The sequence below is a fragment of the Silurus meridionalis genome, chromosome 9 (genome assembly GCF_014805685.1).
Source record: "Silurus meridionalis isolate SWU-2019-XX chromosome 9, ASM1480568v1, whole genome shotgun sequence".
Lineage (NCBI taxonomy): Eukaryota > Metazoa > Chordata > Actinopteri > Siluriformes > Siluridae > Silurus > Silurus meridionalis.
In genome coordinates this window covers 24,096,024-24,240,202 of record NC_060892.1, presented here as the reverse complement: position 1 = coordinate 24,240,202, position 144,179 = coordinate 24,096,024, and the positions used below count along the sequence as shown (strand labels likewise).

The 144,179-nt window shown below is 39.1% G+C and overlaps 6 protein-coding genes and 2 long non-coding RNA genes across 13 annotated transcripts in view; 2 read left to right on the top strand and 6 right to left on the bottom strand.

Annotated features, from left to right (window-relative positions):
* The window catches only part of tmem44 (transmembrane protein 44), a 9,668-nt gene extending 8,727 nt beyond the window's left edge, over positions 1-941 (bottom strand). Inside the window, exon 1 of the mRNA XM_046858123.1 lies at positions 821-941. The gene's annotated coding sequence lies outside the window, so the exon portion shown is untranslated. The remainder of the gene's footprint in view (positions 1-820) is intronic.
* Positions 1-1,072, top strand: part of LOC124391512 — a 2,000-nt gene extending 928 nt beyond the window's left edge. The window contains exon 2 of the long non-coding RNA XR_006926994.1: positions 821-1,072. This is a non-coding gene — a long non-coding RNA (uncharacterized LOC124391512). The remainder of the gene's footprint in view (positions 1-820) is intronic.
* Positions 1,073-1,662: 590 nt separating this feature from the next.
* On the bottom strand, positions 1,663-8,066 carry lsg1 (large 60S subunit nuclear export GTPase 1). Its single transcript, XM_046858121.1, has 14 exons — positions 7,888-8,066; positions 6,989-7,115; positions 6,782-6,902; positions 4,991-5,077; positions 4,818-4,904; positions 4,241-4,301; positions 3,955-4,131; positions 3,297-3,638; positions 3,083-3,184; positions 2,660-2,803; positions 2,417-2,540; positions 2,254-2,333; positions 2,008-2,178; positions 1,663-1,937 (listed from the first exon to the last, which is right to left on the bottom strand). Exons 1-14 carry the CDS (start codon positions 7,987-7,989, stop codon positions 1,758-1,760), a joined length of 1,905 nt encoding a protein of 634 aa, XP_046714077.1. The 5' UTR covers positions 7,990-8,066; the 3' UTR covers positions 1,663-1,757.
* Positions 8,067-9,539: 1,473 nt separating this feature from the next.
* fam43a (family with sequence similarity 43 member A) lies at positions 9,540-11,709 on the top strand. Its single transcript, XM_046856795.1, has one exon. It carries the CDS (start codon positions 9,761-9,763, stop codon positions 10,796-10,798), a length of 1,038 nt encoding a protein of 345 aa, XP_046712751.1. The 5' UTR covers positions 9,540-9,760; the 3' UTR covers positions 10,799-11,709.
* A 43,988-nt stretch (positions 11,710-55,697) lies between these two features.
* Positions 55,698-59,226, bottom strand: LOC124391668. Its single transcript, XR_006927022.1, has 3 exons — positions 59,122-59,226; positions 57,253-57,382; positions 55,698-55,810 (listed from the first exon to the last, which is right to left on the bottom strand). It is a non-coding gene; the product is annotated as an uncharacterized LOC124391668 (long non-coding RNA).
* Positions 59,227-73,854: 14,628 nt separating this feature from the next.
* On the bottom strand, positions 73,855-106,341 carry xxylt1 (xyloside xylosyltransferase 1). The gene is made up of 5 exons (XM_046858071.1): positions 106,222-106,341; positions 105,238-105,730; positions 98,282-98,429; positions 90,325-90,457; positions 73,855-76,336 (listed from the first exon to the last, which is right to left on the bottom strand). Exons 2-5 carry the CDS (start codon positions 105,703-105,705, stop codon positions 75,940-75,942), a joined length of 1,146 nt encoding a protein of 381 aa, XP_046714027.1. The 5' UTR covers positions 105,706-105,730; positions 106,222-106,341; the 3' UTR covers positions 73,855-75,939.
* A 1,175-nt stretch (positions 106,342-107,516) lies between these two features.
* LOC124390757 (afadin- and alpha-actinin-binding protein-like) lies at positions 107,517-123,418 on the bottom strand. Of its 5 annotated transcripts, none has more exons than XM_046856749.1 (13): positions 123,083-123,418; positions 122,635-122,741; positions 118,523-118,661; positions 118,077-118,232; positions 117,801-117,911; positions 115,294-115,429; positions 114,317-114,395; positions 113,539-113,719; positions 113,269-113,407; positions 110,244-110,380; positions 109,993-110,163; positions 108,908-109,007; positions 107,517-108,831 (listed from the first exon to the last, which is right to left on the bottom strand). In XM_046856749.1, the coding sequence occupies exons 3-13, from the start codon at positions 118,538-118,540 to the stop codon at positions 108,782-108,784; spliced, it is 1,278 nt and encodes a 425-aa protein (XP_046712705.1). In that variant the 5' UTR covers positions 118,541-118,661; positions 122,635-122,741; positions 123,083-123,418; the 3' UTR covers positions 107,517-108,781. The 5 variants fall into 5 exon arrangements, with proteins under 5 accessions (XP_046712705.1, XP_046712702.1, XP_046712703.1 ...); XM_046856746.1 differs by having other exon boundaries at positions 109,993-110,166; positions 123,083-123,417; XM_046856747.1 differs by having other exon boundaries at positions 109,993-110,166; positions 122,647-122,741; positions 123,083-123,417.
* Positions 123,419-124,519: 1,101 nt separating this feature from the next.
* On the bottom strand, positions 124,520-138,457 carry LOC124391330 (atrial natriuretic peptide receptor 2-like). 2 transcript variants are annotated; one of them, XM_046857835.1, is made up of 23 exons: positions 138,300-138,457; positions 137,768-137,864; positions 136,846-136,978; positions 136,276-136,399; positions 135,836-135,940; positions 134,947-135,049; positions 134,681-134,826; positions 134,517-134,589; positions 134,226-134,370; positions 134,062-134,148; positions 133,184-133,327; positions 132,947-133,068; positions 132,686-132,830; positions 131,461-131,509; positions 131,228-131,341; positions 130,298-130,417; positions 130,093-130,186; positions 129,728-129,815; positions 129,500-129,639; positions 129,131-129,283; positions 127,676-127,774; positions 126,928-127,019; positions 124,520-125,980 (listed from the first exon to the last, which is right to left on the bottom strand). In XM_046857835.1, exons 1-23 carry the CDS (start codon positions 138,351-138,353, stop codon positions 125,876-125,878), a joined length of 2,532 nt encoding a protein of 843 aa, XP_046713791.1. In that variant the 5' UTR covers positions 138,354-138,457; the 3' UTR covers positions 124,520-125,875. The 2 variants fall into 2 exon arrangements, with proteins under 2 accessions (XP_046713791.1, XP_046713793.1); XM_046857837.1 differs by having other exon boundaries at positions 131,228-131,338.
* Positions 138,458-144,179: the final 5,722 nt, after the last annotated feature.

The following is a 144,179-nucleotide window of genomic DNA, read 5'->3' as shown; positions in this document are numbered from 1 at the left end:
CATTTTGTTGCCAAAGACCAATAGAACACCTTTGGTCACTTGAAGATTATCTATATGCTAAAAACAATTCTAATGGTTTTAATGGGAGTTGTACTGGTTATGGGTGTATTGGATGAAGTAGATAAAAAAAATCATTGTTTTATTGGGAATTGTTTTGGTTTTCAAAGGTAATGGTGTAATTTTGTGGGCCTTTACTGCATATTTATTGGTAGCATGTTATGTCTTATACCATTAAGAACCAGTAGAACACAATTGGTCACTTGTAGGTCACATTTAGATTAAAAATAATACTGGTTTTAATAGGAAGTTAATTTTTTTTAAAATTGTACTGGGTAATCCTGTGGGTTTCTACTGCTAATTTGTTGGTTGCATTGGTGGTATGTTACAGCTGATACCATTAAGGACCAATAGATCACATTTTTGAATGGTTGTAATGGAAATTGTATTGGTTTTCCAATAGAAACTGTAATGGTGAAACTGTGTGAGCTTGATCACCTGTAGATCACATTTAGATAATAATAACAAAATAGTTTTAATGGGAATTTCTATTAGTTTTCAAATTAAATTCTTTATTGCCTTCAGTTGTTGGTGTGTGTTATACCACTGAAAACCAATAACCTTTAGCAACTTATAGAGCAGAGGTTTTTGAATACATTTCTAAAATGTTTTCTTTGGTATAATAATTTAAGGAATGTAAACAAACAATGCATACTGGAAAACATTTACTAATGGGTCTAACGGGTAACAAGTGATGGTTTCTAATGGTTTTTGCAGTGGAAATTATTCAAATTGTGATGGATTCTTTATTTTTTATTTACAGGAAAGTTGTATGAACTTCACACCTCCTTACCATCAGCACAGCCAAAAGAATTCCCACAACCAAACCACAAACTCTTGTGGAGACCAACTCCGTGTTGACGCCCATGGGTGTTCAATTATTTACCTCACAGAGGCACAACATTGAAGCTGAAGGTGTTCAACTGACCAAAAAAAGAAATGTTGGAAACCACTAGATAATGAATCAGGTGTAGCTGAAGCAAAAAAGTAAATAAAAATAATAACCTGGTCCTAACCTGGACTATCCATGTCCTTTTTATCATATGCATTCAAGAGACACTAAATTGACCAAAAAAATTATTGGGAACAATTAATTTTATTTCATATGTAGTGAGAAAAAAACCCTTAATATCTACACAAAAAAAAAGAAAATGCTCTGGGCACGTTAGCGAGGTCAGGGTTGCCATGAATCTTGTGTGTGAGGCAGAAAAATGAGGGGCACCATGCCAGCATATATCCACCATGTTTTTGGGAGGTGTAAAAAAAAACAAAACCCCATAGTAGTGATGCTTTGTTCATGAACGATTCGCTGCTTTTGAACGACTCTTTAATGTGACTCAGAAAAACGAGTCGTCTCAAAAAGTGATTCGTTCACTTCGTTCTTCTGGATGCGAATGTAGACGTATTGAGGGGTTTGCTTATTAAAATTGTAACATTTTATTATTTCTGTTTAAAGGAACGAAAAAAAAAAGAGCCGTTCATTTTGATGAACGTGATTCAAAGAACCGAGTCACTAAAACGAGCCGATCTTCTCCAAGTGACCCACATGACCTCGCATCTGTGACTGCACTTCTTAAACAACATATATTTAGGATTTACAGTGCATAAATATATGAATAGATTTATTATTAAATGTGGCATGAACACAAAATCATCTTGGATGAGGCGCAAAGATGAAGGTCATGTCAGAACTACGAACTTCAAGCGTCCAGGTGCTTGTTGAGCCTCCTCACTTTCTCCTTCTTGTTCCTGTTGCCGTGTTTTTTCCACGGCTTCCCGGTTTGCTGTTCTGCGGCCGCTTTGGCCTGCGATTGCGGTCCGCTCCCGGGTTTGTATCCCATCACCGTCTGCACGCCTTTCGTCAGGGCCCGGACGTTTTCCTATCGAACGAGAAGCTGAAGTATTTCTCCAAGAAGAAAAAGGTTCACGGATGTAAGGATGATTCCTTACCTGGTGAAAGAAGGTTTTATCGACGGTGTTTTCGATCTGTTTGACCTTGGGAGGTTTATTGGTGCGCGTAGACGGACCGCTCGCGACGGTTTTCTCTACAAACTTCAAATGCTGGGGCTGGAAATCTTTAGCGCTGATGCAGGGAGGAGGATGGCAATAGAGCAGCTTCCCCTGCAAACAAATGTGCGAAGCCGTTAACTTTGTGAACAAGACAAACCCGCTCTGAGGGGGAGATCAAATACTTACGCTAACGTAGTCTTTCAGGACGTAGCGCGCGGATCGGGATTGGTCCGGCTGACCGTGTGCCGTCATGAAGCCCCTCATATCTGTGAAGACACGTTTATAAGTTGACACTGAGCCATAATTCTGTACATAATGCTCTTGTATTGTCTGGTAGTTATTAACCTACATCCATAAGCAGAGAGCAGCTCTTCATAGGTAGGAGGTCGATCTGGTTCTTCGTCCTCTCTGGGTCGGACAATGTTGATGCCGTAGGTTCCCTCCAGCACTGCGCGTGGAATTGTCTGACAAACGTGCTTATGTTAAGGGGTTTCGATCAGAGTAAAACAAATAATATGTATGCAAATCATTTTGAATCGATCAGAAATCCCTGTGAAAGGGGAACGATGCCTCCTTGTCGGAGAGAGGATATGAGAGAGGTGGCCGGGACGTGGTCTCGCATCTGGTCAATGGGGAGAATCCCGCTACAGATCATCTCAGCTTTGGTGGACACGAAGGAAGGCATGACTAAGCCAGGACAGTCACACAGGCAAAGGCCTGGCTCGACAAACAACGTCTACAAGCACACAAGACACAAAGACATGGCATAGTGATCAGTAGACATCAAAGGTTTTTTTAAGACGTATGAAATAAAATCCTGGCAGCATCCGCGACGTACCGCATCGAGTAAGAACTAATAAAATTTTCCTATTGACATTGAACTAGGAGACCCAAACTTGTTCCATATTGTGATATTCCATATCTCCCCATTAGAGGAGTTTAGTGCCTGGATTTGGCAACACGTCTTTCCTGAGCGCGTTTATATATAATAAAAAAATAATTAAAAAAAACGTACCTGAAAGTGCTTGGTGTGTCCAGGTGTAGCCGACACAGAGACCTTCTTATTCCTAAAGATGGTGTTGATGGTGGAGCTTTTGCCCACGTTAGGATAGCCCACCTTAAACCGAGAAAAGATGGCGTCAAGCTGATGAAATCATTAAAGCCTGTGTGTGTGTGTGTGTGTGTGTGTGTGTGTGTGTGTGTGGGTGTGTGTGTAAATTCAAGCTCACCAGCCCGACCGTGAGTTGACCCGTCTTACACCTGGGGCCGGAATGCGCAGCTTTAAATATTTCTAGCAGTTCGTCTTTGCGCAGCAGATGGCTCGAGTTACGGAAAGGCGCGCGATCCGAAGACGGCTCACTCCCGTTCTCGTTCTCCTCTTCGTCTCCTGATGGCTCCGAGCAGGTTTGCCAGTCTACCTCGGAAGTGCAGTCCTCGAAACTCGCCGTTGATTCGTCATCGTCGTCATCCTCTTGACTCGTTTCCTGCGAGGGCTCGGGTGCGCCGTGGGGAACTGACGCCGTCTCTGCGTCTCTGCTTTCTGTATCGCTCGGCTCCTCGAGATCTTCTCCCTTAAACACCAAATGGGAGATCCAAAACCTGGTTCCAGCATGCTAATGTGAACATAGTCAATTCAATGAAGATATTGTTCACATGGGTTGGAGGGTCATGAAAGACCTGCTGCAAAAAGCTTTGACCTCAACCCTATTAATCCCTATTTTGTGATGAGCTCGAGGATGTTCATCCCAGGCCTCCTCTCCATTACAACCCCCTTGTGGCTGGATGAGCACGAATCTCTACATGCACACTCAAAAATCTAACCGTCTGTATTATGGTCCATATTATGCATATTAAATAACAAGAACAAAAATACTTGAACTTTCTCACCTTTTCTTCAGCATCCAGTCGGAGTGCCTCGGCCAACGCGGACCAGAACACTGCCCTGATGCCTTCTTTTTGGAAATACTCGGCCCAGGCACGACGCTGCTCTCGGGTCAGCAGATCCGCTTTGTTTAACAGCAGCATGTTCACCTTGTGACCGGAGACCTCGGTGACGTATTTCTCCTGAAGGGCGATTAAAGCAATAGCGTGTTGCATTCAAACAATCGATAGAAAATTCTATTAAATGGAATTGAAATGAAATGTGAAACAATAAGATGAGCGGTTTACGCACTAGATCCGGACATCGGAACAGCAAAGGGTTTCTGGCGTCGACTATTTGAACCACGACGTCACTAGAGAGAAAACAAAAATCGCTGAATAATTACAAAAGTTGATTCAAAGCTTTGCTGGGATGAGCGAGAGGACCTTTATATAAAATATATGGCCAAACGTTTTTGTGTGGTGTATCTGTAGAGATTTGCACTCGTTCAGACACAAGGGTGTTAATAAAAAAATACAAATAAAAATCAGGTAATGATGTGAGTACTTTAAGGGTTACGGCTGTAGTTCCAAGTGTTCGACAATAGGGGGCAGTATGTGACAGTTTTCTTTTTTTTCTTTTAGATGCACTTTGACGTTCATGGGAGGAAACTAAAGGCATGAAACTTTGTAAATAATAAATAAAAAATTTAATGTATTTTATGAAAGCAAACATTGGGTGGTAATTAAAGAATAAAAACAGTTTCATTATTCAACTACTTTTCCTGTTTGTTTGTTTCTTCCACCGAATGGCTGGAAAAATCAGGTGTCCCAATACTTCTGTCTATACAACATTTCCAAAATGGCTGAAATCATATTATCTGAAGTACCTCCTCTCGATTACTCTCCAAAGCTGTCGCCAAAAATCAAGGTTCCTCTCAAAAGGGGTAAGAATCAGCTTCTGTTCCTCCTCCAGCCTACAGCAAAAACATGCAAAAAATTTAATAAATCGTTGCAAAATATTTGGAAATTCACCAAAAGCCACAGCGATGAGCTCCCTCGCCTTGCCAGCTCTCGTCTCCATGTCAGGAAGTCGTCTCTTTCGGCTCGCTGGAGGACCTCGGGGCTCGTGTTCTCGTCCCATGGAGGTCTGGAAAGGAAGAAACCGTGTTGGTACGGAGGAGTGTGGAAAAAATAAACGAGAATAATACATAGCTTAGCATAACCTTCTATACACACCTCCTCTATTTTGTTACCGGTTTTGATTTTATATACAAGCTTTATATTTAAGATCAACTCCAAGCACTAATGAGTCCAATCCTTTGTTTTATTTAAAATTACGTCTAAATCAAACCCATGTTCTTCAGATTTCACTCCATCAACTAGAATTCATGGTGCCTCGGCTATGAAACTACGGAAAATACTTTAAGAAGAACCATGGAACTGGTCCACGTAAGAACTAAGAAAATATAGAAGAACAATTGAGTAAGAAAAGAAAGAGACTCGTTCCCCACATAGACGAGGTAAGAACTATAGAATTATCTACGGAAGGAGATTGAACTCCAGAAGTGGTCTGTGGAGGAGGTCTATTGAAGAGTAGGGAAGTCTATGTATAAAAAAGAAAAAAAAAAAAAAAGCTATGAAATAGTTTATGGAAAGAACCATCAAAGCAGTCGATGTAAGAAGAACTACGAAAGGAGATCTACAGAATCTATGAAAAAAATCCATGGGAGAAGAAATTGATTTGATTTGAAGAACTATGGGGTGAAAACTATAGAAGAACAACAGAAGTCGTTTATGGAAGAACGGCTATGAGAGTAGTCTACAAAAGAACGACAACAGAAGGAGAACTATAGAAGAACAACGAAAGAAAGAAAGAACACAGTGACAGAAGAAAGAAAGAAAGAGAGAGAAAAACAATAAGAAAGAAAGAAAGAAGAAAGAAAGAAAGAAAGAAAGAAAAGGAAAGAAAGAGAAAAGGAAAGAAAGAAAGAGAGAAAAGAAAGAAAGAAAGAAAGAAAGAAAAGGAAAGAAAGGGAAAAGGAAAGAAAGAGAGAAAAGTAAAGAAAAGAAAGAAAAACCCCGAAAGAATAAAAGAAAGAGAAAAGGAAAGAAAGAAAGAGAGAAAAGAAAGAAAGAAAAGGAAAGAAAAGAAAGAGAGAAAAGAAAGAAAGACAGAAAGAAAGAAAATAAAGGAAAGAAATATAGAAAGAAAGAGAAAAGGAAAAAATAAAGAAAGTAAGAAAGAAAGAAAGAAGAGAAAACAAAAGAAAGAAAGAAAGAAAGAAAGAAAGAAAGAAAGAGAAAAGGAAAGAAAGAAAGAAAGAAAAGGAAAGAAATATAGAAAGAAAGAGAAAAGGAAAAAGAAAGAAAGAAAGAAAGAAAGAAGAGAAAATGAAAGAAAGAAAAGGAAAAGGAAAGAAAGAGAAAAGGAAAGAAGAAAAAACTAAAGAATAAAAGAAAGAGAAAAGGAAAGAAAGAAAGAAAGAAAGACAGTCTCTAAAGTGATGTTATGAAGTCATGCACTGATGATGAAGATGATGATGATGATGTTATGAAGTCATGCACTGATGAAGATGATGAAGATGATGTAATGAAGTCATGCACTGATGAAGATGATGAAGATGTTATGAAACCGACACTGCTGAAGTGATGGCGTCTATAAAAGATCTTTCTTGGTAAAAGCATGTGATTGAATGGAGAAGTTGCTGAAAAATACCAGGATGTTCCTTATGACCAGAATAACCAGAACATAACACAGTCCAAATCCTGCCTGAACTTTGAGACTCAGTCAAACAGGGTTACATCAACTCCAACACTTCTCCATACGCAGGGCGTGCAGACATCTAATCACCTCCGTGGGATGCGCAGGAACTGCCGGTTGTCCTCATGGAGTTTCTTCAGTCTCCTGGACTCCTCAGGGGTCAGTACTTCACTCCTGGCTTCGGCTGGGATGAATCTGATGTTCAACTTCTCTGAAATGTGAGAGCAAAAAACCTGTGAGACGCCAGACTTCACCCAGACGTCCTGGAGGGCGAAAGGAACCTACCGAAGAACCTACCTGCTGTAAATTCAGTGCCTGCGAGTTCGGCTGTGGCCAAGAAATCGTCCAAAGAGCTCTGCTCCGTTACGGACTGCAGGTTCAGGCGGCCCCAGTCGTAGCCGTCGTTCAGTTCGCTCGTGTGGAGCTGGTGGAGGAACATGAGATCACAGAGAGACACAGAGCTTCAGAGATCAAATACGAACGACATTCTGTGCTTATAAGTTTATTCCCACTGAGCGAGCGAGCCAGTGGAGAACCTCCCTGAGAACTTACAGAAGTGTGGAATTAGAACTAGACTATGTAGGAGGAACAACAGGAGAAATTGATGGAGGAAGAACGATGAGTTTTCTGGCAGCAGTAAAAAGTGATTACAGATTAGACGAGAAATACAACCACAGAAGGAATCTGTGAAATAACAACAGCAGTCGTCTATGGAAGGAGAACTATGGAATGAGATCTACTGAAGGAGATCTATTGGAGGAGAACTACTGAGGAGAACTACTGGAGGAGAACTACTGGAGGAGAACTTTGGAATGAGTCTATGGAAGGAGATCTATGGAAGGAGATCTATGGAAGGAGATCTATGGAAGGAGATCTATGGAATTAGTCTATGGAATTAGTCTATGGAATTAGTCTATGGAAGGAAAATGGACGGAGAACCCTGGACGGAGAACCCTGGACAGAGAACCCTGGACAGAGAACCCTGGACAGAGAACCCTGGACAGAGAACCCTGGACAGAGAACCCTGGACAGAGAACCCTGGACAGATTTGGAAGTGTTTGAGTATCGCAGCACTCTGTCCTGAGCCCCGGCACGTGTTATTACTCCGCTCCCCGGTAGTGTCCCCCCCCCGCGGTCCCGCTCCTAACCAGGCTAAACCGCTGAGGCTGATGAAAAAGATGCGCTAATCTTCGTACCCACGTGTCGGTTCCTCGGTGTCCCCGCGTTGCGTTCAGCCTCTCCCTCATTAACGCTCTCCCGAGTCCGCTCCCTTCACCGCGGCCCTTCTTCTTCCCCATACTTCTTCTCCTACTTCCTCAACATCCGGTACTCATCCGCCTCATGCGCGTAACCGAGTCCCAAATACCTCCGTGTTCTAAATCAAATCCCCTACAAAGGCAACAAAGTCTGTTCTTCAGTCCTCAGTGTAGGCCGCCTTTGTAGGCAACGACAAGTCATTTGTGACTTAAAGGAAGTTACGTGGAATGTTCCATGTTGACACGGTGAAGAGGGTAAAATCATCGCAAATGAAGAAAACACAAGACTGAGACTCGTTTGAGGCCTGTTTCCTTTTTTGTTTTCAATTTAAAAATGGCGAAATAAACAAAAGTGTTATTGAAATAGGGAAATAACGTTTAAAGATAATTTTGGTTGAGTCGAGTGTGTTCGTTTTAAAAGTGTCGTATCGAAACGTACTCCATGAACTTGGTTCCGGATAAAAAAAAGTATAATAAAAAATAATAATAAAACCAGAAAAAAATTAAATACAAAAATAATATATCAGTCAAACTCTTTCCATTTTAATTGTTTTCCCCTGTCGCCTATTATCGATTATTTACTTTCCACTGGCGTTGAGTGAAGAACATTTTGTTAATTAAGAATATTCCTTACTAAATATTCCAAATTATGTTCAATTTGTATTCAGATTTAACAACCACCACACAGACACATTCACACCAGGGGGGAAATATAAAATAGCTAATACACCTACTTATTAGGAGGAAAGAAACCAACATAAGGTGAAATCTGAATAGAAAAATAATGATAATGTGTATTTAGAGTTTTAAGGAAAAGCTGTAGATGATTCGGTCTGAAGGAAGACAGAAAAAATATACACAGACAAAAATAAAAATAAAAAAGACTCCCCGTGTAAATGTAATCCTGTTTGAATAGAGCTCTCTAAACTACACAGAACGACGCACACGTGAGCTATTGTACTACCTTATATCACCAGCAGATGGCAGCATTATCTACTTATTCCCACTATTGTAAAATAAATAAATAAATAAATAAATAAATAAATAAATAAATAAATAAATAAATTAATTAATTAATTAATTAATTAATTGAAATGGCCCACATAAAGATTATTTTTCTCGTGATCACATTTTAGCTTTAAATGTATATAAATTAAGCAGTACTAAATAAACACAAAAAGCTTAAAATTAAACAAATCAATAAATAAACAAAAAAAAGAAAGAAAAAAAAGATTTGTTGAAGCTTGTTTTCAAAAGCAGAATAATAATAATAATAATAATAATAATAATAACATCATATAATGTAATTGTCATTTTGTTAAATAAATAAATAAATAAATAAACTCGGTTTCCATCTTAAATTAAAGATAAATCACTGCAGCACGGGGGGTATTTTATTTGTTATTGATAAAGGAATTAATAACATTATAACTATAGAAAAATTCAGGAGCAGGTGCTCCTGGATGTCCACACACACACACACACACACACACACACACACACACACACACACACGCGCGCGCGCTCCCCCTCCCCCTCGTGAAGCTCTGAGTTGGTTCAGTCCGGTGTATAAGTACAGGCGCTGTTCGCGTTCTGCTGTTAGTTTCTTAACAGTTCCTGCACAATGTTCCAGACAGCAGCGCGTCCCCATGTGTGTCCCCTGATAAGTGAGGACATGTGAGACATGCACCACTTCATTAAGCAGTCCGTGTGTGTGTTTTGGTGGAGGTAGTGGTGCTGCTGCTGCTGCTGGTGTAGATGTTGATCTTGCTGTTGCTTTGAGCGCTCCTGGTCACACACCACGTCCGCCTTTATGATGTTGCCTTGGAAGAAGAACAAGTTCGAGCTGATCGAGGAAGACAAGCAGTCGAAGCCCAAAGGCTACACGGTGAGTCTGAACTACTCAGCGCTCACCACGCTGGCCAAGGCGTGTCCGGAGAGCGCGCTGAACCGGGTCGGAAGCATGTTCAAGTCGAAGCGGAGAAAGTTGAAAATCACGAGCGAGGACCCCACGTACACGGTGCTGTACCTCGGTAACGCCACGACCATCCAGTCGAAGGGCGAAGGCTGCACGGACGTGGCCGTGAGTAAGATCTGGAACAAGAGCGACATGGGGAAGAGCGGCACGAAGATGCGGCTGACGATGAGCTCGCACGGGGTGCGCATGGTGCACACGGACGAACAAGCGCGCAGACCCGGACACCTGTACCTCCTTCACCGGATCACATACTGCGTCGCGGATCCGCGCCTTCCCCGGGTCTTCGCCTGGATCTACCGGCACGAGATGAAGCACAAAGCGGTGATGCTGCGCTGCCACGCCGTGCTCGTGTCGCGGCCTGAGAAGGCGAAAGCCATGGCGCTGCTCCTCTACCAGACTTCGGCTACGGCGCTGGCCGAGTTCAAGCGCCTCAAGCGCCGCGACGACGCGCGCCACCAGCAGCAGCAGCTCATCGGCGACCAGACCATCCCTCTCGTGCCGCTGCGCAAGCTCCTGAACGCCCAGTGCTGCTACAAGCCCCCCGTCGAGCGCAGCAGGAGCGCACCCAAACTCGGCTCCATCACCGAGGACCTGCTCGGCGAGGAAGCCGAAGAGAAAGCCACTCAGTTCGAGTGCGAGGACGTGCTGGACACGGATGACGAGCGCGCAGAGAAACCCCTACTGTGCCAGCTCATCAATGATCTGGGTGAGATGGGCATCGGGAACGACGTGCGGACTCTAAAAGCCGACCTCAGGGTGACCAGACTTCTTTCTGGGGAGAGCACAAGCAGCGAGTCGTCCCTGGAGAGCAGCCACGATCCCGGGGTCGTGCCCGGCGATGCCGACGCGCGCAAAACGCCTGAGGTCGGCTGATGGTTCTTGTGCGTTTCACTTGTCGGCAGAATCTTTTGACTTTTTTTTTTTTTCTGCATGAAGAAGCCATGTTTCTAAAAGTCATCCTTTCTTACTTTGCATCCAAGGAGTGTGAACAAAATCAATCAGAACGATGCCATAAAATCACAGAAATGAACAAAAAATGCTGTAAGAAAACGAGTAAAGCGCCTTAATCTTTACTTTAGAAATAATGCACAGAAATTAAAAAAGAAGAAAAAAAAAAAAGGAAATACTCTGAATTTTTTCAGATTTTTTGAAACCTTGGAAAGTGCAAAACAAAGGACTTCAGTCTGATTTTTTTTTTTTTCTGCCTGATTTCAAGCATTCTGGATGAAATCCAGGTCGTGATGCGTTCCAGAATGATCTGGGTGTTTGTGCCGGGTTTATTTGGTGGCTTTGTGTTTTATCTGGACATTCCGATGGAACCCTGGTTGTAGGGAGAAGAACCAGAGGTGCCACTCAACCTCAGGCCGAGCTGGGACGAGGAGAACCGATTTTTCGGTCTCGATCAAAAAAAGTTACGTTCAAGATTGTAAAAGAAATCTCGAAATCTTTAAAGAACTCCTAATCGTCCCCAGGTATCACTATACCTTCAGGACCCTCTGTTTCCTGTTCCACACTTGTGTGTTGTGTATCGACTTCGTTATGTTAATGATCCTGTATACAACATGTTTCCATTGTTTTTTTTTTTGTTTTTTTGAATGTTCTTACACACAAAACAAAAAAATTCTATGTTCTTATCTTTGCTGTGCAAAAGAGAAAAGAAAATAACGTATTGAGATGTAAATAGCCGAAATGTGTACTATTTTTAAAAAGAAAAAAAAAGGTTCACGTGAATTGTTTTTGTGTATCATGGAAAATGAGCGAAAATAAAAAAGAAAACAATTCCAGACCCTTCTTTTGTCTGTTCATCCGAATCTACTAACCAATGAGCATTAGGGAATTTGTTTGAAGGATGATCCATGATTTTTCCGATGAATACGGAATTCTGATTCTTTTTTCGTTAATTTGAACTGTTCATGAAAAATGTAATGACTCCACGTTTCTTCAGTCGGGTCTCCAAATTGTAAGCAAATTGAGATATAAATGACCAGCTGGACCATGACTGTGTTGAGGGAAAAACTCCGATATAAACCCTGAGAGGAACCAGACTAATCTAGGTGACCCCCAGATGTTCATTCATTATAGTTCCATCACTGTGTCCATATGGAGCCATCATCATAAGCAGTGAGTGATCAAGTGATCTATCAGAAGCTTAAATCTCACGACTGATCATTAGAAGAGGCCCACAAAAGTTTGAGGACACCTGAGCATTAGGTTTGCTTGTCCAATTCCACATTCAGCCCCCATTTGCTCTTCTAGTGATCTTCTGAGAAGGTGTTTGTGGAGATTTGTGCTCCTTAAAGTCAGGTACTGATCTAAATTGAGGAGAGTCCCATACCATCATGTGTACAATCTCAAAAATCTTAGTTGTCTGCTGTTTAATCCTCCAGGATCACATCTCATGGAGATATCAACAGGTATCTCCAGTTATGGTAAGCTATCCAATGGTGCACCTCAATCAGCACGTCTAAGGGCATCGGAACACTTGGAATTATGCGACGAGAATTTATTAACAAGGAGCGGAAAGGAACGTTTCGATTTCAGTCTTGTAATTGTAACATTTAAATATGCACGTTTTATGCTAATTTGTTCGCTTAATTATTAATGAGGTTGTAGGGATCGTCGGCTAGTGAACGGACTTGTATATAAAAAAAAAATAGGCTTTTAAAAGTCAAGATGCAAACAAAACGTGTAGAGAACGTTAACGTAAGTAATAATTTGAGAAATATGGCTGTTTTTTTAAAGACGTTTCAGTATGGATGAGCAATGGATTAGTCTAGACGTCACCAATCTATCCAAGTTTTTGTGGTTGAGAAGAATAAGAAGCCTGTCTTTCATTTTCGCTTGCGGTGACTCCTAAATTGAGTACACAACCTGCTTTATAAGAAACGACGACTTGATTCCAGGCACCGATCGAACATGACCGAAAACCAGATAATCATGGAAGGAAAAAAAAAAAAAGAAGAAAAGAATGTCTCATAGTACATAATGATCTCAGAAACCGACCTTGAATGTAACCTATTTTAGTTTTTGATGCCTCTACAGGGAACAGTTGAAGAGGCGCAGTCATTTCACGAGCGAGCGCAGGAATAAGACTGAAAACATCTGCCTGTGGGTGTGATCCTCAAGTACAGAACAACACTCGCCCGGAGATCATCACTCTCTGAACATCTTGTCCTACGCTCGCCGTGCCCGCTTCGAAACAAATCGCGGTCGGAAACATCGTCCTTAATTATCGAACGCCGCCGACATCTCAGTGGAGAGAAAAGGGGGGATCAGGGGACCCTGCTGGGCCCGCGTCTCATTTCTCAATGTTTTTTTGACACAAAAGCATCACCACCCCCCTTGGAGAGTAATAGATTTCAGCATAGTTATTTCAGTCTTTCCGTTTGCACGGATAATAATAGCAAGAGAGCAGGAAGAGTCAGCAGACAGACTCCAGTCTGCAAACTCAGATTGGGAGATTTCATGGAACACTTGTCTCTGATGGCTTTTTTTTTTTTTTGCCACACTTCCTGTGATGTGCTCCATGCAACAAGTTAATACACTAAGTGTAGAATCCAGGGTTGTGATGTCAAACATTCCTTTACCTCATCCAACAGCGTTATCTTCAAATAACTAGATACTTTTAATGACCTAATAGTGGGAACACAAAAACTATATTACTAAGAGTTTGCAGACACCTGGTTTGCATTTTTGAGCAAAGCATTTCACATTTAGTCTTAATTTCCTTACATAATTCGCTCCACTCCTCTGGGAAGATGAAGATGTTTTGGAGTGTGCTTATGGACATTTTATATATCAGCCACAACGGTGTTAGAAAAGTCATGTACTGATGTAGGTGATGTGAGGAGGCCTGGGGTGCAATAAGTGTTTCAGTTAATCATGAAAGTGTTCAGGAGGGTTAAGATTAGAGCTCTATAGCAGGATACTCAAGATCTTCCTCTCCAAAAGCATGTAAAGCAGATCTTCATTGAGCTTTGTGGTAACAGTTTGGAGAAGAACCACATACGGCAGGAAAAGGTCAGGTGTCCTAGTACTTTTGTCCATATAGTGCAATGGTGGTGGTTCCCATCCATCTCAAATCTTTAAAAAGTAACAAAAACAGTCATGGTTTAGGCCTTGGCCCGTTCATGTTCTTCTAACATGGTCAACATACTGCTTTAAAATAAACTGATGCTTCCATGAATCACTTTCTTTGGATTTCTGTCTAATTACAAAAAAAAAAAAGGTTGAAAAGTTAAACAAACAATACAAAAAGTACCATCCTGCTCAAGAGGATGGGGTTTGATGAAAAAAAACGCTCGGCAAAAGGTGGAACGTCTTATTAACGGAACATCTGAATGCGATGGAACAAGTTCGTAGACGTTTCACTTTCTTACCTCAAAGGTAATAATGAAACCAGATGTACTAGGCGTGTGTTCTGAAGAAACTGAAGCGAGATTGGTGTGAAGTCATAAATAAACTGACACACAATGAGAAAGTCAGTGGCAACACCCCCGGTACTGAATTCTCTGCCATGCTATTCTTTGGTACAGTCGATGTAAATTATATAATAATGAACCCTGCAATTAATAAACCAGACAGAAAAGTTCATCATTGATCCTCATAGATAAAAAGGTGCCAAAACACTATATTGTCAAAAATATTGGGACACTTGACTTTTCCAGCCGTATGTGGTTCTCCCTCAAACCGCCACCACAAAGGAACACGATTGTATAGGACGTCTTTGAAAATGACATTGAATTTTCCCTTCTCTTCAACTAGGAGACCCAATCCTATTCCATGAAGATATGCGTGAGTTGGAAATGATGGAAAATCTCAAAATCTTGAAATGGAATGTTCAAAATGCACATCTTATGGTCAGGTGTCCACAAACTTTTGGCCGCACCGTGTATTTTAGATAAAGATGAACTAAACTTAATCCAATTCTGTTCGGTTTTATACAAACAAAGTCTCAAAAAGTCGTATGCAACCTGCAAGAACCTTTAGTTTCATACTAGCAATTGTTTACAAAAAACGACTCCCGAGTGATTTCTCTTCCTCCCTGTTATTAGTAACTCGATTGTTTCTTTGTTTAGAGAGAATGGATGTAGAGAAGAGATTCTCTCGTGCACACAGCCGGGATGAGTGCAAGTGCAGGGCAGAACCACACAGGAAGTTCTCGAGCTTCTATTTAAATGCTGTATGGGACAAAACCTTTTTTTTTTTGCAGATGTTTTTAATAATTACAGAAAACCCAAATGTTCCGTCTCACAATAAACCAAAAACGATGTGCATCTCAGTAGTGAAAATGACAACTGCATACTATATGGACAAAAGTTTGTGGACACTTAACTGTCAGACTGTATAGAATGTCTCTGGATGTGGTAATAAAACTGTGCGCTCACTAGAACTTGGTAACCCAAACCTGTTCCAGCATGACAATGCCCCTGTGCACAAAGCAAGCTCCATGAAAATACTGTTTCCCTTTCCTCACTTAGTCTCCATTTGCTGTTATTCTAACTTCCACTCTTCTGGGAAGATCCACTAGATATTTTTTGCTGAGATTTTAAGCTCATGTACTGAAGTCAGCGTTCCAGTTCATCTCAAAGATGTTCAATAGGGTTGAGGTCAGATGTCCCAATACTTTGTATCCCATGTCCCCTACTAAAACAACTCCTAATTCCAGGGGTAAAACATTAAAAGGAAATAATACCTTTGAGCTAAAAATGTCCCTTAAGCAAACAACAGCGTCCTTTCAAACCATCAAACCATGCAAATTCTCCTTGACTGCTTGTTATACATAATACACAACAACACGATTGTGTGCTTCACTTAGGTGTAATGGCGGCATTAGGTAACCTGGTTCACGTGCAAGTAATTACATTCCTCCACAGTGAACATCCCAGGGATAAGCTGGCACGTGTTGGAAATCTTCAGGTAATTGTAAGCCGCCGGCTCATCATGCTAACAGATGGTCCACTTTGCAGCCTCATGTAGCTGAGTAAACAGATTAGAGAGAATTTAGGAGGAGGGAAAGAAGAGAGCGAGAGAGAGAGGAAAAGATCTATCTATCTATCTATCTATCTATCTATCTATCTATCTATCTATCTATCTATCTATCTATCTGTCTGTCTGTCTGTCTGTCTGTCTGTCTGTCTGTCTGTCTGTCTGTCTGTCTGTCTGTCTGCCCGTCTATCCGTCCATATGTCAAACTGTCTGTCTGTCTGTCTGTCTGTTAAATCATCTATCTATCTATCTATCTATCTATCTATCTATCTATCTATCTATCTATCTATCTATCTATCTATCTATCTATCTATCTATCTATCTATCTATCTATCTATCTATCTATCTATCATCTATCTATCTATCTATCTATCATCTATCTATCTATCTGCCTGCCTGCCTGCCTGCCTGCCTGCCTGCCTGCCTGCCTGCCTGCCTGCCTGCCTGCCTGCCTGCCTGCCTGCCCGTCTATCCGTCCATATGTCAAACTGTCTGTCTGTCTGTTTGTCTGTCTGTCTGTTAAATCATCTATCTATCTATCTATCTATCTATCTATCTATCTATCTATCTATCTATCTATCTATCTATCTATCTATCTATCTGTCTGTCTGTCTGTCTGTCTGTCTGTCTGTCTGTCTGTCTGTTAAATCATCTATCTATCTATCTATCTGTCTGTCTGTCTGTCTGTCTGTCTGTCTGTCTGTCTGTCTGTATATATATATATATATATATATATATATATATATATATATATATATATATATATATATATATATGTATATATCGTTATAATTCTAACTGCCTCTGGGTAAAGAAGGCAGACATTTGAGGCCTCACTTTTTACCAGACCCAGCTGCAAAAAGTTCTCCGGTATGTTTTGTTTTGCATTCACGCTGCTAAAAAGCCAAAGCCGTCCGGCCGCCGACGTGTGGAGAAAAAGTTTCCGTGTGCGATGACAAAGAAAGAGAATGGCAGTTTTAAAGTCACTTCCTGTTGCTTTTGTTTTAGATCTCCGGCAAACCTGAAGCCGCCAGTCGACCACAAAACCTCTTTAAAAACCTCAGGAAAAAAAAAAAAAAGAGAAGAAGACAGGCAACGCATTGTTTGCGCAAATACAAAAACAAATACAAGGCACAAGACAGGAACGGAGAAAGTGTCTTTTTTCTTCAAATGTGGTTTCTTAAACGGTGCTTCAGGGGGAACAAGCCGGTTTCCAGCAACAAAAACAACAAAACATGACAAAGAGAAAAAGATTGAAAATTGAAGCGGTTCCTTTTGTATGACAGCAGCCCTGAGCTTATAACTAGTTTGTGTTTTTGTCTTTCAGGCGTCTACTGAATTTTTCTCAACTTCAGATCAGATATGTAATGATCACCTGAATGTCAAAATACTTGCATAAGAGTCATATAATTGTACAGTCACTAACCACTAATGTGGTCTCCACATGGTCTTAAAAAATAAAATAAAAAGTCTAAATTTGATGTACCGATGTCCATGTAATGGGTTTTTGATGTTGTGATATAGGTCTTAAATTTCACCCTTTATGGTATTAAAAAAGTTTTAAAAACACTTAAATCTGACTTTGTAAAATCTGCTGAAACCCTGAATATATTGATTTAATGTATTGGAATCTTATCATATTTGTCTTTTTGCTCCTCCCATTAGGGGTCACCACAGTGGATCATCACTCTGTCCACCTTAATGTCTTTCCTTTACCACATCCATAAACCTCCTCCTTGGCCTTCCTCGTTGACTCCTGCCTGGCGGCTCAATCCTCAGCATTCTTCTACTGATGTACCCCATGTTTCTCCTCTGCACATGATCACAATCACACTTCCTGTTACCTTGTCTGCAAAACATCCTCCTGTCCATCCTGGTCACTCCCAATAAAAATTGCAAGATATTTAATCTATCTATAGGAATCTATTGTTATCTTCTGTGAATCATTGTGTATTAAGTGTATGTTTAGCATTTGTAGTTCAAAGATGTTCTTTAAAGGCTTCTTATCTTTCTGAATAAAACATTATTTATTCATTATCAGCTACACTTTTCATAGTATAATGAACAACTAGGATAGTTGGGGCTGAGGAGTATCAGTCCAAGTCTAAACTCCACCTCAACCATACTATCACAACCTTCATGTAGAAAGAATTCCTAGTTCTCATCAGGGTGGAATCGGGAATGCAGTTGTCAACGTAAAAAAGACATTTCTTGCCATCATTATTCTAGAGTGACTATAATCAGAAGGCATTTTGATCCTTAAATAATCTTTGAAATGACAATTGCTTGAACCTTACAAGTGACAGTGCACACGGCGAACAATCTACCAGTCATGCAGGTGTGGGGAGATGAGCAATCGAATTCCAAGGTAAAAAAAAAAAATGGAGGCAATGGTTCAAGACCAGCTAAACATCATTCTTGAGATTCGATCAGGTAAGCCTTTTCAGAACGTGAGCTACAAGGCATATGTTATTAAAACACACCCTGATAAGCTTACGTTTTAAACATAACACAATTGAAATCAGTAGACAAAAAAATGTCCGACGAATAAACGTCAAATTTTCGTCACGAGAACTGCCCCAGTGCATTGGTGGTTAAATATAGCAAAGACCTGAAATTCTTTTGAAAAATATTAGTCATGTGTATGTCAAAAGCAATATGGGAATGATTTCATAAGTCATAAAGTGGAGATTCACTAGAAAACTGAAGTACACGTACATCTAAGTTTGAGATCACGTTTTAAAAAAAAATGTTCTTCAATTCCACTCAGCACAAATGACACGACTCGGCATCTTTTCGTTTTCTTTTTCAAAAATGCTTCGAATGTACGGCATGTCCCAGGTTTTTGTGTACCCTAGGTTATCACTGTTTATTTTTGTGGGTGAACTATAATGGCAAAGGCAAGCTTGTGAAAGCTAACCAAGCTAGCATTTTAAAAGCAATAAGAATAGGCTGGAACTGTCATCTTCATGTGGTGGGAACACTGTGTGGCTCGTTTGACAAAAAGCAATAGAGTTTCTGTGTAAAAAAAAAAAGGTCCTTCAGGATAAATAACCTTCATTTTTTTCATTTATCTGTAGTTGCTAGTGTTAGTAAACTGCTAAATGGCTCAAATGGCTACAAACATGCTAGTTTTAGTTTTCGTGTGGTACATATGTGGGACACCATATTAAAACAGGAAAACAGAGTTAGAATCCCAGGACAGAAGGCCATGCCATACAAATATTTCAGTGCAGGCAGTGAATGAGTGAAGAAATGGAAAGCAATCTGGTCTTTCAAATACCAAGAGTGAATTTTTTACCTCAGGTAAAAAACCGAAAGGAATGAAGAAAGACGATGGCATATTTTATTGCATTCGCTAATGAGTCGTAAGACATTTTGGGTTTTTTTACCACATCGTTTGCTAAACCAGCTCCTTACCATGCAGAAAAGTGAAAAAGTCAATAAAAAAATTGGTTAAATACACTAGGTTTGTGGACCAATACGATTCTTATGAAGACCCGGCTCAAAGGTCGGTGTTTTGACACCATTGCAGAGATCGTGCTTCGATAAGAAGTCAAGTCAAGTCGAGCTAAGAAGCTTTTATTTTCATTTCAACCATATAAAGCTGACACAGTACTCAGTGAAATGAGACAACCTTTCTCCAGAACCCAGGTGCTACATAAAACAACATAGAGCAACATCACACAACAATTCTGTGTGTTGAGGAACCTGATGGCTTGAGAAGAGTTCCAGGATACATTCCAGAAGTGTCAGGAATGCTGGGAGCACTGTATTGCTGTGCAAGGGGACTATTTTGAAGGTGATCGTGTGTAAACGTAGATAAATCAAGTACTTTCTTGTAACCAGAGCTAGTCTCGAAACTTTTTGATACCACCTCGTATGGCTGGAAAAGTCATGAGTCCCAGTACTTGTTCATATAGTGTATATTTGTGTTCGCAATAGATTTAAAGTGTACCAGACTTACTTTACTGCTTTGGAGATAATGTATGCATGAAGCTATGCATGAACACAAAGACAGGGCACAAATTCGGTCCAAATCTCAGCATCCCCCCTGCAAATCACTTGTCCATTCTCAACTCTTCAGGCAAAAGCAAAGGCTGATGTTTTGTTCTGTTTTTTTTTTGTTTGTTTTTTTTTTTGCAAAAGAATCAGAGTGAAGGCAGCCAAATACAGGGAGGAGGTGCAGAGTATGAGTGAGATTTCTGGCTAAAGCAGTGAACAGCAAGTGAGGGGCAGAAAGAGCACAGGAAGTGAGGAAGATAAACAAGCGTGAGAGCCTGAATAACAGCCCAGGAGTTTTCGTCTCCTCTGACACATTCCGACATTCTGCATTTGGAATTTCAGGAATATATTTCAAACCCTCTCATCCACCTTCTATCAAGCATAATTTAATGTAGAACTAAAAAGACTTGAATGCAATTTTCTGTTTGGGCGCCTCGAGTGCTGCATTTTCTAATACTCTATAAGCAAGTACGCACCTTATTTAAGTTTGTCTAAAGTTCTCCTTTTTGTCCGCCTTCGACTCGCCACTTAACTACCTCAGACAGCCCAAAATAACCCAGGCCACAGTGCAGTGTGTAAACAGGAAGCTGAGCAGGAGATCAGGGGCTCCAAAAAGGACCTGAAGGAAAGTGGGCCTATGACCGACACAAGCGGTAGCACTGTATACAGGAAACTGATGCTCTGCTAATCAGAATGCAAAAAAAAAAAAAACGTTAGTATTGCTCAGCCAGGCAAGAATGTCTGTAAAACAATGGGTCTGAAGAATGAGAGTCACAGCTTTTTCCTTTTTTCTTCTTCTTTTCACAGATATGTGAGGCATGGAACAAGATTAAAGGAAAGCCAAAGGGGGGAACTGAAAAATGTATTCTGGTGAATAACAATTCCGGATAAACAGCTTGGATGTTGAAGACAAGAAAACGAATACGTGCTGTTACGAGTGACACAGACACACACAATGCTCGGTCATTTACTATGGAAGCCAATGTGTAAAAGATCCCAGAGATCCTACACAAGTGCATTCATTACCATCAGAAATGGATTTTTGAAAGCAGGATCTATGAATGGGTCGTAGCCCGTGGAAATGTATTCCCGGGGCACCAGTGCATCCCGACACCCTACCTGTGGATGAAGTTATTTTTTTATCTCAGCTTTGGATGGTTCCACCTCAACACCCTAAAGATCCACAAAGTTCCTGAGAAACACAAGAATTCTGAGGATAGATTTGGACTGTAATTAATATCAACAATGGCTCAATACCTCATATTGCATTTAAACACTGCACACCTCAACAATGATGGAACTGTAATGAACGGCTAACGGTGCTAAGGATAAGGGTGGGTTTCTCTTTTGAGTCTGGTTCCTCTCAAGGTTTCTTCCTCATGCCAATAGAGTTTTTTCCTTCCCACAGTCTCCACTGGCTTGATCATTGGGATCAGACTTACTGTACAATTATAAGGAACAAATATATATATTTTTTTATAACTGCATTATCTCGGTAGTGTTGCTTTGAGACATTGTCCATTGTTGAAATCATGCTAGACATAAAAATTAATTGAATTTGCAGGGCAAAGGGTTAATTTACTGGCTTTTGAAAGAACTTGTATCAGTGATAAATGGTTAAAGACAAGTCACACTGCTGTATGGATCAGTGTATTGCAATCCAAGTGACCAAGTACACATATACAAGGTGGTATCCTCCCTCAGACGCTTTAAAAACGTGGCAGTAGAACTCTCTATTGATGATCTGGCTCCTGATGACGAATTCCTAATGCACAATGCTGCGAATTTCAAAACTGACGATGTGCATGCGCTTGGTCGAGCTGCGGACTTGCTGCGCCTTTCTCCACTGTGAAGACTGTTGATTCGTCTCAGGGCCGTACCCTTACTCCCAAATTCCGTCACCGGCAGCAATACGACGCACGTTCTCCTTCGATCATTGTGCACAAGTTGTTTCAACATTTCCGGGAATTGAGCTCGTTAAAGGTCTTGATCTCTCGTCGTCTTCCAGTGATGTTCTTCCGCTCTTAAGGCGTGTGCCTCTCAAAACACCTCGAACGACTCGTCGCAGCATCTCCGTAAACTCGCCGAATCATGTCAAATGTCTCTGTGACAGATTTGCCCAGATTCAAGCAGAATTTCACATTTGCTCTTTGTTCTAACTTGATATTCTAACAGAATATTTATGAAGGTCGGTGGTCCTTCTGACTGTGCGTGTAGCCTTGTGCTGCCATCTATTGGCATGTTACAAAATTCGTCTTGAAACTTTTTGATACCACCTCGTATATGGTTCTTCCCCAAACTGCTCCGCCACTATCTTTTTGATACCAGCTCGACAGTATGACTGACTTGGACAAGCAAGCTTTGTTTATGTTCATATTATGCTTTTGAAGGTGAACTTGAACCATAAATAATACAAAATTTGATACGTGGAATCGGTTGTAGGTTTTAAATAAAGGATTTAGTATTTTATTGTATAGTGTTCTTCTTTCGAGACATACCAAAAGGTTCATATATAGCAAGGATACAATATATTTCAGCTTTAATGCACTATATCACTCTGGAAGGTTCCAGGAATTCATGTAATAACTTTTGAAGCTTCTGATTGGCCAATACTGGCCGATTTACTTTACACTGTTCTTAAACTGTACTAAAAAAAGAAATTTTGTTTCTATTTACATTTTGGATAGTTGGAATTTGCATTTCACTACCTGTTGTACTGTATATGCGACAAATAAAATTTGATTTGTGGCTGTAAAAGTTATTCCATCCATTTTTTGTGTATTATGAGGAGCAGTAACTGTCTTTAAACCCCGTGTATATAAACCTCCTGGTCTCACCTGCACAATATATGGTCCAAATGTTTGTGGATACCACTAGATTTTTGAGTGAGCTTGTGGAGATTCATTCAGCCAAAAGGGTGTTTATAAAAGTCAGGTACTGATGTAGGTAAGGAGGTTCAATTAGGATTCCAATTCATCCTCAATAGGTATCCCCATAGGGTTGAGATCAGAGCTCTATATCAGGCCACTCAAGATCTTCTATACCTTCCAACCCATGAACACTATCTTCATAAAGCTGACTTTGTGTATTATCATGCTGGAAAGGGTTTGAGTGTCGTAATTCACTTAAAGGAAAAATGTCATGCTACCACATCAATCCTAAAGAATTTTGTGCCTTTAACTTTGTGATAACAGTTTGGAAAAGAAGCAGACATGCCTGGAAAATTCAGGCGCTCAATACTTTTGCCCATAATATGTATATAAGCGTAAGTATTGTAGTATTGTGTTTGATAAGTGATACGCGATAAGGACACATGGCCACTTCAGAGTGACGGATGTCAAAACGTAGTACAATATGTAACAGGTTCCCACGCCCTTTCACACAACCTGCAGATTAGTCATCACCACGTGACTGCACACTCCCTGCGATTGGAGTGTTTTTAAGATTCTTCTCCCAAGACACATGAGCGAGGAGGGCTTTACGAACCGACCAAACTGCACCGAAGCAAAGAAAGTAAGAAACCATGGCGGAATAAAACTTAGCACTTCTCCCTATTCCTCTTGAGGATGCCCCCCAGGTGCTCAATAGAGTTCAGGTCTGATGACATATTTGGCCACTTAATTACCTTCCTCAGCAAGGCAGTTGTCATCTTTGTGGTGTACCAGCAGCACACATGCAGCCCCAGACCATGATGCTACCACCACTATGCTTGACTGCAGGAAAGACCCAATTTTCTTGGTACTCCTCACCAGGGCATCACCACACATGCTGGTTACCATCTGGGCCAAACAAGTTTATCTTCATTTTATCAGACCACAGGACACGGTTCCAGTAATTCATACTCTTGGACAGGTTGTCTTCAGCAAACTGTTTGCAGGCTTGCTTGTGAACCAGCTTTAGAAGAAGTTCCTTCTGGGACAATGGCCTTGCAACCGACATGTTGCAGTGTGCAGTGTACGGTCAAGCGGAACTTCCGCTTCCTTTATGGACCTTTGCGAAGTCTGTTCCGAGGGGAACCAGTCTTGAAAAACCTCTGTATGACCCTGGCCACTGTACTGTAACTCAGTTTCAGGGTGTTACCGATCTTCTTATAGCCGAGGCATCTTTGTGGAGAGCAACAATTCTAATTCTCAAATCCTCAGAGAGTCTTTACCATGAGGTGCCACATTGAACATCCAGTGGTCAGGTTGAGAGAATTGTACTCAAAGCACCAACTGCTCTAATACAAGATATACACATTTGTATCCTGTCAAGCAGTCAAAAACATGAACATGATTAATAGGACATGTGTCTTTGCACGGTTACACCACGTACAGCTGTTATGACTTAGTAAGTACACACTCAATTTTATTGCCAGCTATTTTAAAATTAATGGCTGTATGTTGAGTTATTTTCAGAGTACAGTAAATCTTCACTGCTGTACAAGCTGCACATAAAACATATCCAAGTTTCCAACTTTTGCGAAGATGGCGTTGATAAGCGTTAGCATTCACAACATTTAGATTTCTGATTGCTTTTGTATGTAACCGAAAAGAAAAATGACCATCCATCAATCATATTGGCATCATTCATACGGGTCAATGTTTCATGAGATCTCGTTCAGTTCTTCACGACTTTAAGTTTGCAGTGAGACCAGAGCCCATGAGGTGATATGTTTAGCTAGGGCTGATGTAAATAGCAATATGGCAAAAGGTTGGATCATCTGAGGCAGCTGTTGCCAGAGCATGAACATGTCCAGACATGTTAGGATCTGTGCACTAGTATCGCATGTCTTACACACCTCAGCAGAAACAGTGTGATGAATCAACATTACTCATGCAAAACAGACCAAGAGTCTGTATGGTGAATTGACTGGAAAGAAGATTTACTAGAAATACAACATTTTTTTCTTTTCTTTTTCATACCAGATAAAATATATGGATTAAAGGTGTTTTTCCAATCAATAAGGGGCTCTGGGAAGTGATAGCTCAGTGGTTAATGCTTTGAGTTACTGATTAGAAGGTCTAGGGTTTAACCTTCAGTATCACTAAGCTACCACTCTTGGCCCTTTAGCAAGGCCCCTAAATCTCTGTGCTAAATGGGTGTGGTATCATGGCTGACCCTGTGCTATGACAAGTATAAAGCACCTTTACCTTCTTCCCCAAACTGTTACTATACATTTGGAATCGCACACTTGTATAGAACGTCTTCGGATGTGGTTACATTAAACATTCCCTCCACTTGACTCAAACCTGTTCCAGCATTAAAATGCCTCTGTACATCTCCAGCTCCAGGCTTCCTCATCTTATATCAGAAACTGTCCTAACTAACACCCTTGTTGCCCAATAACCACAAATCTCCACCACTGAAAAAATCTAGTGGAACATCTTTCCAGAAGAGGTTATTATAATAGCAAATAAGGACTAAATATGGAATAAGATGCTCAGAAAGTGTCAGGTGTCCAAAAAACCGACCATAATACGTCATTCTCAATACTTGAAGATCCTATCCACCCAATTCCAACTCCCCTACTGGAAAGAGTGTTTACTCTCATATTAGACAATGACTGTCATTTTCCCTTCACCCCATGGTATTTTGAACCATTGGTTCTGTGTTATGCATACTGGAATGACATTTCGTCATGTTTATCTATTTAGGACTGCGAATCCTAGTTTCATAACCAAAGCACCAACACAAAAATAAGGTCTAATATTATGCCTCGGTGTGTGTGGGTGTAGACGGCATGCTGCACGTACAGTACTATTTTTGGGATCATCGGCTTAGGCGGTGTCTGCCAAGGAGCTACGTAATTGTAAAAAGTGGCTTGGTTTAAACATGGTCATGCTGCCAATCAAATAAATTCTTTATGTATTTATTTATTTTATTCATAGTAACGCACCTTAGGACACACCTTATAACGTGAGAGTTTTATGTATGTCAAATAGCAGTAAATAGAATGGGTGTGGGATTGAATTCTTTGTTCTATATTGATTATTAATGATATCAATGATATATAATTATGCCATTCGGTGTGTAATGGAGAATCTTTAAACATTAATTTGTTGTTTTTGCTGTATTTAGTAGGTAGTTTGTATTTGTAGTTCGAAGTTACTAGGTTACACAGACAAAAGTTTGTGGACACCTGACACCCCATTCCAGATTTAGTTCCTGTTTCGTGTTATAATAACCTCCACTTTTCTAGGAAGATGTTTAATTTCCGAGTGTGCTTGCAGGCATTTGGGCTCATTCAGCTACAAGGGTGGTAGTCAAAGTCAGGTACTGATGCAGGTGACGCGAGGAAGCCTGGAATTTCAATTTATTCCAATAGGGTGGAGGTCAGAGTTCTATAGCGGATAACGCAAGATCTTCCAGGAGAAGTTTGGATCTCCTAGTTCAAGTAAAGACATCCTAAACAATTGTGTGCCTCCGAATTTGTGGTAACAGTTTGAGGAGGATACATAAGGCTAAAAAAAAAAATCAGCTGTCCTTTTGTGAGAAATGAGACAGGAGTTTTAGCCTGAATAAAGGAAAACAAATCTTTGGCTTTGTGTCAATGCCTAGACGGCCTCTCAGCTGCCAAGGACAAGTTTGAGTTCGAGATTGATTGAATGGATGAATTCTTTTTTTATTACACATTCATCTAGACAGGGTAAAATCCAGAATTGTATTCAGTTCCTACAGTACATTTAGTACTTAAGACCCCTTCACAACAAATTCAATAAAAAAACAACTGTATATCCTTTTAGTGCAAAAAAGAAAAAAGGCCATCATAGGTACATTTCAGTTTAATATGGTGAAAAACGAAAGCAAGAAAAAAAAAACAACGAGATGTTCAGAGCTATTTATTGTTTCAACAATCAATCTAACACGACACACCCAGCTAACAAGAAACACAAGTCCGTCACGTGTTCCAATATTTTTGGGCGGCACAAAATGTTCCATGTTTTGATGTTGTAAAACACATCTAGGGATAAACACCAGGAAACAAACAAAAAAAATTGTTCATGCTTTGATCTTAAACCCAATTATTGTCTTAAATTTACACCAAAAAAACCCAAAACTCAATTGAATCTTCCTTGACGTTCCAATACTTTTGAAGGGCATTTTAGCTGCCTAAAGCAAAGCTCAGTGCGAGATTTAACAACCCTGTATGTCTTTAGGGATTATGCATGCCAGCATACCTAAGTGCCATTATTTGCACTTATTTGCATATAGAGCCTGCATATGACAAGAGCTTAAGAAATTGGTGCTTCATTTAAAGCATGCAAGTATTAGAAAGTTCCGAATGGGTGACTGAAGTAAGTAAAATGTCACACACAAACAAACACACACACACACACACACACACACACACACACACACACACACACATTTACAGCATGGTTTATCCTCTCTCTTGCTGTAAATCCCCAGACGAGATCTGCTCCTGCACGATAGCAACTGCGATATAGCAATACGCTCATTTACGATGCGTTCTAAAATAAACCCTCTAGGAGAACCCTAAGGTCCAGAGTTTAGTGTGGATGAAGTACAGCTTTTATAAGGAATTTCTTGGGCAAATAAGCATGACAGCAAGTGATTGAAGCTGTGTCGGTAAATTGTCTTTCAGGTTTTAGGCCGGAAAACACGCAACAAATATAGGAGATCGAAATTGGAAAAAAAATGGAAGTGACTTTTTCCTTATTACACCCTTGTTTTTTTTCCACTCCACACCCATACACACACTTTCTGGGCAGTCATTAGAAAGATATTATGCAGCACTGCAAATAGTGGTGTTAGTCTAGGTGTCAGTTTCAAGTGAATCACTGGAGACTGCTGGTCGGAGCAATAACATGCCCGGGCTGCTCGGCTCTAATAATACAAACTGCTGCAGAAATGAACAGGTGACTCTCGGAGGCATGGATTTATCTGTTTTTTTTTTTTGTGAACGGCAGTAACATTGGGTTTAAGGGTTCCGATTAGTTAATACACAGCGGTTTTGGAACATCTGCGTATTAACTATTTTTGTCATCAACCACATAGGAGGCACCAGGTCAGATTACAAGTTGGCACTTGTATCACGGTGGATCGTTTGTAGCATATTTGCATCGGTTAAAAAAAATATTTGTTTATATATAATTATAAGTAGATGCGCAATACTAATGCTAAGCTGTTCGTCAAGCACGTTCTCTCTGAATATAAACACTACGAACAATAAGGCATGTCCTGAAAGTCTCGTAGAATATAGATTAACATGGCAGAGGTAGAGCTGCATCTTCCATTAGACAGAACAAGAAAAGATCAGAAAGTTTGTTGCGTATAAAAACCTCTTATCTAATGATTATCTAATGGATCCATCTTTATAGAAGTATTAGTCTGGATTAAGGGTTTAACGGTAACACAGACCTCATGGTTTGGTACATACCTCGGTTTTAAAACATAAAATTGCTTGTAATTTTTTATTGATGCATGTTTATTATTTTTAATATTTGTGATCAACATTTAAACAGTTTACATTTTTTTAACAATTTTAAATAAATGCCTGCTTGGTTAAATATTATATAAAATATTTTAGAATAAATCTAATTATTGCGATACACTTTTATATTATATTGATTAAATGTAGTAATCAATTAAATTGGCACAAATTAAATTGATTAAATATAATTTTATAAATGGAAAATTTTTTATTAAATAGGTTACATTTGTTAGACCCTGTTTGGGTAATACAGATGTTTATGTAAGTGTGTGTTTTACATTTAAATATTTAACTTTCTAAAGATATGTTCTACTTATTTAAGCATAATTTAACATAATCTTAGCATAATTTTATAGTTTGTATTTTTTTTACTTTTCACTGCATTGTTAGTATCCTGCATTTAACTATGTTTTTGACAAATAAATCCTATGAATTAATACCAATAGCATTAGCTGCTAGCCACATCCTGCTTAGCGGCGATCGCTAGTGCTATTGATTCTTTTGCGTTTTCAAGCATACGCAAAACAAATCGTATTTCTGGTCCGGAGTGAGTAGCCGCAGTGACACTACACTAACTCTAGTTTCTTTTCCATACCCCTGGCATTATGTATTGGTGAAAACAAAAAAACAAAAAAAAAACAGTAAAATAATATGTATTAAAATGCAAGGCGGGACGACTAAACAAACTTGCGGCTTTCACCTGCATTTGCGTTTGGTACACATGTACCGAACCGAAAGCCCTGTATTAGAGAACATATGAAACTCTCGAAAAAAATTGCCCTCAGTATAAAATGCTGACCTGCCTAATATTGGCTCCTAATCTCTATTCCAAGTCTGTTAGTACTGTAGAAAGAACATACACATTTAAGGTTGGGGGATTAACAGGAACTGTGTTATAGTGGTCAAAGTTAATAATTAACACCACTGCTTAGGCATCATCAGGTTTCCTGCTTTAGAAGAGAGAAATGGTACACGCCAGACGCATCATAAAATATAGAGGATGCACACAGACATTCGAAAAGATCTAAAATAGACTTTGTTTTGGCTCCTAGAACACATCCTAGTTTTTAAAGGTGGTTAAGATGACCTCCGTTTTTTTATTTTTAGCCCGTCATTAGTGAGCCGCTGTAACCGGAACCTTTAGGTTTAACGAACTTACTAATTAAGGCACTAATAATAGGAAACAGCCTCATGTTTGATTATTCTACATTCAGATTCAGTGCAGAGAGAGAGAGAGAGAGAGAGAGAGGGAAAAACTTCTCAGTAGGTAAGATGCTGGACAGAGGTCATAAGTATAAATCAGCTGACTGAAGACAAGAGACCTCAAACCAGGGGGTTGCGTCTTAGCAGCATCTTCTTCTTTCGGTTGCTCCTGTTAGGGGTCACCACAGCGGATCATCCGTCTCTGTACCACCATGTCCTCTACATCTGCCGCTTTCAAACCAACTACCTGCATATCTTCCCTCACCACATCCATAAACCTCCTTCTTGGTGACTCCCTCCTCAGCATTCTCCTACCGATATACCCCATGTCCCTCCTCTGCACATGACCAAACCATCTCATTTAGGCCTCTCTCACTTTGTCTTCAAAATGACCTACATATGCCATCCCTCTAATAAACTCGTTTCTAATCCTGTCCATCCTCAACACTCCCAACGAAAATCTCAGCATCTTCGACACCTCCAGCTCCACCTCCTGTTGTTAAGTCATTGCCACTGTCTCTAAACCATACAACATATCAGGTCTCACCCCAGTCCTATAAACTTTCCCTTTCACTCTTGCACTCCTGCCACTCTTTTTTACCCACTCCACCCTGCCTGAACTCCTTTCTTTACTTCTATAAAACACTCTCCATCACTTTGCACAATTGACCCCAAGTACCTAAACTCCAATGAGCCTCTATTGGCCCCTACAGTTCTATTCCACTCTTGAGCACTTGGTGCAATCAAAACTCTATGGAGCTTAATGGACCAGTTCCTATGGTGCCCCAAATTAATGGAATGTTGATTAATATTGATACCTGCTGATTTTGGCTGAGACTTTGTTTTTTTTCTCGTTATAATTGTATGTTTTATGAGCTTTTGGATAATTTTTGTACCCACCATTTAGCATATTCAGCTGCTCTGATTACACACCACAGTACATTGCAGCAACACCATGTATGGAAAGGCAGGTGATTGGACACCAGATACTGAGCAACTTCCTGCTCTTTCCATTCTGACACTGCAAACGTTTTTCTACCAAGACAGTATACACTGTTCTCAATTGCACCATATGATCCGGGCTTTATTATTGACTCCAGCCATATGTTGTTCTTCCGCAAACTGTTACCACAAAATTAAAGGCACACAATTGTATATGACATCTTTGGAATCAGTATCATGACTATTTACAATCGTTCAAACTAGAAGACCCAAATCTGTTTCCAGCACAGCTTTATGAAGATTTGGTGTACATGTGTTGAAAGATCTCCTGCTAGAGAGCTCTGACCTCAACACTATTGAACACCTTTGGGATGGAATTGGAATGCTGACTGCACCCAAGGCCTCCGGACCTCACCTACATCAGTACCTGACTCTAACGTTCTAACGATCTCTAAAAGCACACTACAAAAACTAGTGGAACATCTTCCCTGAAGAGTGAAGGTTATATTAAGAGAAAATGGCAACTCAAAAAGCACATACCAATCTTATACTGAGGTGTCCACAAACTTGTGCTCATAAGAACTTTTCATACAAGCAGCCCATTGTGAGACGGATTGTGTTTTCCTGGATTCTTCAAATTCTAAATCTGAAAATCCAATAATCTGATTACTGAAAAGAATTAACCACCAAAATGTCTGCACAAACATTTGGTTTGACTAAAATCCAATGTATACAGACCGTATAAGGCTTTTCCCATCCATCATCACGAGGCCAACCCGCTCAAAACATATTGAAAGGCAGTTTCCAACACAGAGTCAGTCAGAAGCACAGAAGGAGGCAAACACCAAAAGAAGATCTGGTCTTTTCATGTGCTGGTGTTAGTGGGGCGCAATATTACTGCGATCTCACGCTTCTCGGTTTCTGAGTGAGAGGATGCTGAAGATGCAAAATAAAACTGTGTCAGAAAAATTCCCAAACTAACGCCATTTAAATTATACAGCATTGAACTTCCATAGGAATTTTTTAATTCAAAGACCGAAACTTCAAATTCAAATTACACGATTTTCAGGACTAAAAATAAAAACACCATACCATGTATTACATGAAGAAAAATGGATGCAAGTGCAGATAAAATTAAATAAATAAAGAAGGAAAATGAGGTGAGACTTATATTCAAGTGCTATGAACTGGAATCAGGTGCAGGTAATAAATGGTGCTGCCATTACTCCCCTTAATCGCCCTATTAATTCTCCAGTCCTTTACAACGATTATGTTTATTCAATTCATTTATTTTTTTTACGCTAAACCTACCCTTTAAACATGAACCACAGTACGCATTACCACTTTAATAACCAACGTGCATTATACTTTATCTATAATGTTTTTTTTACTATTACTGATTCTGACACTATGAGCAATTATATAGAGAGGTGGAAAGTAACAAAGCACAAATAATTAGTTACTGTATATAATTAGATTTTTTCTGGCATCAGTATTTTACTTCACTATTTATTTTTCCGACAAACTTTTTACTTTCGCTCATATTTTTGACACAAATATCTGTACTTTCTACCTACATTTTCAAACCGGGCTTCTTACTTTGAAATTTATTCGGCGAAATCTCATTTCTTGCCATTTTCAGACCTTTCACCTTTCTTTGAAAGCTTTTTTTTAAATCCTACCACTGGTCTATCATTTCTTGGCTCTCACGCACCACAGATGTAGGCTAGCCTACAAAGCTAACAACAAGCATGGCAAAAGGCAACAAGAAGTATGGCTAATGTGGATGGGACAGAGATGTAAACAAGACTGAGAGCAGAGACGTTCCTGATCGCCTGATCATCATATTTTCTCTGCATGTGTTCTATATGGTGAATGTTCAGCCTGGATACATTTGTTAGGTAACAAAATTTTTGAATTCGTCTTAAATTAATAAATCAATATGATGTGAGGTCCAGATACCAGCCTGACACAAAAACAGGTTTAGTAGTAGTAATGGCTACTTGTTACTTAAGTACATGTCAGAGCCCATACTTTACTTTTACTTGAGTGAAAAACTGTAGTCGGGACTTCAACTTTTACCAGTATCAGTACTTTTACTTGAGTGAAAGATGTGTGTAATTTGTGCCACCTCTGATTATATACCTTTTAAAACGCATTTCAATATCAGCCATTATCCCACTTATGTGCAATCTGGACATATTTTAGTGTTCATTTCTTTTTCATTCCTCTTTTTCGACTTCATAACTGAAATTCTTTCTCTTGAAAGGCTAGAGTTGCTGTCGGAGTTATTAAACTATTACTACTACCATTGCGCAAGCCAGACTTGACAGTTGCACCTGATGAGGAGCGAGGAATCTATCCTCCTCCAGGTATTACTCCACAGTAAGTTCATACAAATGAAAGTACAATATTGAATGGAACGTCACGAATGTAGTTCGACCCCAAAGATAGAACCATACAACTGTATACAATATGTTTGCCTTCACTGGAAATAACAGATCCAAACACTATTGCACCATGATGATGATGATGCAAGCTATTTGAAGACATAGCGTGTTAAGGTTGGACGTAAAGAACTCGAGTGTCCTGCACAGAGCCCTCAGCTCCTCAACCTCGCTAAATACCATCAATGAACTGAACCCCAGACCTGCTCACCTCCTCAACATCAACATTTGATCTCAAAACCCAGTAGAAATCCTTCGCACTAGAGTGGAGGTTATTGGAATTTCTGAATAAGTCTCTCCTTAAATTCTGAGGTAATTTGTCTGGCTTGGATTCAATAAGAGTCCTGGGATCCCAACCGTTCTTTCCTTCAGTCTATCCCACTTATACATAACACAGCTTTAATAAATATGATTTTCCTCCTGCTTCTCCTGCTGCAGTGACAGATATGCACTTCCCATGAACTCAGGCCATGATGTAATCAATTGGGAGTTTTGCTGATATGGCTAACACGAATCTCTATATGTAAAGGAATTTTCAACGTTCTGAAAACATATTTCTCAATGGCTACTATCAACGGTTTCGTGACTACAGTCAAATGAATAGGAATAAAGTAGTTATAAAAGTAAGACATCTCCAGAAGTTTGGACCTACTCCAGAAGCATTGTTACCCTTTGACTCATCTCTCTGTCAGGTATACGGAAGCACTTCCGCTCCCTGAAGGAAAGCCCTGAGAGAATGCCATTTCCTCAACCAGGAAAAACAATAAGGACTAGACCTTGGACTTGTTTGCAAAACACCCACAACCCCATGCATTACTATTATGTATGTCTGTCACTACAGCAATCTCAGCTTGATGTTCATGCTTATTATACACGGTTTGAACACAAGTTCAATATAGGTCACCTATATTCAATTCATTTTTATTTGTATAGCGCTTTTAACAATGAACATTGTCTCAAAGCAGCTTTACACAGATAATGTGGTGATTAAAAGTGAATATGTTCTTTATAAGTAAGTTCGTCCCTGATGAGCAAACCGGTGGTGACTGTGGCAAGGAAAAACTCCCCGAGATGGCATAAGGAAGAAATCTTGAGAGGAACCAGACTCAAGAGGGAACCCATTCTCATCTGGGTTGCACCGAATGTCCATTTATAGCAGATATACGATGTTGCAGGATACAGTGATGATGATCAGAAGCGAAAAGTCCAGACAAGTCCTACAGTCCAATCCATCCTCAAAGCGACTGTTCTTACTCCGGAATTTCGTGGAACCACCCTAGGCGTTGATGAGACTATATAAGGATATAGTATATGCGTAGCTGGAACAGGTTTGATCTGCATCCTATACAATCATGTACCTCCAAGTTTGTAGTAACAGTCTGGGAAAGAAGTACATCAGGTGTCCCAATACTTCACGCCACACAGTGTGTGCTGCGTTGTAACTTGTATATCTCATATACTAAGGTTAGTTCTAACGTGTCCTATAAGATAAAGCCGACGACACACTGACGTCTATAAGAGGTCACTAACAGGACACTTTCCTTAGATCATGCAGCCAAAAAGCTTACTCAGTGCAAGCAAACAGCCCTGATTGTTTTTTTCCCCCTCTAGTTTCAGGAAAGGTTTAACTGCCCCCTCAGGGCTTTTTTCAAACGACCAACAGAATGAGTCTCCTATCCAGAGTGATTTCCATTGACATTGAATGATGTGACCTCTGCTTTCACATCGCAATATACTGTATGACGTGGGAATATAATGTATTGTAACATGGCACAAGATTACAGACAGACACAGAAGGGTTTTTTTCACTGAAATGCAGGATTCACATCAACAGAGGACACATTAGAGACGATAAAGGTTTCGCTTAAACGTGCGATAATGCCTGCGCCGTACGAACAAGGTATTAATCTGTTTTCATTATTCTTAGTGGCTGCGCTGTTAATCCTGATCTGCGCCATCGTTTTTTTTTCTTTCCAAAGCCATACACGTGAACAGACGTTCTCTGGACCAATGAGCACAAAAGATGCTTATCCTAGGGATCAAAAGTCTACTTTTCTTTTTTTTTAAACACATCCAGTTTATATACAGTATATAAATTATATATGAAATAAATTCCTGCTATATTTCATTATATGGACAAAAGTATTAGGATGAGGACCTGATTTTTTCAGATATATTTGGAGGCACACAATTATATAAAAGGTCTATGAATGCGGCAGAAACCTGACTTTACATATACAACCCCAATTCCAAAAAAAACAAGGTACGCTGTGCAAAATGTAAAAAAAAAAACTGAATTTCATGATCTCATAAATAAATAAAACAAACAAATGGTCAAACTGAGAATATAATTTCAATGGCTGCATCAGGTTTTAACAGGGCAAGCATTTCTACAGTGTAGCATCTGAGAACCAAGGAGACCAGTTGCTGAGGTTTTGGAAGAGTAATGTAGCATATGTTTGATACAGGATTCTTGCTGCTTAACAGTTCTGGGTGTCCTTTGTTGTGCTTTTCCTTTCATGATGCGCCAAATGCGCCAAATGTTTCCAAATGGCGAAAGACCCGCACTCTTCTTCTACGAAGTCATGCGATTGAAATAGAGGCAGTATGCAGCTCTGAAATTATTTCTCCAATGTTTAAAAAATTACTATGAACATTTTGTAACAGTTGAATTGTTCCTGGCGAATCCACACCGAGCACATTAGTATTAGCATTGGCAATTACGAATGACTGTCTTTAATTTTCATAATTACCTATTATTACTGCAAAGCCACACACTTGAAACCTTGTGCGTTAAACAGTTTAGGAATGTGGAACAGCCCGTCAGACACTGGAGGTAATTAAAATGTTTTCTAATTAGAATAATCATACATTACATACAAGCCCCCGACTGGCACAAGCTAGTCAATGCATGATAGCGCTTATGAATTTCAAATGGAAATTCTGTCATTTTTGTTTAAAATAAAAGAAAATTGCATTATTCAGTTTCTACTTGAAGTACATTGGGCGGCATGGTCGCCTTTGTTTTTAAGTTAAACAGAACCATCTGAACGCTGAACAAATGGTTTTAATCATTAAGCCCATCATTATGTCATGGACAGTACTTACAATTAATCACGAGTCATAGCTTGAGTCCCTCAAAAATGCTAATCTTTTTTCTCAGGCATGCTGGGAATCTCTTATTCTCGTGATGACTGTTTCATCCTTGATCAGTGAAGAATCTGAGGAGGGTCAAGTGCCTGTGTAATTAATTGAAATTCGATTGCACTATGTAAGAGTGCCCCAGGACATGCTTGGGTCCCATGCTACCATGTGGCGTTCTAACAGCGTTTAATAGTCTGTCATGACGCATTTATCACCATGGGCTACGACTGAATGACTTTCCAAAATCTCATGTCAAGGGATTTCGTAAAAAATATATATTTTCTCCATTAACCGTAATCTATCATCATCGCTAGCACACCAGTGTCAGCGATAGGTCAAGACAGCAGAACGAATTTGGTGACAAGGATCTCTTGCTAAATAAAAAAAAAACACATGAAGGCTTTGAAGTGGCTTGAACAAACTGGACACCTGACTTTTTCAACCCTATGGGCTTCATACCACAAAATGAGCTCCATGAAGAAAAAGATTTGGAAGATCTTTAATGGCCTGCTCTAAGGCTACGATGTCAACCCTATTGAACACTATGACTTTAAATACTGATTGCACCCCCAGGCCTCTTCCCCCATTAACATCAGTACCTGGCTTAACTAACACCCTTATGGCTGAATGAGCAAAAATCTCCCTAATGGAACATCTTCCCAAAAAAATGGAGGTTATTATAACTGCCAGTAGGGACAATGTAGAATGCCATGTTCCAAAAGCATATCTTATGATTAGATGTCCACAAACTTTTGTCCATAAGGTCTATTTATAACATGATCACTCCAAAATAAATAACATCTCGAAACCCTGAGTGAGATGTACTACAAACTATATCGGGTACTAATGCTGTCAGCCCAGAACAGAAATCTGTAGCTCCAGTCAGCACAGCCTCACTAAAATCGGACAGTTTGACAACTGGAAAACCATCATCTGTTCTTTCTTTATTTTTTTTTAAACAATTGTCAGCTGTGCAGGTTCAGTACACTTCTGCCAGTAGTCTTGGATTCTTATTGTTGGCTGACAGGATTGGAGCCCAATCAGCCAATTGTCATTCCCATACTCATAGATTTTAATTTCTGTTGGAATGCTGGAAAGCTGGAGCCATTTTTCCATTCATTTAGTTGTTGCTTTGTAGCTTGGTAGAGTTATTATTATAGGTAATAAAAAAAGTACTAGCAGATGCCCATTAGGGAAGAAATCATGGCTTGTGCTTGTTCTTTAACCCTATGGAATTCCCAATCATAAATCCTTTATATTTTGTTTTCAATGAACGTGATTTGTACATATCAAATTTCAGACAACAGCACAGAAAGTCAACATTCCGGGTTTAAAATAGGGAATATTTAAGTATTAAAAAAAAAAAATTTATATATTAATCATTATTTAAAAAATTGTATTGTTATGTTGATGATGATTGTCATTATTATTATTATTATTATTATTATTATTATTATTAATAATAATAATAATAACAAACATTTTAATCATTTGCAAATTTTAAATATTTAAATTAATACAATATTTAATATATATTATCTATCTATCTATCTATCTATCTATCTATCTATCTATCTATCTATCTATCTATCTATCTATCTATCTATCTATTTTTTTTAAATAAACTTAATTTCTGTCTCATCAAAAGCTGCAAAATACTTTGAAATACGGGGAATATTACATAATAATTAAATGCTAAAATGTATAAAAAATCACTTATTAAAAACTAAATTACAAAAAAAAAATGCTAAAGATATTAAACAAACATTTTTAAATATAGCATTATATATATATATATATATATATATATATATATATATATATATATATATATATATATATATATATATATATATATACACACACACAATTTTTAATTTCTTCAAAAACCCAAATAATGCAAAATAAATAGAAATATAGGCCAAAAGACAGAGAATTTATAACAACACATTCGATACAGCTCAAAAAGCCCTCGGAAAAAAACAGTAGTATTTCATTATCAGAAAATGCCAAAAAAAAGCCAAAAATAAAACAATTGAACAAACAAACAAACAAATAAACAACATCTCCTGTTCAGTTCTTCTTAGTAACAGCACCAGCAGTGCTTCAGCGTCTCCAGCCAATGAAGATGTCCTGTTCTTACAATGCATCCTAATCTGTTGCACAGGAATTGCATCAGCCTTCACCAGTCATTCTACACATACATACACACACAAAACACACTGCATACTAATACTACAGAACAGTAAGTGGAGCGTGTGATAGGCTGACAGGATTCATTCCTATTCCATGATGTCTGGAGATTTATTTCTTTATCTGAATCAATCTCTCTCTCTCTCTCTCTCTCTCTCTCTCACACACACACACAACCACACACACACACACAACACACACACACACACACATACAAGGCATCAACTCATTGATCCAGCTCAGCAAGATATATAACAAGGATATTAGGAGGTCATTTGGTACCATTAAGTGTAGCCTGGTGGTGATCAGGAAGGTAAAGACAGAATAGCAGACATACAATGGATCTACAAGTACATTGGTATCTCATAGGTTAATAGGAGCCCCAAGGAACGAAAGCTGTTTGTGGTAGATATGGAAATCCCAGGAAACCGTAATATAAATAGAATAAACATGAGAAAATGGAGTTTGAGGCGTTAAAGGAACAGATATGGAAGGTGAAGTCCAAAGTGGTCCAAGTGGTAATATAGATGGTGTGACCCTCAAATTGCGAAAGTCGCTCCAGCAGATTCCAGGTCGAACATCTAAGCCTAAAAGGAGTTCAATAGCGTTCATAAAGCTCTACTCTATGGCCAATCAAGATTTTCCACTCCAAGCCAAATCTTCATGGAGCTGGCTTTTTGTACACAGGTCCATCGTCATGTTAAAACAGATATGGCTCTTAGTTATAGTGAAGGAAGAAAAATATAGTTATAGTGAAGGAAAATTATTTTTTTTTCCTTCACTATAACTAAAAGCCATATCTGTTTTAACATATATTTCATACCACCACATCTGTCCTGTACAAAACACTTACTGATGGTGGAAGAATCACATATGGCTGGAAAACTCAAGTGTCCCAATACCCTTATCCATATAACGTGTGTATGTAGGCAATATAAACAGGTGCAAAAGAGTTTGAGTAAACATCTGTGATCTAATGCCTTATGTTTGCATGTTCACAATTGTAAAGCTATTTTTAGTGACTGAAAGGAAGCATGGCTGACAAACAGGAAATGCCTTTTTCAGGAGCTCAAGGTGAACTTACTGATCAGCAGGTCATAAAAGGGCACATGAAGAGCGTTACACTTTTCATTAATACTGTTTGAATTTTTGTTTTTTAAATAACCTCTTAAAATTGTACATAAAAAATAGAATTTCAGAATTAACTCTACTAAAACATACATTATTTTCTGTAGGGAAAACCTCTCTCTCTCTTTCCTCCAGACATGAGGGCCAAAGAGTTCAGTCTTTGTTTCATCAGACCAGAGAATTATGTTTCTCATGGTCCGAGAGTCCTTCATGTGCCTTTTACTGAGGAGTGTCTTCCATCTGGCCACTCTATCATACAGGCCTGTTTGGTGGAGTGCTGCAGAGATGGTTGTTCTTCTGGAAGGTTCTCCTTTCTCTTCCTCTCTCTCCAGATCATCTCAGCAATCACATGGTTTGTGTGAAGAGACTCTTAACCCTTTAAATAGCTCTGTGATATAATTAGCTTCGAAGAGCCTCTGATAACTTGAGCTTCAAATCTCAGGTTAACGGGATTTCAATGCTTCTAAACATCAGTAGGATAATTCTTTTGAAGGACCTCACACAGAAATCACTGCACAAACAAGCTTCTGGCACGGAGCCCAAATCGCTGAAGGTTGCTTAAGGAACTTCACCACGACGAACAGGTCAATCCTGTCCACAAAGACGCTCATCATGGCTTTAGGTTACGCAACATTTTGACTGTAGCCTGTGCTGAAGCCTGAAATACCTAAATGTATTTGTCGCATCACTTTTTCCCTTGAACTACAGGCTAAACTACAATTAAATGTAAACAATATTTGAGTAGCTTCAGAATTTTTAGCCACCAATGCTTTTTTTTTCCTTCTTACGTGCTGGTAATGATAACCATGCCTAGCATGCTAGATGCTAGAAAAATTGTGATGCTAATTGCTAATGATTTTGCCCAGATTAAATTCTATCTAACAAACGAGGTCAATAAATGCTAGGAAGATTTCCTTTAAACAAACAAATATAGATGTACAAACTTAGCGTGAAGAACAGCTTCACGCTCTCGGAAACAGGACATCTTCAAACGTTTAATACTTTGCTTTGCCTTTATTAAAACTTCCCAAAGGTGTTCTTCACCAGCTGTTTCTTGTGATCCAGTTCATCCCAGAGCAGTTCAATAGGATTTAGGTGCGGTGCCTGGGCAGGGAATTCCATGATGATACTCGGTTTGTTCTCTAAATAACGCTTGAGTTGGACGTGTGCTTCAGCTCATCGTTTTCTCGTATGGTGAACCCGGAAGTAGGCTAAGTGTAGACTAATACAGGTCAATTTGAAAACGGTGTTTCTCTCCAAAAATGCTTCGGGTCCACCCTTTCGTTTTCAATCGTTTCCCAAAAATTGCTCATCCACACCGAAACGCCTGAAAACGCTCACGTCCCCGAACAGCGAAAATGACTTGGATCATTTCCTCCTGCCGTTTATTTACTTTCGGGCTCATTGGCGACGAATAAAAATGCGTCATCGTTTTACGAAAGCCTCTGTTTTCACAGTCCACATTCCGAAACGAAAACGGCGTTTTCAACTTTATCCACTTTGGGGAACGTTTAAAAAAACCATGCGTTTTTTAAACGAAAGCTTATTAGTGTGGACATGGAACAAAAACTTTTTCTGCTCCAAAACAAACCCAAACTATTAAGCTTCAGCTCCATGTTTGTGGGGGTGAGGCAGTCTGCTAACATCTTTCCAGTTCTCAGTCTCACACAAAATCATTTGTTAGTGCCAAAAATGTCCAATTTGGACTGTCCACAAAACTAAACATGCATGTGTCTCAAAAACCATGTTCGACTCGTGTATTTAAGGGGCTCTTGGCTACAAAATATTCACCAGCCACAGTAATTGAATGTTTACTAGGGATAAACAAGGTGCTGACCATTAGATTCTGAAGCGTAGACAGAAAACAGAATTCATGGTCAATACAGAGCGTGCCTCGGTGGTGACTCAACTGTCCACCTGCTGTCTGCAGGATAAGAGCAGAATAGGTTCTAAATTTCATTTCATTTGCTTCAACCTGAGAAAACAAATTAAAACCATGCCATGGTTTGAAATGGTGCTACTGTAGGTTACAACAACAACAAAAAAGAAAAGAAGTGACTTGGACTCCTTATAAATATAGATTTGGCCAATTTTAATAACAAATCAATATAAAACTAATTTTAATTGCACATTCATTAGAATATTCCTGATCATTTGTTCTTTAAACACTTGGAATTGACCCAAGTCACCAAATTGTCCCAAATAGGCCAAGCTGCTGGCTTTTGTTGGCTGTTTATACTCTATGTGGAGGTTGAATCATGTCTGGTTGGAACGAAAAATTTCACTACTCATTCGAGAAGCTTCGGCTCTCTGTGCAGAATTCCAAAATTTTGATGCTTCAGGGTCAATGATCCTTCACATGACTCAACTTCCAGATAATAGTGCATGGATGACTGAGAATCTTCACACACACATTGCTAATACTGTAGTTTAAAGAATTCCTTTAACTGCAAATAAACAAATGAACAACCCCCGACCAAAAAAAAAAAAAAAATGCTATCCGAGTTCTGTAAATAACTGGTTCACTATGTTGCAAACTTAGGACCCCATCAGCCTAAAACTCTGTTGGGAGGATTTAAAGAACCCTTACTTTCGTTCCACCACTTCGAAAACGAGTCTAGATGTACACTTCCCTCTTACCCTGATAGATGGTGGGACCAGTGAAGCAGTGCTAGAAGATATTATCCTTATTGTAGAGTTCATGGGCGAGAGAACTTTTTATACGATGAGGATCTTAGCTCATTTTTATTTCAACAGACTGTAAATCAGAAAAAAATATGGGCAAAAAAAAGGTACAAAGCTTCTCGGAACCTCCAGGGCACTTTCACACTTGTTTCCATGGAAAGACTACAATGGAGCAAAAATGTTCGTCATCAAGGGCTTTTATTTTAGCTATTGTATTGTATTTTAACCAATGGTACCACTTTAATGAGATAATTAAATGCTTGAAATTCATGTCACCGACAGTAGTTTTGATGTTATGGCTGATCTGTGCATTTGTAATTAAGCAATTCATTTATTTCGGAAATAACTTAATTATTGTACGACGTTATTTTCCCCCCATAAGCTTCCCTCGAGTATTCTGCAATTAAACCTTACATATATGCAAATGAATAGAAAAGGTGCAATAGATTTCATATTCTTTTTCAGTGTTTGTTCCCCCTGGAATGGAAAAAATATATAAATGTGTCACAAAAATCACCCCTCGTTCTCAGCACCCACCCCCCCGCCTGCTGTCGGAGAGAACTGGCCTTGGTTTAATAGGGTATTAGCTAGTAGTCAAAACAATGAGAAGATTGGGGTGGGAGAGATTCATATACCTAATTAGAGAAATGGTTGAGGAGTACACTGGGTTAAAAAAAAGGCCTGCTACACTAAATGAATAGTATGGATAGGCTCATATTTTATAATAGTTACAGATGTGTTATCTATATTTAAGACACTGCACTAACATTCATTTGAAGGTCAAACGCAATTTAAAATGGGTATTGCACAGCTAAAGTGCAATCACATGATAGATACCAGACCTTGCTGGTGGAGGATTGAAACACAGCACATGGTTCACAGATCACAACTTCTTATTGCCATAGTTTATACACCCGTATATGAGGATGCCGCCGCATTCACGAGCAACCTGTTATTTTGATTGAAGGCTTGGTCAAACATGAAAGCTTTAAAATGGTACAACCCTTCAGCACAACCTTCATGTAATAAGGGTTCATGACTTCTTTAATATTCGAGACATGAAAAGGCATGTAAAACGAGCCGTCAGTGTATTTCTGAAGAAAGTGCCTGCAATTGCTTGACGCACTTGTGTGTATTTGCTTTTCGAACACTGCTCTTATAGCAACCTCAACTCTTAGGGGAAGATGTTCCACTCGATTTTTGGAGATTTGTGGTCATTCCATAACAAGGTCTTAGGTACTGCACTCAGCATTCCAGATTATCCCATTGGTGTTCAATAGGGTTGAGGTCAGAGCTCTATAAAGCTCTCCCATCAAATGTGAACCATATTTTCATGGCATTGTGATACTGGAACAGATTCGAGTCCCCCTAGATCAGGTAAAGCGAGAATTTCATGAAGATATCCTGTATAATTTTGTGTTTAAAAAGTTGGGGAAAAACCACATACGTCCAAAAAAAAGTTTTATACGTCCAATACGTTTTATCCATATAATGTTGTAGCCAAGATCTTTGCTTAGTGGTTAATGCATTGGACTTTAGATCCGAAAGGTCGTGAGTTCAAATCCTAGCCTCACCAAAGCTACCACTCCTACCACTCCCCTGGGGGCCCCTGAGCAAGGCCCCTAACCCCATAGCTGCTCAGGTGATCCACATGAAAAGAGTGCAAGTTGCTTTGGATAAGCTGTAAATGTAATAAAAATCAGAAAAAGAATAATGATGGTTGTGACTTCCCACTATATTTGGGTTTGTTCCTCCTTGGAAAACCATTAATACCTATTTAAAGGAACTTCTAACAGGCAATAGTTCAAGTCAGACTACTTCAAATCAGCTACACACCATCATCCAAAGAACCCTTGGAGAGTGCACAAGTGTAGAAATGTCGACTTTCTATTCTCACCAGCGGCAATAATTTATCCACTGATTATAGTATACTGCATAATACAGTCCCGTTTAAAGTGCCAGTGCAGCCATGCGCTCTCTGGCGATGACATTTGTGCTGCTTTAAGACACAAATACCAATTAATCAGCTTCTTCTTTGTTCTTATTTTCTTGGTTGCCCATTTCTGGTATACAATACAGCCATTAGACTTCATAATGACTGGTCTGGATATCAGCAGGAGGCCTTGTGGTCCAGCTTAATTACAGCTACAGAAAACCAATAAATATTACAGGGTCTTTCTCCAAATGAAAGAGGCTGCAGTTATTCTGCATCTGTCTGAAGTAAAGCATAGAATGCTTCACTAAGCCATTTGCTGGATGATGCAATAAATGCTTCCAGTTTTGTAAAGTATATGCAAATAATCAAAAACGTAAGGCAAGAAACCTTTAAATCCCCTCATATTTTTTTAGAATTTGCTCATTTTAAGTCATATAATATAAAAAATAGGGTCAAAAAAGCAAAGGGATAAGTGTGTCGCTGATAAATGCACCATGCATGACCCCATCTGCTTTAACCGTCCCCATGTCCCCCATCAACACAGTCCAAATTCTGTCCCCACCCCATCCCTAGATGATAAACACCATCCACATGCTCCAACCCTGTTCTCACCCAACCCCTCACATGAACCAAGCTTGTACTCACCCCATCCTTTCACGCTGTCAACGCCATCAACCCTGTCTTTAATAAGCCTCAACACCATCAACAGGCACTAACCCTATCCTCTCCCAATCCATTCAGGGCCTCAACACAATCTACAGGAATTTACTCCATCACCACCCAATCTAATTATGGCCTCAACACCATTCATATGCTTTAACCTTGTTCCCACCCAACCCCTCGTTCCCACCCCACCATCCACATGCTCCGCAGAGCCCCAACAAAATCCACAGACTACAAACCTGCTCCCACCCTACCCCTTGATGGCCTCATTACCATCCACATGATCCCCAGAGCCCCAACAAAATCCACAGACTCCAAACCTGCTTCCATCTACCCCCACGACAGCATCAAGACCATCCACATGCTCTGCAGAGCCCCAACAAAATCCACAGACTACAAACCTGCTCCCATTCACCCCCACAACACCATCAAGACCATCCACATGCTCCCCAGAGCCCCAACAAAATCCACAGACTCCAAACCTGCTCCCATCCACCCCACGACAGCATCAAAACCATTCACATGCTCCCCAGCACCCCAACAAAATCTACACAGCCTCGAAACCTGTTCCCACCCAACCCCTTGATGGCCTCATTACCATCTACATACTCCCCAGAGCCCCAACAAAATCCACAGACTCCAAACATGCTCCCATCCACCCCCATGACAGCATCGAGACCATCCACATGCTCCCCAGAGCCCCAACAAAATCCACAGCCTCAAAACCTGTTCCCACCCAACCCCTTGATGGCCTCATTACCATCTACATGCTCCCCAGAGCCCCAACAAAATCCACAGACTCCAAACCTGCTCCCATCCACCCCCACAACAGCATCGAGACCATCTACATGCTCCCCAGAGCCCCAACAAAATCCACAGACTCCAACACAATTCCTACATGGTCTCAACACCATTCAAATGCCCAAACAGGGATGTTATATTGATTTGGATTTGCTCAGTTTGGACCAACATCCGACTCTTCTAGACTCTGTACCAAACAACAGCCCTGTATTCATTACAACCATCATTGGGTCAATCAGTTTTATGCTTTTAATAGTTGTTGATTTATTACAAAACATGTAGTGACTTTAAATTGAAGTGTTGTTGTTGACATCATTTTATGTAGTCGATTTAAAAAGACCTAGGCCATATAACACCATGTACCCTCGAGCAGGCTGTGAGGAATTGTAGCAGTGTTCTCTTCTTATTACTGAATCCTGAAAAAAGACACGTATAAATATTTGAAGAGTACATGCTACTCGGTATCCGCGCTGCCCTGGAGAATCTGGGAATGAACGGATGCTCATGCAAACTGTTCAAACACTGAAAAACACACCTGATGCTTCAAAAGCGCACAAACCAACTCAAAAATCTTATTAGCATTTTTCTGTATTAGCCTTTTTGGTGAACATGATCATCCGTAAATCAATCTGATTCTAGTGAATCTGGTCAAATGTGCAATGATTATGCAGTAGGGATGTGCATCTAGATGACGGAGAGTGATGCGATTCGCATCTCGATTCGTGGCCAACAACACTAAGCAATTCAGTATGGCACAAATAGTTCACTTTTATTTCTTTGTTACAGACAGACTGCAAATCAGGCTTTTGTAGTGCAAAAAAAACAAAAGATTCAATTAAACCAGACTTTCTATTCCTGCTCTTGTTAATATGTTTTCCATGTGACTTTCAGGACACGCCTCCGTCTTCGTAGTCTTGTTATATCCACATTCTTATATTAACGCAGCAGCAGTAGTGCTGAGAACCAAAAAATTGGACACTTTCTAAATAGTAATAAATGTATTGCGAATCTATTAATCTACTAATAATTAAATAGAATTTTTTTTTTAACCAATGCGAATATGTTCAAAACGATGCAAACACCAACTTGTATCTAATGCACACTTTTATAAATCACGGCATCACATCGTTTAATTATAACTTTTAATTTTACCATCCATATTATGTAAATGAGTATCCAATTATTAATATCTGAACGTGTTTACTTTGTCACAAAAGAGTGTTGCATCATGAAATTGCGGTGTGCAAATTCAGCTCATGTAGCGCTGGTGCAGCAGGGGGAATGGATTGAGACATGACTTGCAAACCATTTTCAATTTGCATATTCGTTAAAAGCCTTTTTTTTAAATGATGGCAAGGAATAACGCTGCAGTTTCCTTTCTGTTTTTTTTGTCGCTCATAATAATGACCACATTTTCGATTCCTAAATACTAATATATTTTAGGAACTGTTTTCCCCCTTGCAAAAAAACAAGTCCCTAACTTAAATTTAAAAAAAATGCTAAATTTGGACTGATTTGTTTAATTTAAAAACCGTTCTAGGTTCTCCCAAAACTAAGATATTGTTAGCGAGCTCATAATAGCATTTTAGGGATCGTTATGAAACTGGCTGCACCGTAAACCGATATGGATTTTAAATCCATTATTGTATTATTGCTGTATCTACAATATAGTGGGTTTCCTTGGGTTGCTCATTCATGGAGCCACAGTAAGCAGGGAATTCTCCCCCAACCAGTGGTAGCTAAGTCATTATCAGAAGATCAGGTGTTCAACCCTTTGATGACTTCAACACTGTCCACATGCATCACCACCATTCACCTGACGCGACAAGCCTCTTTTTCAGTTCAACATGAGACGACACCCGACTGCTACCACCCAGACATGGAACTACTTTTCCTTCTATTTCTTGTCTTAAAATATTTGAAATCTTTGACTTGAGATAAATTCAAATGCAAATTCGACATACACCATGTGCAGCCTGCTCGAGACAACTCGGAAACACCATTAGCGCGGCTGAGAAGTGACAACGTTGTGAAAAAGTTGTGAAGCAAGAACGGCGTACGTGTGGTTTACTGTCTTAGCCGCCTGAACTAGCTGTGACCAAATAGCACACAGAACAGTTTTGCAAAAAAAATAAGAAATGTGCAAGCTCCAGCCATATCACAACTTTTTTCTATTTCTCCATTTGTTTGACGCTGACTAAAGTGACCATCTTGCCTGTTGTTCAGTAACAAAGCTGGCACCCCCCTTCCCATCCATGCTGATTTAATTAAATGACTTCATGTAAGTGCTTAAGATGGGGCAGGACAGAAAGGAGGAAGGAAGTAGGACAGGAAGTTTTGGTGTATGCCCCTACTTGTGGGTGTGAATTTGTTCACATAGTGTGAACCCATGGGGTCAATAGGATACTTAAATCGTGCATAGTTTTTCTAGAACTTTCAAACTAATACACACTCATGAACCACTTTAACAACCCAAGGCTGCTTTGCCTACCAAGGTGGATTGAGGAACGGGTCCAGAGCCACTGTTTGCCACACTAAGGACCACTGGGTGGCGTATCCCAGCATAGGCAACTCAAAGAAAACCCAAAAGAAGTGTCATTGCTATTTGCACTTCTGGTTAGATGCTAAATGCATTTCATTGGCCCTGTACTTTTACTTTGCACAATGACAAAGTTGAATCTGAAATCTAATCTAATCAGTAGTCTGTGTAAAATTGGATGGGTGGAATCATGGCAACCTGGCTCTCATTTGGAGCATAGTGCCTGCCCAAATTAAGTGGCAATTGTGGCCTGATTGAGTGCCAAGTCCTAAAAAAAGAGGTATTTTGGAGCGTTATTATAGGTTTGTTACTAATCCTAAATCAGATGTCACCAGGTTGCTGACTGACCTCATTAAAGAGGGACCACGAGATCTTAACAGGTTTTTTTGCACCATTATACTTTTACACCACTCTGCTCTCTCTCTCTCTTTTTTTTTTTACATTTTACAAACAGATGCATCACAAAAAGGACTTGGGGGACGTAGTGTTTCAGGTAGTGAAAGGCAAAGAACATCCCATCCTGTACTTTAGCCACAAGCAAGAAAAATCAACATCTTCTCTTAGACCTCAAGGTCAAGGTCTACTGCAAAATTGTGGAATTGACCTCATCCTGACCTCGGGCCAAGAGCAAAACAGATGAGATGAGAGTACTTTCTAAATGAAGTCTGTACAAGGGTTTTTGACAGCGATTTTGGTAAAGTGTGGATAGTAAAGAAAAAAAAACATAAGAAAAAAACAATATTACGAAAAGTCATTATTTTGAGAATAAAGTCGAAATGATGAGAAAAAAAATTCCTAGCAGTACAAGAATAAAGTCGGAATATTTTGAGAATGATAAAGAATATTGTTGCTGAAGACACCATGAGGATGATCAAAGACCCTGAAAGAGTTAAACACTAGTATATGTTCGACTTTATATCGTAATTTCTGACTTTATTCTTGAAATATTTCTACTTGTAGAAACAGCCGGGGAAAAACATCTGAAACAGGGACAACATGCAACAAGAAGAAACCATTCCAGCGTAAAGGAATGAAATTCAAATAGAAGCATTGACGGCGTATTTCATCCAATACGCCTTGTAGTATTTTGTCTTTGTAGTATTTTAACTACAAAGACAAAAAATATTACATCGAATTTACATAAAGTGGACATTTGGCTGTGTGAATGATGGTGTGTGAAAGATCTGATTCAGGGGGCTACAAATAATTAGGTCATCATCACCACCATCAACATTTGATTGCTTCTCCCAACCTTAGTCTCTATCTTGTACTAATAAGTGATCGTTTTAAACTGACGGATGCACAGGAAGTAACTAATTCGAGCTTAATTTAACGCCTGTGAGCAAAACACGAGAAATCTCACCTCTTATTCCTAATCATTCTCACTATGACAATGTGCGACAACTCATTTACATAATATACCATGGAGGATTAAAAAAAAAGGCAAGAAAGTTTAAAAAAGGCATAAAATGTCTCAATTGCATTAAATAAAGCCAGATGTACCAGTGTTGTGCATTTATGCAGCAAATAGTAAATTTTCCAGTGTGCCAACTGTCATATAACAAGGCTGAGTGGATGCAAGTGCAGATGATTCATCTAATAGAGTGCAATTGTACAAAATGAAATTAATGGATGAGAACGTGAAACAAAGAACATAACCTGAAGAGCATCTGGACAAATGTCGGTCGAATTTATTGAACATAATGTGCTTTATTGAACATCCCATTTACCATTTTTGCTCCTAGAACAACCTCCACTCTTCTGGGAAGATGTTCCACCAGATTTCACTGTGTGCTTTTGGAGATTTGGGCTCATTCAGCCAGCTACTGGTGTAGCTGAGGTGAGGAAACCTGGGGTACCTTCAATATTTCAATTTTCCCAAAGGTGTCCAATAAGGCTTAGAAAGAGCAAAGCAGGCTGATCATCTTCCTTCCTATGTACACCATAGCTTCATGGATCACATGAGCATTTTATAACATTTTACAGAAAAATCACATGTAGCTAGGAAAGTCAGATATCCCAACACTTTTCTGTATAGTGTATATACAGCTAATTACCGTAAACGTAATTAAGGTGTGATGTGACCTGTGACAACACAGTGCATTATGGGAAACGTAGTTCGTTTCTTTATTCCTGACCCAATCAAGTAAAACGTGTCATACTCTAACCAATCATGGATTGTTGACTGTTGAGAGCAGATGTATACAGCCATCTGTTCCTGGCAGAAATGAATGAGTAAAGCTTGTCTGTTATGAAACTGAGTCTGCCTTCGAAGGACAGAATGAACAGTCTGATGCTGCAGGATACGTCCGAGTCTAATATATACTGTATATTTATTCAGTTATAAAATGCTGATGTAATTCTTTTAAAAAAGATGACATCATTTCTTAGGACACCAAACCGTATTAACTTAAATCATGGTACAATGGTACAGATCGTATGCTTATATTTCTTTGGTTCAGACGGACAGCAAATTCTCAATTTACTTAAGTGCCTTTAGACTTCTAACGCATGGCCCCTTTCACAAACAGGCCTTTGTAGTGCAAAAAAAAAAAGAAGAAAATGGAACTCTTGGAAGATGAAGATGCAACTCTACCTCTGCCATGTTAATTTATATTCTATGTGACTCTCAGGACACGCCTCAACCTCCGTAGTAAAATAAATATAAATAAATAAATTTTTACCGTAGCAAATATATTAAAAATAATGCAGAACAATACAAATGCCAACTAGTATACAATGCACACTTTTTTTTTTTAAATCAATGGATCACATTATTACATTATATTAAATTAGATTCTCCTTCTCAACGCTGTCAGCAGTAGCTCTTGGTGTCCCAGATTTGTAAATAGGCATAGAACAACCACAAGTGGTTTTCATGAATCTCCTTTTCTACTGTGTAAATTAGCACACCTGAGCTCAATCCGTAGCAGCAAGACCCAGGAAATAATAGGTGTATTCTGGGAGTTTGAGTCCATGGTGGCCATATTTGGAGGCTGCAGTGGTTGCATGGGATTGGAGTTGCTCTCAGGCTTTGCAGGAAGCTCTATTGATGAAGCTAGCGGATATATTTTAAATGATGTTTTTCATATATGTGTACTTTTTTATCTGTAGTTTGGGAAAACTTTGCAACATTTTGCATAACAAAATGCACAAATGCATCAACTAGTTTTTCTCTAGTTTGAAGCAAAAACACAAATTGTTTTTGTATTTTTTGATATATGCATATTTTATGTTTTGCATTTCTTCCCCCAAAAGTACCAAAATGTAATCAAACCGTGACTTAAAAACCGAGGTACGAACCGTATCATAATTTATTATACAGTTAAACCCCTAATATATATATAATTATATATATACACATATAAATACATACAATCTGCAGTGTATGCTCCTCAACTTAACAATGCAACACTTATAACATCCCAATGCACATCTGAACCTCTAATGATTACACAAATCCTCTTAACGTAATCTCTGAATGAAAGGCTTTTTCATTACGTGGCTGAGCTTACAGCTAACCGCGTGGTAATGAATCGACTCAGTGTTCGTTTGCGTCCAGCTGGACATAAATAGGCCGGTTCGAATCCCCCGTGGGTTTGCTGTATGTACGCCTGTCCGAGTTGTAATCCATCTTCACTTAATCTGCACCTCACCACGAACGGATGAACGGATGCATGGCAGTCCGAATAGCACGAGAAAAGAAAAAAAAAGGCTGATCCTCTCAGAGTTGCACTAGTCATGTGACAAGGCAGCGGGCATTAGGATGACCAGTGTACAGTGACTCACTTTGATTAAACAAATTTTTTGCTTTTTTTTTTTTGGGGTGCTTGGATAAGTCATAAGGATTGAAATGCAGACTAACTGGGAGAAATTCAAGAAGTGGTAATGCTAAGCAGCTTATCAGACCTGGTCTTCACCTTACACTTTTACACGTCTACCTTGAAATACATCAGGTTTCAAAAGCGAGGCTTACAAAGCAGCCCTTTCAGACGATAAACCAATGACGTTTAACTTTATTCGCTAACAAAAGAAAGTGCAGGTGTCTTTTTCAAGTCAAAATTTGCCCATCAAATGTTTGGAAACACTGAAAACACAAACAACAATTGGACAGTGAATAGCTGGAAGAAAGTTCTATGGACAGATAATTCTGTAAGACAATGTTAGCAGACTGCCTCATCCCCACAGTCAAACATGGAGGTGGAAGCTTAATGGTTTGGGGTTGTTTTAGAGGAGGGAACGTTCACTGTAAAAGGAATACCGAATCGACATGGCATGCGATTCTTTCTGGACTGCTTCTCATTGGAACCGAATTCACCATGCAACAAGATGATGACCTGAAACGTACGTCCAAGCCCTTATTTAGAGATCTGGAGTGTTATCTATCATGGAATAACCTGCCCAGTCACCACACAGAAATCCTATCAAACTGCTCGGGGATGAACTGGATCACAAAGTCTGAAAGAAATCTCCAGTTAATGAAAACGTTTTCCAAGAGGCATGGCAAAGTATCTCAGATGAAAGTTTGGAGAAATTTTGCAGAAAGTGTGTAAAGCTGTTATTCATGCTAAGGCAGGACTTTTCAAAGGAAATAAATGTGTACATTTATATAACTCTTCATTCCATTAAATTACCTTGTTTGTTCCATAGAGGCAAAAAGTTTCCAAAATGATCACAGTCACCATTTACACTGGGTTTAGAAAAATACACACTCTATAATATTGTAAAAAAAAAAAAAAAAAAGACTTAAACTGGGTGAAAAGTTTACAAGTTCACGGAGTCAAATAATGGGTATACTGTGCAAATCAGACAAAACAAACAGAGTATTTTGAAACTGTGGCTGTGAGTCCAAGTGTTTAGAAATTAGGTGACAAAACATGGAAGAGCCTGGGTATGGTTTGAAGCGGTCATGTTTTTGTAGGTCACAGTGTCTGCTGGATAATTTAGGCTGTGGATTTTTTATGTACAGGTTCTTTTTGTGTCTTAGTTTTCCTCTGGGTTCTCCAATTTCCTTCCGAGGAAACTTGTAGATTGGCTATGTAGTAAATGTTCTTTAGGGGTGAAAAAGTCTGGACTGGCACCCCTCTCGATGTTGAATTTTCCTAGCTACATTGTTAACTTTGTGACCGCCTGCTTAATATTGTGTTGGTCCCCCTTTTGCTGCCAAAACAGTTCTGACGCGTCGAGCATTAACAACTTTTTCAGCAATTTGAGATACAGTAGCTCATCTGTTGGATTGGACCACACAGGCCAGTCTTTGCTCCGCCCCCCACAAGAGCTGCAGTTCTGGAGATGCTCTGACCGGGTCATCTAGCCACAACAATTTGTCCCTCGTCAAACTCGCTTGAATCTTTACGCACGTCAATGTTTGCCTGCTTCTAACACACCAACATTGAGGACAAAATGTTCACTTGCTGCCTAATATATCCCACACACTAACAGGTGCCATGATGAAGAAATAATCCGTGTTACTCACTCCATGCTTATAATTTATTATGTCATAATGTTATGTCTGGTCGGTGTATTTTTCCCCCAGAACCGGCTGTTGATCCTTCTCAAATAGAAGGATAACTAATAAGTCTATATACAGTATAGGTTTTTACATACACATTACTATATTTCGTTTCTACCCCCTTCGTTTCCCACAGATGTGTCAACAACTGTTCGTGCCTAATGTGCAAATGAATCATTTAAACTCCTTCGGTTTCTGATTCATTTGGAGAAAGCAGATGGAAGCTACTGGTTGGCAGATTTTGTTGCTCCACTAACACACTTGGGTCTGTGACAGATGTCAGAGGCCTGGCTGTGAGTAAGCTTTAGTCAGGTTACACAGCCTTTAAATCAGGGTAACTTAGGACACATTTATAATTGGAACGTTCTCAATAGGTTTATGTTGTATGGACAAATCGACATACTGTATATTGACAAAAGTTTGTGGACAACTGAGGTTTTTAGTGTATGTGCCATTTGAACAGCCTATTCCACATTCAGTCCCTGTTTGCTGTTCTAATAATAGTGTGATTATGGAGATTTGTACTGATTCATGGGAAGATCGTGAGTGGCTTCCTATAGAGCTCTGAACTCAACTAAACTGTTGAACACCTTTGGAATAAATGTGAACACTGAGTGCACCCCAGGCCTTCTCACCTCACCTGACTTTACTAACACCATTGTGAATAAGCACAAATCTCCACAACCGAATTCTGAGTAGAGTGCTGTTTTTATAACTGTAAATGTCGACTAAATGTGGAGTTCAGAAAGATCATATGAATATTCAGGTGTCCACAAACTACTGTAGTGTAATTATGAAGCACATACAGTATGGCTGGAAAAGTTAGACGACCCAATAAATGTCTTTGCTGGCAGACAGGAGTGAATTCTACAGCTGCTGCTGAATGCATGACATCACAAACGCTGATGACTTCTGCTGACATTTCGTTCCCCCTCTCTGAATGAAATGCCGAAGTTCGGCACATGTTCGGCTCGCATGCAGCGTGCACCGAAATAGACGAGGACAATGGATCTTCTGAGCTCTAGTTTTTCCATGTTCGATTGATTTGTATTACCGCAAAACTGGACAAAGGGACATTTAGGCACCTTTTCAGAGCTTAGAATGTAACAGTGTAATGAACAGAATCCTTTCATTTCGATCAAAACGCAATACTACCATCATTAACATGTTCATATATCATATATATATATAGAATATTTAACATAAAAAAATGTACATATTAAACAATATTAATGTTCTTTTTCCGCCATCTTTATTTTTTTTTCCCCCTATTTTTCCTTGTCTTTCGCAGATTCAAGGTTACAGAAAAACGGCAAACTGAGGAGGCACGTGCAGAGGCCCGCACATTTCCTGATGGATGTCAGGTGGATTCAGGGACACGTGCTGTCTGCAGTTCCCGGAGACACTATTCGTCATGTCAGAGGTCTCAGGTCAAGGCTTCCTCTTCTGATAACCGACCGAGACTTTTGGCATTTGCTTTGTAAAAACAAACACATTGTTCGAATGAGAATGAGGAGAAAAAAAGGACTGTACCAATAGTGTCTGGGGATTATATAATCTACTGGCGAAAGCTATTACTGAAGCCTGCTTCTCGCTTCTATAATAGTATATATATATATATATATATATATATATATATATATATATATATATATATATATATATATATATATGACCATATTTAAACAAATTTGTATATTGTTAGGAAAGAAAAAGGAGGGAAATACACTGAATACGCCAAAAGACTCATCTAGTGTTTCTTTCCAACGTCATGGAAAACCACTTTCACCCGCAATCATGCTGTGATGGTTTACAGAACAGGAAATTGCCATAGAATTGATTCACCCACGTGAAAACATATGAATAGAGTCATGGTCGTACCACGGGCCACTCTGGAACCCCTTACGCACACCGCCATCTTTTACTCTTTTTCCATTAAGCCGTAATCAGTATGAATAAAGAACATAATTATATGTATATAAAATGATATTGGTATTTGCATCAGTAAAAAAAAGACCCTCTAATTTATATAAAATGATGAGTAAATGCACTATAGTTTTATTATTTACAAAGCAATCATCAATTTATGACCAATATTTGATATGTAGATTGATTTCTCCTTACTTAACTGTTTCTCCAGCACGTTCTCTCAGCACCACTGCTGCTAGGTGAACATGGCGTATCAACTCTACGGAGACCGAGGCGTGTCCTGGGTGTCACATAGAATATAGATTAACATGGCAGAGGCAGAGGTGCATCTTCCTGCGAACAGAACAAAAAAAAGGACATCTAGTTTTGTTAAAAATGTATGTAAAATTGTACTTGAGTAAATTATTACTCAAGTATTATTTGCTGTTTGTCTGAATCGAAGAAATAACTATCGCACATATATATATATATATATATATATATATATATATATACACACACACACACACACACACACACACACTATTAAGAATGACCGTTTACCAAAATTAACTTTAATTTCCTATGCTAATATCTCGGATTCTGCTTCATTTGTTTGTTTATTCGAAATCCAAGCGCCCATAAGAGACTATTTTCTCACTCCAGGAAATGACACGTACAACACATTTTTGTCAACAAAAGAAAAACAATTATCTGACGATTAAGATTGGTTTGGAAACCCAGTTTTGAGGCTTGTATTTGGCATTTATGATTTTATAAAAGGATATTGCGCTGTCAATTTTCCAGGAGCGTGCACAAACACTGAAAAATAATTGTTTTTTCTGACGTCAAGCATACATTCGAGTCCAAAAAAAAAAAAAAAAGCAATAAACTGCCACCGTTGCTACGATAGGACGACTCGACTGCCTGATTAATTTAATTGAAAGGGAAATATAGCATGCCAGCTGGGGCCTATAAGTAATGACTCTTTATTGTTGTCATTACCCGTGTGTCGCAGCACGTAAGACATTGTCTGACTTTCCCGGCTTTTGTTAGGACCTTGGATCAGGGTTTGAAGCAAAGCTCTGTCTCTCAGACCAACGAGGGATCGTTTGTGCCAATTAACATTACCCAATATATGTGGCAGTTCAGTAGGGAAAGTGGCAGTTCAGTGTGAAGATTGTGTCTCAGTAGGGATAACAGAGCTCAATTTGGGATGTGGCAGCTCAGTCGGAACATGGCAGCTCAGCAGGAAAGTGGCAGTTCAGTATGAATATGGCGGCTCAGTGGGGACATCGTAGCTCAGCACGAGAGAGACAGCTCAGTAGGAGCAAGAAAGTGGCACTCACTGGGGACATAGGAGCTCAGCAAGAAAGTGGCAGTTCAGTATGGACATGAAAGCTCAGCAGGAAAGTGGCAGTTCAGTAGAGACAGGGTTGGTCAATTGGCATGTTTTAGTTCAGTAGGGACATTGGGGATCTCAAGCTCTGGATCAAGATCTGGCAGCTCAGTAGGAGCATGATAAAGCAATGGGGATGTGGCAGTTCAGTCTGGACAAGAAAGCTGTGTAAGGAAGTGGCAGCTCTTCGCTCTATTCCCACACATGAGGACTCAAATGCATCTGATGAAGACAAATGACAGGGAATACAGAAGAAACTTTAACCCAGCTTCACTCTATACACACGAGCATAAAAAAAACTAATTCTAATTACCATGACTTGCAACGCTAACAAAGCGCAACTGCCAACAAGTCGAATGGATTCCAATTAATTCGATTTCAAAGGGAGATTTCATACCTTTCCGAAATCACTGCTGCGTTCATGACAGCTGGAACCGACACTAGCAGGGCTACATTTCATCAAGACGGCTACAGGTGAGGAGACGGATAGACGGATCAGCTCAGCAGGAAGACGTGCAACAGCATGCCTGAGAGAAAAAAAAAAGAATAGATTTTTTCTGCCACTACTGCTAATCATGTACAGTATCTCATTTGCACTCTGGTGCAGTAGGAAATAACTCCTTCATGAACATGAACTAGGTCAGTTGTGGAAAGAAAGGAAAAAAGGGGATATGAGTAATAGGAAGAAAAAAAAAGGAAAAGGTCCAGTGCAGATAAGGACGTTTTTAGGATAAATAAACGTAATCAAAATAGTAATACAAAAATGTAAAAAGTATTGGGACACCTGACCTGTTTAGCCATATGTGGATTTATCCATAAATTACCATAAATTACCACAAATTTAAATATGCACAATTCTATAGGAAGTCCCAAGAAGACCCAAACTTCCAACATGACAAAGCATTTGTAGATATGGTTTACTCTGGCTGAAGTGGAAGATCTTAAGTGGCCCGCTATAGACCTTTCTAACACCCTTGAAGCTAAATGGGCACAATGGAAATCTTCACAAAATCTAATGCAACATCTTCCCAGAAGACTGGAGGTTAGTATACCCACGAAAAGAGACTAAATGTTGCTCAAAAAGCACATATGAATCTTATGGTGAGGGGTCCACAAACTTTTGTCCATACAGTGTATTCAATGAACCGAGTTTTAATCCTGGACTAGGATTAAGATGCATTCTGACTGTGCTATATGCTCTGATCTCGCTCAAAATGGGTTAGTAGGAGTGAGATGAGGCCAGCTTTATGGAAGCTTGCCAAACTTGTGACCCAGTTCTCCGTGCCCAGAGCGGAGCAAGAGGCAAGCACTGGCTCATTCAGAAGCCATAGCAACTATAACAGCAGCTAAATATTTCATAACAGAGTTAATAGCACTTCACATCAAGCCTCAAGCTATAGAGAATGGCAGAATAGCCCAGAGTGGATAATGTGAGGAAAAACATCTCTAGAGGCCACAAACATGTGAAGACGGCGAACAGGACCAATTTATCTATTAGTGTCAGACGTAAAAAGCAATTCTATCTGACCTTCGCCTGTCTCTGTCTATTCACACTGGGTCGTATTGTTGGAGGTATTTCAAAATTTCCATAAAACCCGACACAACATGTTCCTTTTAACTCAAATAAAAGCCACTTTCTGGACAAATCAATTGGGACACCTACACTATATTTTCCCACTGTTCCAGCATGATAATACCCCTGTGCACAAAGCCAGCACCATTAACATATGGTGTTTTTAAGAGATAATAAAATTCGTGTGTCATTATGCATCATTTTCTATATATTTGCATCAGTTAAAAACGATTTGTTTAGATATAATTATTAGTAGATGCTCTATACTTTTAATGTTCAGAAAGAGACCAATAATTTGTGACCAATATTTGATATGTAGATTGATTTCTCCTCGCTAAACTGTCTCTCGAGTGCGTTCTCTCGGCACCACTGCTGTTATGGGAATATCAAGTACAATATTACGACACTACAGAAACCGAGGCGTGTCCTGAGAGTCACATGGAATATAGATTAACATGGCAGAGGTAGAGCTGTAACTTCCTGGTTGTTTGAAGGCACTTGATAATTTGCTGTCTATCTGAAGCAAAAAATAAAGGTGAACTATCAATACCATATTGAATTGCGTAGCACCATTTTTCCATTGCATCGCATTGCATTGTGTTAAATCAAATCGCACTGCATTGTAACAGGGGTGAATCGTTTCGCACTGCGTCGCATCGGTACAATGCTGCTTCATATGTATATTTAACGTACCGTATTGTTAGCTAGGCATTAAGATGCACATTCCTAGTGTACTCAGGTTGGTGCAAAAAATCTTCAGTGGCCGCCTATAGAGCTTTGACCTCAACACTACTAAACACTGGATGAGCTGGAACGCTGAGAGCCCCCTGGTGATCCACAGAGCTTCCCAGGGGATGCGCTCTCTAGACCATTAAGATAATCTGCATCAGGTTTTTTCTGAATAGTTTTTTTGCAGTAGAAAACAATGCATTAAATAACCCAGAAGATATTAACCCGCTGTGTAGTGGATAAGGAAATAACTCCAGACAATGCCTTCACTCAAATTCACACTATGACTAAGGCTCGTGTTAGACAGGATGTACACTCTGAGTGAGTGACAACCTGCTTCTAGAGAGAACTGAATCGGAATACAGATTGTGCTTCCAGGCCGATTCAGTCTCTTTCTTACCTCATTTGCTAAAAATATCAGTTTGTCCTTTCACATGTTCAGGAAATCATGAAAATATCCAACACATAAAACTCTGTACTGACACTCATTCCCCAGAATTCCAGTTATGTGATCAAGATTTCAAACCATCGAAACATTTGAGGAAAACATTTGGGGTTCATTTTGCTGTGTACCACAGTATATTTAAATTTATATTTTAAACAGCTGGTCTATATTTTATATATATAGATATAGTTATAGTTTTTCATGCCACACCTATATATTGGTAATATCTTCAATAGTTCAGTTCAATAATAACAATAACAATAATAATAATAATAATAATAATAATAATAATAATAATAATATTACATGTGCAATAACCTTTTAAAATATTAATTACCACCGCAAACAGGAAAGGGCTCAGAGACGATCCTTGATGCAATTCAACCTCCACCTTAAACCAATCTGTCGTTCCTACTGCACACTTCACTGCTGTCACACTGTTCTCATACATGTCCTGCACCACCCTTATACCACCCACATACTTCTCTGACACACCTGACTTCCTCATATAATACCAAACTACCACATATAATACACACTACCACTGATTGCCCACCTATTATTTGTACCAGCCCACTTTAATATAACTGGCTAGAACCAGCCCTGAGAAGTGGAATATTCTGCAATGGCCGACTCAGTCACCAGACCTGCACTGAACTAATATAAACTGAAAGCAAGTTGCTCCAAAAACAAGTAGGAAGAGATCGGAGATGCAGTAATGGTTTAGCGAGGCATCACCAGAGCATTTGGAATGGATAAAGACGGCAAAGGATTCGCAATCGCGTATTTAAAAAATTGTAGGATAATAATTTTAAATTTGAGAAATCTAAACCTAATGAACGAGCCAGAAGCAACAGTGATGAGGGAAAAACTTAATAATACGAAAAAGAGTCCTTGAGAAGGACCAGATTTAAAAGTCAACCTGTCCCCGTCTGCTTCAACCAATTAAAAGTGCCAGACTGCACGTCGAGACTCCAATTATACTGGAGAAGATGTCTAAAAAATAATAACTGCAATTTCTATGCACAGCTCTGTTGCGGTTTCATGGTGACCGAGTAGTCAGATGTCATCGACGGCATTACTCGAAACTAAGTGCTCTTTTTTTTGCATGTTTCTTATCCTGAGGAGTATTACTTTTTTTAATTTGCTTAACTAGCACGAGGACACATGAGGAGGTGGATAAATTTGTCATCTATCATAAAACTTTTATTTACTACATTTGGCAGATGTTTCTTATCCAGAGCGACTTAAGGGTTAAGGGCTTGGTGGTACTGGGATTAAAACACATGACCTCCTGTTCCTAGGTACAATGCTTTAAAAATTGATCTACCACCTCCCACATTACATTTGATTTTCATTGCACAGCCTTTGGAGGCAACCACTGTAAACAAGTGAGTTCTGCGGCTTTCAATGAAACTTGTCCAGCTGTCTCAGATTTGAAGGGTGCCTTCTCGGGGGTTTTCAAAAAGTGAAAGTTACGACTTTTTTTTTAATACCTATTAAAACCATTAAGAATTAAATTCAAGAGCTATATCAGACCTTATTCAAAAACACACATAAATACGATGTTAGGAACTGGCCTTAAACCAAGGACTAAATAAAATTTTTTCAAGCCAAGTATCGCTAAACTTGCACTTCCATATAGCTGAAAAATTCAATCTAAGAAAGATTTGTGCCAATAACAGAAAACTGATTGGCTGTTGCTTGTTGGTCTCATTTGTAGTCACAACACAAACAAATTATATTTGGACTAGCAAACGAAAGAACTACCATATTTAAAATTAATTTAGATTTTGAAATGCGAATTTAGTTTTTGCAAAGCCTAAAATGTTGATTTTTCAACTTAAGAATTTTTAAGACCTACACGGTTCAACTTTATCCATAGTTGTTCAGTAGAATTCAGGACTCATAAAACACCACTTCGGAATAGCTGGCCATTCATTGGGTGCTTTCAGGGGTTTGTTCTGGGGCACTATCCTGCTGGAGGAGCCATTAGGTCCAACTAGGAATAGGTATCGCCACTTTTTTTACTTTTATGAAGGGTTATTTTCACTTTCTGAAAACACTCCATGTCAGGTGTTTTGTATTCAACCTAAATTAAATGTTTCATTATTAATAGGCCCGGTTATGACAAAAGCAACCCTTATTTGAAGCTAGTAGCCTATATCTGTGGAAAGAATTTGGCAAGAATCCAGTACATATTTGAGTTTGCATTTAAAAAAGCTGTCAACTGCAACCAAAACAGGAAGGCAGGCACAGACAAAACCAGACAGACCACGATGTTTATGTCTGTTCTAGGTGGAAAAGTTAACATGTATTCTTTTCCTGACATCGCCTGATACTTTGCCATCCTTTTTTAATGTTTTAACTAATAAAAAAGGTCCCCAAACAGGCCCTTAAACACTTTTACAATGTTTTGTGTTACATCGTAAATAGCTGAATCTGAGTGAAAGACCCAACACCTCCCGCCCGAACAACTGGGGACCCCCCATCCCAACAACTGGGGACCCCCATAAGACTTGACTCACGCCATCTACCTCAAACGCCGTGCTGTATTTACTATGTCTCTGTCGTCTCCCGGCTCCAACTCCAACTGCCTCAGCCTCAAGCGAACGCAGTCTTTAGTTAGTACTGTTGTGACATCGGATTTGAAATGTAATCTAATTATGAATAACCCCACAGAAATCTCCACATTAGTGAGGAATGAGACAGAGACACGGTCACCCACGATCAGCCCAGTCACCTTAGCGATGCATGGGAAGATGACCCCTTGACTATGGTGGAGTCCAGCTGGTTTAGTAGGTAATATCTAAGTTATCCTAATGGCTGGAGATGCCAGAATTCTCTATCACATTCCGTTGTGCACCTATGCACAAGCTGTTGTGCTAATATCTCTCACCAGTTTTGTCCAAAGAACATTTTCCCAGAAGAATAATGTCTTGTCAATATGCATTTGATAAAATTCAACATTTCAAATCATCAATACAATGGTCCAAACGTTTCTTTTATAGGAATACCAAAATATATGCAAATGTCTGTAAGTGCTAGAGCACCATTAAAAGCACGTTTACTTGTGTCCGGTGTTGTAGCCGAGCTCGCTGTGATAGAAAAGAAGAAGCCTGGGCGGATTGCATTTCTCTGGCTTGGAAAGCAAGAGATAAATAATTTAGCCCTGAAATAGCAGGTAACCACAGCTGCCATCTCTTTTCATTAAAGCTCCACGGGCCTTCACCCTCCGCAGATCGAGGTCACGCTGGCTACCATTACAAGAGCAGAGAATCTTAAATTCCAATGCTAAGAGAAACAGACGAACATCACTGTGAATCCGTAAAATGGATTTCTCAACATTGAACAATGAATTCTACAATGTGGTTTTATTAGCATTCGGTTCAAATCGTCTCCTAATGCCTTAAAAAAAAAAAAGACCCACCGGCACGTGAGACTGTTGTGATCTACAGCAAACATCACGCTTTTTTTTCCCCCCGCAACACGGTAATGGACTTAGCGACAAAGAAAGAACACGAGCGCCGGCTTTAAGTCGTCTTTTGTGCAGCACAACATAATCGAGACATAAAGTTAAAGCTATTGTGCTTTCAAACACCCTCAGGAGAGAGTTGACAGGGAAAGGTAATAAAAAATGAACAATAAACACATTTTTAACCAATACGTCCTCACGTTTTTGCTTTAAAAGAAAAAAAAAGCTAGTTTGTGGTAATTTTTGTTACTTTTTATAGCCAGATTTGATTATGTATAGCTGGTTACTTCACAATGTTATAAAACATATCTTTTTTTTTTATCGCAACGGACATGTTGTGAAACAAGGTCTGATCTTGGCAGGTGAGAATCGAATATTTCCCATGCCAGCATCAGTAAATTAAGAAGAAGAATCCGACAATCGGAAGGCTGATCATGTAACAGGGGGCGAGGAGCTATGACGGGAATCGAGAATCGAGGATTTATGTGGGTCATTGCTTCCATCACTTCCATAAGCATAACAAAGATGACTTGTCAGAGTCGGAGAATAACGGTGCAAGTCTGCTACTCGCGGTTAACAAGTAGGGAGGGAGGGCGGGAAAGCAACAGAGGGGAGAGAAGATCGAGGAGAAGGAGGGCAAAAGTTAGGAGTTGGTAATATACAATAGAAGAAGCAACAATGCAACAATATTTTAAAAATAAATCACTTTCAGGCAAATAACTATAACATTAAAGTCTAGGCAATGCTTCAATAGAAATATTTACATTTATGGCACTTGGCAGACCCCCTTTATATAGAGTTTGGGGAGATCTATCAAAAAAGCATTGGCATTGCATTGCTTTCTATTAAAACAAATCAGCGTTTTTCTAATTTTTTTTTGTTTCAAAATGCTTTCAAATAGAAAGCATTTGTTTAAATATACATGTAAGTATATTATATATTATTATAGTTCATTTTCAAATTTACATTTTATTTGTCACATACACTTTCATACAGGGATAATGTTTAAATGACCAACAGCTTAACTCTAAACTAAACTATATGGACAAAAATATTGGGACCTCTAACGTTCCCAGCCATATGTGGTTCTTTCCAAAAATCGCAAATTAGGGCACATCTGTATAAGATGCCTTTAGATGTGGCAGCATGAAATTTACCATTGTCTTAAACTAAGAGCTTAAAATTTTAACCTTAACCTTATTGAACACCTTAGGGATGAACTGGGATGCTGACTGCACCCCCAGGCCTCCTCACCTCACCTACAATCAGTACCTGACTTTACTAACACCATCTTGTCTGAAACAAAATCTCCACAAGCATCATCTAAGAAGAGTGGGACTAAATAAAAAAAAAATTTTGACCAGGTGTCTGCAAACGTCTGGCTATATAATGTATTTTCAAAAGTATCTTGTGAGTAGCTTTTGTCTTCAGGATTGTCCAAATTTTTCACAAGTGACGTCAGGTGACCAAAACACATTTTGATAAAATAAAATCCAACACATACTGGGCAAGAACTTAACGTTCACATCAACAACTACATTGCAACAAATGTGCTTTTGATGATTTGGCATTGTTATTGATGTCCTGAGATTTTCTGCATGTGCAAGGTCTGTAGTTTAGACGAAATCCTGCCAAAAACCAAACACATCCGTTAAGCAGCAATCATGTGGGCTGAAAAGAATCTGGATGATGCAAGAGATCAGAGGCTAGACTGGTTTGATCTAACCAAAACCATGTTGTGCATCTGAGAAAGGATGTCAGCAGGGAAAAAGAATTGCAAAGTCGCCTCAAACTGGTTCCTTGGACAGGATTTTCATGTACTTTAGTAGCTTTCAACAACTCAGAACTGTATAGAGCACCTCCTACTGGGGTAGTGGTGTAAAGTATTTGAGTAAATGGAATTTTGTTATTGTACGCAAGTAATTTGTCGGCTGCTTTCGATCTTCTCAACTACCTTATGATTCATAAGTACTTTTTAATTTGCCATATTTTAATTGACCATGATCAGTTATTAGTAGTATTAACATTAGTATTAGGCTAGTAGTCGAAGCTGAGCGCTAACTAGTTATTTTACATCCAAAAGCTACAATCCTTGGGAGGCAAAAAAATAAAGATTACATAAAAAATATGAATTCTTCTATGAAGGTAGGGAATGCAGTCAAGCATGTCCAGTACTCTCGCAAGCGCAGTCCGCTCTTTAGGTTTGTGTATACTGTTCTTTAAAACACAAATTAAGCTTTGTCTGGTTATAAGTGCAATAAGTATCGTCAAACAAATGTTCATGATAATTTCCGTGTATCAGTATTTTCTTATACCTCTTACTTTCAGTCGAAAAAGAGCTGGAATAATAAAAAAAAAACTTTGAGAACCAGCTTTTCTTGAAGTTGAATAAAAATAATCCAGGCCAAACCTTGAGGTGAATGCAGAAGAACAGAAGAAGAGCACTCAGGCCCTATTCCTGTCAGCCCGGAGCAATAATGTGAGCCTAGCATGGGCACAAATTTACCCAAACTGTACAGTATTTCAGCTTGTTAGGGTCAGTATCGCACCCCTGGAGCAGAGAAAGTTAGAGGTGCCTAACTCAAGGGCCCAATAGTGGCATCTTGGCGACGCTAGGCTTGAGTCCCGGACCTTCTGATCAGTAACCCAAAGCCTGTAAATTTTACCACAACCTTTAAAATTAAGCTGCTATTTTCAGTTGCCTTTATGGATTAGAAAAACAGTGGCACCAGTAGAAGGTGATTGTAGGGACTGGAACTCTAGCGTGGAAGTGTTAAGAGAGCTGTTGGTTGGCTGCCTGACTTGGTCACTGAGTCTGAATTCTTGTATTCATGTGTCAATATGAGCAATTCTGAAAGTATTCAGACCCTCTATCATGATTTGAATTCATTGCCTTAAAAGCAAAAAGGATAAAATATCCCTGTTCACACAAGCATTTAAACCCTATTTCCAACAATAAGAAGTCCAGACAAATCTTGTTTACATCGATTATCCATCAAACCTTTCTGAGGTCAAACTGAGAGCACAAAAAAGTAACAAAATCAAACAACATTCTCTACTGGCTTGTTTTGGAAAGGGTACTAGAACATATTCTGCAGCCTTGACCATAGAGAAAAAGCACTTTATAGTGAAATGGAAAACTGACTCACCAAAACCGAATACTCCAAACTGACCAACAGCAAAACATGAGAGATGGCCTTTAATCATGGGGCCAAGCACTTGAAAATCAGTCTGACAGAACTTCAGCGGTCAGATGGAAACATGTGCCAGTAGGACAACCATGCCTCAACCAATCAGGCCTTATGGAAGTAATCAAGTTTGCTTAGAAATTGCCAAAAAGGCACTTAAAGCAAAAAATGAGAAAGAGTGATTCCAGTTCAGGATCAAACTAGGCCTGAACTATTTGGCCTCGATCCCAAGTATTACATCCATCCAGAAAAACCCAGACACCTGGCCAAGTTCATCCGTACTCAGTAAAGTACGGCAGCATCATGCTCTAGGAAGGAGGCTTGACATCATTGAAGAAAATCTATACAGATCGTAACGCAAAAATGTGAAATGAGGAAATAGGTGAAGAACATTGGATTGGGTGTGCCTGACTGGTATCTCCAATCAAACCAATCCAAAATGATAGCAATATAATTCAATGGACATTAAGTGGAAGTGGAAGCTCAGTGGTTGAAGTATTGGACTTTGGATCAACTGCCTTGACCAAGCTGCCACTGCTGGGTCCTTGAGCAAAGCCGTCACTCTGGATAAGGATGTCTGCCAAATGGCATAAATGTCAATGCAAATGCTTCCCTGTTCCATCATTGCAATACAGCTGTACATCAAAATGGAAGAACTCTAGTTTCCTGCACAGAGCCTTGATCTCCTTAACCACAGTGAACACCATTTGGATGAACTGGAACTCTGTCTGAACCTTAGAACTCATTATCTCCTCACCATCAGTACCTGATCTTACTAATGGCCTTGTATCTGAATCAACACAAATGCTTTAAAAATGTAGTGGAAAGACTTCACAGATAAGTGGATCCGATAGCCAATGGGTTTCATACTCAGGTGTCAACAGATTAAAATTTCAGCAACAAATATAACAGAAGGTCGTAAGTTAAAATCCTAGTACCACCGATCTGCCACTGCTGAGCCCTTAAGCAAGACTCAACTGCTCAGTTGTACAACCCCTGGCAAAAAGTATGGAATCACCCTTCTCAGAAGATGTTCATTCAAATGTTTAATTGTGTAGAGAAAAAACCAAGCACATATATGCCACAAAACAATTTTCACTCAACAAAACAATATTCTGGCTGTATAAAACACTTAAAAAAACAACAAAGAAAGATAACTATAGTCAATTACAAGTGTTTTTACAGATCAAACAGAGGAAAAAAATATGGAATCACACAAATCTGAGGAAAATTATATGGAATCACCATGCACTTTGCATTTCTAAAACAAACACCTGTATCTGATTACAACTGCTAATTAGTCTGCAGTTAAAAAAGAGTGCTTGCACACATTAGTGATGTGTTGAACCAAGATGATTGACATAACTCATGGCTCCAACACGAGAGATGTCAGTTGAAACAAAGGAGAGGATTATCAAACTTCTCAAAGAAGGTAAATCTTCACGGAATGTTGCAAAAATGTTGGTTGTTCCCAGTCAGCTGTGTCTAAAATCTGGACCAAGTACAAATCAAATGGAAAGGTTGTAAAAGGAAGCGTACTGGTAGACCAAGAAAGACATCAAAGCGCCAAGACAGAAAACTTAAAGCAATATGCCTTGAAAACAGAAAATGCACAACAAAACAAATGAGGAACAAATGGGCAGAAAGTGGAGTTCATGTCTGTGACCGGACTGTAAGAAATCGCCTAAAAGAAATGGGATTTACATACAGAAAAGCCAAACGAAAACCATCATTAACATCTAAACAGAAAAACAAGGTTCCAGTGGGCTAAAGAAAGACAATCTTGGACTGTGGATGACTGGATGAGAGTTATATTCAGTGATGAATCACGAATCTGCATTGGGCAGGGTGATGATGCTGGAACTTTTGTTTGGTGCCGTTCAATGAAATTTATGAAGACAACTGCCTGAAGAAAACATGCAAATTTCCACAATCATTAATGATATGGGGTTGTATGTCAGGTAAAGGTATGGGAGAGATGACAGTCATTACATCTTCTATAAATGCACAAGTTTATGTTGAGATTTTGGACACTTTTCTTATTCCATCAATTGAAAGGATGTTTGGTGATGGTAGCATCATTTTCAGGATGATAATGCATCGTGCCATAGGGCAAAATCTGTGAAAACATTTCTACAGGAAAGACATATAATGTCAATGGCATGGCCTGCAAATAGTCCGGACCTCAATCCAATTGAAAATCTGTGGTGGAAATTAAAGAAAATGGTCCACGACAAGGCTCCAACCTGCAAAGCTGATCTGGCAACTGCAATAAGACAAAGCTGGAGACAGATTGATGAAGTATACTGTTTGTCATTAGCTGAATCCATGCCTCAGAGAATTCAAGCTGTTATAAAAGCCAGAGGTGGTGCAACAAAGTACTAGTAGTGTTTTTATTTGGTGATTCCATATAATTTTCCTCAGATTTGTGTGATTCCATATTTTTTTCCTCTGTTTGATCTGTAAAAACACTTGTAATTGACTATAGTTATCTTTCTTTGTTGTTTTTTTAAGTGTTTTATACAGCCAGAATATTGTTTTGTTGAGTGAAAATTGTTTTGTGGCATATATGTGCTTGGTTTTTTCTCTACACAATTAAACATTTGAATGAACATCTTCTGAGAAGGGTGATTCCATACTTTTTGCCAGGGGTTGTATAAGTGAATTTAAAATATAATTGGCAGACGCATTCTGCATAAGGGTGTCTGCCAAAAGTTGTAAATGTAAATTGATCTGTTCCTGACAGTTTATTCAGAAACATGCAGGAAAATGCCTTCAGAAATTCTGCTGAAGGACTCTGGCAACGCTCTTCTTCAAAGAAGCAGATACCAGTCTTGCTGATGAATTTGTTGCCCTTCAATGGCCCTGTCCAGCACTTCTCAGTATCTCCTTATCTTTGTGACAGCACAGGAAAGAAGATGGAAAGAGCAACTGTTTGTGGACACCACTTGCAAGTTCATTCCCTTTTTTAGGGGGGTTGGCTTGATGTTGCCCCTGCAGTGTTGAACATTTCAATTGAATTTTTTTTTGTGAGTTAGGCTCCATCAAAAGACCAACAGTGCAATCGAAGGTTAAGGGCCTTGCTCAAGCTGCCCAGCACTGACAGTTTAGTGCTGGGATTTGAACTCACAACCTTTGATCTTAATGGCCAATGCCTTTACAGCGTTTGGCAGAAGGCCTTATCCAGAGTGACTTACAATGATCTCATTCATACAACTGAGCAGTTAAGGATTAAGGGCCTTGCTCAGGGGCCCAGCAGTGGCAGCTTAGTGACAGTGAGATTTGAACTTGTGACCTTCTGATCAGAAGTCTTACATCTTATCCACTGTGATACCCCCTTCCAATGGATATCTTTGACATTTTATGGTGGATAAAAAAACATGCAACAATCGTATTCCTCTTAAAAGACAAGATTAGCATGCTTCTATAGCCATTAAAGTGCAGAAGCTCTGCCATGAATCTTTCTGCAGAACAAACCGAATGCTGAAAAAGAAATTTTTCCCATTCACAAGGATGAATGCCAAATAACAATTTTATCTACTTGCGGTGTTTTAAGAAACACTCATCTCTTATTGTTTAAACATGAAGAATGCAGGGTATGCCACCGAAAGCTTTGCCTTTCATCCGAAACTTTCCTTCTCAAACAAACGACTCCTCCCCCTAACGGAAAAGTACAGAGTCTTATGCACGATGACGTCAATTCGCGGCGATCCGGTGATCTGACACCGCCGACCTTTATAAAGAGGAGAAAACGGATACCTTTGGAAATATTCTCCGCTATGGATGAGCATCGCTCATAAATGTTCAAATGCTGCAAGGCTCACGAGGGCTTAATTTTCGTCTAGCCACAGTTGATGAGACACAAACGCAGATGCTGGAGGAGAAAATCAAAGTGAATATAACAACAACAACAAAAAAAGTGATTATGATGTCAAGAAGGTCAATGAATGCTCAAACACGTGCATTGCCTGGGGAACAGGAATAAAAATACACTATATGGACAAATTTTCTGGGACACCGAACTTCTGCAGCCATATATGGTTCTTTATAACAGTAACTGTTACCACAATGCTTGAAGCACACAATTGTATAGGATGCAGTAGCATTGATTTTACCAGAATTTTGGGGTCACATGACGGTGAGGGAGGTTGTAGCTTAGTATTTAAGGTACTGGACCTTTAAATCCGAAAGTTCTAAATCCAATCCACACCAAGCTGCTACTCCCGGATATGAATTAGTATTGTTAAATGTAAATGACAATGGCGCTGTACACAAAGTGAGTTCAATAAAGATTGGTGCGGAGAAACTTGATTGGACTGATTGGCTGAACTGAAGTGATTTGGAACACACCCCAGGTCTCCTCATTTTGACTTTACTAACACCCTTGTGGCTGAATGAGGCTGATTATAGCTAAAATACATGTAAATTCATAAGAAATGTAAAAAATAATGAACATAAACCTAACTACAGTCATACTGAGGGGTTTGTCTCTTTGTAAATACTGTTGCAGCTGTGTACCCATTGCACACCTGGAGTCTCCTTTTAACAAGATGTCAATTATATATATATTTTTTCATTTGGAAACAGTACTTCACTTATTTCAGCCTGGCTCCAAGCCAGCCTTGACTCTTATCTGAATTTCACAAGGATGATTAACCTTTCAAAGGTGAGCATGAAATTACGGTTTCTACCCAGTGAGGCTTTCAAGGGTTTGGGGTGGGGTGTGTGTGTGTGTGTGTGTGTGTGTGTGTGTGTGTGTGTGTGTGTGTGTGTGGGGGTAATAATGTAGTCTATTACACTATTTTGTGCAGGACATATTGGCAATGCACAGAAGTTAAATGTTTTTTTTATTTGCGAGCACATTTTGTAGCACAGATTTTACAGCATCTAAATGCACAGCTTTAATAACATCTGCTGTGTCATTATTTTGACTCACTGATCCGTTGTTTTGACTCGCTGATGCTGTGGGGGTATACAAAATAAAATACAAAATCGAATTCATGCCATTGTTTTACCTTTATATTCTCCCTTACTGGCTATTAGGGATGGCAATTTTTTTTATTAGGTATTGCATCGGTGCGTCGGCATAAAAGTTACACACAGCAAATCATCAATATACTTAAGTGCTTTCTGACTTCTAACGCATAGCCCCTTCACCTACAGGCCTTTGAAGTGCAAAAACTTTCTAAATAATAAAAGTAATGCACATCCACTAATCATTTTATACAAATAAATTCGTCTTTACCGTTGCAAAGATGTTAAAAACTATGCATTGCGATATAAATGCCAACTTGTATCCGATGCATGTTAACTTTTATGCCGATGCAGTAAACCATTCCATCCCTAGTGTCCTGAGAGTCACAGAGAATATAGATTAACATGGCAGAGGTAGAGCTGCATCTTCCTAAAGACAGAACAGAAAAAGAATGTAGTTTTATTTAATTTTTTTTTGCACTATAAAGGCACTGTTTGTGAAAGGGCCATGCATTAGCAGTCAAAAGGCATCTCAGTAAATTGATGATTTGTTGTCTGTCTGAACCAAAGAAATACAAGCGCAATTGTATTTTTTTCATTGCATCATATCGCATTGAATTGCATTGTGCTAAAGCGAATTGGATTTGACTGCATCGTAATAGGGGTGCTTCATCATCAAAAGCTGCTTCATCTTTAACGCATCGTATCGTTGGCTATGCATCGAAACGGGAATCACATCAGCCAAAATTATTGAGATGCACATCCCTGCTGGCTAATAAATATCTTGCAGTGCAGATTTCCAGGCCAAATAATGATGCCTCAAATTCTTATGGTTGAGAATAATAATAAGGAGAAAAGAAATGGGTCAATGATGTAGGTCAGTGTGCTGGAATGAAAAGATCCTTGTTGAGAGAAAACTCCTTTCCAGCATGGTTTCTCCGATTCACGAGGAAGGACGTGCAGAGCAGAACGTAAGCGTGTAATAGTTAGAGTGTGTGTATAAAGGAAGACCGCATAAAAGCAGGAGAAAAAGCACTGCCTTTGACCCATATTAAAGAGCGTCTCCGTGTCCTTCTCTCCGAAATTCACTCACTTAGATGTTATTTGCTCGGAAAAGCTTTCGCTTTTGTTTGGATGTTCAAGCGGAAGTGCTCTAAGTGATCGTTTTTCATTTCGAAAACTAATCAGCCGGTACACCAGACTGCCGGTCGTCCTGACATGAGACTTGCTCGGTAGGTAATACTCTTCGTAGCTACTCCGGAAAAAGACTGAACCCCTACAGCTTTATTTCCTTTAATGCCTTGTTTATCCGGGAACCAGTTTGCAATTATTTCCATGCATGCCAACTAATACACCCGAAACGCAAAGGCGAATTTTGCACACTAGTCCAAACTTGCAGTGAAAAACAACTTTTTTCTAAAAAATATGTATGTCGTCTTTTTCTTTCGGCTGCTCCCATTAGCGGTCGCCACAGCGGATCATCCGTCTCCATACCCCCCTGTCTTCTACATCTGCCTCTTTCAACCATCCCATTCGCTCCTAGTAACCTCCACTCTTCTGGGAAGATGTTCCACTAGAATTTGAAGAGTTCCAACTCATTCCAGAAGTGTGAAATAAATTTGAGGTCAGATCTCTAGCAGGCCACTCAAGATCTTCCAACCAATGTAAAACATATCTTCATGGAGCTGCTGTGGTTTTAAGGCAATTAGACCTCTATTTGTAGCTGCATTGAATAGGAGGGGAAAAAAAAGCTCTCACCAAAGATTTGTGCAAACAAATCTCACTTTTTATCGAAATAGAATAGTGCCGACAGCTTAGCATCACAATTGTTGACTTTACATTCAAAATTCGAAAGAAAAATACAAGAAATCAATGACATTTTCATGTTAAAAAAAAATACTTTTTGATTACCGGAATGCTGAAATACTAGAATGATCTCATAGTCAGGGCCTGTCAAAAGTTTGGAAACACTCTGAGACACTCCTTTAGTTTCTAATGCGACAAACTGGGTAAAAGGCAAAAACACAGGGGCGAGACTTGGACAGTGAAGTTGGACATGGCCTCCAACAGAAGAAATTACATAAAGTAACATGGAAAGATGTGATCAGACCAAAAGTAAAACAGACACGGAAGCTTAATGGTTTGGGGGTTGTCTTGGAGCGGGAATCTTTGGAGACCTTTTCCAGGTGAAAGAAAAACTGAACCAACATGGCTACTATTCCATTGTTTGGTTGAAGGAAACCTTCATACCTGTTAATGTTAAGATGGGCCTCATACATGTTCTCTAAACACACATTCCTATGTTGTCTGTTCAGTGTCTATAGGATCTGTATACAAGATGCACGGAATGTCTATGTCTGGGCTCAAACATCTCTGGTTACCAGGTCTTCTTACCCAATCAGGAACAGTTTTAGCGCAGGTTTTTTCCACTGTGTATTTATACTTGTCTGTTATCTGATTTCAATTGAAGGGAAACCTTTCAAAAAATAAGTTTTTTGTTCGGAGATGATAAAAATCTAACAACACCGTTACATGACATGAGCTTCCTGCGTAGAAACAAACATGCATTTGCATTTTGCATTTGAAACCATAAAAGACAGGCGTTTACAAACTTATTTAATTAATTAATTATTTAATTTCATATGTAGCCGCACTTTACAGTACTTGAGGTTTGAATGTCATGGATAAACTGTTGTGCCAGTACTGTATACTTTCAACATTCTAGATGATAAATGGAACAATAGGAGTCTGCGGATTGGACACGTGAGTGTATCCAATGACACGATCATCAAACCGCATTATTAACAACACCACTGTTTATATAATGGCCCCAAATCTTACACCAAATAAACCCTTCAATACTAATACTAATCTAATACTAGAATCCTGGAGTCATGGCACACTGGTTGGCGCAAATAGCATTGCATCTGTGCTGATATCTTGCAGTCAGTCTATCTCTCTCTCTCTATCACACACACACACACACACACACAAAACCACTTTCACACTCACTCTCTCATTCATCCATCTACTCACTCATTTTTTTTCTCTGACTCCCTCACTCATTCACTTATTGTTCCTCACACACTCACCCATTTAGTCACACACTCAGTTATTAAACCACATATTCACTTGTTCTTCCATTCAATTACACATTTATTTGTTTGATCACCAACACACTCACCCATTCAATCCCACTCACTTGTTTAATCACTTGCACACTCACAAACTCACTATCATTCACTTAAATCCTTACTTGTTCACTCAATAAAGCGCTCCCTCATTCACTTACTCGTTCAACCACACACTCAATTGTCCACTCACACACCGTTTCAACCATACACTCAATTGTCCACTCATTTACACAATCTCACTCACTCATTCAATCACACAATCTCACTCACTCATTCAATCACACATTCATTCACTTAGTCACTTGTTCAATTACTCACACACTTGCTCAATCACACTCATTCAGTCACTACATCACACTCGTTCACTCACTCACACTCATTCACTCTCTCCCTAGCAGATTCAATCTAAATAATAAAATCAGCATAGCTTTTAAGTGGATGACTGCACTGAGCCTCCTCATACACAACAATGTATTATGCAAATGCTCTAATGAAATGTTCTACTAGGTGGCAACCTGGACAATAAATAGTTTATAATCCAAACTTTTAGGCATTTTCCTGCCATTTTTAATATTAGGATCAGCAAGTATGGACATTTTTGCTCATACCTGGCAACCCTCTGCCTGCCCATACACACATTATACACTGCTAGACATTCTGACTGAAAAGGGAAACCTAATAATAAAAAAATTGGTTTGCGCTGTAATGTATCGAGGACCCCACTGTACCGGACAATATTGGATTTGAATCAGGCGCTTTGTTACCTCGTCATACAGCGTACCCAATTAGAAAGCGAACCCTCAGCACCCTTTCGGGTCGGAATCGGCCAGAAACTTTGCTTGCTTAGAAATAACCGGCAGTTTTGCTCATACAGAGCGGAAATAATCCTGGAATCCCGATTCCCACCCGCGAGGCTATGCTAGTGCATCTTGCTAAGCATGCCATTTTTTTTTCTTTTTTTTCTGGGAAACCAGCCATCCACCATCCACCAATCTGGCATGTGTTAAACATTTGTCTGCTTGGGTTTATTTCCTGTGATGCAACTGACGCGTCCTAATCTGCAAAAATGGACATGGAAAGGAGCTGATTAGCAGGATTTAAAAAAGAAAAAAAAATGAGGTCAACAAAGCTTTACAACTTGCAGTGGTGTGGTTCCTGCTCTGCCCTTCTTTCTACGGTTTCCAAAATGCGAAACCTCGAGTGGTGTAAGAGATACCATGAGTGCCAGCACTCTCAGATTTTGAATCGCGGCCTCCATCATGGGGCGGAACCAAGTGGTCCTCGATGTGGCGCTTGATTGCGAATGAAGCACGGATTTAAACCAATGTTACAATATTTGATGCTAAAACGCAGAAGGCATTAACGCGAGCTGGCTGGAATTCGTTCCAAAATGGATGAAAGAAGCAAAGGTATATTAAAGGAATGCGAATCATTCATCCGGCTAATTGTGTAGAGCTAAAGAAATGGAGGCATGGCCTAGTTTCTTCTCATTTTTTCATTCATTGGTCATTTGTCTCTTGCACACAATAGAGCAGGTTCGAAACGTGCGAAAACCCCTGTAACTCCTCAGTCGTCGGGTATAGGAGTATTGCAGTTCCCATGGTAAATGTGTACGGGGCCATGGCAACGGAAGTACAGTTGAAACACGTCGCCGTAGCCGTGCTCCCTCCACCAGGTGCACAGCTGCCGGTTCCAGCCGCAGTCGAGACGCTGGAAGAGCTCGGGATGCTCCATGCCGATCATGGTGAAGAAGTCCTGATCACCCAGGTGGCCCCGGAAGCGATATTTCTCGGTGAGTTGAGCGACGTGTTCAGGTTCGAGAAGCCGGTTGTAGAGCTCAGAACGGCGCATGGTCTCCAGGTTCAGCAGCATCACGCCGCTGTTGAAGCCGGGAAGGCCGTCTGGAGGCGGATCGCCTACGCGGGACTGGGGGTTTTCCTTGCGATATTGCCAGAAGGTGTGTCTGAGGTAAAAAAATAAAAATAAAAAAAAAGATACAATGGTGTTAAGACTATTCTTAACAGACTTTTTCTATTCCACAGGTTCGTGCCGTTTCCTCGCAGTTGGACTACAATTTGAAAAGGAAGTAAATCCAGATCATAATGCGCTCACCAGCTACTTAAACCCCAAAAATAATCTAGAATTATTATTATTATTTTTTTATCAATAACGATATTTTGCTTCAGTGTGATATTGTGCTTGTACATTAAGAACTACCGTGGACAGCTGACTCCTAAAAATTTCCCATATTCTGTGGTAGTTAATTCACAGCAGTGACAAAAATAAATCTTTTCCAATTTTTTTTTTATTGGATTTTTTCACAGAAATGAATCTTTTCCAATTATTTTTTTTTAATTGGATTTTTTTTTTTTTTTTTTTTACCTTTTCTGGGCATTTTTTTTTTACTTTTCTAAAAATGTGCATCATCTTTTGAGACATATTCATTTAATCAGTCATTTAGAATAATGAGACATTTTGGCTCTTACCACGAAAATTAATTCAGTATCAAATGCAAACGAAACAGAAGCTGCATCTGAAGTGGCATTTAGATGTATTTACACACCGTTTACACACGGTTACAAATGCATAAATAATGTTCCATGTTTTAATCATTAAACGTTAAATCCTGATATTCGAGAGTTTTCAAAAAATAAAAAAAACCTTTAAATGTGAAATTTAAACCATCATTAAGTCACTGTTAATAATTAAGTCATTGCGATTGAACCGAATTATTTAAACGTGTGATTCATTCGGGAACTAAACACTATCACGTTGCTTAAAGACGCAAAACAGTGCTGTGGCTTTGTTTGGATTTTTGTTGGGGGGTCGAAATCGAGCAAAAACATATAATGCGGTGTCTAAAACGTAACTCACTGATGCTGATTTTTGAGAAAAAATGTACTGCCCCATATCTTGAATTTTGTGATCATTCTAAATACAGGTTAATAGACTAAATCATGCACTGAAAGAACGCATTCTAAAAGTCTAGTCTACTAGACCTCATTTCATAATGTATGCTCTGTAGGTGTATTTTGCGATATACTCAAAAAAATCTAAATAACAATTATATTATTGTAGACCAAGGGTCTTCAGCCGGGGGTCCGTAGTGGTACTGCAAGGGATTTGCCAACTAAAGTTGAATCACATTTTTTTTTGATGAAAAAAATAAACATGGGTAAAAACATCAAAGCTTTAATATAAAATAAAAATAAATATATTATAATTATTAAATGCAAGTTCTATTAAAAATTAAAGCTAAAGTTCGTGCAAATATGATAGAAAAAAGAAATGCAAATCTATTAAAATGTGAACAACTTAAAAAATTGGGATTTTAATTGCAAAATATATGTTTGTTATGATGTATAAATCTTTTTGGAAGATTTCAAAATAAATGAAAATATACAGACGATGATGCGTGTACAAGAACAACACAGTTCAAATTGTCTTAACATAATATAACTAGTGTAATATAATGGGTTTTGTATTTTGCATTTTGTATCAGGGGTCCATGCCCCATGTCTCTAATCGCCTAGGGGGTCCTTGACCTGAAAAATCTTGAAGACCCCTGTCGTAAACGATATATATTATACTCGACTGCGGATATGGTGTTCAAGGGATAGCTTGGATTTTTTTTCCAAACACAATAATAAATTACAGCTAATGACAAATTTTTCGTCAACTGATCAATACAACGTGATCGCGATGCAGTTCTGTTCCAGCTGCTTTCAGGTTGTCCTGCAACTCTTTTCTAGTGACTGCTTCCTTGAATTCTGCCATAAATTCTGGCATAACTTGACTGTCTAGGGACAATAATTGCTACATACTACTGGCTATGATTGCTACATGCATGTACTCCCATACACTTTAATAATCTATAACCTGTAATTTTTCTTAAAAAATTAAATTAAAAAAATTAAAACAATTCCTCAGAATTTGATCAAACATACATTTCAATTAATACATCATTCAAGTATAAAGGTAAAAAAAAAAATATATATATATATATCTACTTTGAGACATTGTCCATTGTTAAAAGCGCTATACAAAAAGAAAGAAATACACATATATAAACAGCAAAATCATGAAAATACCAGCATGTATATTTTTGGAGTAACAAGTGTTCAAAAATCCTATTACATCGGCAGGTTTTACACATTACACCCTCTATCGACGTCAGGGCCACTCATTTATCACCAGGAAACTCGTAACAGAGCACAAAAACACAGCAACAGCCAAGATTTAAGCAGCAAATGATACTTGTTTTAGTATAAAAAGAAGATCCCTGGGCCAACCTACACGTTCGCAGGCCTCAAGGTAACACCGTTCTATTTTTTCCCATTATTAAGCTGATGTAATTGCTGTAGTCGTATCCTAACAGGTTTCCAATAGCAACTCACTGCTCAGTCAGTGTAAAGCCTATTCAATATTTTAAGGCTCTTCAGCACAAGGTCGTGTATTTCGAATTCTTTGCTATGATTAACTGAGCGGTGAACCCAAAGCGGTGTGGAGCACTTAGTGTTTAAAAGTTCACACCGTGTATCTCAATGCGCTGAATTATAGCAAACCTGTGTTTCATCTCGTATTGTTGCGAGATTGTCATGTAATGAATGCTGGACAGATGAATGGACAAGTTTAGACAGATTTTAAACAGAGGGTTACTCAAGGGCCTAAGAGTTGTGGCTTGGCGATAACGAGAGCTGAAACGCCGACCTACTTTGTGGTGCTCTGTATAAATCAAAGTCTGGTAGTGGAAATGCAAATTGGAAACAGGTGCTAATGATCAGTGCAAGAATGATTGTTAATGTAATATAAATCCAGAGAGGAATAACAAATACACAATATGGACAAAAGTTGACTGACCATAAGATTGGTATCTACATCGCATTTCACCTTCACATATTTGCTCCTCTAATAGCCTCCACTCTTCTTGGAAGATGTTTCACTAGTGATCTTGTTGAGATTTGTGCTCATTCAGCCACAAGGGCTTTAGTAAAGGTACATCAGGTACTGATGGAAGAAAGGGGGTCTGAGATGCAATCAGCATTCTAAGTCATTCCAAAAATGATCACTGGTTTGGTCAGAGCTCTATTGCAGGCCACTCAAGATCGTTCACACCATCCCTTGAAAACCATATGTTTACAAAGAAAAATCCTCCAGAAATATTTCAGTCTGGATGGAGTGTCAGGAAATACCTTAAAACAACCCTGAGGGTGGATTTCAAGGAAGAGCTTGAAGACTTGACAGGAAAAGTTAACAGGAAGTCAGCGGTGCACTAGCGACCTTTAGACTCGTAGCTGCCTCTTTGGAGGTCTCTCTGTTTGCATCTTCATCTCACAACGCTACACACATCACTTATAACGGGCCGATTTCTTTCTTGAAGTTGCTATGAATCTTCACAGGGACTCCTCTCTCTCTATCCATCTCTCGAGCATCTGAGCTGAGGAAACAACAAAGATGTCGCGTGGGCTGCTTCTCGATTCGGTCGGGCAAAAGGAGAAAGCGCAGGGTTTTATCTGTCTGTCTCGGATTGCCAGGAAAGACGGCAATTTTTCAAAGAAGCTGCCACTCTAAAGGCTTTACAGAGGCTGGACATTGAACAGGGGCAAGTTGGCTGACACAGATGATTCAGAGAAGAACCGTTAACAGTTCAAGGAACTGCAGAGGAACCGAATCGTTCCACTTAAAGGACACAGGTTCCTGGAAAACAATAAAACGACAACCGTTGCACTAAACATGTGGTCTGAACCACTTGGTTTTATGGCAAAGGAACAATAAGTATTCCGTTAGCATGGCCTGACGTAGCGGCGTTTTCCAATACATTTCCTTACAGGATATGGGCAGTGCTAAGTATAGAGATGACCAGACTGTTTGTTGGCCTTGATCTCTAAGTACATGTAGAATATGTTCTCTCCCAGATCAATCTGAGCCAATCTGATTTTACAAAGAGGGTGGTCAGGTTAGACACAATTACCGCCCTGGGATGGTCTGTAGGAAACAACTATATGTGGTTCGTCCCCAAACTGTTACCACAAACACACAGTCGTATAGGACACCTTGTACTAGGAGACCCAAACCTGTTCCAGCATGACAATGCTAGTGGGCACAATGCCAGCTTCATGAAGATAGGGATTGAAGACCTTAATTAACAGTACACCTATTTGTACCAAATCTATTCTATACGATGCGCATGGGTACTGAATGCAGTGCGGAACATAGTTAAAATCTAAGTTCCCTCACAAACATTAAGTGGCAGACTGCTAGTTTGTTTAGTCTCCGTAGTGTAACTGTCGCTACTGGATCCATACCGGAAACAGGATTTGTACTGCAAATGTGCGAAAACTCAGGTTTCAAAACCGCTACCACTTCCAGTCGTCACCAAAGTTTTTACGACAGTCTAGCGAATGTGGATTATTTTGCTTTTTTTTCTGTACAGCTTTTACATTTCTTTTAGAAGGACAATTCCACATATCAAGGAAGTGAATAAATGAAGGTTGGAAGGATGAAATTAATAATCAAAATAATAATAATAATAATTAATAATAATATAAATAATGGGAATAAAAAAATAAATAACTTTGTGTGTTTCTTTAATGCAGACATTTGGCTAAAATAAGTAAAACAGTTAAATAGGACATATAAACTTGAAAATCCAATGTTAAATGTAAACACACAATTGTATACACATCTGTATTACCCCAAAACTGGTCTAACAAATGTAAACTATTTTATTAAAATTTTTCAATTGTTTACTTCATTTGGGCCTATTTAATCAATTACTCAATGTAATCAATTTCATTTTCACATACCGTAGTTTCCGGACTATAAAGCACACCCATATATAAGCCGCACCCACTGAATTTTACAAATATTTTTATTTTGATTATAAATAAGCCGCAGGTGTCTACACTAATGTACTTTACACAGGCTTTAACGAAAGACACGCTACAGTTTGGGTGAAATATGTTGCGCTTCCTTTAGGAGCATAGCAGTATTTTGGGAATAGCATGCCACTGCATTCTTCTGGTATTACTGCGTGTGTGTAAGACTGAGGAATATGTCCTTATTATTTTCTAATGCTCATTTCTAAGTTTCTTCGACTAACCCTTAACGCTGTTGCCAAGAAAAATAAAAAAGCACGAGTTTTGGAAACCTGTCTGTGCTTATATGATTTCTGTTGCTCTCCCTTCACCCTGACTTAACGCGTTACAACGGCATGTATCTAAACAGTAGCCTACCAAGAAAGTAATTGTTCACTGTCTTCCTCCTTCCTTTCACAACAATTTCCCTCTGGAGTTTATCTTTTGGCATTCGTCGTGCATTTAAAAATCACCCGAAGGAAGTTTTTTCTCCCGATGCCGTGCAGCTCAGAACACAGGTGAGGTGCGTTTTTTCGTTTCCGTTCGGAAATTTCATTGGTCTAATGTTATGGGGTTCAGTTTTTTGGCTGAACCCCATAACAAAAAAAAAAACAAGAAGCAATTTTCTGTTTTGAATGAACGTTTTTTTCTCCCCAACTGTACCGTGAGTTTTGTGAACTGTTGCACTACTAATATGTACTCATAAATGACTCTCATACATCAAAATATTTCATTTCAGCAGACATTCGAGTTCTGCTGCTGTTTTATAGAGTTCCATGACCAAATGCCTAAAACTTTTGAAGAACATTTCACAAAAGAGTTACTAAGAAGATCCGAATAAACTTTATACTGTTGAACAAAATACGCAAAATGCCTATAGTAACTTAAAAACTGATCAAGAAGCAGGACTATACCAACTGGATGGGCATCGACACAATCCGTCGATGCTCATGGTTGTACAATTCTACGGTTTGGAACCTTAACCCCAGAAAAGAATGTCAAATTACTCAACCGTGAGATGTAGCGCGGAGCTGCTAGGTAGTCAGCATTCGCTCGGTGTTCAGCCAAGGCCACAAGAACAGAACAGAGTGTACCACACCCAAAGCCAAGGCATCTGATTCTCACCACACTTTTCTCTGCACAAACAGCATGTCCACCCCTCGGTGCACTTGTCTTCAGAGAAAGACCTGGCACACCAAGAGGAAGCAGCGCGAAGTGAAATTACACCTTTAACATGATGGAAACGACTGTGTGTGTGTGTGTGTGTGTGTGTGTGTGTGTGTGTGTGTGTGTGTGTGTGTCTACATATCATTAAGAAATCATGTAATTTATTGCCTAATGACAATCAGCATGAATTCAGCCAATCACATGTATAATCTTTTGTATTAATCCAGCCATTCATATCCATAATCGCCACTATTGATTTAGCCAATAGCTTTATAATCTTCAGGGTAAATCCGGCCAATCACATCAATACTTTTCAGTATTAATCCAGACAATCACATTAATAATCCTAGATATTATTCCAGCCAATCAGGTTCATAATCTCCCAATATTAATTCAGTGATTCGCATCTATAATCTCAAGTTTAGATTCAATCACATTCATCATTTCCATTGTTAATCCAGCCAAACACATTCATAATCTTGAGTACTAATCCAGCCCATAACGTACATAATCCTGAGTTTAAATCCAGCTACACTAATCAATAAACTTGACTTTAAATTCCATCCAACACATTCATAATTCATAGTATTAATCCATATCACATAAATACACTTTAGTACTTATCCATCCAATCACATTCATAAATTTCAGTATTAATTAAGACAACCACATGCATAATCTTGGTTAGATCCAGACAATCCTAATCTCGAATGCTAATCCCGCAATATTCACATTCTTCAGTAGTAATGAAACCAAATCACATTAACAATGTTCACTAATTACCCCAGCCAATCACATTCTTAATCTTAAATATCAATCCAGCCAATAACATTAATAATCCACAGTATTAATCCAGCCAATCACATCCATAACCTTGGTTATTAATCCAGCCAATCACATTAATAATCCACAGTATTAATCCAGCCAATCACATCCATAACCTTAAATTTCAATCCAGCCAAATCACATTTACAATCCTGAGTTTAAATTCAACAAAGACATTAATTTCCACTGATAATTTAGCCAATCCCATTCATCATCCTAAATTTAAATCTAGCCAATCACATTCATAACCTTCAGTATTAATTGATCAAATAACCTGCATAATTGTAAATAATAATTCAGCCAATCACAGTCAAAATTCCAGACCCAATCACAGTCCAAGTTTCTGTAGTACTTAAAATTTATTTTGGCATTATTTTGGCAGAAGCAATGCTCCCCAAAGACATCACAAAACACGTTCCTGATCTCAATTGGTGACCCGTATCGTTGCGGTGAGTATAACAAAATAATTTTCCGAAACGATATGGAACACGGTGATAGCCATCGTCAACAAATGAGAAAGTAAGGCATTACGGCAGTGACATCACCAAGAACAAGTTGTCCCTCCGAAGCTGACGCAAGGACACGCATCTTATCAGGTGCTCTAACCTCACATCAGCTGAAGCTTTGGTGTAAACATCCCACTGGAGTAATAACTCTTACGTCATTCTAAACAACATTGGCAAAAGTATTTGGACACCTGATTACCGCACCATACGTGAAGCACGCTGCATCAAGATATTTTTTCCATGGGTTGGAAGATGTAGAAGATCTTGAATGGCCTGCTATAGAGCTCTGACCTCATCCCTATTGAACAAATTGGAACGCAATCCCACAGGCCCTCTAATTCCTACATCAGCACCTGAGTTTATTCATGAGCATGAATCTCCACACTCCATAATCTTCCTAGAAGAGTGGACTAAACATGGAATGGGACGTGGGTCTATATATTTTTTTTCTTCCCCATTCAAGTTCACAACAGTCTTTCTTTCTTTCCTTCCATCCCATGCTGGAACATCATCTTTACTCAATATCAAAATCTGCAAATTTCTGAACTCAAACTCATCCAACAAGGAAGCAGGAAGTATTTTGCAACCGATAAACAAACCAGCACGAATCCTGATGTTTATTGTTTCTATCACGGTGAGAAGTTTATCGTTCTCGCTCTCCTCTTCACACAGCACGTCGCCATAATGCGCGAGAGGGATTTTTTAAATGACGCCCTCTCAATTATATGAACTCACGTGATGAAGGTTTGTGTGCAGTCACGGGCACCACATGAAGCCCCCCGTTCTCTGACGCATGTCTCATCTGTGGTGCCCCATTTATCCCCACAATGGGCTCACGTCCAAACCTCTGGTCTGCTCTGCTGTGCTTTGTTTAGATTCTGAATTAGTACGCATCCGCACACAAAACAGAAGAACAAAGACAAAAAATTGCTGTCAGTCCGTCCATGAGCATACGACTGCATGCAAAAACCTCAGATTAGCAAATCCCCTCCCGTAGCCATGGCAACGCAATTCCAATTGTTCTAAATGTGTCTCTTTACAATAGGTTTGAGAAGTTTGTAGTAGCCTGACCATCAGACCCATTTGTGCATACAATGCATATGGTAATAGGTAAAGGGGGCTTTTTACTCGTCACGTGTACATAATGCGTTACCCAGCGATGTTAGGAAGCCGGGGTCAGAGCGCAGGGCGGTCGTGAGAGCGTTTGTGCAGTTTGTAGAATCTATTTTGAAGTTTGTGTAGAGTTGGAGCAGTGTGTGTGTGTAGTGTACACCTGCGATGATTTTGTATACAAAGAAAGCTCCATGAAGACATAGTTGTTTTGTGTTAAGGTTGGACTAAAAGATCTCGCATGTCCTCCACAGAGCCCCCTGATCCCCTCAACCCAACTGAACACCTCTAGGATGAGCTGGAAAACGCTGACTGAACCTCAGACCTTTTCAAGTGCTCAAGAATATCCCTTCCATCCAAAATGTAGTCACACAAGACTGAAGGTTATTCCAAAAGCAACGCATGGTTCTGCATATCAGGGGTCCACAAACATTTGGCCAATACATACTGATGGACAAAAGAATCTCCATGGCAAATCTTTCAAAGTCTTTCAATGGCAGATGAGAGTTTCCACAGTCCTTTTGTTTTATACTCATTAACATTGCATGGAGTCCTGGTATATCTTTTTACTTAAGCTTAACCAGATCCCATTTCACTCAAGCACAGACACAAAGAGATGAAGTGAGCAGGTATGGACACAAGTTTCTGGACACCTGACCATGAGATTGGTTCTTTTTGAACATCCCATTCCATGCGGAGTCCTCATTTCCACTTTTAATAGCCTCCATTCCTCTGGGAAGGTGTTCCACTAGATTTTTTGTGGAGATTTGTGGTCATTGAGCAAATTTGTAAAGTCAGGCACTGATGTAGGTGAGGTGAGGAGACCCTAGGTGCAGTCAGTGCTCCATTCATGTTCAATACGGTTGAAATTTGATCTCTGTAGAAGACAATTCAAGGGGCATTGTCATGCTGGGATAGGTTTGGGGAACCATGATCACATGGAGAACCATGCTCAGAGTCAGGAGGGAATCTCAGCAGTTAAACCAATGTTTTTTTTCCGAAACAGGAAATAGGCAGATTGTTGAATTTTGACATCGATGTGATATTTTAAGGTCTGTTTCATCTAATAGCCAACTCGCATTTCCTTTTTAGATAATAACGCACAAATAAATTCATATTGGAAATCTGTAGTGCTTACAGTGCATTGTGCATTGTGTGGAGTTTGTGTAGATGTGTAGAGGTTGTGAAAGTGTTTATGTGGAGTTTGTGGCATCTGGGTGGAGTTTGTGCAGTGTGTGGCGATTGAGCAGTGTGTGGAGTTTGCGTAGCGTTTGTGCAGTCTGTGGAGTTTGTGTAGTGTGTGGAGCTTGTGTAGAGGTTGTGCATGTGTATAGAGTTTGTGACATTTGGGTGGAGCTTGTGCAGTGTGTGTAGTTTGTGTAGAAAGTAGAGTTTATGTAGAGTTACACACTTATACACAAACAACCCTTCAAAAACATCCAGACACAAAAACCAAAATATCCACACACACACAAACATTCACACAAAACCATACACACATGCATGCAAACATCCACACAAACCCAACATAACACACACACACACACACACACACACACACACACACACACACACACACACACACCTAAATCTAAATGAAGTTGTAGATTAGACAGGAGAGTTGTATGAGTGATGCTGCTGACAGAGGTGTTCTGATGTTCTGTCCCTTTCTGTGTAAAGGAAATGAAGTGAATCTGCCACACACACACACACACACACACACACACACACACACACACACACACACACACTCTAATCAGACTGGGATGTTTGAGCATGCCAAGGCAAGAGGAAAGGCAGGAGGAAAGCTCTTCAGTTTGGGGCAGTAATGGTGGAGCCCCAGTGGATGTTAGTGTTGGTGCAGGTGGAAGATTGTATCTCTCCCTGACGCACTGCTCACGGTTCCCTGCTTCATTACCGACTCTTTGTTGTGGAGAAAGACTCACATGGGGACAATTGTTTCCACAGGCAGACCTCGCTCTGTTCACGTGTGTGTACGTCACATACTCGCACAAAAACTGAACCATTCTTTCTGATATACACAAACAAGCTGACAGAAAAGTGCAACACTGTGTCCTATAGTGTTTAGACACACACACACACACACACACACACACACACACACACACATGACCACACACAAACACTATACATTTATATATAAAAACACATAACTGTACAAAACACATTCACACACACACAACACACACACACACACACAACAAGCACACATCATGTGTGTAAGTACAGCACAGTAACACACTCATCTCAACCCTGTCTGTTCCACTGAATACACATCTGTACCACACATCTGCAATCACTGTATCTCTTAAACGGAGTGTACCATGTGTATAACTCACACACACAAAACATCCACACAAATATACACACACACACACACACAATAATTTGTAACAAATACACAAATCTACACACACAATTATCCATAACATTAAAACACAAACACACACACAGACGCATCCATAAATACAAATATCCACATGCATCCACACACACATACAATCATCCATAACATACACACACACACACACACACACACACACACACACACACACACACCCCTACACACATCCACAATCAAGCATGACACACACACACACACAAACAAATCTACACACAAACATACACACACACAATCATTTGTAACAAATACATACAAAATCATCCATAACAACGAACATACACTACACACACACTACACACACACACCCCTACACACACACACCCTACACACATCCACATCCATACAATCAAGCATAACACACACACACACACACACACACACACACACACACACACACCCATAAATACAAATATCCACATGCATCCACACACAATCATCCATAACAACGAACATACATACATACATACACACACACACACACCTACACACACATCCACATCCACAATCAAGCATAACACACACACACACACACAAACAAATCTACACACTGACACAAAACATCCACACACACACAATCATGTGTAACAAATACACACACAATCATCCATAACAACGAACATACACACACACACACACACACACACACACACCCCTACACACACACACACATCCACATAATCAAGAATAACACACACACACACACACACACACACACACACACACACACACACATTAATAAAGAACAAACATCCACACACCCACAAACACATACGCAAACACCCACACAATCACAAAACATCCACACAGACAATCCATAACAAACATCCACAGACAATCCATAACAAACATCCACACACTCACATCCACACACACATTCAAGTACACACACACACACCTAACACAAACATCAACCTGCATCCACACATACGCAAACAACCATCCACAAGCAAACATCCCTGCACAAACCCACACAATCAGCCTAGTTGTATAAATACTTAATAAACACATATGGTCTGGTAACACACGAACACAAACACACGCACACAAAATCACATGGCAAAAATCTCCTGACTGAGGTGGTGCATCTGTGCACAACGTGACAGACAAAATTTTTTGTTGTTTCCGCTATTAAAGTTATTATTATTCGTATTAATAATTGCGTTACATTTTTTTTTGCTACAAAAATACGTCCTGAAGGGAGAAACGTTTTTTTTTGTTTGTTTGTTTCACCTCGACCACCCGGCTATCTACAACTGAAACTCGGAACACTGAGCTCTCAGCGCCTTTGTTCGGATCGTGGGTTCGGTGAGACACAACAGAACCCTGATATGAAACAATTACACAACTTTTCCTGTCAGTGTGTTGAGGAAGCAGTGAGGAAACAAATCTGAAGAAACAAGGGAAGTTGGGGGAGGGAAGGAAGACGAACGAGTACATCCAGCTTTCTAGATGACTCTAGTGCCATCTAGTGCAGCGCCAGGCTTCACACACACACACACACACACACACACACACACACACACACACACACACACACACATCCACATCCACACAATCAAGAATAACACACACACACACACACACACACACACACACACACACACACACACACACATTAATAAAGAACAAACATCCACACACCCACAAACACATACGCAAACACCCACACAATCACAAAACATCCACACAGACAATCCATAACAAACATCCACAGACAATCCATAACAAACATCCACACACTCACATCCACACACATTCAAGTACACACACACACCTAACACAAACATCAACCTGCATCCACACATACGCAAACAACCATCCACAAGCAAACATCCCTGCACAAACCCACACAATCAGCCTAGTTGTATAAATACTTAATAAACACATATGGTCTGGTAACACGAACACAAACACACGCACACAAAATCACATGGCAAAAATCTCCTGACTGAGGTGGTGCATCTGTGCACAACGTGACAGACAAAATTTTTTGTTGTTTCCGCTATTAAAGTTATTATTATTCGTATTAATAATTGCGTTACATTTTTTTTTGCTACAAAAATACGTCCTGAAGGGAGAAACGTTTTTTTTTGTTTGTTTGTTTCACCTCGACCACCCGGCTATCTACAACTGAAACTCGGAACACTGAGCTCTCAGCGCCTTTGTTCGGATCGTGGGTTCGGTGAGACACAACAGAACCCTGATATGAAACAATTACACAACTTTTCCTGTCAGTGTGTTGAGGAAGCAGTGAGGAAACAAATCTGAAGAAACAAGGGAAGTTGGGGGAGGGAAGGGAAGACGAACGAGTACATCCAGCTTTCTAGATGACTCTAGTGCCATCTAGTGCAGCGCCAGGCTTCACACACACACACACACACACACACACACACACACACACACACACACACACACCGACATCCATCCACAACCATACACACAAATTCACACCCACCCACTCTTCCATATACACCCACTCATATATCCGCACACTAACACACAACCACACGCATCCATACACATTTACACACGCATCCATTAGACCTCCACATCCGCACACACATCAATTACACATCCACACACCAACACACCAACACATGCATCCATACACATACACATTCACACCCACATCCACACCCCCGCATCCAATGACACACAATCCCCCATCCACAAACACATCTTCACACACACACACACACCCACACACACACACACACACACACACACACCATAAGCTTCTTTGGTTAATCCCTGTGTGTCGTCTGTGTTCCAGCAGCTCAGGGGGGGAAAAGAACAGACACTAAAAGCTAAACGCTCTTATCACTGCCACTCGATGATGATGGGGGGAAAAAATCCATTGTGAAAAGGGCGACACGTTTATTTCGGCTTTTAACCTGCCCCAGTTTCCGGGGTGCGAATCTCGCCGGCCTGCACGTCTGCGCTTCTTCCAATACTTTTCCGCCAGAAATAGGAACTTTACAGAATAGGGGTATATAAGTTATATAGTATACAACAGATCTGTGTGTGTGTGTGTGTGTGTGTGTGTGTGTGAGTGAAATACCTGTATACAGGCTGCATCTCTCGCACGATTCCGATTACCGCTTCGGGGGGGAAGCGCTCGAACTGCTGGAACAGGTCTCGAATGTTCGTCCTGTACTTCAGATCCAGGTCCAACTGCACGATACGCTTCATTTCTGAAACAAATGTTTAATATACATTAAAGAAAGGACACAAACGAAGAGCAGTAAAACTTATATAACGTTTAGATTAGACCTCCTCAGTAAATCGAATTAAGCCTGCAGCATTGTTTCGTTTGGCCACGGGGCACTTGAAGAAGAAAAAAATAATGCACGAGTGCTTAACATTTCCCAGAGTTTACAGCAGGTCCATGACCCACAAACACCCCTGCACACACAAACACATGCACAAACACTTTTATATTAGAACAGCAAATCGGGACTATATGGGGAATAGGATGTCCAAAAACTTCATACCAATCACACTCGGGTGTCCACAAACTTTTGACCAAACCGTGTAGCTAATGGATAGCGAACGGACATGATGTGCTTGAATGCGGGTTGATTGCTAATGCTTGAAACGATGATTGAAACAGTGATGAAAAAAAAATACTTAATGCAGAGACATGAAAACTCGCTGTTACTGAGCGAGAGAGAGAGAGAGAGAGAGAGAGAGAGAGAGAGAGAGAGAGAGACTGGCTAATTTGAAATCTTGGCACACATTGGTTAATATATTATACATAATACATTTATCTTAATTGTATCGGGGTTAACGTTATGGGGTAAAATGATAGCATTATGAAGTAAATGTTATGGGGATAAACGTAAAGGGTGTAAACGCTATATAGGGGTAAAGATGTGAATAAATGTAGAGGGGTAAAGTTATTGTGCAAACATACAGGGGTAAAGTAATAAACATATAGGTGTAAATGTATGGGGTAAAGTTACAGGACTAAGCGTATGGGGTAAACACATAGGAATTAACATATAGGGTAAAGTTATAAGGATAAAAACATAAAGGGGTAAAGTTACAAGATTAAGCGTATGGGGTAAATATAGAAATAAATGTATAGGAGCAAACATATAGGGATGAGCATATGGGGTAAAATTATAGGGTTAAATGTTTAAGGAAAGTTTATGGGGTAAATGTTAAGAGGTATAAAGATATACGAATGTAGCTATAGAAATAAAGGTATAGGCATATAGTTATAGGGATAAAAGTGTAGCGGTAAATGTACAGAGATTAAATTGAAGGTAAAACGCTACAGAGAGAAATGGCTATTAAGATATTCTTAATCAATTTCTTTCTTTGAAGCTCCAATGTCTTTGGTTTAAAAGCATTATGCAAATAAAATGATGCGGATGTAAAAAAGAAACCTTTTCAGACAGATCTTTCCTCTTCTACTCTTTGAAAATATTGAAACGAAATAAGTACCAAAGTCCGCCTTTGCGTTCCTGCCGCGGTTCTGCGATAAAGCCTGGCTTTCATGACATGCTGCAGCTACTGAGGCTGGCAGTGAGGAGTGTTAATGGTGTGTTTACGATCCGGAAGACAGAACTAATTTATCTCTCTTGGCTTGTTCAGCCAGGGGCAAGGCAGACGGCAAGGTTCCCAGAAATGAGCCATCACACATCACGAACACATCATGTGGTAGCAAAACATGTTTACTTACTTCCTTTTTTCGAGTTTTTAAGTATAATGATGTTCAATACGATCGAGTTTGTACATTTATTTATTTTTTGGATTGTTGTGTATTTTTTTCTTTTACGGACCTCCCAGTTACATCCTGATGGCCCACTTCTCATCAGTTGGTATGTGCTTTTTTTGACATCCCATTTCACATTATAATAACCTCCACTCCTCTGGGAAGATGTTCCACCGGATTATAGTGTGCACTTGTAAAGAACATTAGGAAAGTCAGGTACTGATGTAGGTGAGGTGAGAAGGTCTGTGGTGCAATCAGCATTCCAATTCAACCCAAAGGTGTTCAGTGGGGTTGAGGTCAGGGCTCTATAGGAGGCCACTCATGATCTTCTACACAAAACATGTCTTCATGAAGCTGGATTTATGGATGAGGCTTACATTTTTTACCTACAAGTGAAAACATCTCATTCATATAAGGGGTTGAGGGCCTTGTTCAGGGGCCAAGGGCCCTGGGGGGAGGGCAGCTTGGTGTTGCTGGGATTGAAATAATGACCTTTGGATTTAAATTGCAATGCCTTAACCCCTAAGCTACCACCTTCCACCGGCTAGGGATAAACCTAGCAACTAATTTATGAATGGAAAATGTATATTTGTGACTACTTCATGTTAAGCTACTTTGGGACAATGGGCATTGTTAAAATACAAATCAAACAGAATTGGATTGCATATTCATTCGCGGTGCTGAATCCGTGTAATTCAATTTGTCTGAATCCATCCAGGTGTACTTTGTGTTAAATAACAATCATATCAGGACCCGGTCAGTGCATGAATAGGCAACAACAGGGCAAAAGGTTCTCCACCCAGGTGGGCAGGACTGACTGAAGAAGACAAGCATGGCTATGATGATGAGCACAGCATGTGGCAGGTGGGAGTCCAGATGGACTAAGTGGATTATGATTAGACTTTGCCCAATGGAAATGATGGGAATCGGTCGATCCAGGGGTGTTACAAAATGGGACGAATGTCGGTCAGCCTAATTATGTGCTTAACCCTTTAATCTTACGGGTTCGGCTCGGTCCCGAACGACCTACTTTCCTCCGCTCTAAACCTGTGCGGCTTTCCGTCATAGAAAATACGTAAGAATAGGTGAGATATTAAATGGTTACTATATGCAACAATTGTCCCCAAACTATGCCCCCCCAACCCACATTCGGAACGGCCCTCTGAACAACGCCAGAGACGTATATTTGAAATTTGTATTTGATAATAAATGTCGGCTTTTAAACTACAATTTCCATTAGTTATTAATAGAGGTCGAGGCACCGGTAGTTTTTCCCAGCTTCTGGTCCGCTGTCAATACAAGAGCGGCCTCTAGAGGGCAATCACATGCACCACGTGCAGTTGGTTTATACACCCGAGACTGCATGCTGCACGGAGAGTGCTATTTTATGTAAATAATATGTATCAATAAATATATTATTAATTCATATTTTTTCCATTATTATTAAGCACTTTTTTTGTAAAAAAGTTAATCACTGTTAATTACTGTTTTAATTTTTTTCTTTTTTTTATCCAGTAGCTATTTAAAAATCAATAATTGATTAATTAATTGGTTATCAGCAAATGTTTTGATAGAAATTAATATGAAAAAAAAAGGTCATTACGATAGTAATGCACTTTTAATAGGCTAGACATCTCTTATTCACCTAATCAGCATTAGGTGGCATAATAAATATATTTTAAATTATTATAAAATCTTTACAATAATACTGGTTATTTTTTGCATTATTGAGAAGCATTTTGGAGATCAGGTACTGATGTCAGTCAGTGCTCCAGATCATCCTAAAGGTGGTCATTAGGGTTGAGGAGGCTCAAGGGTTCTCAAGGACACTCAAGAACATCCAGTGGAAACCACTATATTGACTACTTAAAGTTTTTTGGGTTCTTTCAATGCACTTTACCACACATTTGAATTCATCCATCCTATGACTTGTGAGATGTTTGTTATTTTATCATCCCAAAGGGGGTCAATGGGGTTAAGGAGGCTCAGAGTCTCTTGAGGACATTCAAAAACTTCCAGTCCATCGCAATTATGGAACAAGTTTGGGCTTCTTCCTTCCAATAAAGGGAAACCAAAAAGCTATAGAATACTGACGCTCTACGTACTACGTCTAGGTTAATTCAATGTCCTTCACCACATGTCTGTAAGGAAACCTGAGTGAAGTCATTCCTCCTGTGACTTGTGAGATGTTTGTAACCATATAACACCACAGATTTATACACTATAATACATTTTAAAGCATCTTATTTTATAATATTGACCTCCATTCTTCTGGGAAGATTTTGTGGAGATTTTTGCTCATTCAGCCACAATGATGTCGGTAGAGGTGAGAATGCCGGGGGTGCAATCAAAGTTCCAGTTCATCCTGAAGGTCTTCAATAGGGTTGAGGTCAGAGCTTTATAGCAGGCCACTCAAGATGTTCCACATCTTGTAAACCAAATCTTTATGGAGCTGGCTCTCTGCACAGGGGCATTGTAATCCTGGAATAGACTGGGGTTTAAGTGAAGGGAAAATGTCATACTACCACATCCAAAGACTGTGCTGACTGCTTCATTTCCAGATTTTGGTAACAGAATTCTTCATGCAGTTTTGTAACCTGTACATTTTATGTCATTCTGGAAAAATGTTCTGTGTACAATAGTATTATTCTATTTAGTTATCCTGTATATAATTAATTGTATATCTCAAATTATCCTCATATCTATATATCATCTTTATAAACTGACTTTGATTTAATTGTTGGTATAATTTTGCTGCACAATAGCTTACACACAGCACAAGGAAGTTTTAAACACATTTTTGTAACATTTAGGTAATTTACGTAAATACTCACGAAAATGAACTTTTTTTTATAAAATTCATTATTATTTAAAAAAAATTTTTGTTGTGCGAGATTCAAGAAATTGTCTGTTTTTTGATATGGAGGAATGCACAGTGCCTGTAGGGGGCGTGGCCTCATTAGCCCTTCAGTAAGTGTGCGATTGTGCATGTGATAAATGTAGTTGGAAAAAAAACAGTGTAAACTTGGTTAAAAAAAAACAGATTTCATATAAGTTAAATGCTAACCTGCAATTTTATACAATTTCAGTTTTTTTTCCCTTTAATTCTAAATAATTTATATGGAAGGATGACTGACAGATTGTCTGTCTGTCTGACTGACAAATTGTCTGTTTGTCTGTCTGACTGACAAATTGTCTGTCTGTCTGTCTGACTGACAAATTGTCTGTCTGTCTGTCTGACTGACTGACAAATTGTCTGTCTGTCTGTCTGACTGACAAATTGTCTGTCTGTCTGTCTGTCTGTCTGTCTGACTGACAAATTGTCTGTCTGTCTGTCTGTCTGTCTGACAAATTGTCTGTCTGTCTGTCTGTCTGTCTGTCTGACTGACAAATTGTCTGTCTGTCTGTCTGACTGACAAATTGTCTGTCTGTCTGTCTGTCTGACAAATTGTCTGTCTGTCTGTCTGTCTGACTGACAAATTGTCTGTCTGTCTGTCTGTCTGACTGACAAATTGTCTGTCTGTCTGTCTGTCTGACTGACAAATTGTCTGTCTGTCTGTCTGACAAATTGTCTGTCTGTCTGACTGACAAATTGTCTGTCTGTCTGTCTGACTGACAAATTGTCTGTTTGTCTGTCTGTCTGACAAATTGTCTGTCTGTCTGTCTGTCTGACAAATTGTCTGTCTGTCTGTCTGTCTGACTGAAATTGTCTGTCTGGTGTCTGACTCACAAATTGTCTGTCTGACAAATTGTCTGCTCTATCTAGGCTGAAAATATGTTTATTAGACATCACAAGACACTATAATATCAAAAATGTATTGAAACAAAGCCTGTAGCAAAAAACCACAGAAGACCCAACTTCAGTAACATTTCTTATATGAAATCTGGGAACCCAAACTTTGTAGGTCACACACACACACACACACACACACACACACACACACACACACACACACACACACACACAGCACCGAACCATGAGTACAATAGTCCGTCACTGGCACATGGTCATTGTAATGGTTTTTCTATTGCAGCCCTTGCATCTGCCTCCTTGAAAAGTTGAAAACTAGAGCATGGCATTATCCCCTTACATTACCACAATCTTGTTTTTTTTTTTTTTTGTGGTTCACCCTCAAGATCCTTTTTCATGTGACCCGTCAGTCACGTGGAAGTTGGTCAGTTTAGGACAAACTTCCCAAACTTGCAGTAGGCGAATGGTTAAAAAAAAAAATAATAATAATAATAAAATTGAATTAGATATAAATCAATAGGTGTCTACTAGGTTTAAATTTTTTGTTAAAAAATTCAAGTTTGACTAATGTGATGTCTATTTTCTAGCATATATACGGACTTTAATAGATAGGAAATGACCAGAAACACTCAGGAATATACCCGACATTGAGAAATACAGTGTAACCCACGCTTCATTACAAGCCAGTATTGACAAGTCATTCAGAGAGGGTTCGATTGATGGAACATAGAGACAGAAAGTGTAACGAGAACAGACAGACTCCCCTCTGGACATACAAGAAAAAAAAAAAAAAAAAACAGTGAGGAAAATCGACTAATTCATGAGCAAAATGTAGAAAAGACAAGAGCATGTGACATTTAAAATACACTATACGAACAAAAATATTGGGGCACTTGGTTTTTCTAGTCGTATTCAGTTCTTCCCCAAACTGTTTCAACAAAGGCACACAATTGTTTACAATGTCTTTGAAAGCCCTATGAAATTTTTCCTTTACTTGAACTAGTAGATCTGAACCTGTTCCAGTATCTGTGCACAGAGGAAGCTTCATTATAATATGGTTTACACGGGCTGGAGTGGAGGAAGGATCTTAATTTTGACTGAATGAGAACAAATCTCCAGAACTGTTTGTTAAAAAACTATCTATAATCCTGGATCAAGGCGAAACCCTGATTTTACTGCCTAAAGAACTGTGGGGAGATTATAGTGGCTTTATTCTTGAAGCCAACGATCAAGAGATGAAGCTTGACAGGTCTGTATCAGTGACCTGATCTACAAACCTGTAACCACAGACATTGCACTTGGTTACTCAGTACAGTTAAATACATTAGTAAATGATTTGAATGCACGTTGTAGTCGAATCAATTTTTCCCCTCATTGGCATAGATTTCAACACGAGCTTCCGGAAAATATTTCATCAATGGCTTTGTGAAAAAGAAATTCAAATGCGTTCATTACGAGATATAAGAAAGATCTATGACGATAAACAGTGCAGTGTTTACTGACCTACTTCTTGATCATGTAAAACTAAAATGTGTGCCCATTCAGAAAAAAATATAAAAAAACAGATGTCCAGATGCAACCTCACAGTGTGAGGTGAATATGCAGCTTTTTTTGTATACACACATACACCTCTCCAGCTGTGACCTCAGCAGTTATGGACAGTCCCTTTGCTAAAAAATACAAATGCTCATGCAACAAGTAAGAGTGACTAAAAACATAGCTTCTCTATAAAATTGGGTCATGGAAAATCCTACTCAACTACAAACAAAACAAGGTTTGTCATGGACTGGAAAAGTAGGTTACTAATAGTCAAAAAATAGAAACAAATTTAGAAAATAAAGAAAAGCAAATCTGACTAATTCCCAATGCAATAATCACCAGAGAAACAAAATTGATTATTAAAAAAAGACTATCGACAGTGGATGGACCCCGTTCCACATTTAGTCCCCATTTATTTTAGGGAAGATGTTCCACCAGAATTTGGAGTGTGTGTGCAGAGATTTGTGTACTGATATAGGTGAAGTATGGAGGCCTGGGCTGCCATCAATGTTCTAACTCATCTCAAAAGTGTTCAATTGGTTTGAGCTCTATAGCAAGCCATTCAAGATCTTCCACATCTTCCAACCCATGTCTTCATGGAGCTGGTTTTGTGCACAGGGGCATTGGCAAGCTAGAACAGGTTTGGGTCTCCTACTTCAAGTTAAGGGAAAATTTCATGCTAAATGCATTCGAAACAAATTGTGTGGCTCCAACTTTGTGGAAACAGATTGGAGTCTCTCAATACTTTTGTCAATATAGTGTATAAGTTCCCTGTTATTTTGTAAAATCCTAGTTTAATCTTAACAATTCCCATATGTTTCCATTTATTCCATTAGAAAGTTTCCAGTTTTGAAAATTCTATAGCTAGCTACCCTAGCTACAATAAAACTTTCTTTCGGCTTCTCCCATTAGGGGTCGGCACAGCGGATCATCCGTACAATACTGCCCCTATTTGTATCCAGGTGTTCGAGTAAAAGGATCTGTCTGCAAAGCAGCCTGGCTCACCTATAGGCATGATGCGATGCATGGCCACAGAAAGAAAGAAGATGGCGTCGCTGTAATAAGTCCCAGAGCCTGCACTGAAATGCTTCTGCATGGCCTTGACAATTGGGAAAAGCTTCTCTGTCAGGTCATTAACATCATGAAACACCACCTGAAATGCAAAATCGAAATCTGATTAACATTGTTTGTCAAGAAAGCAGATATTAAAGGCCACTTCATGTTATACTCCTTTACTGTACTCTATATACACAGAAAATTCTTTACATTTTGTCCCTTTGCACATAGCAAGCTCCATAAAACCATGTCTAAGGTTAGAGTGGAAGAACTCTAGGGTCCTGCACAGAGCCTGGACCTAAACCGGACTGAACAACTTTGAGACGAGCTGGAACACTGAACCCCCAGACCGCCTAATTTGACCAGTGCCTGCCCTTTCTAATTTAAAAGGCACCTCCTTTGGTGTCTTACAGACGACGATTGGTTCCCTTTTGAGTCAAGTTCTTCTTGGGTTTCTTCCTCTCATCATCTCAAGGAGATTTTCCTTGCTGCCTATTACTTCCTCATTGGGAAACTTGTGTCAAAATGAACAACACATTACAAAACCCAGTAGAAAGCTCTCAGAGAAGAGTGGAGGTTGCTAAAACAGAAATGGAGACCTAAATCTGATACAGAATGCTCATCAAACAGATTTGGGTTTTATGGTCTAAAAATTCTCCAAAAACATCTGTCCAGTTCTGTAACTATGGCCTGTGGATGAATAATAAGGGGCAATGATGAGGGGCAAACTAAATACCTTGTGGCTACTGAAACTTTAAGGTCCATCAACTGATAAACAAAACTGGGTGATATGATGAGTGGTAGAAACCACAGGGTTATCCAAGACACATCTAGCCACCATTGCATCTTAGAAAGTCTGTGATAATTTAAATGGTGTTGTGGTGTGTGTCAGAGATGCCCACGTATACCTTAGCTGCACTATCTAGCAGTCTTTAAAGAATGGGTTAATAGTTCAAGAATACAGACCTGTAACCACAGACAGATATGGTGAGAGGTAGAAACCACAGATTCGATCACAAGGTTATCCCAGACACATTTAGCCACCATTGCATCTCAGAAAGTCTGTGATCATTTAAATGGTGTGGTGTGTGTCAGAGACGCCCACGTATACCTTAGCTGCACTATCTAGCAGTCTTTGAAGAATGGGTTAATAGTTCAAGAATCAAGAAAATACAGTGTATACAAAGAATAAAGTGAAACAGTTAAACCTAATCCTTATCCAGAGCTACTTGTTGTTATCTCAGTTATATGGCTGAGCAACTGAGGGTTAAAGGCCTTGGAGGACCTGTGATTTGAACCCATGACCCTCCGAGCAAAAGTCCAAAATTTTTCCACTGAGCCACCACTTTCCAAAACTGTGTATTATGCTTGAGAATGATACCATCTGAGTCCTGACCACAGCAAAAGCGGAAACCAACGACTTCCCAAGCCTAAGGGCAGTATTCTGTTCATTTAAATTCAGAGGCAACAGCAGCAGAGGAGTAACAGCATGAATTAGATGGCGAGGCTCAGCATGGTCCAGTGTATCTTATTTCTGCAAAAACGCAATGTGTCGACTTGACCTTGTCGACTACCTGTACCATCTTGCCAAAACTTACCAAAATGTCTGAAAACACCACTCCCTTGGGGGTTATTTGGTTCTGCCTAGAATGCTGCACGTCCACACATACTGGAGTGGGTAAAAGATTAGTATTTTGTGGTCATACATGTTTTGCTTGCAAATCTGGGGGGAGTCATTAATCCTCAAGCAAAGTTCAAATCTGTTTAGTCAATCCTTAATTGTAACTTAGCAAGTAGCGATGTGGGGAGCAAGTGGGAAATGGGGCTATGCTATTGCATGTGCAGTTCTGCAAATTAAAGATCTGGAACATTAAAGTGACCACACTGCATTGTATGTCTCCTCTCATTCCAATGGTCCTGCATTGATATGAACTATGACTCATCAGGAAGGAATTTTACTCCCACTGTGAACGACATGACAACCTCCTAAACAAATGTGCGCCGAACTGAAAACGGTCCGAAACCATCTCCACAAAATACTCAAAATACTTCTTTTGCACATTCAGCCTGATTTCTTTCAACAAGTTTTCCTCTCTCTATACTATAACTTCTAGCATGGTTGCGGTTCGGCCACCAGGCTGACGCCTACACAAGGGAAGTCTGTGTTATTCCCAACTTCCTTCAGCGCTCTTCCTGGAAACACAGCCCATCTGCTAGGGGAATGTTTTTAACTTCGGTTTTCTTGTAGCATTGTTGAAAGATGAGGTGGCAAAGCCTGATCCTGAGTCAGCCAAGTGAATGGGAGAACTGCTGCTTCCTGAACAGCTGCTCTGGGCTACTGTTACTTCCTTTAAAAATCACAACAATAGTTGTTACGATTCTCGTTGCAGACTGGATCTTGTGAGAAAAACAAAGCTATTCAGTTGAAATATCTTTAAATACTTGAAACTTTTTTTCAAACTTGTAATTGTACATTTTTGCAACATGCTATGAAGACAAAACCTTGGGGTAAAACAGTTTTTTTTGGGATCAATGCAAATCAAATCGGAGGCTTAAAGACTTCATAAAACCTACACTGTACGTGTCTGCATCACACCCAGATGCTGATCCTTTACCAAACTGTTGGCACCAAGTTATAGGCAAACAACATCCCTATTACTTCCCAAAAGCTTTTACAAAATCAAAGGGGAAAGCCTTCCCAGAAGAGCAAAGGGGGCAGAGGACAACTCTATATTAGCGCCTTGTAATGACACCAATAAAAAAATAAAATAAATAAATAAATAAGAACTTTAAACTTCAGGTCAGATGAAATTACCACTAAAATCAAGACCTGTAAGGTAGACAAAAAAAAAAAAAGAAAGAAAAAAGAAAGTAGCTGTGATCCTGCATGAAGACCCTTGTTCTTATCAAGCATTATCGAAAAAATACCTAGCACTTGTGGTGGTAAAGAAAAGGTTACACATTAAGCACAGGTGTGATGATAATTTTGTCAAAAGAATATTTTAAGTGTATATTTCAGGGTTTTAATGTAAAATGTAGCTATTTAAACAACTTTTGCCTATTTTCACTATAATTTACCTTCGAAAAAATTTTTAGACACCAGATTAAAGAATTTGAGCCGATACACTATATAGACAAACATACTGGAACTATTACAGCCATATATGGTTCAGCTTCAAAGAAAGTTAGAGGCACACATCTTTGGATGTGGTGGAATTTAGGAAAACAAGGAAACCTAAACCTGATACATTACAATGGCCATGTGGACAAAGCCAGCTCCATAAAATATGGTTTTCATGGGTTAGATGATGGAGATCTTGAGTGGCCTGTTTTAGAGCTCAGACCTCAACCCTAATGAGTACCTTTAAATGAATTAAAATGCTGACTGCACCCAAATCACATACATCACAACCTTACTGTATTAACGCCCCTGTGACTGAATGACCACAAATCTCCTCAAGCCCAATACAAAATCTGGTGGAACATCTAGAAGAAGTGATGGAGGTTATAATAGGAGCAGATGGCGACTAAATGTTGCATGGGATGTTCAAAAAGCATGGTAGGTACCCACAAATGTTCTATATGCAATAGTATACATGGAAAGAAGGCTCAAAATGTATTTTCTTCCGTTTTTTTAGTGTAGATGGACCTACGTTTACACCATATAATAAATAAACCTGCAATCACAAAGCCCTTTCAGCACAAGCCAAGTACCCAGAGTGGATTATTATGAGATTTACCATAACGCTAGTTACCTTGAGGTGTGTGTATCAGGATGTGGAGTTGAGAAGAACCGGATTAAAGGGGTAGGGAAATCTGGACTTGTGGATATACGCCAACTAACCACCCCATGAGCCAAGGAAGAGGATCAGGTCTTAGCAGGGATTGTTGCTGGGTAAGAAAAAGCAGAGCTGGCAAGGGCAGGAATTTTATTTTCCACATATATAGAAAATCTTCAGCTGCTGAAAAAACAACCATTTAGCACTATAATAAATGTGTGTAAAGCTAAAGAAAAGATACACACACATACACAGCTCTGTCAATAAATAAAGCCCAACTGTGTATTGTACCGACACGCTGTAATGATTCTGGTGTTCTAGAAAAAGTTCTAGTAGTTCCAACAGAGCAAGGATGCCCCCATGTGCCCATCTGGAAGTATATCAACGAGCAACCAAGTAGTATTTATGAAGCTAATTATATTTATGGCTACAGGGTCAAAAGTATTTAGACACCAACCCATTGTACCCATATGCTTATAGAACAGATTTTTATATATATTTTTATATAATTTCTCCCCCATTTGCTGTCATAAGAACCAAGCTTTTAGGATATCAGGTGTATTGGTGAGATATGGTACTGATGTTGAGGAGGTGAGGTCTGAGGGGTTCAGTCATTGTTCCAATTCATTTCAAAGTGTTCAGTGGGGTTAAGGAGGGCGGGGCTCTGCTCAAGGTTTTCTAGACTAACCTTAAGCATGTTGTGTATGTGCGTGTTATAGCAATGAAATTTCCCTTTACAGGAATTTGAAACTCCAGTCCTCCTAAACACCAGGCCAGACCTTTTCCAGCAAAACAATTCTCCTGTGCCCAAAGTGAGCGTCAATACGTTTTCTAATAACTGACTGAAGAGAGCATAATGTAATGTAGTGTCTTGAATTTTGGGCCAACCAAGTTCTCCTCGGGGAGTTTCTGTGGGATGAGAGATAAACAGCGTTTGTCCATGCAGCCATGTGGAGGAAATGTCTGTTCTGTGACCTTTTAGTCCACTGGCACAGGGCAGGAGCAATTACACAAACTTGCCATGTGTGTGTCCTTTCTCAATCCAGTGGTGCCACTGCCAGCTGGTGAACCACAAGTGAAATTCTTTCCCCCCACATCAACATGCACAATGTTCTTTAAACACTCTTTGATGCCTTGTGCACCCCGGCCGTGATAATAAAAACATCATACGAACACTCCATAACTCGAGAAGTTACTCTTCTTGCTGTCGTGACCACTTGACTCCTTTTCGACTTTTTCCCTGAGGTAAAAAATTGTGCTAATCGCACCATCTATTGGTTCTTGGTTTTATGGGCGCTGTAGGAGACCTCAATCATCTTTCACATCAGTCACCTGTCGTCAAAAACAGCTCAAAATCGTATAAAGGATAGCAGGTATAACAACATTTTGTTCAGAGGAACAGTAAAAAAAAACTGGAGGGTCAAAGAGAACAACATCTGGCAACAGCACTACCCAGGACATAAACATAATTATATAGGTAGCTGCTTCTGAGCAGGGAAATCAATAGTGTTGGGTTCAAGACCACGTCAGTCAAGACAGTCAAAACCAAGACCATGGCCTAGCTCGAATTGCTCTGGAATATGACAGTGAGGTGAGACCAGGATGAGACCAAGGTGAGACACAAGTCCATATGCTTAGATCTGATAATTCAATGGCTGCAGGCTCATACAACCTTCGTTGCTGTATTAAATCTGAACATAATTCGAACACCACAACACAATCAAGTTCTTGCTCGAGGAAATTACGTTACGCTCAAGCAAAGAACAAGGCAAAGTTCACTAGAATTTAAGACCAAGACTATTGAGGAGACAAAAACTACTCTTGAGTTCCCCATTATTAGCAGGGTTGCAAAGGGGCGGACACTTTTTGAAAACCTTTCATGGGAACTGGTGAATTTTGGAAATATTCCAAGTTAGAAATCGACCAGGAATTAATGGGAATAATTAGAAATTTTACGGTACAGTTTCAGTACAGGGCTTTTTTTTTTTTTTTGCACGTGTACCGAATGCAATACCTTTTTGAAAATTTTTCAAATCCGAGTTCCCTCACAAACATATCAAGTAGCAGACCGCATTTTGCTTAGTCTCCGCCTCATACTGCTGTGTAGCATTTTTTTCAATTATTAAACTTGAAACAAACACAACAATGCCAGGGGTAAAACAAAAAAAAAAGAAACTAGAGTTAGCACAGTGTCATTGTCGCTGCCACTTCCTGTCATCGCCAGCGCTAAAGCTATTGATTCTTTAGCGCTTTATGTCAAAAATTAATATAGAGGGAGTGAACGAATGAAGGATGGGAGGAATGAGGACGTTTGTTAAATTTTGCTGAAATAAGAAGTTACATAGAATAAATCTTTAGAAATGTAATATTAATTGTAAAACACAAACGCACACAAATGGGGTCTTAAACATTCAAACAATTTAACTCAATTCCATACATTTTCCTTTTAACCAATTTAATTTGTACCTATTTAGTCGATACATCAATGTAATTATTATAATAAAAATTTGATTAAATATTCATTTGATGTAAACGGTTGTTGTTCACAAATGTTAATAGTAAACTGCGTTAAAAAAACGACAAGCAATTTTATCGAAATTGTACCGAACCGTGACTTAAAAACCGATAACTGCACCGAACCGTAAATTATGCGTACCGTTACAACCGTAACATAAAGCGTTTTATATATAAACTTAAATAAAAACATTTAATTTCGTCACAAGCTGACATGCATGCAAACAATAAAATTTTTAAATGCCATTTTTTTACTTAATTGTTAGTGAAATTTTGTTGCGCAACAGCGCACACGCAGCACAAGGAAGTTTTAAACATAAATGGAGGGGGCGTGGCCTCAGTGGCAGTAAGTGTGTATGTCATTGATTAATGTGCAGGTACAAATTGTACTGAAATTACATTAAATCTGGCTGCTTTAAACTACATTTTTTGGAAGGTTCAGGGGTTCAGTGTCGGGCCCCTCAGCAAGGCCCTTAAGCTTCAACTGAGATCATTCCAAGTCTGGATCAGGATTATCTTCTCAATAATTTAAAAGAAAGGGTTTAGATAAATTTCACCAAACTGATCCGACCCTCTAGAACTGGAGATCCTCTGGTGCCCAATGGTTCATACCTCATACTGAAAAGTCGCATCCTGCAGAAGCTCTGGAAGCCTCCTCATGCCCAGTTCCTTACTCCCTGCGTCAGAAACATAATGAAGAACCAGAATCTCGTCTTCTCGGAATCGCCCGTGCCTTGCCATGGAGCGCATGGCCACCTCGAACTTGCTCTGCATCGTCCGGCTCGTGTTGATCTTCGTGAACATCATGAGAGCATGGTAGGAGTGGCGCCTTGGCACTCGGTTCTCCTCGTGAAGTGAGTATCCGGTGTCCGGCGAGAATTCGGCGTCGTCGCGGTTGGAATTGTGACTCGCCTGCGTCTCCTTGATCCGTTTGGTGGTGCTGGAGAAGTTCTGCTTTTCCGAGCCTAAGTAGTAGAAAGCCATCACGGCCAGGGCAGCAGCGAGGAGCAGGGCGACCTGGTGAGGTCTGATGGTGCTCATTCTCGCCATGGTCAGAGAAATGATACGGAACATGCCCATGGCTCCAAAATAGACTTGGTGGAACCTGAAGAGAGATAGAAGGAGATCATGGAGATTATGAAGAAGATCATGGAGATTATGAAGATTATCAAACTCATAAAGACCATGGAGATCATGAAGATCATAGAAATAATAAAGACCTTAAAGTTAATGGAGATCATAAAGATCATGTAGATCATAAAGATCATGGAGACCATAAAGATCATGGAGATCATGAAGACCTTAATGTAAATGGAGATCTTAAAGATCATGGAGATCTTGAAGATCACATGCATAAGCATCATCATGAAGACCATATAAGAACCATGAACATGTGTTTTTCTTCTGAAATGCCAATTTATTATCTCCAAGCACCACCACCTGATGATCCATGATGGATCGATATCTTCATGACTTATGGAAGATCTTGCACGCCCTGCACTTGTCACGTGCTCAACATGACGTATAACACAAAATAAGAACGCACACTATCACAAAGGTTGTGCTAATTAGCTAATTGAGCTGCATTGCACTTACCCTGGTACACACTTGCAGAAAAACTCATGAGAAACCTGGCATCATGTAACAAACGTTATCTCCAGCCATTGCTCGGAGTATTTCATGACTCAATCCCAAATACAAACCTAGTCCCTTAAAACGCGCCCTACAAAGTGCAAAGAATAACAGATTCCCAGCTACTTTTACTACACACTACACATTACTGGAGTTTCGTTTGAGACACCGCCCAAATCTTCGCTTAGGAACGAGAGCCTAGAAAGCCGGAAATATAAAACGTAAAAGTCATTAAAAAACTCTGTTCTGTTTTTTTGTTTGTTTTTAAATATGAAGAACGACAAATATAAATGTTTTTTTTTATTCATTTTGAAACTTTAATATATATTTTCTCTTTATATTGTCAAATAGATATTATAACACTAGTGCTCATACATAAATATTCATATAAACGTAAGTAAGTAATAAGAAATTAATTTACCATTAGTAATTTAAATATTTTTAAGAATGTAAGTTAACATTTAAAATTATATATATATATATATATATATATATATATATATATATATATATATATATATATATATATATATATATATATATATTAAGAAACATTTTTTTTCGCATCATGACTTTTATTTTACCAAACCGCCAACGACGTCGCCATCTTCCATAGGGCAAGAGTCAATATTGTCCATAACCATGTTGGAACTCGGAATATTTCCACGAACAGTACACATTTTTTTTTAATGTTTTATTCTTATTGCAAAATTTCGCAAAATTTCCGTTTTCGTGTCGTAAATCCGACCGAAAGTTCGAGTGTTTCAAGTTCGTGTCGTCATTTCAACATTGTGGCGGTTAACAAGATATAAAACTATTCAAAATGTATGATAAAAAAAATTATAATAAAGCATTTACCAAAGAACTATTTTATTTTAGATGTTGTAGACAGTCTACAGTCATTATTAGTTTTATTTCTCCATTTTCAAAAGGCTGAGTCTTGCTGAAGAAACAGTGACATCTTGTGGCAAAATAAACTGGCACCAATAAACCCCACCAGAGTCATCCAACCTAAAAATTAATTAAAATAAAATAATTTTTTTTTCTTTCAGTTGCTTGCTGCTTTGGGCATTTGACATTGTGGTGAAACGCGACTTCAGGAATTGATTTGCCACGGAAAATGTTACCGAGCCGAATCCACATCCACTTAGCATGACTCGTGGCTTTGTAGGAATAACGTAGCTGATTATCCAGTTGACCCTTTATGAATATTGATATTTGTGAAGAAATGAAAAACAAATAGACTCTCAAAATATCTCTCTCTATATAAAACAGATTTATTGTTCCGCATAGCCACATGATAAACATTCCTCAAAGGAAACAGGGTCACAGACATTTCCAGGAAAGTTCATGTTGGTGAATTTACAAATAAATTAACACAATACTAAAAGCTTATAACTATTTGTTTAAATCTTATATAATGAATATTTTCCAAATCTTAGATCACAAAGGTCCGTGTGCTTCAGCCATTCATCTGTTTTTTTTGTTTGTTCGTTTCGAAAAAAGAAAAACCCAAAACCAAATATGCGTAAAAGGCTACTTAAGTGCAGTAACGAATTGCGGTACATTTACCTGGTTACTGTCCACTAATGCTTATATATCATCCCGTCCTCTACATCATTACAAATTCATTATGTCCCGAGTAAACACTAATAAATCTTTACTCGGCTTCCAGGTTAGGATTCATTGTTAGATTGGAAATTTTGTGCACTTTAGAACATCGATCATATTTGGGTTTGGAAGAAAGGAGGCGGAGCTGGAGGTGGAGGAGTTGAAATGGTAGGGCATAAAAGTTCGTTCGGGGTTGTTCGGTTTTGTTTGGGGTTGTTCCGCTATGAGTGTATGAAGATTTTGTTCACAGTATAACAGGACGTGCAAGATTTCCATTTCCTGTTAGCCTTGTTGCCTTTGTCACAAAGCCAGAATGTTTCATGAAGCTACTTACGGATTACAGGCTGATGCTTGATCAATGTTTTTAACATCCTGGTTGTATCAAGATGAGCAAAAATATAAGAAACGGACATACACGGACCTTTAATAATACCTATATGCTCGCTATACCACAAGAAATGACTGTCATATGTAGCCACAAAGGGCTGTCTCTTACTGGTACCATCGAAGTGCCTATACACCACTTAATAACCTTTTATTAACACATGAACTGGACAACTGCTAGGTGCTTGGGCATTAAACGTTGTATAACCTTGTACAATGTGACCAATGGTAGCTATATTTCATCAGTCATGTAGAACTATGATGCATTTCGAACTTGTTTTTTTCCTAATACAACGTAAATATTCAAAAATAGCCATAGCATACCGAATCCATAGCATAGCACGACACCGCCTAGCAATTGTTAGCCACTATTGCCAGTTGCACATGAATCTGCGAGGTATCACGAATCGTATTCACATTCGGAGAACTCAAATTAGCCGATGTTCTCTCTTTGTTCAGGCAAGAGAGAACGTAGTCTGCGGAGTCTGTATACAAAGTGGCCGCTTTCGCTAGTCTTTGACTCCCAGTGCTAAAGTGGTGTCTTGGGAGCTGAGATGTGTTTCTGTTCTTGGCCAGAATCTGAGAAAAAAAAACCAGAACAATTGGCCCAAAAAACTCTCATATTCATATTGTGTTAAAGCAGACAGGGACTTACAATCAGATATAATGGTATGTGTCCTCATCTGCTCTGTGAAGGTCATGTTTAAAAACTGATGCTTGAGCCAGGTTGCGCGGTCATCCTCGAAGATTTTTCTCTGCAACGAAAAACAAAAACACACCATGCTTGTATTTGAGTACCTCAAGAACTTGTTTTATGTAAATGGAGCATTGTCTAGCAAAATGCATAGCAAAAAAGGTCCCTCCAAAAGTATTGGAACGGCAAGGGCAACTATTCACGGCATTTGGAAGATTCACAGGGCCACTTTGAAACTTGCGAAGATTAGATCTGTCTCTAAAAATTGTGATCGCAAAGGACTATGGGGACTTTTCGGGTTTTGGGTTAACATGGGATCTAGTTTATTCGCTATAAATCATGTTCAATTGAATGGATTTGATTCAAAGGGGACCTCAGTATGAAGACATAACAGTAACCTCAAAGTCAAGGAGGCACATGAGATCAATTTGAAGTGCCCTAGTTAACGGTTTAATATACGCTACTGTATATGAGCAAAAGTATTGGGACAACTGACTTTTCCAACCTCACAGGTTCTTGAAGGCACACAATTGTATAGAATGTCTTCAGTTGCTTAAGCATTACGTTTTGTATTTTGATGTTTACTTGTACTAGAAGACCCAAACCTGTTCCCGCATGAGAACGCCCCTGTGCACAAACCCACTTCCATTAAGATATGGTTTCCATTGATTGAAGATGTGAAAGATCTTGAGTATCCTGCTACAGAGCTCGGACCTCAACCCTACTGAATGCTTTTGGGATGAAATGGAAGCTGACCGCTCCCCAGGCCTCCTCACCTCATTTACATCAGTACCTGATTTGATACGCCCTTGTGAACACGTGAATAAGCACGAAACTCAGTCTAGTAATCTAATCTTTTGAGAAGAGTGGTGTTATAACAGTATAACAGGAAATGATCTATTTGAAATAGGATGTTCAAAAACGCATGTAAGAATCTTTCTTGTTTATATATTATAGATATTGCCAGATGTTTTTTTTTTTTTGTATACCTTTTAACATACAGCTGTCTGAGTAATTTCATAATATCGATGCCCAAGGTGACTAACCTCATGCCCCAATCTAATAGCTGCCTCTGTAAAACTCCTCCTCTCCATTTCGAAGTTCTTCCTCTGCTCCTCGAACGTTCTCCATTCCTCCTTCAACCGTTCCTTCTCCTCTAACATGTAGCAGTCGTTCAGGACGGCTGCGGTCTCCTCGTCGCACGGAGTATTCAGCTGCTGCTATTGATGATATCGCCATACTAAAAGTTATATTTCATTTCCAGAACCATCAAACCCGTCATTGTTTAGCCGTTTACCTGCAGGAGCTGCTGCTGAGTCTGGATAAAGTCCATGCATTGCAGGATCTCTATTTTGAGCCGTTCGGTTTCTTCCTGATGGGCCTGCTTGGAAATCATGTCGTCGTCGACCTCTTTTCCCAACTCCCGAACGGATTCTGCAGGCCGGAAATTTGATTTCAACAAGATCAGACGGGAAATAAATTTCTCTTTTATTGTTGGTGTGATTCGGAACAACATTGAAGGATCTAATCAGTCCAAAAGTGTTCCATTGCATAGAGATCTGCTCACTGTTAAGAATTATTTTCATAAGTCTATCCAGTAAGATCCTGCAGATCCAACCCTATTTTCACCTAATCCACCAATGATTGACCTCCAACACGCTGATCTTTTAATTTCACCAATGAAAACATCAATGAAGAACATAAGAATTGACTCAAAACCGGAACATTTTAACATGTTTAAAAAAGGTGGTAGCTTATTGGTTAAGTCATTGGACTTTGGACCTGATGGCTGTGAGATTTCAAATTCCAGCCACACTAAATTGCTAATCCTGGGCCCCTGAGCAAGGCCCTTATCCCCATAAATGTGAGTTGCTCTGGATAAGGGCGTCTGCTAAATGCCGTAAATGAAATGTACAGTTCAAGGGGCTGATTATTAAAGTAATATAGCGTATTGATAAACCTTCATGAACACCTGACCATCAAATCACACTTATTGAACATCTCATTCCAGATTTAAACCCCTTTTTGCTGTTACTATAAGCTCTATTTTGTTCTAGAAAAATCTTTCCAATAGATTTTGGGGTGTGGCCAATAGGACTTTTGTTCATTTTGCACCATAGAGTTTTCAGTTCATTCTATTAGGTTTAAGGTAAAGACTCTGGGCAGTCAAGTTCTTAACCTTAACAAAAGATGTCTTTCTGAAGCTTGCTTTGGATATAAAAACACCATTCATGCTGGAAAAGTACACAAATGTGTCTAAATTTGTGGCAACAGTTTGGGAAAAGTGATGGTCAGGTGCCCACAAAACTTTGTGCATATAGTGTACATTATGTACAAAAGTATTGGGAAACCTGAGTTTTTCAGCCATATGAGTTTCTTCTTCATTCTGTTATCACAAACCTGGAAGCACACAATTGTGCGTCTTTGGACGTGGTGGTGTGACACTTTCCCTTCATTTGAACTTCTTTCAAAAGCTTTGACCTTAGCCCTATTGAACGCATTTGTAAAGAACTGGAATGCTGTAAGCGCCCTCACCTTTTCAAGATGGGCAAAAATCTCCACAAAAACACTAGAACATCTAGTGGAACATCTTCAGAGAATAGTGGAGGTTCTTCTAAAAGTAAATGGGGACTAAATGTGGAATGACATGTTCAGGAAGCACTTGGAACCTATAGTCAAGTGTTGAGAAACATTTGGCCGTATAGATGTACAGTGAGGAAAATAAGTATTTGAACACTCTGCTATTTTGCAAGTTCTCCGACTTAGAAATCATGGGGGGGGTCTGAAATTGTCATCGTAGGTGCATGTCCACTGTGAGAGACATAATCTAAAAAATAAATCCAGAAATCACAATATATGATTTTTAAACTATTTATTTGTATGATACAGCTGCAAATAAGTATTTGAACACCTGTCTATCAGCTAGAATTCTGACCCTTAAAGACCTGTTAGTCTGCCTTTAAAATGTCCACCTCCACTACATTTATTATCCTAAATTAGATGCACCTGTTTGAGGTCGTTAGCTGCATAAAGACACCTGTTCACCCCATACAATCAGTAAGAATCCAACTACTAACATGGCCAAGACCAAAGAGCTGTCCAAAGACATTAGAGACAAAATTGTACACCTCCACAAGGCTGGAAAAGGCTACGGGGAAATTGCCAAGCAGCTTGGTGAAAAAAGGTACACTGTTGGAGCAATCATTAGAAAATGGAAGAAGCTAAACATGACTGTCAATCTCCCTCGGACTGGGGCTCCATGCAAGATCTCACCTCGTGGGGTCTTAATGATCCTAAGAAAGGTGAGAAATCAGCCCAGAACTACACGGGAGGAGCTGGTCAATGACCTAAAAAGAGCTGGCACCACCGTTTCCAAGGTTACTGTTGGTAATACACTAAGACGTCATGGTTTGAAATCATGCATGGCACGGAAGGTTCCCCTGCTTAAACCAGCACATGTCCAGGCACATCTTAAGTTTGCCAATGACCATTTGGATGATCCAGAGGAGTCATGGGAGAAAGTCATGTGGTCAGATGAGACCAAAATAGAACTTTTGGGTCATAATTCCACTAAACGGGTTTGGAGGAAGAAGAATCATGAGTACCATCCCAAGAACACCATCCCTACTGTGAAGCATGGGGGTGGTAGCATCATGCTTTGGGGGTGTTTTTCTGCACATGGGACAGGGCGACTGCACTGTATTAAGGAGAGGATGCCATGTATTGCGAGATTTTGGGTAACAACCTCCTTTCCTCAGTTAGAGCATTGAAGATGAGTCGAGGCTGGGTCTTCCAACATGACAATGACCCGAAGCACACAGCCAGGATAACCAAGGAGTGGCTCTGTAAGAAGCATATCAAGGTTCTGGCGTGGCCTAGCCAGTCTCCAGACCTAAACCCAATAGAGAATCTTTGAAGGGAGCTAAAACTCTGTGTTTCTCAGCGACAGGCCAGAAACCTGACTGATCTAGAGAAGATCTGTGTGGAGGAGTGGGCCAAAATCCCTCCTGCAGTGTGTGCAAACCTGGTGAAAAACTACAGGAAAAGTTTGACCTCTGTAATTGCAAACAAAGGCTACTGTACCAAATATTAACATTGACTTTCTCAGGTGTTCAAATACTTATTTGCAGCTGTATCATACAAATAAATAGTAAAAAATCATACATTGTGATTTCTGTATTTTTTTTTTTAGATTATGTCTCTCACAGTGGACATGCACCTACGATGAAAATTTCAGACCCTTCCATGATTTCTAAGTGGGAGAACTTGCAAAATAGCAGGGTGTTCAAATACTTATTTTCCTCACTGTATGTCCTGTATACCTTTGTTTTCATGGCTTTCCATGTGATCTTTCAGCTTTCTCCACTGCTGCCGAATGCTGTTGGTAAGCTTCTCGCGAGCATGCTCACACGACATCTCTAAAGTCCTCTTAAAAGACGTCTCCTTTTCATCAGGAATTTGCTAAAAACAACATTGCAAAGAAGAACAAATATTAAAAAATATGAAAAAATAAATTTAACATTGGATTTGACATGGGATGGAATCTGATTGGTTAGGGATCTTAATCATCAACAAAGCTCTAACTGACCGACCTGATCTGTGAATTCCGTGTCTTTCTCTTGTCTTTGGACGTGGTCCTGCGGACCCAACATGTCCACCATTTCCCGTTTCATTTGCTGGAGCACTTGTTTCAACTCGAAGTTTTCCAGCAACAGTTCCCGCTGCCGTTTGTCAAACTCGTTCAGAAGGGTCCTGCACACTTCAGTTTCGTGTCTGGTGAAAAACATCACCAGAACTCTTAGGCATGTGAGTAAACACAAAGACAGTATATGGACAAACGTTTGAGGACACTTGATTATAAGATTAATCCCATTCCACATTTCATCCTCATTCGCTGCCATAATAATTTCCACTCTTCCGGGAAGATGTTCCACCAAATTTTGGAGTGGAGATTTGTGCTTATTCAGCAACAATGGTGTTAGTAAAGCCAGGTATTGATGTAGAAGGAAGTGAGGAGGTCTGGTGTGCACTCAGCATTCCAATTCATCCCAACAGGAGGTCTATAGGTGGTCACTAAAGATCTTCCAACCCATGTCAGCCATATCTTCATGGAGTTCACTTTGTGCACAGATACATTGTCATGCTGGAATGAATTTGGGTGTCCTATTTCAAAAGCAAAGAGACATTTTATACAAATTTGAGCCCCCAGGTTTGTGGTAACAGTTTTAGGAAGAACCACAAATGGTAACCAAAACCAAGTGTCCCAATACGTTTGTCCGTATAGTGTGTGAACTGTATATTTTTGCCTATTTGTTATTAGCAAGAGACTTAAACTATCATTAGACCACATGTGAAAGGTCGGAAATCAACCTCCTTGAATCCGTCTTTCCAGTTTTCCACTGATCCTCCCTGCCTTCAGATCTCTCCACCTGATTCAACACCTCCATCCCTGATAGAGAACATAGAGGACAAACACACCAGTGTGAGGGTTGCACATCTCAGGTTAGATGTAACATGGCTGCCAAAGCGAAAGAAGAAAAGAAGGCAGGCGAAAGTACTCTAGCAATTAAAACCCCACAAATAAAATCAAATACAAGTGTAAATGAATAAATTAAATAAAGGATAGAGGCTAGGTACAGGTATCTCTCTCTCACTTCCTCTCTCTTTTTTTATTCACTCCCCTACTCTCTCTGTATCTCTCTCTCCTTTCTTGTCTGTCTCTCTCACTTCCTCTCCTCTTAGTCTGTCTCACTCTTTCTGTCTCTACCACTCCATTTTCTTTGTCTCTCTTACTCCCTCTCTTTTATCACTCCCTTACTTTCTCTGTGTCTCTCACTCCTTCCCTGTCCATCTCACTCTTTCTGTCTCTCCAACTCCTTCTCTCTTCTTCTCTGTCTCTTCTCTCCCTCTCTCTCTTTGTCTTTCTCTCAATCACATCTCTCTCTTTCTCTTATGTAGATTTGTAGAACACATGTATATTATTATTCACTACATGAAAACTCATAAGCTGGCTTTACATAAGGATACACACACACACACACACACACACACACACACACACACACACACACACACACACACACACAGGATTTGCTTTTTGTTTGTTGGCAAGATGAGCCACACTGGTAGGATGAAAGAGCATTACTTACTAAATACACCCACACCTCACCTCACCCACACACACACACACACACACACACACACACACACACACACACACACACCAGAGATTAAGTACAATATTCACTATTTATCCTCTAATACTGCTACTAATTTACAAAAAAATATAATTTTTTTTTTCCCCCACAAAACACACAACACAGAACAGCAAGAAAGCATATCCATACTCTGCTTCATGTCCTTCTGCTCAGTAAGTAGCTGACTGAGGTGCTCTCTAATCCTGCTGAACTCCCTTTCTTTCCTTCTCACGCTGTGGTTGTACTGCGCTGCACGGCTTGCAATGACGCTCCGAAGCTTTCGGACCTGCCGAGAGTAAATTTGAGCACTTTGTGTGTCAATACAGGTTTATTAAAACAATATAGATACACATGTTACTGTAGGAATATACAGGGATTTTACATAGTATGGACCTAAAAGCATGTAATGCGAGGACAATGAGTGTTAGAAATGAGGTCGATCAGATTAAGGTAACCAAACACACAGACGATAAACACAGAACTTTGTTCACCAGAACTGCCAGACACAGGAACAGTTTCTTCCCCCAGGCAATCACCCCCATTAACATCTGACCTTAATTATATGCCCTGCTTGATATCTATAAGTACTGCGTTATCAGTACAGTCAGTCATTACAATTAATGTCTTTATCTCACGTGACACAATGCTGTTATTTGCACTACTATGCACTCTCACACTACTGATCTGTCATATACCGTGTATATTGTCCTATTCAATACTCATATTGTTTAGATTGTTTAGATTTGTTTAGTCTCATATTGTCTGTATTGTCTTGTATAGTCTGTTTTATCTTGTATTGTTTTGTCTTGTGGAGTCCAAGCTAAACATATTGTGTTATTTATGTCTGTACTTTTAAAAGTCACCAACAGTGTCAACACACTTGGAAAATAAACCTGATTCTGATTCTAATAAGGGACAGAGAAGAAAACCGAAAAACCAACAATACTTCACGGTCAGAGATTCCCTCCCCTCAAAACAGATAGCTCGTTCCAGCTCGCAGCGCTAATGCTCGCTTCAGTAAGCCCAGTTAATGATGTTGCCAGGTTTACCTTGTCAGGAATGGCAGCTATGTCAGATTCGGTGACTGAGGTTGGCAGGTTGACTTCAGGCTGGAGCTTGCCTTTGGTGGCCGAGTTTGCCCTCAGTGCAGAACTTGCCTGGGGTGGCAGCTATGTCTGCCTCAGGGCTGAGCTTAATGGCAGAAGTTGCCAGGTTGACCTCAGGCTGGTTAGCTTGTTATAGGTGGCTGTGACATCGGTTGCTTCATTGAGCTTGGCAGCTGAGGTCGACAGGTTGACCTTGGCACATGCATGGTGGCCACAAAGGCATCAGGGCTGCGCTTGATGGCTGAGGTCACCATGTAAAGGCTGTAGCTCATTTACTTTCCTCATTAAAACAGGGAAAACAAGATAGCAGCCTCATCAATCAGGCTGACTCTCTCTAAAACTTCCATCAGGCTGGACACAACCTTCAATAGCAGGTCCACAAACCCTGCTATGTCTTTAAGGTCCCTGGTGCTAAGAAGTAAATCCTTAGCATGAAGATTACATCACTCCTACCTGGTGCATCCATGATCTACACAATATTGACAACATTTTAGGGACACCTGGCTGAAAGATTTGTATGTGATTTTTGAACATCTAATTCCACACCGAGTCCCCATTTGCTCATATAATAATCTCCACACTTCCACTAGATGTTCCACTAGATTTTCTGCCAAGGGTGTTCAATAGAGTTGAGGTCGGGCTCTATAGCAGGCCACTCAAGATCTTCCACATCAACCGATGTAGATCTTCAAGTAGCTAGCTTTGTGCACAGAAGCATTGTCATGCTGGAACAGATTTCAATCTCGTAGTTGAAGTAAAAGGACACTTCCTGCTACCACATCGTAAGATGTCGTCTACAATTGTTTGCCTCCAACTTTGTGGTAACAATTTGGAAAAGAACCAGATATGGCTGGAATATAACACATATGGCAGGTGCCCCAATACACAACTAGACAACATATACACAAAATGGGGCAATAATGGGGCTACGGTACAGGTGCAACCAATATTAGGGTTTCTGCAGGTTTTACCGAGTCAAATTGATGACTATTTAAGACCTTTTTAAGACCATAAAGAACGAAATGTACGATCTACATCACGATCTATATCACGTTGTTAGCAACTGACCTTAACCAGGTAAAATATTTGGAACCTGAACGTAACCCAGTAAATTTTTTTCAAGCCAAGTAAATATTGCGCCAATAACAGAAAGCTGATTGGCTGTTGCATGTTGGTCTCATTTGTAGATTTTTAGATTTTAGACTTTTTAAGACCCGGCAGAAACCCTGGATACCAATATGGAGACAGGGTGCAGACAGGACATGTATCGAAGCAAAATGAATGAATGAAGTACTACTCATATCCTCCTAATCATAATGGATAAATATTAATTTATGCACTTATTTATTACATCCTGTACATATATACATTTATCTGCACTTGTCAATTTCACAATTGCACTTCTGGTAGATGCTTATCTGTCTGTCTGTCTGTCTGTCTGTCTGTCTGTCTGTCTCTCTATCTATCTATCTATCTATCTATCTATCTATCTATCTATCTATCTATCTATCTATCTATCTATCTATCTATCTATCTATCTATCTTCCTTACCTCCTCTTTTTCATTTTTCAAGCACCGTTGCAAAGCCTTTATGCTAGTCTCTAACTGCTGCTCACGTTTGCACAATTTGCCAGTTCGCTTCTTGGAAAGTTCAAGCTGGTCCTAGAAAAGGGGATAGACACAGACACGAACGTATCGTTATTCACACAAAGTCGTTTTATATCCAAACTCTGCAGTGCTTGAAGTATCAGATTCTGTGCTTTTATGCAATCATCTCAGAGCTACTGTACAAAAAGGTTCAGAGATGCTACCAGGGCCGGGACTGACCTTAAGCCGGGCCATTTCCTGTTCACCTGCACGTCCCACAGCAAAACGATGAAGCTGAAGGAGGTCGTACATGTTGTTTAGGGTCAAAATAATGTCAAGGTCTTGATTACAATTCGAGTCATAGAAAATCGATGGCAAACCCAGAGATGACAGCTCCTGTGGAATGACGATAGACTGGTTCAACATGAGTGTATGTGTACACACACACACACACACACACACATACAGTATATATATATATATATATATATATATATATATATATATATATATATATATATATATATATATATATATTAAAGGTGAGGCCACCCCTCAAATTTCAGCAAACACAGTATTATGTCTTCTTAAGAAACAATACTATAGAAATTAAACTTCTATAGTTCTTCTAAACTTTTTCCATAGCCTGTATACATTTATGAATGGATGTACTACAGTATACTTGCTTTACTGATGTATCGCATGCACTCTGTGACATTTTCCCCGGTACAGAAGATACCAGAAGCACTGGAAGCCCGAGACGCAGTGGAGGCCTTATGGATTGGTTGTACGCCCTTGATGGAGGCATTGTGTGACTAATGTCTCCTGTATGAATAAGAATAAAAAGACAAAAATGTTTGCTTTTGTGTGTAAATTACAGTGAATCCGGAAAGTATTCACAGCTCTACACTTTTCGCTATATTTTGTCGTCACAGCCTTATTCCAAAAACGGTTTAAATTCATACTTTTCCTCAAACTTTTACAAACAACACCCCATAATAAGACGTTTGACTAAATTCTTTGCAAATTAATTAAAATAAAATAAAAAATCCCATGCTAAAAATGTCAAATTTGAACTCATCTGTTTGAAGAACTTTCATCCAATCACTGACTGTCCAATGTTTGTCCCATAGAAACAAAAGGAACATACAGGTGTCTCAAAAAGCCTAAGAAAAAGCCTATACACATGAAACCAAAATGAATCCTAAGCTAGAAATACATAAATAAAAAGTATGAATTGATATTCCCCATGTATCTATTACTATAAAGCTGCTTTATAGTCATCGCATATTGAAAGCATAATTTTAGTCATGTATACTTGAATATGTTAAATAAAAGCATGTGGGAGAAGTCAACACACGTGACCCATTTGATTGAGGTTAGCACGTACAACCATGTTCAAAATAGCACTCTGGCATTATTTTTAGGCTTATTATCTCCGTTTCCTGCCGTTTCCACATGAGACTGAAGAAAATACTGACTGACTTATTGGGAACTGTGTCTTGTGGTAGCTTAATTTTTTAATACAGACAGGAACTCGTTTTTTTTTTTAGCTAAAGTGCTATACTGTCCTATACTGTGTATACCATCTCCTATATATATATATACATACAGTACAGACCAAAAGTTTGGACACACCTTCTCATTCAAAGAGTTTTCTTTATTTTCATGACTATGAAAATTGTAGAGTCACACTGAAGGCATCAAAACTATGAATTAACACATGTGGAATTATATACATAACAAAAAGTGTGAAACAACTGAAAATATGTCATATTGTAGGTTCTTCAAAGTAGCCACCTTTCTGCTTTGCACACTCTTGGCATTTTCTTGATGAGCTTCAAGAGGTAGTCACCTGAAATGGTTTTCACTTCACAGGTGTGCCCTGTCAGGTTTAATAAGTGTGATTTTTTGCCTTATAAATGGGGTTGGGACCATCAGTTGTGTTGTGCAGAAGTCAGGTGGATACACAGCTGATAGTCCTACTGAATAGACTGCAAAAAAAAGCAGTACAGAAAAACGAGTGGCCATCATTACTTTAAGAAATGAAGGTCGGTCAGTCCGAAAAATTTGGAAAACTTTGAAAGTGTCCCCAAGTGCAGTCACAAAAACCATCAAGCACTACAAAGAAACTGGCTCACATGCGGACCGCCCCAGGAAAGGAAGACCAAGAGTCACCTCTGCTGCGGAGGATAAGTTCATCCGAGTCACCAGCCTCAGAAATTGCAGGTTAACAGCAGCTCAGATTAGAGACCAGGTCAATGGCACACAGAGTTCTAGCAGCAGACACATCTCTACAACAACTGTTAAGAGGAGACTGTGTGAATCAGGCCTTCATGGTAGATTATCTGCTAGGAAACCACTGCTAAAAAAAGGCAACAAGCAGAAGAGACTTGTTTGGGCTAAAGAACACAAGGAATGTACATTAGACCAGTGGAAATCTGTGCTTTGGTCTGATGAGTCCAAATTTGAGATCTTTGGTTCCAACCACCGTGTCTTTGTGCGACGCAGAAAAGGTGAACGGATGGACTCTACATGCCTGGTTCCCACCGTGAAGCATGGAGGAGGAGGTGTGATGGTGTGGGGGTGCTTTGCTGGTGACACTGTTGGGTATTTATTCAAAATTGAAGGCATACTGAACCAGCATGGCTACCAAAGCATTTTGCAGCGGCATGCTATTCCATCGTTATTCCATGCGTTTAATTGGACCATCATTTATTTTTCAACAGGACAATGACCCCAAACACACCTCCAGGCTGTGTAAGGGCTATTTGACCAAGAAGGAGAGTGATGGGGTGCTGCGCCAGATGACCTGGCCTCCATAGTCACCGGACCTGAACCCAATCGAGATGGTTTGGGGTGAGTTGGACCGCAGAGTGAAGGCAAAAGGGCCAACAAGTGCTAAGCATCTCTGGGAACTCCTTCAAGACTGTTGGAAGACCATTTCAGGTGACTACCTCTTGAAGCTCATCAAGAGAATGCCAAGAGTGTGCAAAGCAGTAATCAAAGCAAAAGGTGGCTACTTTGAAGAACCTACAATATGACATATTTTCAGTTGTTTCACACTTTTTTGTTATGTATATAATTCCACATGTGTTAATTCATAGTTTTGATGCCTTCAGTGTGAATCTACAATTTTCATAGTCATGAAAATAAAGAAAACACTTTGAATGAGAAGGTGTGTCCAAACTTTTGGTCTGTACTGTGTATATATATATATATATATATATGGCTTTATATTTTTACAATACATTTATACTTTATACAGTGGCAGGCCATGGTACCATTTGGTACCTGGGCCTTCAGTGGGGACGTACCCAACTTAATCCACCTCTTAATACCACCACTATCAAGTCGCATTTATAGAAACCATCAATACAATACAAAACCGCAATATAAGAATGTGTGGCATTACAAAAAGAGAGGCATTTCACATATGGAGGGGAATACCATTTTACTAAAGCAAACTACAAACATCTACACTACAACCTCAACTCTGCACCTACATCATCTGGAGCAGTTCAGAATCAATATTTGTCTAATAACATGGCAAAAACTTCAAAAATCTAAATAAAATACAACCCAGTCACCAGAGATGAATACTCATAATTTGCACCGCTCCTCAGAGGCTGTAATCCAATGGTATGGCTCGTATTCACTGGTCTGGAAGTGGTGAACAAACCCTTCCCCAGGCTGAGACATACTACCTAACTTCGGGGTTGGCCAACGTTTTCTCATGATGTCTAGCTTCTCTTGAAAATGATTAAGTATGTCCGAGAACAAATCAAATTCTCTTCCTCCGTAGGTATTAAAAAGTCTAATTTAGATGTATTAATCTGTGCAGCGCCCTACACACGTGTTTTGCCAGTCGAAATTGGCTGTTTGTCTCTGGCAGTTTCCCTCTGACCAACCAATCAGAGGACTGAAAAATGCTGACGCTATTCTTGGCCAGCTAGCTGGCCTTGTGAGGCGAATGTGAAATCTGATTGGTTAAAGCAACAGACCTGTTAATATTCTCTATGGTAAAAAGGCCAGCAGAACTGACTTTGAAGGCCCTGGGCAGATTAGATTGACATGGCAACATGCTGTACTCTGTATGAATGCGAATGTGACAAATAAAACTTGATTTGTGTTTGTTTTTTTTATTGTAATTTAATTTGTAAAGATGTTCCTTCAAATAAAAACAACTATTTTGAGTTTGTTATCCTTTTGTCCTTTTTTGAACTATACTAGAACCACCCTCCCCCACCGGTAAAGTAAATATCTCAGTAAATTTTACTCTGAACCTTATTGGAATGCTGAGTGAAGCCCAGTCCTCCTCCCTTTACCTACATAAGAACTTGATTTTACTAACACCCTTGTGGCTGAAGCACACTCCAAAATCTAGTGAAACATCTTCCCAGAAGAGTGGAGGTTAATATAAACACAAATGGCGACTTAATGTGGAATCGGATGTTCGAAAAGCGACCAGTTTTATACTTAAACTTGCGCCCATATTTACATTTACGCCACTTGGCATGACACCTGACTTACCTCAGCTGAGGGTTAAGGGCCGTGCTGAAAGGCCCAGCAGTGGAGGCTTGGTGGTGCTGGGATTTGAACCCATGACCTGATTAGAGTCACATAATCCACAAAGCTACCACTTCCTATATAGCATGTATTTACAGTACTACCGCTCTTTAAATCTCAGAACCACCAAGCCTTCGTTGTTGGGCCCTTGACCAAGGCCCTTAACCTTCAAATATCATGAGTATATCATATGGCAGGATGTGTACATGGATATAGAGCATCATATTACCAAATAATGGACCTGTTCTCTTAATCTTCACTATATCAAAGCTGAAAATCCAGATTTTCCAGGACGCAGTGATTCGATGGTCTCGAGGTCCCTGCTGTGTCAAGAACCTGACACACATATATATACACACACACACACACACATATTAGAAAGTTCAAAGAAAGCAATGATGAACAAAACCATCAGCAATCCTTTCTACCATAACACATAAAGTGATACAGAATTAAGTTGCAAGTTAATGCAAAAAAATATAAGCACCCTCAATGTTTATAATCTGTGTTAGATTTGTCTGTGAGTGTGTGTCCAGAAGAATTATAAATCAGGTCAAGGAGAATATGGAAGCGACCAGTTTCTGCGACACAGCCTCCATCCTACTGTGTGCATGTTCTCCATCCTGCTGATCCACTCGAGCAAACACTGACTTTGTAAAGATCACGAATGCACTTACTTCTTGTTGCTCTTATTTCAGCACCCGAGAACTCCACCACGATCCATCCAGCAGTCTGGAGCAGAAGACACGGCCACAGATACAGATATCTCCCGCAGTCCGGAGGAAACGCAGGAAGCTGTCAGATGCACTACCGCGGATGAATGACGCTAAGCGGGAGCGCAAAACATGGAATAGAGACGCAGGGTTTAGTTGCGTGTGTGTGGGGGTGAAACTGTGTCATGCGGCTGTGAGAGAAAGCTTGAGGATGGATAGAAGCTGAGGAGCATCTAAGCATCTGCGCTGTCTGGCCCCGAACCTGCTGAATCGGTGCTCTTTATTGGTCGTTCCTCTGTTTTCCACCAATGACTTCGAGTGTAGAAGAGGCAGAGCAAAACGAGTAGACATTTGTATAAAAAAAAATAAAATAAAATAAAATAAAATAAAATAAAATAAAATAAAATAAAATAAACAACAATTACAATTTTTTTTAAAAAACATTACTATTATTTATACATTTTATTTGCATTATAATAGATATTATTTTATATTTAAGTTTTATGTGCTTTTATTCTTCGTAATGTTAATAATAAAATGAATAATAATAACAAACAATAATAATAGATAACACTGAGAAAATAATTATTTTTGATTTTTTGTTTACTATTTCAGTACTTTACATATTTTTTAATTTTTGTTTTATTTCTCAGATTAAATTATTAATTTGTGTTCCTCTTTTGCTTATTATTATGAGGATTATTATTATTTTGCTTAGGTTTTTTTCTTTTTCTTTTTTTTATTATATATTACATTATTTCTAAGAATATTACTAATTAAATGAATATTAAATAGAGATTTATTTATTTATTTATTTATTTTATTATTTTTGATTACTCATTAGTTATTAAATAGATTCTCTCTCTCTCTCTCTCTCTCTCTCTCTCTCACACACACACACACACACACACATTGTTAAACATTATATTCCAAAACCTTGAGTTTTGCCATTGAAATTAAATTAAATAAATGCTCTAGATTTTGAAGTTTGGTTAAAAAGTGTGAAATTAGTGTTCATTTAGCTGCACGAGCATTAGTGAGATCTGACTTTTCCAGATTTAGGACACCGTGAGGTATTTAACAATCATGTTAACGTTATGTGCCGAATCAGATGGAGTTTATATGGAAATGCTTGGAGGAAACTTACATGTGTGTAAGCTGAGCTTCAGGAAGAGCATCATTTATCAGGAGATGTTGGATGATATTTTGTCCATAAGACCATAATATTCCACATGGAGTCCTCATTCGCTTTTATAATAACCACTACTCTTCTGGGAAGAAGAGTAGTTTTAAAAGTTAATACTTGGATAGTTTGTAAGGAAGAAACGTATCCTGTCTACAGAACGTCACATAATTAAGACAAAGGCAGCAGATGCAAGTGCAGACTTTTATTAACAGCCTAACAAACAGACTATGATCAAGTTTATGGCAGTTCCTGTATTTTTCCTGCTACCCTGATCAAGGACCTTCTGAGTACTATTTTTCCAGTCAATGTTAATCACATATCAGTCATTATACCACAAGCAAGAAGGTTTGATGACAGTTTGATGGCAATGTTATAATTCCAGCCAATGTTAGATCCTGTAGTTCAAATAGTAGGGAGATTGTGGAGATCTTGATAGAGCTAAATAAATTTAGAAATAAAGTGGGTGGTAGGGACAGAGGTTAAGATATTGGGGTTTGGATAAGACGGTCATAAGTTCAAATCCCAGGACCACCAAGGTATTACCAAGGCACCAACCTTGAGCAGGGCCTTTAACCCTCAAGACAATGCACTGTGGAAAGTTGGATTGTTGGACTTCTGATTAGAAGGGTGTGAGGCCAAATCCCACCATTAACAAGCTGCCACTTGTCTTAAGCAAGGCAATTAACCCTGAACTTTAATGTGAAAGACCATGTCCTGTGGGGAATTGGTAGTAGGCTACAATAGTGTACTTCTGATCAGAAGGTTGTGAGGTCAAATCCCAGAATCACCAAGCTTCAACTGCTCAGCTGCATGTAAGTTGATCTGGATAAGACTGTCTGTCAAATACTGTAAATGGTCATGTAAAACATTATGCCCTATGGGGAATTGGTAGTAGTTTAAGACATTTGTCTTCGGATCAAAAGGTTGTAAGGTTAAATCCCAGCACCACCAGGCTGCCACTTGTCTTGAGCAAGGCCCCAACCCTTAACTGCTCAGTTGTGTAAAGTTGGTCTGTATAAGGACAACTGCAATACGCCATAAATGATTCAGGAGTGAGCCATGGATATTTCTTTTCATAGAATATTCTAGCAATGTTTCTAACAAAATCCAAGAAAATATGGAGTAACAATTACAGTAATCCCCCGTTTATCGCGTTGGTACGTTCCGAAACCGTGCGCGATAAATGAAAAACCGTGATAAACAAACGCCACCCTAAAAATGCTATTTTATGTATACAGTACTGTACTGTATTAACATTTTACTTCATTTTATAATTAATAATAGTATTAATAGTAATACATTTAATTATTTTAACATAAAACTCTATCGTGCTATCTGCGAGAGACCGGAAAAATCAGCCAAACAAATAAATGATGTGCCAAACGCAATTCCGCTATAAACCGTGGGCGCGAGATTCGAACCGCGGTAAAGCGGGGGATTACTGTACTTCTAACACACTGACATCTCACAGCTTCATAGTACCAGGTCAGAATACATATACCTACATTAAATGACACACTTATCGAACACATACATAACAAACATAACTTGTGTTTGCTTGGAGTTTAGAGTTAGTTGCTGACTGGGACCGGCCCTTTTTGTGGCTCTTCTTCAGGAAGTAGATCTGCGGGGCTTCTTTTTGTTTCCAGCCACCATGTTGTCATCTCTCCTTTGCCCTGTACAAACAATCAACGAACTGTCAATGTGCTACAGCATGAAAAATGACTTTCGGTACATAGTAAAGGGGAAAAAAATAATGGACACCTCCACCTGCAGCTAATGCTGGAGCGGCCATTTTGACATGCTAGCACTTGCTGAACTCAGGGTCAATGAGATCATATTGTGTTCCCGAGTAGGAATTTTGAGTTGATGATGGGAAGTTAACCAGCTAGTCAAAAACATTTGGTAGCTATGGTGGCTATGACTGAGATTTAAACCAATGACGGATCAGGATTTGTGGTTTTATATAAAGCAAATTCTTTTGTCCAAGCGAATTATTTTGTAGACATATATTCTTACTAACTTACTGTACTATATATCAGGGGGTCAGCAAACTACGACCCGCCCCCACACTTGGAACGGCCCACTGAACAATGCCAGAGGCATATTTAGAAAATTTGATTTTAAATACATTTTTACATATCATATCTGTATTTAATAATAAAGGTTGCTTTTTAAACTAAAAATTCCCTTAGTTTTTAACAGGGGTTGCGGCACTGATAGTTAATAGCTGGAACTATCAGCTATCAGCAAAAATACATAAAGATAGTTTTTGCGGCTTCCGGTCCACTGTCATTACGAGAGCGGCCTCTAGAGGTGAATCACTGACAACACATGCTGTTTGTTTTTACATGTAAGACGTTCCGCAGAAAAAAGAGCGCTTAATTTATTATTGATTATTTATTAATTATATTTATGAATGAATATATTCATATTTATTTATTTTCAGTTCATTTGTATTTTACATGGCCCTCACAGCAAAAAGTGGGATATAACAGGGAACCCCTGCTATATACTATATATTCCAGTATATAAGGTGTATATAAGGCTGGGTGTCTAGTCCTCATGGAATAAAACAAACATTTAATATAAAAATCATTGATAGTTGTGACAGGCACATTACCTTCACGTTCAGAGAGCCACGGCAGACCATCACATATCCTCCTATAGTGTGCAGCAGATCAGCTGTAGATTCACTACACTGAATCTTTAAAGCTGCAAATGGATGAGAGTGAGAGTGGAATACAATTTTAATGTCCAAAAAAACCAAGGAAATCTCTCTGATCTTACACTTACACTATATGGACAAAAGTTACAGCATGGGACATCAGATTTTTCCAGTCATATGTGGTTCTTCCTCAAACTGTTACCTCAACGCTGGAGGCAATTCATTGTATGGGATGTCTTTAAACGTGGCATCACATACTTATACATAATTAAACTAGGAGACCCAGCATGAGAATGCCCTTGTGCACAAAGCCAGCTCCATGAAGATATGTTTTACATTTGTTGGAAGATTTTTGAATGGCCTGCTTTATGGCTCTAACCTCAAACCTATTGAACACCTATGGGATGAATTGGAATGCTGTCTGCACCCCATGTCCTCCTTCATCGGCGCCAGACTTTAATGCCATTGTGGCTGAATTAGCACAAATCTCCAAAATCTACTTCCTAAAAGAATGGAGGTTATTTTGACAGCAAATGGGGACTAAATATGGAATGGGATGTTCAGAAAGCACATATAAATCCACATACCTTTGTCCATATAGTGTATTTTGTCCATATTACGAGGACATACATCAAACACACAGCACATAGAGTAGTATCAGTGACCGTTGTGTATTTTGAACACTAACCCTTGCTTCAATTACCTTCACTGGTGGACTCCATGCGGGACGCAGTGTTCACGGTGTCTCCAAATAAACAGTAGCGTGGCATTTTGGTGCCCACCACTCCAGCCACTACAGGCCCTGCAAAGGTCCAAATAAAAGATACGATACATTAAATATCCATTTAAAGCAGCTACCGATGTAGTGAGATCCGATTCGCTTCAGCACAACGCGATTCCATGCAATACGATGCAATGAAAAAAAATGTTGATATGTTATTCAATATAGTACAGATGGTTCACGTTTAGTTGTTGTGGTCCAGACAGACAGCGAATCATCAATTTGAATTTAAAGGGCGGTCTGACTTCTAACACCTTTCAGAAACATGCCTTTATTATATTAATAAATATGTTCTTTTCCTGTTCGGTCTCCAGGAAGATGCAGCTCTACCTCTGCCATGTTAATCTATATTGTATGTGATTTTCAGGACACGTCTCTGTCTCTGTGGTGCCGTTATATTCACGTATCAGCAGTGGCGCTGAAAGAATGTGCTTGAGAAACAGTTTAGTGAGAAAAAAGCATCTTCACAGCACATCGTTGACTTTTATGCCGATGCACAGATAAAAAACAAATGACTTATACCTACACTCACCAGCCTTTTTTAAAAGGAACACGGCAACATATAAATATAAGCACAGGCAAGAGCATGCTTAAGAGCATTATTGTTTCAATCAAACATCACAAGGGGGTTCCAATAGGGACTGGAATCCGAGTGACACCTCTTAGTGATTTGAGTATTTCTGAAATAGGTATTTCTTGGGATTTTTTTTAATGTTCTACGATAAATTTTTGTCAGAAGTCTCTTGTTTTGTTATAAAAAAAAAGACTTGAATGTTACTCTTAGTACACAAGTCTATTATCATGAGCCTTCTTTTCAAAAATCGTCCAAATAAGCCAACGGGTGTTGTGGCAACTTCGAGTCAGGAGATTCTTTCATCATTTACTCCTATTAAAATGTTCTGTTTGTTGGAATGAGGATGAAATGTTTGTTCCTCGCTAATAGATACCACCAAGGCGGAAGTTCAAAACACTTCAAAAAAGTGTTACAAATAAACAGTTTGCTGCGTTTGACCAGTTTAGTTTTAGACTGATTCTGCAAATGTAGATGAAAGTTATTTTTCGAGACCAAATCCTTGAAAGGAACAAAAGAAGAGTTTATGATAGGCCTCCTGAAGAAAAGTCAACTTGGTATAAGCTAAAGCAAATAAACTATCTGAACGCTTATTTACTCTTCGGCAGGAAACCAGGACTTGTTTGGTGACATTAAGGGTGTGGCACTGAGTATAACATTTATTTATAAAGCCTGTGGCTGTTGAAGTGGTCCACAAAAATATTGTTTGCATTTATTCAAGTTCTAATTTGTAGAATAGACTCTACAAGCCACTTCTGATATTTTTAATATACAGTAGTCAGATATACTCAAAAAAACACACTGACCTGAGTGTATGCCAGCTCGTATCTTCAGCTGGGTCTTAGGCTTGTGTGGGATTTTAAAAGCATGGCAAACGCTGATCAAATCCAAAGCCATGCTGGCAATTTCACCTGCGTGGTTGATGCCATTCTCATTCGGGACACCAGACACTACCATATCTATGGTTTGAATAGAATGTGTTGGTTAGAAATAGGAGTTGAATAGAAATTGACCTACAATACACAAACGATTTGGGAGACGCCCTTTTTCATTGGAACAATTAAGCAGGAAATAGAGTTTAAGGAGTAACAGCTTGTCGGGGGAAAGATTTCATGACCTCATGACCTTCCTACCAACATCCAAACCAGCGAAAGCCTTCATGTTACCACACTTACAAGCATCTCCGATTGTTTCCACTTTGTACACGTCATAGTTGTCGATGATATCATCAAACGTGGTGTACAGCTTGTTGAGGAAATCCACGACCTGGTGAGGGGTGCTGGAGCCTGAGAGCTGCGTAAAACCCACAATGTCGCTACCGAAAGCAAGAAAGGATCATGTGAAAAAGAATGATCTCCTGTTTGAAGCACTACAAGATGAGCATTCATTATGAGGAACCTTGCCTGAAATATACAGTCGCGTTAGTGTAGCTTTGGGCCTCCGCGGTGCGTCCTTGTCTGAGATCGTCGGCCACCGGTTTCGGCAGCATACCTACCGCGAGACGATGAAACACACACACACACACACACACACACACACACACACACACACACACACACACACACACACACAGATTACAAATTAATCTCTAGTATTCATTTCTTTATTAAACCGACAAAACTTGTAATGTTTGAACTCGCAATAACTTCCAATTCCATTAGATGGCGACTCTAGAGAAAACCTTAGCTAATTATATGGACTTCTAAGAGCTTCAAGCCAGTCTTAATTTGATACATTTCCAACTAATGAGAAAGCACTCTGGACAAACTGTAAAGCAAGCGGTCAGTCTTCTGTTTCTCCTGGAGAAGATCTTGGGTTCTCTCAGCGACTATGGCCTCCAAATGCTTACTGTATTTTTCCATCTAGAAACACAATAAATGGGGTACTACATAGAATTATATAGAATATATTCATTGCAATATTTATTCATTGCAAATATTTTTTTAAAGTGGTGCTGGTGAGTGGGTTCTTACCAGGTTCATCATCATGTCGACGGGACTGACTTTGTGCGGGTTCATTTTATCCAGCATCTTTTTTACCTGCTCAAACGTCGGCCTGCTGGTGGCGTTGTGGGACCAGCACTTCTTTATTAACTATAAATTATGAGCAAGGGGTTATTTTCTACAATGAAAATGTGTGTATGTGTAAATGCACAACGTGTACACTTCTATAACAATACGTGGGAAAATCTACAATATATGCAGAAACGTTTGCAGACACCTGCCCATAAAATTGGTATGTGCTATTTGAAAACCACATTCTGAAAGGAACAAACTCAGAAGAATAAGCTTATAGAGACAAACTTACAGGGAAAAACATATAAAAACAAATTGAAAGGGGCAACTCAAAGTAACAAACCTATAGGATTAATCTTATAGGGACAAACATATAGTAATAATCTTATAGGGACAAACTTATAAAACCAACCGTACAGGGACAAACTTCTAAAGACAAACTAACAGGAGCAATCTTACAGGAACAAACTTATAGAATTAAATGGAAAAAAAAAACTATAGAAATAATATTAAATTCACAAGTTTAAATGCATAAATGTATAGAACTAAATGTAAAGGTGACATAATTACATGGACAAACATCTAGAACCAAACTCAAAGGGGCAATCTAAAAGGTACAAACTTAAAGGAATAACCTTATAGGGATAAACTCATAGGAATAATCTTATAGGGACAAACTTATAAGGTCAAACTTATAGAACCAAATATAACGTGACAAACTTTTTGAACCAAATTTAAAATAGACAAACTTATAGGGACAAACATGTAGGGGAACATTTCCTTCTTCCGTATCCTTCCAATATAATCGTGTTAGGAACTTTGAGGGAAGAACCACACATGGCTGGAAAAGTCAGGTGTCCCAACACTCTTGAACAATCAGAAACAAACCTCACAGTACTCCACTTGATTAGGACAATCGTTGTCTGATTTTCCAGATTTCAGTTCAGGAAGAGGTGGACGCCACATAATATCAAGCTTCACAGGGTGAATTTGGGCCTTCTGCTAAATAAGGAGAAAGAGAGAGAGAAAGAGAAACAAAGAGAAAGAGAGTGAGATAAAACTATAATTACCACCCACAACCTAAAACTTTTCTAAAACTAACTCCACTACTAAACACTTACTGAGAGAAGGTCACTGCGGGTGGCAATCTCCACCAAAATCATGGAATAACTAAATATTTAAGAAAATAAAATATTTATTTTACATTATTAGAGATATTAGTATATATCAAGGAGTACATAATATAAATGGACAATTTTATTGTCCATTTAAACGGTCCATATATGTCCATATAAACAGACAAACTAACAGTAATAATTTTATTGGGACAAATGCATAACAATAATCTTACAGGGACAAACGTATAGAAAAAAACTGAAATGGACCATTTTAATGGTACAAATTTATAGGTGTCTTATAGGGATAAACTTATTGAACCAAATGTAAAGAGACAAACCTATAAGGACAAAACTTCAGGGACAAACATATGAAATCAAATTTAAAGTGACAAATTCAAAGGTACAGAATTTATAGGATTAATTTTATGGAGCCAAACATATAGAGACAAATTTATAGGAATAATCTGATAAAGACAAATTTATAGGAATAATTTTACAGGTACAAGATTATAGAACCAAATGTAAAGGGACAAACTTGTAGGGACAAAGTTACAGGGACAAACTTATAGAACCAAACCTAAAGTGCCAAAGTTACAGGAATAATATTAAAGGGACACACTTATAGAAATAATCTAATAGGGACAAACTTATTGAACCAAACATAAAAAGACAAACCTATAGGGACAAATTTATAAAACTAAATGAAAATAGACAAATTTATATGGATATACATATGGGGACAAACTTACAGAACTAAACCTAAAGGGACATATTTAAAGGGACAAATCCACAGGCACAATCCTATAGAGTGCAATGTGAAGGGACAAATTTATAGGAATAAACTTGAAGAGACACATTTACAGGGACAATCTTACAGAACCAAACATATTGGGACAAACTTATAGCACCAAATATAAAGAGACAAACATACTAAGAAAACTTATAGAAGCAAACAATAAGAGAAAAACTCAAAGATAAAAACTTATTGGAATAATCTGGTAAGGACAAAAACCTAAGAATAATCTTATAGAGACAAACTGATAGAACCAAACTTACAGGGACAAACTTATAGAACCCAACTTATGAGGACAAACTCACAGGGACAATCTTATAGAGCCAAATGTGAAAGGACAAATTTATAAGAATAAACTTAGAGAGACAAACTTAAAGCGACAAGTTTTTAGAAATAGACTTATAGGGACAAACCTATAAGGGATAAAAAGTTCACCTGTACACATCAGCTGCAGCAATGCTGGCGCTAGCATTACCCAACAGAACTTCAGGTGCAGAGTAAATGCGGCACAGGTCTCCACAATGGAAAGTATCACTTAGTACTTCGAAGTCCTCCTTTCTATAGGCCATCAAACCATAGTCTGTGTAATCATGGAGGAATGTTGGTACCTATCAAAACTTGTTCCAGACATATTGCTTGTAAAACATAAACAACACTGAGTAAAACCGCAATGGAAAACAATAAAATTTTTCAAACCTGATATTTTGCAGACCCAGCGATCATCAACAACGCAGTTGCGGGAATGAAGTCGTCCATGGTACATTTTGTGTTGGTGGAGATAAGCCATCCCACGGGCGATATCACTGGCAAATGATAAGCTGAGGGAAAACAGAAACAGAGCAACAACTAACAAAGCAGTTGTTTTGGACAACTACTGTATTAGTAAAATATTTGAGATACAGCACAGAAGCAAAATAACAATGAAAGATTCACCGAAAGCCCCAGTTGATAGGGATGTCTTCGTTTAAAAGAACGTCTGCCAGGCTGCCTTTGGGACAATATTCGGTAATGATGCAAATATAGGGGACTTCGATGGAGCCTCCGATAAATTTAGCCAGATTTGGATGATCCAGTTCCCTATTTGAGAACAATTTTGTGAAATAAGACTTAAATGAAGACACGAATGGTGTGTGTGTGTGTGTGTATATACATATATAAAGGCTCTGGACAGTGTAGAAAGCAAATACACATAAGTAGAGATAAATAGAAATTGGAGAAAATGGAATTTTGCAAGAGATATGCGCTTCCTCCACAAACTGTTACCACAAACTCATTAACACACAATTGTATAGGATATCTCTGGATGCAGGGGCACAAAATTTACCCTTAACTTTTTTTTTTTTTTTAGATTAAATTAAACTTTATTGTCAGAGTACATATAGAGGGCAAATGAAATGCGGACCCTTCCCCTGGACCCTCCAATACAGTAAAACTGCACAATTTAGATTGACCTTTCATTGTGGATCATCCGTCTCCATAACCCCCTGTCCTGTATATCTGCCTCTTTCAACCCAACTACCTGCATGTCTTCCCTCACCACATCCATAAACCTCCTCCTTGGTCTTCCTCTTTTCCTTCTTCCTGGTGGCTCCATCCTTAGCATTGTTCTACCGATATACCCCATGTCCCTCCTCTGAACGTGTGTGTATATATATATATATATTACATTAATATTGCATAAGGTACAAACTTGAAGATAAACAAACAAAAGGTATTATTTAAAAGTGACCATAACAGTGCAAAAAGGCAACATGAGGTAGAATTAAACAATTTCCTAATGGGTTTGATAAATGGCTTTAAAGACTACTGACCTTACTTCTTTCACTTCTTTCCTGATTGTTTTGGAGAGCGAGAAATGCTTCTTCTGGATGTGTTTTACAGCCACCGTCTTTCCGTCACTAATGAGAAAGACAAGCGGATTGGATTCCACCTTCTCGGAGACCACATGAAACTACAAAAAGGTTTTACCACTCACTAGATTCCCGGCTGGATGAAACCTGGCTTGAAGCTGGTTTCCACCACTGTGCATACGGTAACATCCGTGGCCCGGCTGATGCTGGAGTTGCTCATCACCGGCTGTAGACTCGTCATGCTACAGAAACCCATGTAGCATGCTTTACCTGTGAGTACCAGTCTCATAAACACACATTTCCCACCATACATTCTCCATCTACTATTTACAAATTACAAGGCAGACCATAAAATATGGGCTTTTCAAACTGATTCGACTCTATTTGGTATTTAAGATGGTGCTGGAGGTTTTTACCAAACATTATGTTACTATAATTGATTATCCAACTCTCATCCCAAAACATCTTCTGCTTCTGATACTGCAGCCACTATGGAGAGAATAAAACCTTTTGATAAGATTTATTTATTAAATATATAATAGCAGCATGTCAAAAAGTAGTATGATTTGAGTCTCCTTACCACTACAGTTAATATAAAGCCCGTACAAATCAGGGCAACTGGTAGTCCGATGGAGACCTTGACGGATGTAGCCATTGGACAGACACCACAGTCTGCAGGGCAGGTCAAACAGCTCTCGTCTAACTCACAGATGTCATCTCCACACACTGATTCGCAGAGAAAGACAAATAGAGCAGAAAAGGTCCACTATATTGTCGAGATACTGTACCAATGGCATAATATACAACCCCTAGCCATATGAAGGGCATATCGTAATGACTACCAACCTTGTGCGCTAACCACAAGCACCTTGGATTCCAGGGCAGCATGCATCTGTCCTATCTTGATATGCGCAATTACTGATGTGACTCCCAAGTGCACAAGGACCACCTGTATAATGCAAGCTTGGTTAGTACAACAGGATCACATGTCGACCGGGGCTGTGGTGAGCCAATGGGTAAGGTTCTGGGTTACTCTTTAAAACAGGGGTCCTCAAAGTATGGCCCACCCTGGAACATTTGGAACAGTCCTCTGAACAATGCCAGAGACATATTTTTAAAATGTAATTTGAAATATAGGTTTTACTCTTATAATATCTGCATTTGATAATAAATCTTGGTTTTGAAACTATCATTTTCCTCAGTTATTAATAAATGTTTGGGCATTGATAGTTAATTGACGGAACTATCGGCTATCTGCAAAAATCAATACCGGTGTCATTACGAGAGCGACCTCTAGAGGCGAATCAATGAAACTGTTTGTTTTTACACCTGAGACTGCACGCTGTTATATTTAGCACATTTTCATGATTCAGTACTGTTTGGGGTTTTTTTGGTTTTGTAATTAAGTTCAGTAATATTGTACGTGAAGTCTGTATGTTTTTTTATCCAGTATCCATTTTAAAAACTATTGGTCGATTACTTAGTCATCTATATTGGTAAAATCCACTATCGGTCGACCTCTCTGTTTTACACCATAGCAAGACCTCTAACCCTCTACGGTCCAGGGGTTCCATACAATGGTTGACCAGGCACACTGACTCTACCTACTTTACCAAGCTAAAGAATCTCACTGCATTGTAACGTATACAGTACGTGAGAAATAATGGCTGGTGTTGTAATAAATGTAGTATACTTTTAACATCTGTAGCACAAGCACTGAGGTTCTTTGGCTCACCTTGGAGGTCCAGAGTAGCTGACTCATCTTGCCTGCTTTCGAAACAGTATGAGTAACAATCTTGCCGTCGTCTGGGATCCAAGGACCACAAATCCCTCTGCCTCTCTGGGGCAATAAACCACAATTTACGGTGGATTTAATATTAGGGTGTTTAAATAATTCAAGTTAATCCCTTCACTCTCAAAATAGTCAAACCGAAAAAACAAATCATTGGTCAGAAAATGAGCAAGAATGCAAGAAATTTGCTCCTAAAACTTCTTTGTCACTATTTGGTCATTTCTTGGGAAAAAGTCTACAAACAGGAAAATTCACATATGCAGTCTTCAAGTTAATATCATGTCAAACTTCACATCAACTGTGAAATTGTTATACATAAACCCACACACAAGTCACAATTCTTATTATCTGCTTTCTCCAAAGATTTGACCTTATGTGCATACCATAAGTGCAAGGGGACAAGAGTGGATGTTGGCGTGATACACGCAGCAGTTGTGCTCGTTGGCGCTGTTCCAGTTTGAAGGGCATTCGTGTTCGAAGCAAAATCGTTTAGCTTCTGAAGCGTTCCTGCAAGCGCAATCAAAGCAAAGCAATATCTGGCGTCAATCTGGGACCCACATTTGCATGTTTTTTGCTAACAAAATATCCTTATGAACTTTTTAAACTCAATTCATACTTCCAGTGGGGTGCAGTGGTCAGAAGGATATAGTTTGAGGTCAATCTAAATTTTGAACCAAGACAACAACTAAACATATAAGTACAAATTATGCAGAAATAACTAATGAATTCCTGAACACCATGATACCAGGATGGTATCCAGTGGAATCATGTAGAAATCTGATTCTGAAAATGTGTTCTGACCAAAGGGTTTTGAATGCAAAAACTCAACCAAGACCAGAACAACATCCCCAGATTATTAGAAGATGTGGTTACTCAGTGGTATTTAAGAAATCAAGTACATACACTCAATGGCGTTTCTTAATGAAGTGGATGGAATGTGGAAGATTACTCACCTGAAGTGGAGGATCCTGTTTCTGACGGCATATTCATAAAAGGAATTCAAAGCTGTGACAGAATATGTCACATTAAACTCTTCCCCGTCTGTGACTTTCTCTGGAGGACGCTGCACCCAGGCCATCTCCAGCCCTGCCAAAGAAAGCAAACTGTACTAATCAAGTTGAAGTGAGAAGGCCTGGGGTGTTCCCAAAGGTGTTCCACATGGTTGAGGTCATGACACATTTTCATGCTGCAACAGATTTTGGGAAATGTAATACAGCAACTTCCAAAAATGTCCTGTACAATTGTGTGCCTACAACTTCGTGGTAAAAGTTTGAGGAATAACCACACATATCTGGAAAAATCTGATCTCCTGCTATAGAGCTCTGACCTCAAGCCCACTGAACACAAATTGGAATGTTAACTGCGCTCCAGTCTTCAACCTACATCAGTACCTGACTTTACAAACATGGCTGGATGAGCACGAATCTTCACACAAAACTTTCTTTTGTTTTTACACTGGATGCCCGTCCTAACGCAACCCTCCCCATTTATCCGGGCTTGGGACTGGCACTAAGGCTTGTGCAACCCTAATGGCTGGGGTTGGTTCTCTGACCGGGGATCGAACCCGGGCCGCAGCGAAAGATCTCCAAAATTTAGTGGAGCATCTTTCCAAAAAAGTAGAAGGGTTTTGTCATGCTGGAACAGGTTCGAGTCTCCTACTGTATATCAAAGTGAAGGGAAAATTTCATGCCACTGCATCTAGAGACACACCATACAATTTGCGATAACAGTTTGGGAAAGAACCACATATGGCTGGTGTCATGCATCCCAATACTTCTGTCCATATAATGTAGATTTAAACTGTTTAAGTCAGGTGTAAGTTGTTGCTTTTAATAATAATAATTCACCGAATATTATGAAAAGATTATACATTACCACCACAGCTGATCATGTTGTAATCATTCGGATCAGTTATCGGCCAGCAGTCATATTCTGTATTATCCAAGTCGTGCCAACATTCGACCACCGTAACCTGGAAAGACTCCTAATGAAATCAGAACTCTTATTTGATCCCACACAAAGCACATATTCAGATTTTCTCAATGTAAAACTTTTTCTTTTTTTTTTTCAAATTACAAACAATGTCACAACAAAAAGCGAGGACAAAAAACATGCATCAAATGTTCTTCATGCTGCCTGGTTGCAAGCAAAACCTTATGGCTCTGTCAACTAGACACAAATACACATTCACTGAGGTAGCTGTTAAGCTCAGAACAAGTGTTCCTGACACGGGAACAATAGCAAACGCGATTTCATTATATTTCCTCTACTGCACTTCGCTCAGCGATTCAGGATTTTGTCGCAGAGACAATATCTTAAACATGCATCCAGTGTTATTATCCAAACTGTGTTTAAAAATCCAATTCGGATATTTTAGTCTGAAATAATATACAAAAAATATATTTACCAGGAGGGCGAAGACAGCCAGGATGTAGCACAGAGCCATTGAGAAACTGCTCATCACTGTGGGATCTTGCTGAGGACTGACCTGCTAAACAGCTGCTGGACTGCCCTCAAATTTTTTTTTCCATCCTTGATAGCCCTGTAATTATTCAATCAGGCCAAGAGCCAAGTCTAATCCACAATCACCTCCACTTTCCCAAGGAGAGCTGACTGACCTTCAACCTGCACTAGCATTGATGTTCAACTAGCATATTGGGCCACATATTGAAAGAACAGTGCTATTTATTTTTATGTATCTAGAATTTTGTTTAGTGTATAAAATGATGGTAGAGAGTGTGCAAATATGGTCCCCATATTCCCAGTTTCAGGAAATGAATAATAATACATTTACCACAAGCTTACATCTACACATGCTCAAAGTTTTTGCTAGCTGTAACTAGTAGCATTGCCATTCTAGCCCTCCAAGGCCCCCAATCTGTTTCAGAGTTTGGTTTAATGTGAGGACACGTGCCAGTAGGTGGGCCGACTTTCTAACGCATCTTGTGATTAAGTGTCCATTAAATAGACTGGTGTCTAATCCAGAGAAAAAGTAAAGGTACTTTTTAATTGTACTTTACAGCAAAGAGAAAGTCTTTCTTTGCATATCCTAGTCAGCAGTGATACAGAAAAGTGGCAGCTTGGAGATACTGGGGCTTGAACACCTTTGGCTACATTTACACCAACCCGGATAAATTGCTCTGCATCCTCACTTTCGTTTTCACACATTTTCGTTTCTCAGAAGTTGCTTATTTGCACTGAAATGTCTAAAAGACTCACGTCCCTGAACAGCACGTGAGCAAAACGTAAAACTTTCTGGCTCTTCGAAACTTCACGCCAATGTCGAGGACAGGCTTTGTCACGTGACTAAAAATGCATCATCGTTTTCAAAAGCCTTCGTTTTCCGCAGTCTACATTGCAACGCGAAAACAATGTTTAAAAACCATTCAAGAGATGCTGAAACACTGCAACTTTAAAAAAGATGAATGGTCACTGGGAACGAGTGAGTAAATAAAATGCCATTTTACAGAACAACCTGACCACAACTATCATGTGACTAAGGGTGAATCAAACAGCTGGCACTCAGCTATGATTAGAAATCAGGCTTGTAGCTCCAGAATGTCTATGCATTGAATTTCTTTGCTCATTGAAGTTATCGAATGTTATATATAAACACTCTTAACTATTCGATTTAATGAAAACCAGTGAAAGACAGCTTGAACTAGGAGACCTAAACCTGTCCCAGCACAAGAGCTTAGCTCGAGGTCCCAGCAGTTGCATCTCCTGAGTCTTGTGGCAGAATAAGCACAAATATTCACAAGTACACTCCAAAATCTAGAGAAACATTTAGCAAATAAGGTTAGGGGTCTCCAAACTTTTGTCTATATATTGTACATTAAGTGAATTCTGATCAAATCTGACAGCAATCTGTAAAGGATGGTCTGCTCTTTATCTTCAGTGAAGGCTGCGGCTCAGTTCCACGTATCAGGACCCTTGAGCAAGGCCCTTAACCCTAGGTGCTCCAGGGGTGCTGTATTTTGGCTGAACCGGTGCTCTGACCCCAGCTTCCGAGCAAGTTTGGATATACAAAAAAAAGAATTTCACTGTGCTGTAATGTATATGTGACAAATATAGGCTAATCTAGTTTCCTTTTTAGACATAGAATTGTACCTGAGCTCTGTCACAATAGTACCTTCTATCAAAATTTCATCCAAGACCGTTGAACCTCCTTCAGTGAACGTGACTATTACCATTGCTGTTCCCTCTTTGGTCAAGAATCTTGAGACCCGCTGAAACAAGAGCCTAATACAATGAAAGGAGCTTGGAAGAATGGGGGCTGCTATCTACTGCCTGAAGGCTTAGTAGAGTTGCTCAGGGATGAACACAAGGGATGTTCAGGAAATGAGAAACTTTCTTATTGGAGATTCCTGCTGTACTTCAACTGCTTAGCATTGGGAAGTAGATTTAATAATAAAGTAAAAACAGTTTTGTTCTGCAATCACACAGAGGTGGGTGGGGGATTCTAGTGTAGTTCAAAAAGGACAATAAATTATAAATCTCCAACTAATTGCTTTAGTTTATTTACAAATTAAAATGCAATAACAAAAAAACACTACTTTCCATGATTTGAGTCTAATGAGAGTTCTACACTTTCACAGCAAAAAGAAAATCTGTTCTTTATGATAGAGAGAAATCACAAATGCAGATTCTGAATTCATTCAGTAAGTGAACGCATTGAACACATTTCCATTCGACGCCATTAGGCTTTGTGTTGTTTTTTTTCTCCCGCCCATCAATCAATCAGTGCAGTAGTTTGCAGGGCACGATTTTTTCCCTCTTGCATCATTTGAATTGTATTTATTTATTTTTTTTACTCAGAAACGGATATGATTTAAAATGTAGTTAAGTACAATACAAAACAAAACATAAGCAAAAGGAAAATCACAGATTTTAAAAACTGTAGAAGTGTAGAAGTACACACAATAAATAAATAAATAAATAAACATGAGGACGATCAAGTGTGCAGATGTAAAAGGCATTTCCTTGGCTAAGACCCAAGAGCTGCTCCAATGCCCTATTTCTGATTAAAAGAAAAAATAGTAAGGGACCACAAGAGAGGGTTTATTCTACTAAACAACCATCGCTTGGTCCAATGTCCTTGGTGTATAAGGAGAACAAACCAGTTTTCTAAATGTCTTACAATTGTAATAACAGGTTGTGTATGAGTGCCCAATGCCTTGGGCAAAAAAATCTGATATAACCTGCAACTCCACTGGATGCATGTACTGGAGCTTTCTTCAATGTCATACAAATGATTGTTATCCCAAAAAAAACACATACAAGTCAAAGTTTCTAAGTGAGTATCAACCACGGTCCAATTCACAGTCATTAAAATGTCAGGTCCATGATAACATCAGGCAAAACAACAAGGTTTAGGGCTTTGTATGGATGATTGTTGGCAAGATGTCACAAGGACATGACAAAGGGCAGACTTCGAGTGCACTTCATTACTTAAATGTTGCCTTTTGATTTCTTCAGTTTCGAACAGATTTCTAGAACACGAGGAAACGAGGACATCAAGAGAATCAAGATAAATCGTTGGCTAAATGAGACAGACATTAATTTTAGATGCTTATCATTTTTGTAATTTGTTTCCTGTCTTTTATATATATATATATATATATATATATATATATAATTATAGTTAATATAATTATTTGCAATGAGTTATTTCCAAAATAGTTTTGGTTTGGTTTTGATACATTTTTATTATTGTATACGTGACTAAAAAAAGAATTAAAAAAAAAAAAAAAATATATATATATATATATATATATATATATATATATATATATATATATATATATATATATATATATATAATAAAATTTATAAAAAAAATGTAAAAAAATATTTAATTAGTAAAAAGAAAATGGATTAGACTGTGTCCTTTTCTTCTATTTGGATCTGAGTTTTGAGATAACTGGAGACCACTCTGTGCACCTCAACAGCCTAAAGATCCATGAAGTTACTGATGGAACAAGAACTTTAAGGATGGATTTGGACTGTAATTAATATCAGTATCCTTCAATGGCTCAGGGCCAATCACTGCACACCTCAACAATGATAGGGACTGTGAATGGACATTCGGTGATGAGGATGATGATGGGTGTTCTTTTGAGTCTAGTTCCTCTCAAAGTTTCTTCCTCTCCCTCTGCCATCTCAGGGTGTTTCCTTGCCACAGTAACCACTGGCTCGCTCATCAGGGACAAACATACAATTATAAGAAACATAATAATAGGCACTAAACTTATACACTCTTTTATCCAACTTTTTACACACTTTATCTCTGAAATGCTGCTTTGAGACAATTTCCATTGTTAAAAGCGCTATACAAAAAAATATAAGGATTGAATTGACTCATAAGGATCAATTCCTTTGAAAGAATATGAGATAATACCGTATAGCACGGCCCGTGTCTGTGTTTTTTATGGTTACTGGCAGGCCTGGGTTACAAAAAAAAAAAAGAAAAGAAAGAAGAAAGCAAAAGACAATAAAAACAAAAGTCAGTCTCACATTTAACAGACTAGATTTCTTCCTGGACTCCAACATTACTGAGGATACTGTCGATTTTACATCAGCAACATGTAAAATAATCACAAAGAGATAAATGCAAAATAAACTTTTGGTTATGCAGTGACTTTATGCAAAAGAATGTGATAAAATTCATAAATTTCTGTCTCTCTGTCAATAGAGAAAGAAAATCAAGCAAGTGAGGAAGAAATGAAGGAAAAGAATAATAAGAGGGGAATAGAACGGACAAGGCTGTATTTAAGAATAAGATAAGGAAATACTTAAAATAAATACTTAAAAAAAAAAAAAAAAAAAAAAAAAAAAAAGGAAGGAAGGAAGGAAGAAGGAAGGAAAGAAATAGAATAAGACTTTAAGAAAGAAAGAAAGAAAGAAAGAAAGAAAGAAAGAAAGAAAATGAACAAAAATAAAAATAAGAAATAGAAAAGAAAAATTGAAACTTATGAGAAAGAAGGAAAGAAAGAAAGAAAGAAAGAAAGAAAGAAAGAAAGAAAGAAAGAAAGAAAGAAAGAAAGAAAGAAAGAAAGAAAGAAAGAAAGAAAATGAACAAAAATAAAAATAAGGAAACAGAAAAGGAAAGATTGAAACTTATGAGAAAGAAGGAAAGAAAGAAAGAAAGAAAGAAAGAAAGAAAGAAAGAAAGAAAGAAAGAAAGAAAGAAAGAAAGAAAGAAAGAAAATAAATCTGTACAAAGGTTCGAGAGATTTTATTAGGACAGAGAGTGACATGGGATTTGCTCTCAATAATCGTAGATGTTGTAAAACCTGCTAAACTCACAAAGCCGCAGCGTTGCATCACCCTGCATCAGAGATCATCCCACTAAAAAGAGGGAAAACAGGTTCACACTCTCGCCTTAAACTAAAGAAAATATATCTTATAATAATTATGTTTTTTGTTTTTTTACAACATTGTCTTTTGTAATGCGCCCTTCATCTCCGAAAAGACTGCTCGACTTAATTTGACTGAAAGACTTGCCTAGACACAGCTAACCACAAGAAGAATGAATGTGTGTACATGTTTTTTCTGGTTGCACAACTTGCTCTAGACGGCTTCACGCTAAAACTATGACTGTACATGTAACAGTATTGTGTCGGAGCTTGTCGAGGCATGTAGCGATGACTGAATCGTTTCATTTTTAAAAATGAACTCATGTACCATAGAAGGGTGTGTTTGATTCTACAACTGCAAACATGAGCAGGAGAGGGTTTTATTAATGCTTGTTTTCTCTGCCAATAGAGAAAAAAATATATAAATGTGGAACTCAATTTAAAAAAGAAAAATATATAGTTGGTTATACAATGACCTGGTTATGCAAAAAATTTTATGAAATTCCTGAAATTCTCATGTTTTTATTTTAAGTCTGCCAGTAGAAAATACGAAAGAAAGAAAGAAAGAAAGAAAGAAAGAAAGAAAGAAAGAAAGAAAGAAAGAAAGAAAGAAAGAAAAGGAATAAGCAAAGACTTACAGTAGGATAAGTAAGGAAGGAAGAAAGGAAGAAAAAGAAAACAAAAAGAAAGAAAGGAATAGAAAAGAAACAAAAGAAACAAAAGAATAAGCAAAACTTACAGTAGGATAAAAAGAAAGAAAGAAAGAAAGAGAAAGAAAGAAAGAAAGAAAGAAAGAAAGAAAGAAAGAAAGAAAGAAAGAAAGAAAGAAGGGAATAAAAGGAAACAAAAGAATAAGCAAAGACTTAAAATAAGTAAGTACGAAAAAGAAAGAAAAAGAAAGAGAAGAGAAACAAAAGAATAAGCAAAAC

Bases quoted from the DNA above. Each gene is read 5' to 3' on its own strand.
- lsg1 (XM_046858121.1), bottom strand. From the start codon at position 7,989: ATGGGGAAGAAGAAGGGCCGCGGTGAAGGGAGCGGACTCGGGAGAGCG. The intron at 5,078-6,781 runs GTGATTAGATGT...CTTCCTTTCCAG, and splicing joins TTCCTGCGCATCCCACGGAG to ACCTCCATGGGACGAGAACA. The intron at 1,938-2,007 runs GTAAGGAATCAT...CTCGTTCGATAG, and splicing joins ATAAAACCTTCTTTCACCAG to GAAAACGTCCGGGCCCTGAC.
- fam43a (XM_046856795.1), top strand. From the start codon at position 9,761: ATGATGTTGCCTTGGAAGAAGAACAAGTTCGAGCTGATCGAGGAAGAC.
- xxylt1 (XM_046858071.1), bottom strand. From the start codon at position 105,705: ATGGGCATGTTCCGTATCATTTCTCTGACCATGGCGAGAATGAGCACC. The intron at 90,458-98,281 runs GTGAGCCAGGCT...CATTTGTTTCAG, and splicing joins GCATCGCATCATGCCTATAG to AAATGAAGCGTATCGTGCAG. The intron at 76,337-90,324 runs GTATTTCACTCA...TTTTTACCTCAG, and splicing joins GAGATGCAGCCTGTATACAG to ACACACCTTCTGGCAATATC.
- LOC124390757 (XM_046856746.1), bottom strand. The intron at 117,912-118,076 runs GTCAGTCCCGGC...CCCCTTTTCTAG, and splicing joins AGGAAATGGCCCGGCTTAAG to GACCAGCTTGAACTTTCCAA. The intron at 110,167-110,243 runs GTAAACGGCTAA...TATCATCAATAG, and splicing joins CTCAGCAGCAGCTCCTGCAG to CAGCAGCTGAATACTCCGTG.
- LOC124391330 (XM_046857835.1), bottom strand. From the start codon at position 138,353: ATGAGCAGTTTCTCAATGGCTCTGTGCTACATCCTGGCTGTCTTCGCC. The intron at 131,510-132,685 runs GTGAACTTTTTA...TTAAATATTTAG, and splicing joins GCTGCAGCTGATGTGTACAG to TTATTCCATGATTTTGGTGG. The intron at 130,187-130,297 runs GTAAGAACCCAC...TTGTGTTTCTAG, and splicing joins TCGACATGATGATGAACCTG to ATGGAAAAATACAGTAAGCA.